The sequence below is a fragment of the Corvus moneduloides genome, chromosome 12, assembly GCF_009650955.1.
Source record: "Corvus moneduloides isolate bCorMon1 chromosome 12, bCorMon1.pri, whole genome shotgun sequence".
Taxonomy (NCBI): domain Eukaryota; kingdom Metazoa; phylum Chordata; class Aves; order Passeriformes; family Corvidae; genus Corvus; species Corvus moneduloides.
This window is the reverse complement of record NC_045487.1, coordinates 9,117,933-9,250,459: the sequence shown is the minus strand read 5'-3', so window position 1 is coordinate 9,250,459 and position 132,527 is coordinate 9,117,933. Positions and strand designations below refer to the sequence as shown.

Below are 132,527 nucleotides of genomic sequence, written 5' to 3'. Positions count from 1 at the left end.
AGCACACAGACACACACAGAGCTAGCACTGAGATGCTCCAGTCCCTTACACAGGACACAGTAGCTCCATCTCCCTCTTGCAGTGGCAGCCCAGAACAGGACACAGCACTCCAGGTGCTGCCCAGCAGCGCTGCCCAGAGGGGAAGGATCCCCGCCCTGGGCCTGCTGGCAACACTCCCAAGCAGCCCCGGGTGCCCTTAGCCCTCTTTGCCGCAAGGGCACATTCCCAGCTCATTGTCAACTCATTACCACTGTGCCAGCCAGCAGTATTCCCTGACCCTTTTTTGCCAATCTGCTTTCCGGCCAGTCAGCCCTCAGCACGGACTGGTGCCTTAGTCCATGTACAAATAATATGGAATAACCATCATAAGTGTTACTAAAACTACTGTTATCACTTTTACTCAGGTTTGACTTAAAACATGAAATATTTATTCCCAATCAGTTATTCTCAATTCATGTTAATTTGGCTATAATTAATGGAAGTTATGGGGAATATTATCTCCTTATAAGAGATGCAGCTAATGTGTAGTTTAAATATTAATGAGCTTATTCTTTATAAGGATAACTGCAATGCCTAATATAGATTAGTCAAGCAGACAGATGCTTTTCTTAAAATTGAGGTGCTTCAAATCAGTAGGGTTACAGGTTAACTATAAAACACTGTTTTCTGTACTTAGCCTTCCTCGCTCAACAGCATGAAATACATAAATTGTACACAGGATTGTATTTCCCTCTGACATACCTCTGTGCAATTTGGTTCTGAAAGTCTTTCAGAAACCAATACTATATGAAAAGCAATTGGCTTTTCTTGTCAATTTGCCCAGTCTAGAACTGACAAAAATACTGTAATGAATTAGAGCAGTGTATCATCAAAAATAGACATTTATGCAAAATACTAAGAAAACTGAATTATGACTGGAATTATACTTGGAAAGGTCTGTTTAGAGGTCCCATCTGTGAACACAGAAAATTGTAACAGACAAAATGTTGATGGTTGTATAATTTGTGAATACCAATAATGACATTAGCTGTTGCTGGACAGCTAAAACCACCAAGCCATATAACTCCTATACAGTTCTTTTATTAATTATTTCTCCTCAGATCCTAAGAATTGTAACATACAGATTTGTATTCATGAGATTTTATGCAGTGTATCCCTGCATGTCTCTGACTCCTGAGGTTTTCCCAATTCCCCTGGGAATCATCTCACTGTTATTCATACGTATGTACATACATACCCTACTTATTTTGTATTTAGGTCACATCAGCTGTGCACACACAGCAGCACCAAACAGGTCACCATATGTCCAAAAATTTCACATATATTTGTTATATATGTACATTCTGAAATGCATTTCGTTTACTACAGTGAGCAAATACATTTGTTCAGAAAAACAGTAACCACAATTAGAATTTTGGCAATGTATCAGCCACACAGCAAACTCAGTCTTTTGAAGAAACATCAGGGTTACTGCGTGAGTGCTCCATAGTGCACATACACATACAACTTCCTCACAAATCTCAGGCAAATATGACAGCCCTGTGTTTTCTGAAGAGTCTATCTTTTGGCAGACAGCCAGGCTGAAAAGATTCTGCTGGAGCCCTATAAGCCATATTTGGTAATAACTCACTTCCTAACAAGCATATATAAAACTACATGAGAGGAGAAACAAGGTTCTGATTCTCACCCATTTGACAAGAGCCCAGTGCAAAGAAAACCAACAGTGTTCTCTGCTAATGTGGCTTGCTGCAGAAAGTTGGAAACGGCTGTGACCATGACTCCTGCCCTTCAGGCCCTGGCCCATTTGCCCACAGCCTGGCTCATTTGCTCAGGACAGGCATTGAGCTAGAACTTGGAACAGAAACAAAGTGTGATCAGTGAAGTTGACTTTTTTTTTAACAAACGTTTGCTTTGAGCAAGTATAGCTAAAATAAATAGACCATAATAGGAAAAGAGTAATTTAGGCATATTTCAGTAGCCAACTTGACTCCCATAATACTTTGCTACAGACAATATTAAATACTTCACCTTCATTAATGATACTACAGTGTATCACAATATACTGTTTTCTAACCTGAACTGAACCAGAATGCACTGTGTGGCAGAAAGACAAATGAAAATTAAGTAAGAACAAATTACATACAGTGGTATAAAAAACAGCAGTACAATTCAAATTTGGGGAGCAATAGTCCAGCAAAAGTGGCATTCTTTTCATATTCCAAATATCAGGCAGTGAGATCAGTAAGCAAAACTGAAGCTTGTGAAAAACCTGTAACATTTCAAGACAAATCACCTATGCAATTGCAGCATTTTTTATGATGAACAATACAATCATACAAGGCTGAATGAACTCAAAGACAAACCAGTTGGAAAAAGTTCACTGCAAAATATGTCTACAGCTCATTTGTGAGCTACTTAGATGAGATTGCATCTTTTCTTCAGGGAAAGCCGGGGGAGAATCTCTGTCTGTGATCCAGGTCTTTTGGAAATCCAGACAGATTTTGCACACAGAATAAAATCAGCTTGCTTTCTTACAGGTGTCTTTTGTATGCAGCTCTTAATTTTCTTGATAGCTTTTGTGCTTTCATTGTATTTCCCTATACTTGGCATGGTGGGCAACACCACAACAAAAAGAAACATCTTTACATGTACCAAAATCTAGAGCTCCTGGTACACTTAATAGAACTTTTTGGACATTAATATGGAATACTTCCAGGCCATGGTCCCTTTACAGCTATTAGAGATGGGATTGAGACAGGAAATTACCTATTAACAACATTTTAATGTAGGCTGCCTTATGCAGCAAAGAAAATTTGGTCTGGGAAGAAACCTTTCCCCATCAGCTCTAAAAATTATTCAGGTAATATTCTGCCTGATCAAAAGACTGACCAATTTCCTGCTGACCACATCCTTCTCTGCTCTGACAGTGAATGCAATGAAATAAAAGACTGCAGGCACCTGCTGGAGTAAAAATATTTTTAGATTTTTAATCCCCTGGCTGGATACAGCCATATTAAATATAGATTACTTTTTATGACTAGAGATAAAATGGAATGAAAACAGGAAAATTGTCACTGAATAAAAAAGAAGTGTGGCAATGAAGGTATATCATGTACTGTAGATAATACAGTATAGAGAAAGCTAATGTATATGTTCATCATATGAATCAGAACAAGGAAGATCGTATTTCTGGTGTATATAATATAATATTAATAATTTATAAATATATTATTACTCTAATTCCATGACTGAACCATTCTTGAATTTACACAGTCTTGTTTGAAAATGTCCTTTATACAAAATGAGATTCAAGACCTGCAACCTCCATTTACATAGTCATATCTTGGGACATAGAGAAAATGTAACAATTTTCCATTTAAAAAAAATTTAAAACTCAGTGATACTTGTACTTAATACACAAAACTTCAGTTCTTTTGGCTAGCCTTGCAAAACAAAACAGTCCCATTGTGATGAAGGATTCCAAATACAACTTAGTATTATAAATAGTATGACAAGCTGATCTTTCAACTAGGTTTTCACTGTACTGGTACAGTCAATGAATTGGAATTTTCCTGTTATAAATATGTTTACTTTCCATTGAGGTTTCAGGATATCTCCTTTTGTTGTGGATAAAATTTATATTTTCTAGAAATAAGTCTAGCTTTAATACGGAAGTACCAATCAAGCAAACCAGTCAAAGCTCTTTGTGTAGTTGGCCAGTCAAATGCCAAGAGTTAAGTGGGATGAAACTGTTCAGCTGCGGTGAGCAGTGAAGAATTGACTGCTGGGAAGGACTACTGTGAAAATTGTTTGACTACACACTGAACAGTTTAGCAGTAAACAGAGAGAAAAAACATTAAATACTATGCTTTCAAATATTACCACAAATTTATCCAATTTATTGCACGATTCATATAGCCAATTTTCCTGTCTGAAGCAGAGTGCATATAGGATAGATTGGGGAAAATGAAGGTGTTCATGTTACCTTCAATGGAAGTAGCAATCCTTTCCTGTGAAAATGCTTCTTTGGCTATTCCAGAATCCAAATTTAGTGAGTTAATCTGAAAGCTTCCTTTCATTTATAAACTTAAATCCCTTTTTTGGTACATCTTAATGACATATATAAAAACCCAAGGGCAAAGAAAAAGGAAAAAAATCAGCTCCCTACTCTTTGTGCACATTTTTCTGTTCTGGTTACATAAATCAGTCATTTATAACAGGAAAAAAAGGAACTAACACCTTCACTTCCAACATAGGGGAATAACAAGGTGCCTAACTAGGCAGCCAGAGGGGTGGTAAAAACCCTGCATTTTTTTTTTAAACATTTTAAAACTTTTTTTAAAAAACATTCTTGGGGGGGGGGGTGTCAAAGTGGTATAATTTTGTGGGTGATTTGGTCTGGTCTGTTTTTAATTTTAGTTCGGGGTTTTTTTTTTTCAGAACTAGCTCTTTTCTGAAAATGGCATGGCAGACATCTGAAACACAGATCAACTGAGAGACTGGAAAAATTCTTAGTGGACACAGCTCTGGCCAGAGTTTTCACAGAATAAACACTACCACTTAGCAGTGACTGAATTTAAGGGCTCTGCTCCAAAAATAATGCAGAACTCCAGTTTTGCCTATTGCATAGAAGGAAAAACATTGGAGTTCAACATCTTTCTGCTGATGAAAAAGGGTTATTTGGGTTGAAACGCCGTATTAAAGTGTCTTGTTCATTTTTATAAAGTAAGAATCATTAAATAACACTGAAGCATCTATTACTGCACAGTGTTTAAAACATTTTGAACTCATAGTTCTATTTCTGGATACTTCTTTGTCCCTGTTTGAAATTTTGAAATTGTTCACAGCTCAAAGAGGAAACCGAAGGCAGCCTTTAAATAATTGTCTCTGCAGATGAAAGATAACTAAATTTTGAAGATCTAAGGAGTCAAGAAGAGCACAGTAAGCACACAAAGCCAGTTTGATTACAGAGGGTCAGACTAGCCTATGTTTCATCAAGTGTTATACATTCTATTTTAAAAAAATCTTTAAACTTGTGGAAACTTTCAATACATTACAGCATGTAGAATTGAGAGCATAATCCTTCACCTCTGATATTGAGCTGCCTTTGCTGAATTCCTCTCTCAAAATGTCTTCTATGAAGACTTCATATTAGCTAAAACAGCGCATTCATAGAATTCTCATCTTTTCATCACTCTTCCTAAGAAACAGGTGTCAGCAAGCAACAATTACTTCTGTTTCCAATGGTCCCTGACCAATTCTGAGCTCATGATCCATTTTCCAACTTCTGTTATTTTATTCCTTCTCCTATTGTAAAATCATCTTCTACCAATGGGTGTCTGAAGGGAGGGTCATTTGAAAACCTTACCAGTTATGAGAGACATAATTGTGTTCAGATTGGATGCTGATATAAACCAGCAGGAGTCAGTAGTCCGGCCGTGGCTCATTCCAGAGCTGAATTTGATACTTTGTGTTTATATTAATTGTTTCACTATTTGAAACAAATGTTTATTTAAAGATGATTGGGGTAAGAGCTGACACAGTGTGCCATTTATATCATCAGTGCCTTTGCCACTTCATCTCAGCAGGTTTTACTTTGAAGAAGCAAAAATAGCTTCATCAGACACTGAAAGAAAATCTTAACATTCTGGTTAATCAGCAGCAGTCTGTGAAGAAAACAGCAAAGTAATGAAATCTCCACTTCTGAATAATTGTACTTGGGAAGCAGTGAGATTCCAGCATAAATTAATTCTGAGCATCCAGCTCAGTTTTCAGCAGAATCAATCAGTCAAGCACAGAAACTAAATTCACAGCTCTCCACGGCATACTCTTTTTGGTATGATGCAGAAAGATTAAAAAATAAAATAATATTAAGGCACTAAATTATTTTTTTCCTACACAGGAGAACCATTATTTGTACAATAGAAATCAGTTACTGATGTGGGGAATTTTAATAACCTCATGTTCTCAATGTTTCAAATCCAAATAGTGGATGTATTGGGAGGCACATTGACGTATATGCCTCAGCATTCTAACTAAACATGATTTGCTACTGGAGAATTGTTAGCGAATCTATCATAACATCCTGCCCCCCAATCTTCTGTTGTTTTATGCCACGTGCAACCTTTGCACAAAGTTCGTAAAAAACTCAACTATAAATTTTGAAGAGGAGTCCACATTAACCATGCTTCTCAGACTGAATTTATTATTCCAACAACTTTATAAAAGTGTAATGAAAAGAAAGCAACTAAAGTTCTATTTAATATATACCATAAAACTTCGGGCCTTCAACACCTTGAGGTGACAGGGCAGGGAAAGAGGCAGGAAAAATGTTACCCACAATAGTATCTTGTACTGTCTCAAATACCCAGTCACAGAAAATGAGAATCAGGTAAATAGAATGTAAGTGGAAGATGTAAAAATGACATCTTAGGTTAGAACTGGGCTGTTACGAGTGAGCCAAATGTAGCTCTAAGATCATTCCACCTTAGCTAATCAGAATTTACAACTCGCTCCAATTCAGGTCTCTGAAGTGCCTGAAAACATCTTTTTGTAATTTTATTCCATTACTGCACACATCTGTCTCAAAGAAAAAGTGTCCTTAAATCCATGAATATAACATATGCTACTCATTCCATTCCTTTGAGTACTTGACCAGTCTTCCAGAGCCCAGTGAAATTTAAAAGCCATTAAAAAACCAGCAGAAATTCTAGACCAACTAGAGAGCTGATAAAGGACAAAATTTCTGTGGAAAAATATCCTTCTTGTGACTGGAATTAGCTAGAAAATGTCTCCATTACTCTGCTCTACTTCAGGGCAAATGCCTAAATCTTTAAAATCCCTTAAAAAGTTTGAGTAATTGAACACCTGTAATTCTGAGAAACTTTTCTGAGGACAAAGAAAAGTAATTCTTTTTTTAGTAAGAAACCCATCACCAATTTAAACTGTAACTTGTGTAATCCCTAGAACCTGCAGCATTTTTCAAAGTGGGATTTTTATCTGAAGAGAGACTCACTGTACTTTGTCTTCAGACGACAATTGAATGGTTTCTGCCGAGGGCCTCGTGACAGGGGAATTGATCGGTTTCTGTGGTAAAGAACAGTTCACCCTAGAGGTCAGTAATAATACCAAATAACTTCAATATATATGTAACACCAACCACTAAAAAAGCACTTTGACAAAGGAGCATAAGCTCATGAGGACCGTATTTTCATCTAGGTGGGAAAGGAATTGAAAGTAGAAAGGTTTAAATTTTCTGAAAATGTTGCCCTTAAAATTATCAGAATTAGAAAATGCATTCCTTAATATAGTCTGTAATTTTATATTAGAAAATCATATGATTTCAAATTCTGATCAATTTAAGGAACTTCTCACTGCGTAGTAATCTCTGCATCTCAAACAACTCATCTCCTCACCAATTACCAAATTACTGAACTAATCCTCATTTGCTTTACAACCGTAAAACAAAGACCTTTGTAAAACTGTGTGTGCAATGCTGTAGAATTGGCAACCTTTACTCCAGTCTCTTCTGTATCGAGTGAATTTTGTTAACTTGTGGTGGTAGGAAAATTATCTATATTTCTTCTATCCTTTACAGTAAGAAGAAAATATGCACAATCTTTTGCTCTCTGGTATTTTATTCAGTTAAAGATTGTTTGTGGTGATCTGTTTACCCACTGCTTTTCTGATCCCATACTGTTCCCCCCTGCTTTCGCCTACCCCTAGCCCCGGCCACTCCCTCGAGTTCTCCCTATTGGTTCCTGTACCCCAACTCTGCCCATGTACCGCCCCTGAGCCCCGGAGAAAAAGCCCCTGCGCCCAGATCACAAGGTCTCTCTGCCTCTGGGGGTCGCTGGGACAAGATGTAAGATTAAAGCTCCTCTGAAACCCTCGTGGAGGGACCCTTCTCACCTCCATCGCTGCCACTGTGTTGTAGAGCTGACAGGTGCCGGAGCAAAACTGCGGAGCCGTCCGAAAAGGACTACGGGAGGACAGAATGGCTGCCCTGCCCTAAGAAGCCCCGCTGAGCTCCCAGGGAAAGCTGCAGCTTGCTAAACCAAACCTAGCGTTACAACAACTGTTTAAATGCTAAAAGATATTTTAGAATCTATTTCAGCAAATTACTGAGCTAATGTTACAAGAATTCCTTCATTTGCTCATTTTCCTGTACCTGCACAAAGAACATGCCCTGCTGATGGCCAAGGTGTGCCATAGAGACAAGAAGAACCATAGGACACTTAACTGTGTATCATCCAGACAGAAACAAAACACTCAAATACCCACTACTAGATGAGATATATCCTTTACTGTAGGAAGAAGAAACTTCTAGGAGTGCTTCCTGAGCTTCCAGTTACTGACACAAACATGGACACTGACCACAGAAAATTAAAAGTGCCCTTCCACGGGATGTCAGGGTATCACACTCCATCCAAGCTCTCTGTAGTGCTTCTGGAAGACAGCTACAAAGCAGACATTTTGATGTTAAAAAAGTATACAAATAAATACTTAAGTAAATAAAGACTCGCCCACTTGGTTCTGCTAACACCACCTTCATTATCTTCTACAGATGCAACAGCCTCTGCAGGGGGACACTTGAGTTTTGATAACAGCTCTTCTGGTTATTACAAAGGCAAAGCACAGGACCTTAATCACAACACAACGGTGTCTTCACGTGACTTTCTAACACCTTCAACTAAAAGGGAAATAATTAATTAACCTGGAACCAAATCTGAAATTATCGAATCAAAGAAATAGATCTGAGATTCAACAGTATATTAAACAGTTGTGTTTCCTGAAAAAATAACTGGAATGACTATCAATAAATAAGCACCTTCTTGAGACTTCTGAGAAATAAACCAATTGGAATCTCACCAATAAATGAATACTGCTGGAAAGACAGAACACAGGCACATAAATCTAAGTATGATGGTTTTGCATCATTGAAACAAGAGTCATATATGTAACCTTGCCTCAATATTGAAAGTCCTGCTGTAACTGTTTCTAAACCACATAAACTTAAAAGTTGACTAAGTATCAACTGAAAGTTTGTAAAATGGAGTGTAGCTTCCTCATTTCTCATCGCTCTCTGAAGGATGAGGATTCTTCTTTCCTCTTGCTTCAGAAGCTGAAAGCTCACTGTTTATCTGTTTTGATTTCCCAGGAGATCAAGAGAGACAGAAATTACAGTCATGACCACAGCTCTCAGCATTTGCTCTCTCACTACAGCATCTCAGGTTTCGGTTTTGTTTTTAATGCTCGCAAGTGACCCACATCAATGCAGTTTGAAGACAACATTATCATATAAAAGTCACTACAGAGTCCAAATTAAAGATCTCATAATTGATCTGAATGATGGGTCTATCCATAGCAGAAGGCTTGAATTGCAAGGCTTGCTTCTCCTCGAACTAATGGTAGACTCCTCTGTGGTCTCAGTCTCACTCTTTATTGCTTAAATTAGAAGATCAAAAAACAGTAGTTAGCAAAGATGTTTTGGACCACATTAATCTCTGAAATTACTCCTTCAACTTGATAAAGTAAAAGTAAGCATTTTTGCTTTAAAAAAATCACAGTGAAACTAGTGTTTTACTATGAGAAGAGCTAATTATTATTATACAGACAGGCAGTAAATTTAGAAATAGGAAAATAAAGCTTAAGCAACAGCAAAAATTGAAAGATTTAAAACACTGTCTAGGTAGCTGATGGTTGCACAGATGCCACAAACGAAAAAACCAACTGGCTTAAACTAGTAGTTGTCCACTTTGTGGTCACTAGATTTTAATTTCCATGGTTTGGGAAAACTTTTAAACTTGTTTGTTTGTGACAAAACTCAACATAACTGCAAAGATGGTGAAAATTATCATGAGCACAGGAAAAGCAGGGCAGTGAAAGTACTTTTGCATACTGCAGTACAATTCTATAAAGTAATGTAGAAATGTCTTCCTCAGCAGTAGTCAACCATAGGTCAGTTTGTTTCCAGCCAGATTTTGGTGCCTTAGGTGCAACATGGCCATTGCAGTTGCTACCCAAACTCTATCCAGCATCATTGTAAAAGTGATTTTACAATCTGGAATTAATCAATGTCATAACCTAAGCAGAACTTTGGCCCTTGTACTTTAATCAATAATGGACCACGTAATACAAGAAGAAAGATCTTGGTGTATCACAGCTGCTATGAGAACAACTATCAAAATCCTGGGAATGAGCAAGTTTGGCAAACTGTAGCAGCCAGCCCTGTGATGCTGCCACAGCAGACAAGAACATAAACTTCTTGCTAAAATACTTGGCATTATCAAAAAATATTTAAAAAATCTATTCCACCTGAACAGACCAGTCAGCAAGGAAGTGTCCCCCTATCTACGTTATCCATGCCACTTGGTTGATTTCTGACATCCTCTAGGATTTAAAGAGTGTTGCATCTACATAAACCAATGCAGTATAATCCTAAAACATCTCATCTATCCTGGTTATTTCAGACTAGAGATGTTTTAGGGATTCTGAAGGAGAATGCCATGGTAATGCAGCTCAACAGCTGTCAGTATGCAGCCAGTCAAACACACCTAACACCAGGACCCAAGGAAAGCTGCCTCTTATGTCGAGTAGAGCTGAACACAAATGCATAATCCCTGAACTGACATGGAAATGCACTCTCAAAGTGAGTGCATTCCTGCTCTCTCACCTTTTTAAGGGATATTTATTTCAGCCCCTTTCCCTTCCACCAGCACAGACATGTACAGTCAACAAATCTGGGAGTGGAAAACTACATCTTCACTACATCTTGTAGTGGTTTAGTTTAGACATCACTAAAGACCGATTTTCTGAAAAGGAGAATCACAGTACCACATATGCACCAGTGTCAGACCAGCAGCAGGTTGCAAATTTCTGATCACAGATGGCTGGGCTTGGCTTTAGTCTCCTAGGAACTATAGCCTAAGTTCTTACTGGTTAGTGTATTTTATAGTCCACTTGTACGTCAGTAAAGCTAAAACCCATTTCTATGTAATGCTCTCCATCGTTTTAAAATGTATTAGCGAATTCCACAGATTCTCTGGTAGATCAGTGATCCTGCCAGAGGGGAAAAAAAAGAAATCTTTTAAAAGGTCACGTTTACTACATTTGAAAGGATATGTTACTGATTTGCTAAGTGGACAGATTAGGCAAAGTGCTACTATGAAACATAACTGAGCTTTCTTTGGCTACTGAATACTTAGGAACAGTCTACAAAAATCCTTTAACATTAACCTCAAGAAAATTGTTACTGCAGTTCATTCAATCAGAATTCTTGCTAGCACAGGCGCTCATCTACACATACTTGCAGGCCAAGGAATCACTTACTACTGAGTCATTACAAAACCTCTTCTGGAAATTACTCTCACAGACAAAAACAACAAAAGCCAAAACTCAATTCTGTATTGTTTAGTGTCCTCTCAAAAAGAGCCAGCACATAAAGATTAAAAAGTTTCATGTAAATGATGAAAGTAAGAATTTAATTTATGCCTTAATTTCAGCCTCTTATTAAACAAATCTTTCTTCTGTTTGTTCATCCTTAGGTCTGTTCTTTGCTATTACATTTAATCCTCATGTCAGCTACTATATGGAATACACATTTGTCTTCCACCTATAAATTAATCAAACTAAAAATCATGCAGAGAGTTGTGAGATCTAGTTGGTAAAACCGAAGAAATTAAAATATTCTAGTTATCTTCTGTGGTTTTTTCCTAATTTCCATAATATAATGGCAGAGATCAGAATTAGTCCAAGTGATGTAAAGAAAGTGATTTTAATCTCATCCAAACCCATTATGTCTAATATATTTGCTTACAGAATTCAGAACTGAAAAAAGAAATAGGATGATGCATAGTGACTTTCCACTGGACTTGTTCTCTTTCCTTATGTTATCTTGATCTATTCAGGGTGTCTGATGTTGTAGCAACTTTTATTTTACATTTTTTAATGCCTAAATACTGTTCAACTGATATTTTATACACAGAGGATTAAGTTATCTACTTGAGCAAAGACTTCAAAATTAGTGCTTTCTGATGATATTTTTACTCTACTGAGCAAGAAGCTAGAAAGACAAAAATTGTTATATTAGCTTGATTATGCCTATGATTAGCTCAATCTCATCTCCAGTGCTGGCCAATATCAGACACTGATTGCAAAAGCATAACAATTTTAAATCCACTTTGTAGGCAAACTAGGGAGTTATTTTGTTAGGCTTCAGGCTTGCTGTACAGATGAAAGTTGTCTAACAGTTCTTAAAACCCCACAACATTAATGCAGTAAAAAGCATACCAAAGTGTGCAAAAAGACAGAATTCCGTTCTGTAGTTAAATCCAGAAAAACTTAAAAAAATGCACTTCCAATGTCAGCTTAGAAGTGGCTCTCTTCCAGAGGGCTCTAAAGTCTATTCTTCAACTGTTTAGCAATTCTGCCTCTAGATACTGGAAGCAATATTCTACAGATCAGCAGATGGCCTGGGACCCTACTGGAGAGGAGGTAAAATGCCCTATTGTATTTGTGGTAGAAGAGAACTCTAAGGCAGACTTAACGAGCCCTGCAGAATCCAGTCTCAATGAACACAGAAAGGTCACAGGTGAAAAATACCCAAGGAAGGTTTCAGAGAAAAGTGTTCATAGGAATGTATTAGAAAAGGCAGTCCTTTCTAAACTGGAAAGTGAGGGTGTAAAACAAAGTCTGAGGTTCTGGGCATGATTTTGATTCTCCTTAGGCTATAACCATAGTGATACAACAGCACCCAGTTCTCAGATCCATTTTATGTGAAAGATATCTACATTATTGTCTTGAAGTCAACACTAAGAGCTTAAATAATGAACTTTTAAAAAAATTGCTCTAAGTGCTAATTTCTGTGAAGACCTTAGACCTCAGACCTCAGACCTCAGACCTCTTCTGTCATGATGCCTGTAGATTGTTCCCAGTTCCTGCATATGAATTACCCAAACCTGAGACCCTGTTTTAAGACACCAGAAAAACAAAATTTATTTCAGTTTTCTACTTTCAGTTATAGTAAGAGCTAGGCTAGATTTCACATTACATTGCAGAAACTATATTTGGATATATTTACCACGTTCTATAACTCAGTCTTTCAGCTTGATAAAACAGACAGGAGACCCCAGAATTGGAGAAATGTATTAGTTTGTTATACCAAGTGAATTCTGAGTGCATATGAGCAAAGGCAGGGTAAAGAAAAACATACTAAGGTGAACATCTTAATAATTTGTAAAAGTTGCTGGTTCTACAAATAATATAACCACTTATGTATTTGAAATTAGGTGTTTCTTGTGAATTCTTGTAGCAGCTGGTAAGATCCCTGCTGCAGGTCATGCATGACAGTACAAAAAGAGTAAACAAAACCAGCCATAGCTTGTCCCAGTGAAAGGAGATGGGAACATTTTGCACAGAGATTGCATTTTTATTTGATTAAAACTTCAGCAGTGCTCATGGCATTAAACCATTTAATTAATTTACTGGAAGATTAGTTTCAATGCTATGCCTTTTAATAGGAACTTAACCTGCAAGCCAGAATTTCTGAAGTGAGCAAGACAACTAGCATACTTCAAATACCAAAGTAACTCTATTTACAAAGCACGTACATAATTCTAAAACAATCCCATAAAGATCTATTGATGGCAGGAACACTCTGTATTAGTCAGTGTAAAAAGAGGAGTTACTGTCAAAAGCAAAGCTGGCAGAGTAGTGTTTTTCCTATTCATCAGAGTTCTGACATGAAAAACAAATCCATTGCAGATCACAATGAAATCAAGGCTTTACAGATGTTCATGGAAGAGGGGACTCTTTTCTCAGGTATTCACCATTAAATTCAGATCCAAATCCTTGGCTTAGTTATTTCAAACCTAGCTGCTAACATCCAAGCTAATGCCCATCCATCCAGACAGCAGGTTTGCTTCAGTACTTCCTTGTTGATGGCATTTCATACCTTAACAGATCAACGAAGAAACAAATACTAAGAGTTGCACCCTGAAAGCAAATCGTCTAGAGATCAGAGCTCAAATGCAAACCAGCAAGTTGAGGAAAGAGATTATATTTCTCAATATGCTGTTGACAATGGCTGTTATTAATTTTTGGCTCACAGGTAGTAATTTTCAAGAAATAATGAGAATATGCAAATACACCGTTGTCAAGATACACACAGTAAGAAGGAATGAGAAGATGGATATTTGGCAGAAAGTTTCTCTTGTTCACAGGATAATCTATGTGTCCCCTTAGTCTCTTTGTTAACAAACACAGATAAAAAGACTTGACAACTGTACAGGCTCCTTTCCATATGTGGAGAGCATATGAAAACACACATGATTTTAAAATTTTATGTCTGAAAAAATGTACAGAATACCAAGTCCTTGTGATTGCTAACTCATTCTTAAATATATTCCATACCCAGTTATTTTTAAATAGAGGGAAAGAAAAAAAGAAAACCACCACCAAACTTTAATGCTGTTCACCACCTGTGACTAAGAAGTGTCTCCAGAGGACTCCAAGTGTATTTCAACACTTTTTATTTTAGTCTCCTGACGGAAAATTTAATTTCTCTTGGTCCTGTGATATCAGTCTTAGCAGATGATGCCTAATTACAACATTCTGGTGTTAATAAAAACACAAAGAACAGCTATCTTATTTTATGAGATGATTGGTTCTGCACCTCTTCTATATTACAGTTAGATTAAATGGTAAGTAGGTATATTTCTGGGCAAGTTTTCATGTCAAGTGACACTGGATTGTGCATAAATAAATCCAACAAATGTTAACCAACTAAGCAAACAGTGTTCCAGTGCCACAGCATACAGCTGTTGGTAACGGTGATTATTATCATGAATGGTAAAAAATAATAAGAGAATCCATTTTACCAGATTCAGAAAATAGAGAAATGGTTAACATGTTATGTTCCGTGTCCCAGCTGACTTACAAGAACCACTGTCACTCTCTTGGATGGTACCTTAAATCAGAAGAGCACATCTCATATCAGAAGGAAGAGAGAATCAGGTACAAAGAAAATTTTTTTTTAGATGAGGAAATAAATATAGAAATGAGAGTTGATATTGTGTTAAGCTAGTTTAGATTTGAAATGAAAGTCAGATAATTCAAAGTTATGATTCACATAGTTAGAAATTGTATTTCCCCTTCTCTGCCGTGAGACTGCAAAGCACCTGCTCGCAGCAGCTTCACAGCAAACAGATGAAAATCTTTTGGTCCAAAACCCACCTGTGAACTCCTAAACCAGAAGATAATGTTATGTCTTTTATTTGCTGAACTTTGCTGGGATGCAGAGGAGACTGCGATGTACTGTTCCAGTAAGAGCTGATGTGACTTAATGCAGCTGGAGTATTTACCCCACTGTAACCTCTTGTTTAGATGAGCTCTTGAGGGCCCAGACTTCTCTTCCTGGGTGAGTACTGAGCATAAATGTGAAGTGATGGTCTAGAGCAAAGACTGTGGGTGTGTCTGGGGTTTGTAAAAAGGTCTGTTTGGAGAATGGAAAGGCTTCATGCTGCCTTTCTTTGCTCTGAACCTATGCTTTGTTCAGCCCTGAGAAAGTAACCTGGAAAAAATGAACTTGCAAGATGTGGGAAATAAAGTTTTAAAGATGCAAAGCACATAGAATTAACAAAAGCAGAACTTCCAGATGGTAAATAAGCTTAATGAAGAAATCATACATATCTTGACAAAAATCGTCTGATCACAACGTACAAAAATAAACAATGAAAATTCCAACAGTTGGTCCACCTCTTTTGTCTAATATTGAGCCTGCTCTCAGTAAGAAAGAGCTTTTAAAGTAAACTCTACACTGGAAGTTTTAAAGCTCTGTTCTATGAGCTAACGCTTTTTTCAGTTCTCTTTCCCTATCCTTTATATAAATCAGGAGAAATTATCTTCATACTTCATTCAACAAATATGCATAAGCATGATAAAAAGGGTATATTTTATTTATTTCTGCATAAGTTGCAGAATTCCCTTGCTTACTTGAGCACTCTAAGCATTTGGAAATGAAAGATATTTCACTCATCTGCCAAAACAGGTGACAGAACCTTTGACACCGATGATCTAGGGGGATGCACAACATAAATTAGGCAGGCCTGTTGCAATAAACTGACAAATTGCTTTTACAAAACTGCTCAGTCCCAAATGGTATATCATAATTAGCAGAAGAGGTTCTTAGCACCTCATCAACATGAGGAAATTCAACACTTTGGATGTCACTGCCCATGGCAGGGGGGTTGGACTAGATGACCTTTAAATGTCCCTTTCAACTCAAACTATTCTATGAGTCTATAAGTAAACACTTCTAAGACTGAAGCACTGTATAATAAAAATGTCTACATTTTAAACATACAACTTGACTATTGGAAAGGTTGCTTTTAGCAGGAAATATTCCAATTGCAATGGTAATTAAATAGCTTAGAATTTCTGGCACTTCTACCGTCACATCCCTTGAACTGCTAAATTGCTACTTTTTCAGAGCACATGTCTTTATGGAAGCTATTAGTGATGGATAGGGCAAAATTTTCCTTGGAGTAAATTGTGCCCTACTCCCCATTCTCCTCACCACCACCCCCCCCCCCCCCAGCCCCTCAATTCAATTCTTGATTCCAATTTCAGTGAAGATACAATTAAAAAAATTAGTCGAGAAGGAGAAATGAAGAGTTATTTAAATGGCTTTAAACAAAACCACATTTCTGTTCATTCTCAATTTCACATCTAAATGGCTTGTGGCAAATGCTCAGCATAGATAAAAGTTCATAATCCTTTTAATAACACTTTGCCTGCTGTTCAAATCCATTTTATTTTTTGGTTAACTGAAGATATTTTGGAAAGTATCATAAAATCATAAGAAACCAATTACATTGTTTTGTTGGCACAATCCATTTTTTTATGTCACAGGGTGTGAAACTGCTAAAAGGCTAAAACTGGAAATTCAAGGCCAAAGTCACATAGAAAAAAACCACTGAGAAATAAATTAGGGTGTTCAATGTCATCTTCATATCCTTTTAGGTAGCATTGGAGAAAGGAAGTATTTAGCACAGAAATCCAGTCTGAAGCAAGTGTTCAGCCTTCAGTTTGTATCCAACCTGAACAGTGTTCTGAAGCTGAGATGATCTTGCACCTATTGTACAGTTTGCGGTAGTTCTGCACTTAACCACAGTGAACACTTTAAAAAAATGCACTCAAGTGCCTGCAGGAGATAAAAGCAAGGAACTTGGCAGTCTGTCACTTGAAAAACAAATCTCTCTGATAGCAGAAACCAAAAATGTTTCACTGGAGGAGAATACTATATCATGTCAGAAAAAATATTAACCTCTCTCAAATTCTGAGTCAGCAATTCACTGAGATTTCTACCAAATCCATGTGTTCAGGTTCACTCTCCCTCCTGATTCACTTGTTGAACTGTCCTTAGAGGAATTAAGGATTTAAATAATCAGTAAGTTTTTAAAACCAACTACCTAGTGGGAATACCTTAAATCAAAAAACAGTAGAACATATAGCTTTAAATGCTAAAATCTTTCTTTCAAATCCAGAAAGAATCAGACAATAGAGCCAACTAGCAAGATCACCCCAAGTAGCCACAAATGTCTTCAAATGCTTGCTTGTGGATTTTTTTGGTTTGGTTTTTTGTTTGTTAGATTTTGTTTTCCACCAAGAAAGTTAGAAGGAAATAGAAAAGCTGCTCAATTCTAGACTTTGGTCTGATCTTCTGATTTGTTTTATCATACAATGTGTTAATTTTGTCTCATCTCTCTAATTTTTCTCAGTTTTCTGTTTTAGCAGACATTGAAGTCTGTTTCATAAATCTCATTAAACTTTTTCCTAACTTTTTATTACAGCAATATTTTCACCAGATAGGCAGTATATGCCTTCAGTATGGACTGATATTTAATGAACATTGTTTTAATCAGCTTAATTCTTTCCCTCCTCCCTGTACCACTTAATGATCTATATTCAGATCAAATCTTCTTGAAATAATCTGTTATTCAATGTTAATGTGAGAATCAAAGTCAATTTTTTTACTAGAACCTAGTAAGGCAAACTCTTTATGGCAATTATTCAATATTAAACTAATTAGAATTACAAAGCATTCTGATATTTTCCAACTTGGATGTCCAAATGTAGGCAGCTTGATCTATGGTTAGGAATCTAAATTAATGGTCTGGCTTTTCAAATACGTTAAGTAATTTTTTTTTTTTTTGGCCTAATAAGGCTTAACTAATTAAATCTTGCACAACCTTAGTATTTTTGAAGGATTATGAAAGGGGGAAATACTTGGTTTTCATTTCACAAATAGCTTGCAAAAAGAATAATGATATTTTAATGTTTTTATACTAAAAAGTAACATGATAAGTGCCTTTCTACTCCAACATAAATAAAACATTAAACAAAACAGTAAAACCATCCATAACATCTATGGAGTCATCTTCTAAAAACCAAAACATCCAATTCAAATGAATAATGAAAGGCTTCAGCACAGTTTTTACGCTTACAGTATTTACTTATAGATCATCTAATTTCCTCCTAAGGCTAATGTGGAAACTGGAAGCTGCTACCATACACAATCAATAATCCTGTTAGAAGCTTAGTGTGAGATACAGGAGACATTGCCAAAAGTAGTCGGCCAGAAATTAAATTCATTTGGGTTTTGTTGTTGTCACTGTTGTTGTAAGGAGAAAGCAACTCAAACATTTCCCAGCATCTCTCATTTAGCTCACTGACTTTTCCTTGCAAAGGATGATGTTCAAATCTTCTTAAGCTTTGTTTGACTGGCTGGACCTTATTAACACAATTGGAGAAAAAGCAACAAAACATTTTTTAGTTCATTATTTCTATGAAATATTGGTCACAACACAGACAGCAAATTCAGCTTGTCAGTTTTTACTGCTATTAAACATGCCTTGGGCCCTGAAGTAGGGCGAGTTACTTTGTGGGGGAAGAAATTATCTGGTTGTATTAGAAAGTGGAATTCCAATAAAAGAGCACATCTGCTGAAAGGCACACACATTCTTCCTAGGAACAGCAAGAGGCCAAACCAAGTAGACTCAAATATACAAGATATTGCACATTTTAACTAATGCTGTTCTCAGACAACATCAAATACCCCAATGCTCCCAATGCACCCCAAGTGTGGATCGGCCTCTTGCACATTGGGGAGCAGAACCCATTTCAAGCCAACTTGAAAAACACCCAAATATGTAGAGCAATTTAACTGAACCTCTGAAATATTAACTATTGAGTCCAGCAGTATTTTCCAGTTTTCTTTCCATTTTTCTTGAAATCAAGCCTAGAGAACTACTCTTCTAGAAGTGATCCAGCCTGACTCATTAAAATGATAACATTTTTAGAGAATGATCAAGAATGGTCCACCATTAAATAGCTGCATTGGGCACTTCCAAGGAATAAAGCATTTGAAAGCATTCAAAAGAATTACCCACTTCCTCTACAGTCACTTAAATTTCAAAGTTATTAAAATACACATCCTAAGTGTTGAGTGATAGATTTGTAGGCACATTTACGTTTCCCCACCACTGGGCTATCCAGAAAAATAAACATTAAGCATGATTTGGAGAGCTTTCAAGTCAAACATAAGAACAAATTCTGAGATTTGCTGACGAATTATTGCTTTAATGTTATTTTTCCAAGCTTTGAACAGAAGCTCTGCAAACCCCTTGTCTCCACCAGGGAAATTCCGGCACTGAAAAGTGAAGGGAAATAATTGATACAATGTGAATTGTAAGGAGAAGGTAGTCTATTATTTTGAAATGTCTATAATCCTCAAAATTTGGCAGTACTATGCAAGGGGAGAGAACTGCCAAAAATCAAGTTAGGAGATTGCACCTACTACCTGGTATTAATTTTAATTCTGATTAAACGGCAAGCCCAAAAATCAAGAAAGGACAAGCATTTCAAAAAAGTCAACATAAACTAGTAACCACTCATAGTACAAAGGCCTAATCAGAAAAATCCTTAAATTTAGTAACTGAGATGTAAAAGTATTTTGTGCATTGAGCATGTGCTGATTCTGGTTTGCTTTTGTTTTTTAAATCAAGGTCCCCATTTACTGGGGACCTTTATATGTTACATAAATCCTGCAATGAAGGAATGTGTCTGCATTCCCAAGGATGGACAGTGAACAAGAAGGAATACAGGTAAGTGTACAGCTCTGAACAGAAAGATCAAAAATTGGAGACATTTTTATTTGCCCAGAGAAACCAGGTTTGTAGCATCTATTACATGTCATTAAAACTGTTCACAGGACAAAAGCTTGAGATGCCCTGATGATTTTGGTTATTAGGACAAGACTAAAAGCAATCATCATCCTCTATTTCTCAATTGGAAGCTACAATTATCCTAGCCAGTAGGACTTGAAAAAGAACACCCATTCTCCCAGAAATCTGAAAAATAATCTACTAGTCTGGATAATTACACTGCTTAAATTGCAGATCCAACCATAATTATTCAATTTGCTGAGCAACAAAAAGATCTGAAGCTGGAAATAAACACTTGGCTCCCACTTTTCTGTCTTTTGTACATTCTACCTAGGAACATAAGAAGGGATTGTGTGCTTTCAACCTAAGCTTATGTGTTTTTCTGAGTGACTGTCTAATTTTAATTCTTCACTTTTACATTTTTTTCCACTAGGATCTTTCTAGATCTCAAGATATTTGTCAGATGGGCTTTAATATAATATTTCTTAGGTTTCTAATGAACAAATAAGAGAAATACAAGTCAAGAGTGAGAAAAAAAGAAAGATTTGTGGCTGCTTTCCATTCCTGATGACATAAAAACAACCTACCTACAAACTTCAGAATATCTTGTTCCCTAAAGGTATCCAGATACTGGATAAATCATCCACCCTCATTACCTTTTAAGAGGTAACAAAACCTCTTACGATTTTGAAGTGAATAAACTGTTTAGCAGTTTATTCATACCTGATGCTCGCTAACTAAGTTAAGTGTAACACTGCTGTCTTGAATTCAAACTCTGAGAGTTGAGAGAAATATTGTGATAAAAAGTATAAGAAAGTTGCTTTAATTATGCTATTTTTAACTCTCAACATTTTCTAAATGCAATCTGCTCTATGCAGTTGATTTTACTTCAATTTATATTAATGAAACATTTCAACAGCAGACTGCTTTGCAATGAAAAGCTTGTAGTTAAGAGCGCAACACCAATCAAAATGAAGTTTTTGGTGGTGGTCTGAAGAAAGCTTTGTTGGGTTGCATGCAGTAACTGAGAGGGGTTGTGGTACTTTTTTTTCCCCTACATGGAAATAGAAATAATCTGTCATGGTTAAAAATGATCTCAGATTAAGAGTATTGCATTTTTTTTCTCTGTTAGAGGAAGATAATTCTCACCCATACCCATAAAAAATTCCATCCATAAGTTATGGGCAGCTTCAAGCTAACTCATGTACCATAAATACCGAAAGAGAATACTCACTGTCAACTACCAGATGTCTTCATGTTTTAATCTATGGTAACTTGCCTTCTGGTTGTGGTCCAACAGGTGATTTCAAATCAATTTTGTAAGGCTGCAATAGTGGTTTTGTACAATGCAGGCCTTCAGCTCTTGATGGTAAGCTGAATTTAGAAGTAATTGCTACTCTCTTGTCAAGCAAATCCTAGTAATTTTGAAAGCCAGGGTTTATGGACATTATTTTGACTGTATGTAGGAAGATGAGCTAAATAATTTTATTTTTAAGGATTCACTGTTTAATTAGCACACACCTTTTACTAAACTCAGTTGTAGGGACATGCCATGTTTGCCTGCCTTTTAGAAACTGAGTCTTGAAATGCTACTCTGCTAAAGAAGTTAAACTAAAAGTGTAGCAGGAGATTAAGAAAACTTGCTTTTGGGGTACAGTACAATATTTTTCGTTTTCAATACAACACTATTAATGGAAAATGTACGTAATTTTAATCTCTGGATCAACTTTTACCTTCTACTACCTTCAGATATAGTTTAGTCATTATGAGACCCCTTATCATTCCTTGTTGACAGCAGGACAGTCAATATAATCCGTTCTCTTTTCTTTGCATGAAGCATGGCTGCCTTATGATGAACATGACATAGATTTTTTCCTCATAGAAAAAATATTCCTGCTTCAAGTTTTTTTCTCTTCCTGTAGGCTTCACAGTGAGGGTGTCAGAAGTCACAGCATAAAGTTAGACTGGAAAAATTAATTTCCCTCTGTGGATACTAACAAATGGAAGCATACAATTAAATCATATCATAATAAAAAATATCTCTTCATAGCAGTAACAGAACAATATTTGCTGACAACAATTCCAATACCTACCCCACTGCCTTACTGTTCACTATACCTTGCTTCCTCTTCTTTTTTCATTCTCTACTTTTATTCCTTTACCTGACTTGCTTCCCAACAATACAGCTCAATTAGAGGTACTGCAGTGTGCTCCATTTCATTTCTGCAAACGTGACAACTGCTGTCACCTTCTGTGAAGCCAGCTTGATCACCTTCTTGGATTCTCCAAATCTTGGAGAACTATGGCAAAGGATTGGACTGTCTAATTAATGTCTTTTAGCGTTATTGTCTGGCAGTTCCCTGTCATAATTCTGAAGTCTTGCACATTTACAACTATTTCACACTTTTTTTCTCCTGGTTTGTTAACTGATGCTCTAAAATCAACTGCTTTCTCAGCTCAGTCTATTCTGTCTGTGCATTTGACATCTACACTTAAGCAGTGATAAACAAACCATTACAACTCCATACATAGAAAACTGTGCCACGGTATCTGTTACTGATAAAACGTTGAGCCTCCAGTGGCAGAATCGTGAAAGACTTATGCAAGACACATCAAATCAGTTTGCAGTACTCTCTATGTGAACTAGGTGGTCTAAAAATAATTTCAAAGCCCTATTTAGATAGTGACTACATAAGGCCTGATCAAGGCTGTATCTATGAATTTTTTAAAACAGTTGTATTTTTGAGAAAATACCTTGAATTTCTTCTTTTACATATCCTTTCAATTTTATGAGACTCTAACTGTATATGGCTGTGCCATTAATTTTAGCTGTACCATTTGGCACAATCTTAGCTTTTCTATTCTGTTAACAACTTAAGAGAAATTATTCTTACTTTATTTTGTCAGTTTATTTCTTTGCAAGGCAAAGAAAATGTTGACCCTGTATGGTTATAATTCACTGAGGATGAGAAAATGGAGGTAGTGAGGGTGAATCATCACATCTGCAGTTCTTTCATTTAATAAGAACAAACCTTCGAAAGCATAATTGGGCAGTCCTTAGACAGAATGATCAGTGATCCTTCAGTATGTCTAATTAAATGTTTACTAAGCCCATCAATAAGAATCTGGATGTACAAAACCTGAAAAGAAGAAAGACATTGCGGTATCTGTTGAAAATAACAGTAATTTTTTCTTGCTTTCCTTCATAAGATAGATGACTTACTGAGATAAATGCAGGGATTTCATTGAAATTGGGAAGAAATTTAATCTTCTATCTGGGTTTCCCTGGATCTATTTCATGTGTGCAGGAAAATGGGAGTCACTGTCTCCAGGGTAAGCAGACTGGTTGCTGCTGACAACAGCACACTACAGCTGCTGTTAGCAGAAACCAGGATCCACGAATCCAGTGATTCAGCTGTACTTGAATGGCTGATGGTTCCTTTTGTAAGATCTCAAAGAACTTTTCATATTTGATTTGATAAAGATATTCCACTTTTACTTCTGTCTGGAGTCAAGCGTAACTCTAAAAAACTTAACCTAGCCAGACCTAATTCCAGATTCAAAGGTAGTTCTCAGGAACTTCCATGACAGCCTGGAAGCAAAGCAATGTTTGCTCTTCTCTCTTGGTGCCCAGGAAGTTATAGCACAGAACTGGGGGTATGAAACAGGAGAGTAGGAACGATGTGAGCTTTTGATTAACTAAGTTACCATGTATTAGAGCAACTTGCATGGAATTGTTTCAGTGACTAAGTCCTTTAATTAAAGATAATTTGAACTGTGCTACTGTTTGAATTAATATATTTAGATTATTCACAACTATTTTGAAAGCATTCTGAATGTGTCTATATTTATATTTCTCTTCTTTGCAAAGCAGAAAATGGTTAGTGGTTTAGCAGGACCCTTTCAGCTAACAAAAGAACAAACTTGGTTTCATTAAGATTGATGGGGTGGGGAAACAAAGAGCAATGAGCAGGGAGTAGTGGTGGCTGTCCTCCACATTAGCACTAAAAGGTTTGCTTACTTGTGGTCTTGTAACTTGGGAGTGCCCTATAGCTACTTACCCTCCTGAAAGTTTTCCTCAGGCCTTGTGTTTATCTAAGCCAGGCTCTTTGGCAGGGCATGTTCCCACTGCCTCAGACAGTCTCAGGCAGCCTTCTGGAGAGGGAGCCCCAACTGCACACTAAAGCCCCAGCCTTGAGGAAGTACATTCTATTGTTACTTGAATGTGAAGGAGATACCGAATGGAAGAAATTGTTTTCTGTAATTTGTTCTTTACTACATTTAACCCACGTTTTGAAAAATCTCAAGAGTCATTATTCAAAGTGAAGCATTTGCCATAATAGTTTCATAAATACTTTCCCCATCTACAGTGTGTTTCTGTCAAACAAAAGTTGTAATAAGGTAAATGCTGTTTTAAACTTATCTACTATACTTTGCTACAACCTTTTAATGCTGAAAAGTTCAGCAAGGTAGGGAACTGAGAATACGTAATTCTGATCTGAGTGAGTCTTGTGAAAACACTGGGGAAGGTACTTCAGGAAGCAATTTAGCAGTCAGCATGCAGCAAAGATGAGAATAATTATCAAACAGCTGTATATATTCCAAAGATTTATGCTGTGATCAGGTTAGCAGGCTGGTGGCACAGAATGTCATATCATATCAGGCATCCGTTACAACAAATCTGACAGTACATTAAATCCATGAACCACTATGCAAAATATAACATCATGTCAACTTCTCATCTTTTCAGAATGGCTGCAGAAGTGATCTTGCTCAGTAGGGTGTGAGTGTGTGATCCAGTTGCTGTCTGGGAAACCTATTACATTTAAGAACTATCCAAGAAAGCACCCAAAAGTGGGCAAGAAATCATTATAATATCTACCCATTGAATAAAAAGCAGTAAACCTAACTTCTGCATCTCTGATTTAGAATAAACCACATAGGGATGAAGACAGGGATGAAGACAACCCAAAGGGAGGCTTTGCTAGCACAGTGTAAATAAAACATACTGCTCAGTTTATTTGGCTGCCCCAGATTTCTGTCATATTGCTTGAAAGCTGGCAGTACCGTTGCTAAAAACCTTCTCCTAGATGAGGGAAATGCTTGGACAACAGGATTTCAAAGCATCAAAAGCAGGGACCTTCATGCAGTTCGAACATACTGGATCCTCCACACAAGCCTTCAGCATCTTTCAATGCCACATAATTCAACATGCGATGGAATAGGGCCCAAACTTCTAAATTTACTTGTTAACTATTTCTTTTTTTTTTAAATAACACTTGAAAGGTTCTTCTCTTGTAGACATTAGCAAAAGAGTAAATGGACTTCTAATTTAAAACTACACTAAATAATGACTTTTTCTTTTGATGAGCAAGTAAATAGAAAATGCCTGGAAATACTGTACCAGTTCATTTGTAAGTTAACTAATAACACACCCTGGTTCAGAAAATGCTGTGTAACTACATGGAAAGGCCCGTATAAACATAGGTATCAGAGATGCCTTTCTAAAAGCCATCTGCAACTGGATTACAGGCTTTTTTGGCTATATTTTCTGCAGTGTTTTGCTTTTGATGAGGCAGGCCTGACTCTATTTAGCTGCTCACATGTATCTTCTATCTTCTGAATCCTGGTGGGAGGAAGGGAGGCAGCACAGCTTTCAGGACTCTCTCAAAGACGTATATAAGAACTATACCATCACTGTTTTTTCTCCCCAAAAAAACCTAACAAAAAAGGGAAGTCAAACATTTTGGAAATGCTCCCCACATTAAACCAGAAAAAGAGCCAGAAACGCAATTGCTGGGAGCAGTAAGGCAAGTGTTTAAAATCAAGTTGATGTGATGTACATCAGTTCCCCTGTTCTTAGAGGCTCTCCAGTCTGAATAGAAATACAGTACTTCTTATATTCAGCGACTTGGCTTTTCTTCTTTACTTTTCTTTTTTTTAAACTAATGCTTAAGGTTCAGATATGCAATTCATTTTCAAGATAGCATACATTCAATTTGTCTTATATAGGCTGCAGAGTAGCAGATTTTGTGCTTTACTGTAATAAAAAGAAGTTTTTTCTCCCCCCACCAAAAAACCCCAAAAAGGACAGAATCAAACATTTTGGAAAGTCTCTACACCAAGCGCAGCGCCGCAGTGCCAACACCCCGGTGCGGGGCAGCCGCGGCCCCGCGGGACTCCGGGCGGGCGGAGCTCCCCGCTCGGGGGGCGGTGGTTCCATGCCCTCTCCCGGGGGGGCTCACGGCCGGGCAGCGGCGCTGCGGCTACCGCGATCAGCCCTCGCACGGCTCCCGGCACCGCCCAAGCGAGCCGGCGCTCTGCTCGCTCCACAAGCGCCGGGACTACACCTCCCGGCTGTCCCCGGAGCGAAGCCACCGCCTCTCCGCGGGGCGGCTGGGAAGTGCGGCCACTGCCGCCCGTTCCTCTCGGGCGCCGCCCGGGCCGGGACCCCGCGGAGCGCAGCGGGGCGGGGCGGGGCGGGGCGGCCGCAGCGCGGCGGGCGGCGGGCGGAGCGCGGCCCCCCCGCGCCCAGGGGCGGGAGCGCGGCGCCGGCCCCGCCCGTGGCGCTCCGTGGAGCTGTTCAGCGCCCAGGTGCTGAGTCTCCCCGCGGCTTACGGAGGCTCCGGCGGCGTTCTCTTCCCACCGCTCCCCGGCGCGGCCATGGCCCCGGCGCTCAGCCGCCTCGGTCAGGCGTTCTGAGCGCCCGCCCGCCCGCCGCGCCCCGGCGTGGATGCAGCAGCTCCAGGCGCCCCTGGCTCCGTGGGGGAAGGCGGCAGGTAAAGCCTTTCCCTTCCCGCCCATCCGCATTGCATCCTCGCCCGCCCTCCGCTCGCAGCCGCCGGCTCGAGGGGCTCTTGCCGAGCCGAGCCGGAGGCGCGAGTTGTGTGCAGGGAGCGAGCTCCGCGAGGCGGATCACGGGGAACAAAGCGGTGCGGTGCGGTCCAGATGCTTTTTGAGTAGTTTCGTTGTTTTAGCTTCCGGGGAGTGGGGAAGGGAAGAGCGGGATGGCTGGTTAACTGCAAATATCTGTGCTTACTTAGATGTAGGGGAAAAAAACCCCTACGTATATTAATTCGCTCATAGAATCACATTCCTATTCTCATGGTTCAGCAGGGGAAAAGATGTGTTTGCCGTACAGGTAAGATAGTACTATAGTCAAGACTGCAAAATGGTTTCCTTGAGTACCTTTCTTAACTGTAATGCTTGTATAGATTTTGCACTGCAATAATTTCTTACTTCTTTCTATGTGGATCACCAGCCCCACTGAAGAGCTAGGACAAGCAGCAGAAGGTCAGAGTAGCAGCTACAGTGTCTCTGTGACAAAGTGTCAGAAAAAGAGAGGAAAAAATTCCACTCTGTTTAAGGCCAAATGACAAGTTGCATCCTACATGAAGTCATTTACAGCCAAGCATTGTGCTGTTATGCCTGATGCTTCAGGCTTCCTCTTAGTGCTGGGTGATGAATAGGGAATTGAGCAAGCATATTAACCATGCATAATCAAGCAGCAAGTGTTCTTCACTGCTTGTGTGTGTAGTACCTTCTGTCACAGGATCAGCGAGTATTCCTGTGCTATCAAAAGACTGTTTCACCCTAAATTGAGTAGGATGCAGCTGTACCCTTTTTGTGTTGTTAGCAATACAGGTTAACTTACACTTCTCAGTGTGGCATGGGAAAGGGGAGCCTGGTAAAACAAAAACTCGGCACTTTTCTCAGATGTAGATGGTGAGAAAAGTTTAACCCAGGAGACTGCATGTGGTCAGACCAGGAACTTGTACAGTTTCTATGCTGATTTTCAAAAGAAACTGAAGAACCAAACTAAGATTAAAAAATTGCTTCCTTTAGAAAATCAAATGCTGTCTAATTAGCATACTCCTAGCGCTTTGCCTTAACTTACTTCTGCCCTGTATCTAGAATTTCTTTGTGTATTGAGCTTCTCCTGCTCCCCATGTTACTATATCATTAAATCAGAAGAAAAGAGCCAGAAAAACAATTGCAGGGAGCAGTAAGGTAAGTGTTTAAAGGCAAAATTATGGGACTCAAATAAATTCTCATAATATTAAAGGTTCTCCAGTCTGGACAGAAACATAGTATTTCTCATTTTCATTGACTTGGCTTTCTTTTTTTATCTTTTTGTACTAATGATCAGGGTTCAGGTATGTGATTCATTTCCAAGATAGCATGCATTCAGTTTTTCTTACAGAGGCTGCAGATTAACAGATTTTGTGCTTTACTGTAATAAAAAGAAGCTGAATATATTGAATACTGTCTGACAGTCATCTCACATCCAAAAGCTCTCCTTCCGATAGGCACCTTGGACATGCAGAGGCACAACATCTGGCTCTTAACAGTAGCCTTTTAGGGATCAATTGAGTTAATAATTACTATAGTGCTTTACTGTAAAATTAAAAATCAATTTGTGCTCATGACTGTGTGCAAGGCAAGCTTCCCCTCACACCAGCAGAATTAGATTTCCTGACACAGCTCCTCCCTACCTCTGCCTTTTAGTCTAAGCACCATCGAAGCCTCAGAGCACGTGATCAACTATGTGTGATTTAAGCGATGCTATTGAATTTTTTCCAAAGGGAACAATTACTACAGAGTGACAAGTCAACCATTTTGATCTTAACAGATCCAGCTCTGTTTAGTGATGGTAACCATAGCATACTCTGCCTAACCCAGTCTGAATATCTCACTGTAGCAGTTTGCTTCTAATTTAAAAGGACACTGTTAAACCTTAAAATAGGTTCTCATTTTTGGGTAGGAATAAGAGGCTTAATAACAGAAAGACATTGTAGACATTTCAGCTCTATATTTGCAGTTGCTGCTGCCTGCAACAGCCCTCAAGAAGCCACTAAAATGTGAGAAAAGCTAAGCAGCATGCTCTGACCACACCCCTACATTGCCATAATTCATAAACGGAGACTCTGTGCTTGCTGCCACATTCATATTTCTACCTGGTCAGTTAGGACAAAGACAAAGCTGCTTTGTCCTAATGAAGCCAGTGCAACATGCTTTAAATAGAGCCAACGATCTGGGCTTCCCAAAATATATTAAAAAGGACTCTTGTATTCCCCAACATTGTTTATGCTAAAGGCTATTGCAAATAGAATATTTATGCTAATTACTTGTATGTCAGCTTGGGCAATAAACAATCAATACTTTACTGATGTAGAATCCACTACAACTTTCTGTGTCCAGTTATCATGCATTCAGCACAGTAAATTAAATTTCAAGTTGCAATTTCTTTGTGGAAATGTTTATTTTAACTTCCACAGGAGACTGCTGAAGTCATGGAAATGTTTCCATTACACTTAAGTAAAAGTCTGTTTTTCAAAAAAGTTTGCACAAAAACCTGACCTGGATATATTTTTAATGTTAGAACTACTGTTATGATCACACCATACAGCAATACAGTAAGGGTAGGGGTTTTTTAAGGATTAAAAATATCCTTATAAGTGCAATCTGTACAAAAATGCTATAGTTAATAATCAACATGGACTAGAGAAAGGCAGAGACTTTTAAACTGCTATCTGTATGAGGGAGAATGACAGGACACGTACCTTTATGTGGCATGGAGAAGCAAAGTACTCTATTACCAAAACACCTTTTAATAGTGTTCCCTGGATTTTGGCTGAGATGGCTTATGTATTTTCTACAATTCTAAAAAGAGAAAAAATATTTTTATGTATCGTATAGTGCCAATTTTCTGCTTGAATTCTAGCAATTCTTGGCATTAAACATAACTAGATTTTACTTGTCCCCATAAATGCCTGTAAATTGTTACATGATGCTCCCAAGTCTACTCTTTAAAAAAGGCATTTAAATGCACACTGCAGTAAGCAATCACTGAACTTCTTCATTTTACAAGAAAGGGCCTGCTAACTAAAAAGGAGCAATCCCAGGGATTTGCTTCAAGTAGCAAGTAATATTTTCAGTAATTTTTGAAGGTATAGTTTCTAACTTACAAATATTTGACTGTAGTGCTTAAGCATTTGCTTTAAGTTCTCCACAACACTCCAAAACAGAAGAAAATTGTAGCTGCACTCCAGGCATTATTGCTATAATCATGTAATTTTATATCTCGTAGGTCAAAGTCACTCTAAAATCTGGGAAAATGTTATGCTGTGGTTGAATTGTGACATTGTTGTAAAAAGGGGCAATCATGATTTGAGCTGACAACATGATGCTGACAAGATTTGCAGAAATACTTCCATTTTATTTTGTCTTGAGCAAGTAGTTTCTGAGAAATGGGCAGCTTGGAGACAGTATTTATGTAGAATTGCAATGAATAGAAGCTTTTCCTGCTTGAGCAAGTTCTACTCAGCTTTGTTTCTAGTGCTTGGGATGGGGGCAAGAAGGGAAAATTATGGGACAGAAGGCAAGCCCTGCACATAGATTTGTACTTATCCACTGGAAAGTCACCAGATTTTGGGGATTCCTGACTTGATCATGCACATACTGCCCTTTGAGGGCTGTACTGTCAGAGCCAGTCAGCTTTTACTCTAAAAGGAGGCAGAAGGCTGTCATACCTTAAAGGAGTGACCAGCAAACATGCTCTTGAGTCAAAGCAGGAGCAAGCAATTTCATAATCATAGAAAATCTCAGTGAAGGTGAGGGAGACTGAGAAATCTCTCAGTCTTGAATCTTGTGCTACAAGTTTGAGGTTTAACAAGCATATTTAAAGAACAGAAAGCTCACTCTGTGTGAGCTGACCCCAGTCTCCTCAATGGGAATAAGTACCTGGGCAGCATGCCCGCTCCTCTGTCTGTGATGATTATTCTCTCTGGCCTAATACTTGCTAGTTTGCATCCTTCACTCACCTGCTGTTTTACAGAGCAGAGATGATGGACCTGGACTAGCACCTGTTTGCAAGAGCTGCATGAAACAATTTGTTCTGTTACTTTTCAGATTTCTTTTTTTGCTTTTTTTGAGATGTGTCTGAGGCTGCTATCAAAAAATTACACTTGCGGTTTCTTTAGATTTCTTGCTACTTGTCCTCAAAAAATGCAACTTGACAAAATTTGCAAATACAGACATCTGAGGTACTCCACATGAAACACACAGGACCAAATTATTGAAAATTTCTGAAACAAACAAAATTTCCATTAGTTTCCATTTAAAATAGTTATACAGTCTTCTTTAAATTTGGAACCAAGATATCTCAGAAATTATAAAAGAAGAGTCATCTATACACAACCAATATTCCACTCCCAAGAAGTTTATCCTCTGCCTGTCCATTTAGCTTTATGCCAGCATAAAAGGATTATTCTTGCTACATTTGCAGTAGAGAGTTGCTCTGGTGACATGGTTTGCTATCTTTGCTTTGGAATTGTATTAAAACTTCAGCATCACAAATAAAAAGCAGAAAAACATTAAACTGGCATCCTAAAAGTATGGGAAATGATTTTTAAAGATGCTCTTTGTTAACATTCGCACAGCATCTGTTGAAACTTGCACTTTGGAAAGTTGTGCGTGACCTAAGACACAGCTCAACTACAGAATAAGAGCACGATTTGACAATTCCGTTCAGTTTTGAGATAACTAAAAATGCATATTCTTCAGATAGTAAGAGGATGTTTACTCCAGAAATATGTTACCAGGGAACAGGTTACAATTAAACAACATAAGCTGAGAAATTCTGATTTAAATACAAATTACATCAATGCTTAGCCATATCAGTGTCTTATGGGAAAAAACCCACAAGAGGCACTATGAGTTCAGAGCAAACTGCAGAGAGCATATTCTGGGTTCTGTTCTGGGTAGCTGATTGCTGTCTCAAGGAATACAGTTAGAGAAAAAGTTTAACATGGTTTTACTGTACAATCACACCCCCACCCCCACTCCCTTGTCTTCTGAAAGGCATCAACTCGAAAAGCATTCTATTACTGTTACATAATTTCAAAGTTTAACCACATACAGCTGCTTAAATCTGAAAGCTGAGATAATAAAGGCAAGACAAGTATTTTCTCTGAGGTACTTAAGATTTCTGTTAACTACTGTTATTCAAGTACAATCTATTTCAGTATTAACAACAGTAAAAATACCCTTTAAAGTGACAAGCCATATCTGTCACTCAAAAGTACACAAGCTTTAATATATTTTAAAACTGACTCAAGTAAAATAGAGATAATAACTGGATTCCATCTGTCCCTCTTGACTATTTCTAGATGAGGTAACATTGATTACCAGTTTTGCTTCAACATAGGGTTTTGGTGATTTTTTAGCTCTTTCCCACCTATACTGTGCTTCAAGTACAGTAGAAGATTTTCACTTTTAAGCAGGATGTCTTGCTTCAATCTTTTCTCTGCTAAAACAAGAGTTAAGTGGTCACTTTATTCCCTCTACTTACTCCAAACTTTGGTACAGTCATGCTGGAAAAAAAGGGTAAAAATCCATAGATTTCTGTAGGGTAACTGCAAAGAGGCTAGCAGAAAAATTCATGATCAGGAAGCTGTGCAACTTTGTTTTCTTTCTTTACTGGGGAATTACTGGCTGGAGAAAAAGCAGAGTTTAATCCTTTCTGGGAAGAGATAATATTATCTAAGAAAAGTAAGCAGCTATCTGCTGAGGGGCTGTAGCTTTCTGTACAGGCTACTCCACCCTTCCCGTATTGCTAAGCATATCTGTCTGTCATTAAAAACAATGAGAATTTCTGTCTCGGTGAGAAATGACAAGTGAAAATACATCAGAATAATAAGTGTGCCCTGAAACAATTCAAATATCACAGACCAGAAGAAAAAACACTCAGTTCCTGACTCCTTCATCACAGTTACTTCTGTGAAATCAGTACTGCCATACAGATGAGAGATCAAAGATTTACAGCTTTTCCTCTAGGAGTCCTTCATTGAGCTCGAAGCTGAACTCCATTGATCACCCTACCAGCAGAAAGAAAAGGCAGGGAGAGTCTAGAAAATACAGCATGGGCAGGAATCTCTTATCCAAGCTAAGGAATTGGCAGGGAAAAATGAAGAAAGATAAGAATCTTGTAAAGTTTATTATTCCTTTGTGAACTGGTATATGTTAATAGATCTATTCAGAGGATAGAGAGCAGTCGGTATTCTCTTGTCCCATGAGTGAAAGGAAGGAAGGATAAAATCCCTCTTGGAATCCCTTAGTGCCTCTTTGAGAGAGAAAGGGAGGAAGAGACCCTGACAATCAGCACACATAATGAATTCCTGAGCAGGTGGATAGAGGCTTTGCTGGCACAGGCTGGAGATGGGGATCCTTGCTAGTCCCAGAGGATGCACATACCACTCTTTTTTCGTGATAGAGCTTTAAGCTGCTGTTACTCTGCAAACATGGCAAGACAGTGCAGGTAAAGATGACTCTATAGTCTAAAAACAGCCCTTCATAGATTCTAGTCCTGGGGGAACTTTTCTTACTCCCACAGCAAAGGTAGAAAAATTACTGAAAAAAGCTCATCCTGATAAGGTGCAATTATGTGAATTACTCTAGTTACTTCCAGGGTATCAGCTATGTGATAAACATTCCTTTGAAAGAACAATGTACAATGAAATGAAGCACAAGAAGCTGACTACCACAGCCTGGCAAACCTAATTCCAATGTTTTTTGCTGTAAACAGATGGGAATATATTCAATATAAAAGGATTTTTATTCCCTGTGAGAAGGCCTGAACTTGATATTTCACCTTTCTTGTTAAAGTATTAACTTTCAAATAACGTGAGTGACAGAGGTAAATATTTGCAACTTTTTAAAAATGAAGTTCCTGATAATTTCTCAGAACCTCAGCTTTAGCCCAGTATTCTCCTCTTTATGTCTTCAAAAGCAAAACATAATGTATCCAAGAGACATAAGGTGAAAAAGTACAGGCACAGCTAAATCTTTATTGAACATAGGCACATTTGCTGAAAGTTTCTCTGATGCACAGCACACAGGCTGCTGCTGCATATATCTAATTGCATTAGTCCAGCAATAAAAGGCTATGGAACACAGAAGAATCAATGTATAGGTGCAGAACCCTGCCTTACCAGATCACTAGGTCAGCACAGAATAATTGTCCTTTCTTAGGTTCACTCTTTGGACTTTACAAGACAGTCTTCACAAGTAACTTACAGCAAATATGTGTTGTTCATCTCTGCCAGCTGATACGATGCTTGCTTTCATTATTTCCCTATGGCAAGGTCCTTCAAGTCTAGCTTATACATTAACCTTGCAGATTTTACACACTAAACTTTACTCAGCTAAGCCCAGTACTAAAATAAATAAAGAAACAAAAAACTCCATGTTGGTTTCATTCAGGTCTCATTCTCCTCATGTCTTAATGCTTTTGACCCTTACTTCTCTCACTATTTTTTCCTGCACAAACAAGTTTCAAATGTCACACCAAAGAGGAGAAAAAGGATTTTAGTTTGTTTAGCTGTTGTCAATAAATACGTCCGTTATGCCCATTCACTCCTTCACCTGGTGGTCTGCCAGCAGCTACCTAAAGTTCTTCAAAAGGCTTCCATAACACAGCCACAAAGAAAGTTTTCCTCCCTTCAATCTCAGTTTCAAATGAATGTATTTCCTTCCCATAGGAGCTAGGAAAAATCCTGACAGATGGAAGAACCAGTAAACAGCTTCAGTCCTGGAATGGCTGCATATTAACTCTATGTCAGGCAGAGATTACAGCTTTAATTTCATAATCTGCCTCTGAAGAGCTACTTCTGACAACACTGCAAGGCCCAGCTTCAGATTTCTCCATTCAGAACTTACCTATACACAGTCTTTATATCTGTGCCACAACACAGCCATTTTTACAGAATATGAAAAGTCAGTTAATTTAGCTCCTTATTGAGCACATTATAGGTAAATGAAACAGCATGCCTTGTTTTAGAAAGTATGAGAAAGAATAGTAAACTCTGCACAGTGATGTTCCTATTAGTTTAGGATGTTGCAATGAGCATTTCTTGCCAACTGGAAGTGTGACTTGCTCACACAGTTTTGATAAAATGTAAATCTATTTAATTATAATACAGTGTAAAAACTATGATGAAACTAAAACCTCTGTATCTGCCAGGATAGAAAGATTTTATTAGCCTAATGTAAAAATTAATTTTTATTCAGTTCACACTTCCTTAACTATATTGGTGGAAATTCCAACTGATGTATTAGCAGGAATTCTCTTTGGTAACTGAGATTATTTAAAGCATAAAATCTTGGAATCTTGTGAGGCTTAACTTTCTTTTTCTTTTTCTTTTTCTTTTTCTTTTCTCTTTTTCTTTTTTTTTTTTTTTTTTTTTTTTTTTGGAGAGAATTAATTGAGATTCCTTTTAGTTAATAGCATCTAAGTAGTAGCTAGCCCCTTCTAGCCTAGCTAGAAGTAAGTAGTAAGTAATGTAAGTAGATTTTGTCTGCTCTTAAAATACCCTTCCAATCACATTCTGGTGAATAGTTTTATTCTTCTGAAGCCAGTTTACATATTATTTCAAGCAGAGTAAGTTAACATAGGCGGTGTGTTCACCTAACAATGACATTCCTTAATGTTCATGGGATAATGATTGGTTTGAACCCAGACTACAGAGTTTATCCTGGTAACAAGAAGGGAAGATAAGGTGTAGCTCACTGGTTTCCTCTGCAGCTTTCTTGGATTTCACTACTTGTTCTTCTTAGCAAAAGATATCTGTAGCTTCACTTAATGAGAGAAAAACTATATTAGTTACCAGTTCACTGCTGAAGATTTCTGGATTCTGGACAGTTTCAAATTTCTTTGCTTCTCCTGGTTGTATTTAATCATAAGGCTTGTCAAGATCACACCTGAGTACCTCACTTAATAAGGTTTTGGAGACAACCTCTGCTGCCTGAAAGACTAGCACTATGCCACCTTCGTACTGGAAATCACATTCTGGAGTTAGGGAGTTGATTTGCCTGAGACAAAGTCAGAAAAGGAATTAACTTACACTCTCACTCTCTTCTATGTTGCTGTCTTGTTTGACTGTTTTTACTTTCTGTGTACAATAAAAAAGGGCCTGAGCAATGCCAGAAAAACACTTTGTAATTTTTAGTAAAACTTTTCTGTACTGCTGAAATTATTTATTACGCTGTCATAAATTCTGTTACCAATATAGTAATACAGTTTTAACTTTCTAGCCCAGAAGGGATGAATGTTTTGTGAACACACTTCTACCAGCATAAGAGAAGACCTGTTTCAGAGGCAATGTTTAGTTTGGAAGCAAACCTTACCGACATGGACAGTCCCTCATGAGAGGCATTAAATGACAGGTCTAAATTTATCCTGTCATAAGTACAGTGGGGAAATAAAATCCATATTACTAATTATTAATTACTACTGTAAGCGTACTCACTTTTCTTTATCATTAAGAAACACTAAGTATGGAAGAAATCTAGAAGATTACAAGCAATGATATCTAACATACAAATCAGCTGGGAGTTTTAATCTTCTGGGGCTCCTTCATGAGGACAGCTGCCAGCTGCAGATGCGTGGCTGACTAATTGGCACTAGCAATAAACAATATTTGAGTTTGTCCAGGAAAGGAGCAGAAGGTCTGAGAAAGGATTATCAATATACATTAAAAAAAGAAAAGCTGGTATGTCTCTATTGAAACTATTATCTGTGTGATTAATTTCTACAACTGAAAATTGCACTAAAACCAAGTAGTTATTTATAAAGCTCTCAACACCATCTAACTGAATCTTAGATATTGGAAGATTATAAAGCAAGTATAGCATACAAAAATAAACCAAACTGCTACTATAATAAGGAATACTATACTCTCGGAGCTTCATAAGGCAATTTTGCATGCAGGCCTGACTGGCTTACAAGCAAATAGAACTTTTCATCAAAAAGATTGCTAGATTGTTTAGCAATATGCCAGCCCCTGAGCTACAAGACAATCTATCCTATCTGTAACACTGATACCACCACAAAGAAGTTATTATCTAACTTATTGACAAAAGGTAACAATCTTGCGCTTCTCAGGAGCTATTACCTGACTTGTGTAATATCTGAAAGTACTTAGATGCTTCTTGCAGTGATTGTAGAGTTACTGTGCCACAACAAACAGAACTGGATTAGGCCTTCCTTGAATTCAGACATGCACTCCCCAGATAGAATTCAGGGACAAGTTGTCAAATTGAAGAAAATTACTCTAAAACTTTCAGGAAAAGAAATGAAGTGATAGACAAACAACTTGCAAAGGAACCTGGTAAAAGGAGGATGCAGAAGAAAGCAACCATTAAGAGCCAAGGATGGGATAGAGAGGATTGAATTATAGGATATTCGTGTGCAGCAACAATTGTTTTAAAAGCTTCTGAATAAAAAATTAACAGCTGATGGCATACTCACTAGGACTTACACCTAGTCTGAGAAGGAGAGCTGTTAAGATAGTGAGAGAGCCAGCAAGACAGATGGCTGGTGAAGGAACTGACACTGCAAGAGCTGGAACATTCAGCAGAGAGGAAAAACAACAGCTATATCCATGAAGGAACTGCTGCCAAGCACGTAAGTGAAGTGAGCAGAATCACACCATTTCAACAGTTTCTATAAAAATGTGGATGATGTGCTGGACTGCAGGCGATGTATAGGGCCCCAAGCTGACAGTTCCACATCAGCACAGAAGCAAATAGACAAAGGAATAATTAAAAGGTCATTACCTGAAAAAGCAGCAGCAAATAGCTCAGAGATGTGAAACTATACAAGTGAGTAAAAAAGAGATTTTATAAGGAAATGCTCAATAGGCATAAGCACTGAAGAGACAAATATATCACCCAGAATTCATCTGCAAAACCTACCTCTTGTATTCAATATGAGAAACAGTGTCAGAAGCTGAGAATTATGACATCACCTCACCCCTCCTCCCCAATTAAAATCTGTCTACTAAGAATAAAATAGTTTCCACAAAGCTTGCACTTTCACAGCTACAGATTTACTATCAGTAAGATTCCAGACATTCATAGCAGTCAACTCCAACACCTGCATCTTGAAACCCACTAAATATTTGCAGTCAGGTTACCACATACTTTCAAATATTTTTAGTACAATCCACTGCTCTTTACATTGACAAAAAAAAAAAACCCCTGAAAAATCTGGCCATAACATATTCTTGAAAAAAGTGAATTAAATGCACAGGGTTTAGGGGTTGTAGGAAGAACAATTTTGAGAACTGAACAGTTTTGCAAGCACAAGGCGGTGTCACAAGGTCTCATGAAAACTGATCTCGAATTTTGATACCATCGTCAGGAGAAATAGTTCTGACAAAAAAGGAGGTTTAGAATAATAGCCCAAATGAGCACCTTAATAAGAAAAAACCCCCAGTTTCTACATTGTCTTTCAGTTAGCTAAGTTACTTTTTCGTATTACTTTTCCTTATTACTTTTCCAGCCAGTCATTGAGAACAAGAGGCAAACTGCATCCTTCTTTTGAGTTCTGTGATGATGTTCCTGTATTTAGAAAGCATTACCACACAGACATACACTGAAGTACACGTTGTTTTCATTAACTGTGCACTGTATAATAAGCATTTAAGCTGTACAGTTCAAGAAAAACAGCTCATTGTTGAAGACAGATCTCCAGAAATTCTTTAAGCACTGATGAGTCTATTACCACTACCACTGTAGAAAAATGGCTATGGCATGGAAAAGTAGAATATTAAAAATCACGTCAAATTTCCTACAGAATATGATTATCTTTCTGGTATTTGGGAAATTAGATTACTTTTCAAGATGCAGAAAGATTTTAATATAGAAGCCAGGCAAACTGATTAAAATAAACAATATGGGATGGCTCCAAAACATTATAGATCACACGTTAATGCAAAAAAGCCAACATAATTATGGAGAACTCAAGTCAGGCAGTTTGGCATCAATAAAGGTAGTAGGGCTTATTCATTATTATCGATTAAGGCACCTTTTCCCTGGTTTAAGAACTGTGTTGTTAAAAGTTTGTTGCATAGCATTAGAAAGATACAGGTAAGGCGAAGCGAGGCTATTCCTCAAGAGGGCACTGACACTTTATTCTGAGGCCAACATTAGATATCTCTGAACAAATATAACATTGAGGTGAATAACATACAGATTACACTTCATCTAGAGGAGAACACCGGCGGAGGTTTCACCCTTCACCAGAGCACCTGGCTGCCGGCTACAGGAGAATCTCTGACCACATCCCCTCAGCCACCGCCTCCTCAGCCCCCTGAGCGTCCCCACCCTCACACCGCACTACCGCCCTCACGGCGCGGCCCCGCGCGGCTCCGCCCCCGCCGCCGGACAGCCAATCAGAGCGCGCTGATCTCCGCCCCCGCCGCCGGACAGCCAATCAGAGTGCGCGCGGCGGGAAAGCGGGAGCAGCGCGTGCAGGCGGGCGGGTAGGCGAGGAGTCTCAGCGTCCAGGCTTGGCTGCCGTGACGCCCCGACTCTCGGGTTTGTCACGGTAGCCTTGCAAAAGGAGAGAGAAAGAGGGAAAAGAAGGGAGGAAAAAGCCTGGAGAAGCGCAGGAATAGCAGCAGCTGAGGGAGGCCGGTGAGCGGGAGGTGCGGCCGCCCTGTCCGGATGTCGTGGGTCAGCTCCTCGGAGAGGGACTTCTGCTTGTAAAGCTCTTGGTTCGCTTTCGTTGGAAATTAACAAAGAGGAGTTTCAATGGCAGTAATTTTATTAAGTAATTAAATGTTTTGTTAAATAATTTGTTATTAAATAAGCATTGTTTTAGTAGGTTATTTCTTTTTCTGTCGGGGTGCACATCCTTACCCAGACTGTAGTGAGATGAAATCAAAGCCTAGTTACAGTTTCTCTTGAAGGGAGATGCGAGGTGAGGCTCAGGGCAGATGTGCCCATTTTCAGGGCATCTCACGAGGGACCAGCCCAGCGCACAAAACGTGGAGTTAGGCAAAAGCAACAACAAATAATAAGTACGTCTTGCAGGGCAATGTCTTTCGTCTGAAATTACTGAGAAATGATGAAAGCACAGGAAGCACATAGTTCTGCCATCTTCCCCCTCTTAAGTGAGTGAATCTTTAAGCACTCTTAATCCTCGAGGGTAGCCTGGGGTGGCTCTTCTGTAAACCTCCATCAGATTTTATTGAAGATTTAGGATCTTGGGATCAAATTGATTGGCTATTCTGTGTCGTATTTGCTCAAGGGAGAGGAAGGAAACATTAAATTACACCCACTTGAGGTTACTTGCTAATGAATAATGTAATTATACACCAGGGTATTAGAAAGTTTTTACATTAAGTCCCTTATGTTTTTGTTTTCTCTTAAGAATCATCTATGTTTAGATAAGCTAGAATTAACATTGCCTCTTTGAAAAGTCGTATTTTTGACCACAGTAAAAATAGTTTTTCTTAGTAAAATAACATGTTTAAATTATCAGGGCAGGTGGCAGAAGTAAAAAGCCAAGCACTTCATGCATACATTTTAAAGACAAGAGTTCCTTAACAGATGCTTGAAGACTTCTCCTTGTAGCTGTGATCACAGCAGAAAAATGATGATTCTTTTTCTATGTGGCAGTTCAGGGAACTAGTGGAAAGTGACTTTCTAGTGTAATAACTGTATGAATTGGCCAAAACTGTCATTTCAGTTTTACATTTGAACGCAGAAGCTTAAACAACTACTATACCGCTAAATTCTAATATCCTCAAGCTCCAGTAACAGAACAACATTTATTCATGTCTTTGGGACAAAGCATTGTGCTGAAGGCAGAATTTTGGCCTTGGTATCTCATATTTTATAATTAAGTTCAAAGCTGTGAAAGCTTTAAAATATGTAATTAAATCTCATTTTGCACAACACTTTCTTTTAGGAAGTGAATTCTGGGGTGTGTGTTAAAGCTAAGTGATACCATTCTAGCCCACGTAAATAGCAAATGGTTATGTTCTCTTTCACAACTGAATAAATTTACAGTTGGATGAATATTCTGGTTTTGTCTTTTTTTTCCCATGGTGTGTAAACTGGGATAATTTACATATCTTGAACCTGATTTGGTTACAGGAAAAGTAAAGTGTGTGGGATTTTCTGTCTGGCCAGCTCATTGTTCTGGCCCTTATCTACTGTCTCTAGCAACACCTCAGGCTGATATCAGCGAGGAATTGGCAAAAGGAAGATGTACTCGGTTCTGGCTCAGAAAGACTAATATCTAAATAAAAAAGAGGCTAAACCCAAAACTGAATGGTGCCAGTAAATGTAGTAGTAAGCTTTGTGAGTTCAGACAGGTTTATTCAGTAGATTTACTCTGTCTGTTCTAGGTTGCCTCTTGCCTTGCTCCTCCCCTGGTAGAAAAACACTATCAAGAGTCCTTTGAGTGACTGCAGTGTTGGTTTTCAACATATGAAAATGGATTTTTAAGAGCTTGGAGCCAGGTTTTCAAGTACTTGGCATCTATGAGAGGGGCAGATTTTCAAAAGAGGTTAGCACTGACTGTTCTGAGCTCTTGTGAAGATTTGTCCATTTTGATTTTGTGCCTAACTGAACTGATTTGTCGGAAATCTGGTCTCGGTAGCTAAGCATGACATTCTTAGAATGCTGTGAGAGCAGTAATAACACTACCAAGAAAAAAAAAAAGCTGTACAGCACCCCCCACTCAGTTCAGTACCCCAAAACTGCCACCCAGAGCACAGAGTATGAGTAAGACAGGGTTGTATGTTGGTGTGTGCTGCCAAACAGTATTCTAGGATTTCACAGTGAAAACAAGTATTGTTTCACTACTTCTGTTCTGGATGTGTTTATTTAAAATAAAAGCTGTTGTGAAAGGAAATTATAAGTGCTAGTTACAAGAGTGCAAAAATGTCATAAGTGTTTGGGAAGCAACAAGAGGAAAATGCTTTAATTAAAATTTACTGTAGCTATTTTCAGTAATATTCTGAGTTCTGAGATACCACCACTGATTCTAGAGTTGTGCTGCCTTCTGACCTAGGGCCTGGGATAAACATTTTGGTTGTTTATCACTGTAATCAATGGTGTAATTCCTACTGAGTTTGATTTAGCAATCTTGAGTCCTATGTTAAAATAGTAGCTGAATGAACAAAATGAATGTTTTGTGTTGGGAAAAAACTTGTTTAAATCAGCCATCTTTTTCACTGGCAGAGCTCTTTACAGGGTGGTAATATTGATTTATGTGGTCTTTCTGGCTAGTTATGTCACTTACTATTGCAGATTACAGTAGAAGGTTTTTATTTCTTTTTTGAATAATTCCTTTTATTTGAAATTAATTTAGTGTCCATTTCTGTAATGTTTTGGCCTTGTCTTTGGTCTCTTAATCACTGTGTCTGAAGAATGAATTATTAGTTGTTGCAGCTGAAGAAATAAACTAATAATTTTCTGTGGACTTTTGAGGGGAAAGGACAAACCAAATCAAAACAGAGCTTTATTTTTGCACACACTCTTCTTCTTTTGTGCTGTGCTTGCACAGTTGAAATCAGGACTTTCAATAATCCAGATAAGCAAACAATAATATTGTACCTTTCATGTAGGAAGCGTGGGATACCTGTCTACATGCTAGTGTTGTATTTGTAGAATACCTGAGTGAACATCTGCTAAACAAATGGAAACAAACTGAAAATGGCTACATTTGAGTTGATAACTCTCAGAGCAGTACGATTCAGAGACTTTCACATAGACATGATAAGAGAAAAGAGATGAGTTGTTGTTGAGATACCTGCTCTACAGACCTTTCATAAAATTGAACTGGAGATTAAGACATCATGCTATTTCTAGCTTGCCAGTGCTAGCTGGAATGAATTCTAGGCTTAAAAAAACCTAATAAATTGGAATAAGATGGTCATTGTAGAAAAAATTGAATGAAGAGAACTGCTCATAAACATAGTCATTGCTCTCTGAGCTCCAGATACAGTCCTATTTTGTTTCCATTTTGTCTGGGTGGTTCAATGGGGATTGTATTTTACTTATTACTTAACTGTGATGATGTGACATTATTCTTCTTTGCTGGTGTCAATTGCAAGTAAATGTAATATAAAAGATTTTGACTGGGCTTTGAGAAGTGTTCTTGTGTTCCTTGTTAGCTGTGGGCACAAAGTTCTGGAGTTTGTTGTCCTTCTACTGTTGCATATGTACACACTAATAAACACATGTAATATGTATTTTGAAGTCAGTGTTCCACATAGATTCTATACTTACTGATATCAATTCTGTGTAGCAGTTGCTAATCTTTCATCTTGTGTTTTGGTTATTTTCAAATGTAGAACTTGTACACTGAAATGGCAAAGCAGAGCCTGTCCATACTCTAGTTCCCAAAGCTATTTTCCCAGGCACATGACTAGATCATTGTGCTTTCTCTCTGTCTTTTATGGCGTGTACATTGGGGTCACAGTGGTAAATACATGAGGTTGGGAAAGGGTATGTTTTAAAAAACTTTATTTTTTTACACGTGTTTTAGTATCTTCAGTCTTTCTGATGAAAGAATCTCAATGCTAAAGAAATCTCACAGCAGTCATAAGCCTCATTTTGGACAAAGAATGTTTGATGTGCTTATGATAAGACTGAGCATCCTTTTGTCACACTTTTGGAGTGGGGGGATAACTTAGCTCTGTTTTACATCTATATCCCTTGAATGTCCTTCTGCAAATGAAAATTTAATTTGGTGAGGTTAATATGCTGAATTTGATTCAGCTTGCACCTCACTGGCATTGTGAGCCCATTGTGGCATCATTACTCTTCAATTACAGGCATGAAGGTGAGCAGTGACCTAGTAATGAAGGATACACACCCAGAGCGGTGTAGCATGAATTTTACATGAGGCAAAAGGGAAAAAAAAAATCTACTACACTGATATCTGCCAAAAGGCTGTTTGTCATAAGTGACTACTTTGAAAGAGTCCCCAAGAAGGGCTTGTGCTGAACATTACTCTGCTATCGCTGGGATGTGTCTTGGGTGCAGATATCTACAATTTCTATAGTTCTCTGTACTGAATAGTACTTGTACAGAAACAAGGTCAAGCAGTTTGGTATCCTAATAATTATTTAACTTGGGAGAGTAATGTCGAAGCTACAGTTTAAAATAATCTAATATGGAACAAAATTTTCTGCTTTAGTGCTTAATGTTCCTTCGGTTTTGAAAAAAATATTTGGTGTCAAATGTACTCTAGAAAACACAGATATCTACTAGCATTGTTATTTAATCAATTTAATTGTATTCTGTGGTTTAAGATATTAAAAACTAACTTTGTGTGCCTTTTCAAAACGTCCTTTCTCTTGTGTGAGTGGAATTTTGTGAGAGTGAGAGTGACTGCTATGAGATCCTACAGGATACCTTTTTAGAGAAACTGCACCTGCTGTAGGATTACTTTACTGAGACTTCTGAATATGCTGCAGCGAACTGAAGGCTTGAGAGGAAGCAGCAGGATAATAAGTGTCAATAGGAGGCAGAGTCCATATAAGTTACATTGTATTCAACAGTTTAATACTGCTTCATATGGATGAGTATTTTCATTCTCAAGGAAGAACAGACCCACAGACGACTGGTGGCCAGAGAAAATGAAATAAACCTGAGCAGCAAGGAGACAACTTCTGGTACAGCAAAAAGTGAAATTAAGAAAACTGGTAGAAGCAGAGGCGAAAGCTGCATGTTCTTTTCAGAGGTATTTGAAAGTTGAGGTTCTTCTGAGAGAGGAAGGCATCCAGTTGAATATGAATAGTAAGGCTGTCAACTGGCAGAGTAGTAAGTAGTAGTGAGTTTCATTTAAGTTCTCTTTTTGTCCTTTTACCGATTTATCTACAAGTAGTCACATAAAGATTCCAAAGTAGTCAGCTGCAGTGTGATGTGTTGTGGTGCTATGCAGTACTTTGGGGATGCAGACCCATGCTCAGTTTCAAGATGATGAAAATCAGTGCTGCTACACAGTTTTTAGCTGCATCAATTCCTTGGTTTTGTTAACTGTGCAGGGCTGCTTGAGATGCCAGTGACAAGTGCAAAAGATACCATGAGAACACACATAGCAGGCAGGAAAAAGTGCAAACCAATCCTTTCTGGTACAGGTTCACAGTGGTCAAGTCAGAAGTTCTGTGAACAGATGAAAACTGGTTTTGCATATAGTTTATTTACTTCTTGCCATTTCGAATAGTTTATTAAATTATTAAATGCCATCTTGCATTTAATTTTGTCCAGCTCTCTGCTCTGGTTTGCTTTCTGGAAAAAATCACTGAAGTTTTCTAGGTGCTATGGAGACAGTGCTGATGTCAGAAATGTTTTCAGTGGGGGCCTGGAAAAGGGAACCAGATGGCTGCAGTTACTGGTGAGCATGGTTGGGTGTTGGTGCATAACCGAGCAGTGGAGTGCAGCACAGAATTGCTGAGTTGGCAGTGGAGTGGGGTGAGTCAGACTCTCAGCAAGGTGGAAGAGCCTGCAGAGAGGCAGAGGCTGTGAGCTTCCCCTGGTGCTGTGGTAACTTTGTGCCCTGTTTTTTCCCCACGAGTAGAGCCACACCACATGGCTGCACTGGCTTGAATTTGTGCCAGCTCAGGTGCCTCTCATTTGCAGATCCGGGCCAGATTACATTGCCCGTTTAACTCTGGCTTTTTTTCTGTCCCAGTACATTATGAAGTATCTTTCTGCTACTTATGTTGTCTTGACCTTTATAGACCTTGATTTTCTAGGTGGCTTCTCAACTCACGGGGCTTTTATAAGACCTGATGACCCAGGGGTGAAGACACAGTATAGGTGTAGCTAGAAGTGCCTCTGTTAATGAAATAAATGGGTTTTTTAAAGTACTGAACTCTTGGGTGATGTTAAATGCTGCTGCCTTTAAAAGCTTGACACAGTATCTTGCATTAAACTGGAGCAAAACCAGAAACAGTACCACCAAAAAAGCTTTTCAAATTCCAGACTTCTCCCACACTCTGAGAAGAACCTCCTCCTCTGTGAATCTTGAATCCAGTTTTGTGCAGCTGACATCAATGCAGAACTCTGCTGCTGAGGTCACTTGCCTGGCTCTTGAGTTAGCCATGCTGCATGTTTCTCCTACTTGCCTCTTAAGCACACTAGTGACAGGATCTTGCCAGCTGCTCTGCTCTGGCTTATCTATTGTGTCACTTGCTTTTAGTTTTTATTCTGAAGTACAGATGAACAAAGAGTCTTGGTGGTTTATTTATTGAGCTTTCTAACAAGCCTCTTTTGCTTTACCTTCCCTTGTGTTTAGAAGAAGCTGCCTCTAAATATTTCTTGAGGTCACCTTTCTTCCTTTCAATTCCATCCTTTTGAAACTCTGATTTCCTGTGATACCTGTAAAGACTTTAGAGTGATTGAACAGTGCTTATCATGATGTTCACTTGTATTTTCCAGTCACTGTGTTCAGTTGTCTAAAAAGAAAATGAAATATTCTGTAAGCTCTTTAGAACAGAGACTGGCTTTTTGTACAAGTGTTTAACACAGCAGGGCCCAGAAATCCAGGCAAGGGCCTATAGTCCCACCTCAAGAGAGAAGGAAAAAAAAAATATTTCCAAGTATGAATCATTTTTTCATAGGAAGGTAAGTGTGGGATGCCTTCAGAGATCGTTTCTTCATAATGAAATGTGCATTAATGCTAAGAATATGCAATGATTTTTAATCAGGCTGACATGTCTACAATGCAAAGATCATGATTTTTTCATCAATGGTATTTAGTGCACCAGTAGCATTTATGTGAGCTAGAGTGGTCTGTGTGACAAAATGATTCTGCTGGAAAGCTACAATTATTCTGTAAACTTCAAAATCCAGAATTCAAGATGAGAAGAGGCTGAGAATTTCTGCATTTGATTGGCTCAGGCTGAAAGCTGGAGAAAAAGCAGTTTGTCTTTTATGCATTCTGTCAGCTACAACAATGCTAACCAAAGAAAGTGTCATCTCCCCAGAGTCTCTTTTCAGACAAATGTGCTATAGGGCAATAATGAATCTTAAAAGAAATTCATGATTGGAAAAAGCAGTGTTTTGCATATAAATGTTTCTAATGGAGCTATGAGCATCAGTCTTGTGCTCTATTACTTTGAAAAATGCCATGCGAATCCTTGTAGCTTTTAGTAATTCGAGACATGAAAGATGTTATTTATTTTTATTTGTATTATGTTCCTCATAAAATATTAAATAACCCTTTGGCCAAAAGTACTATTAGCTCTTTGAGATTGTGCAGAAATATTCATAACTTGAAAAGCTTAAGTTGCTAATGGGTGACTTGGATAAACTCTGATCAGCAGAGAGCAATTCCTATTGATCTCCTAGACGGGAGTACCTACAGGTAGGTAGATTAAAATTTGTAAGGAAATATATACTTCTCCAGTATTGTTGACCTGATGAAATTTTTAAGAACAGAGTTATACTTCAAAGCCCCAAATAAGTGACTTAGATTTTAAAATTTTTTCTCTTAATTTTTCTCTTTGTATCATCTGTCATTTTCTTTAGGGCCTACACAGCACAGATTTCCAGCTCAACTCTTTAGCCATGGGGAGTAAAGTTCCTGACTGATTATATTTTATTTTAAGAGAATTAAGATCCCTGTAATTTGCTGGAACCTTAGAAGAAAAAACTCCCAACTCCAACTATGTTAGGAGTTATTAATCTAAAGTCTATTAGATCAGAATTAAATTAAAAATACCTTTTTTTCTGTATTGCATGGGAAATTGATGACTGTTTTAATTGTCCATCTTCATGCCACAGCCATACCCAAACTCTGCCCACAGACTGTCATCAGGAAAATGAAACTGTGCTGAGATTCCACTGCCACATGTGATTGAAACAAATTTTGACATTTCTTGGAAATTTCAGAAGCACATATACAAGCTGAATTCTGTGCATAGATTTTTTTGGACCAAGAAAATGTTTTACTGTTTGTACAAGCTTTTCCAAATTTGGCTGTTGCAAAATGCTACTCTTAATATTTCCTTTTAGTAAAGCAGGAATAAATGGTGACCTGCACGTGGCTGTTTTTGTTTGTTTGTTGTTCCTCCTTGCAGAGCACATCTCCGGGGAATGACTGTTTCAGGATGATCTGACTGTGGAAGCGTCTGTGTTCCATTAAGATTTTGGTAGAAGAAGCAATCCAGCCTATTTAGCAAATGGAGGCTTTTTCCAATTGTCTTGTCATTGTGTTGCAGTGGTGTTGCCTGAATAAGTTATGATAAAATAAAGTGGGTTTGGATCCTAATAAGTGCAGGTAACATCAATAGGTTGTTTTCTGTGGTTCTGGAAAATATTTACAACAAGTAGTTTCATTTCTTCTTGGGTGTAAGTGTAACCTGGCTGTGTTGAGCATAATAGATATTTTGCCCAGTTACAGTTTTTCACTGGAAATAAACTTCTAAAATTTAAGTCAATCAGGAGTCCCTGGCACTTCTTGTGACAGGGAGGGGATGAGAAACTCAAATGAAAAGCCCTAATTGCTTTCTGTGTTATGTTTTTCTTTGCTATTAGGAAGTACTGTAGCAATGGCTGCGTGTTTCTAAGGCTTGTATGCAGTGATTCTCTTTTCCTGACATAGCTGGACTCCAGTGGGGACTGCAAATATTTTTGCCTGAAGACAGAGCAGATTATGATGTGGCTTATGCTGGTCAGTGCTTATTTTGCTAGTGTTTGGCAGCAAACAGTATCTGGATACTAGCTACAAAAATAGTGTAGAACCCTTTGGGATGATAGTACTGATTCAGAAGTAAGAAGACTCGGATTTCGAGGTTTAATGCAAGTTTGAAACAGGAGCAAGTGCATCTGATGGACAAGATGAGCAGCTGGTTCTGAGTTGCTTACGTGTGCAGGCATTATTTGCTTTGCTTTGCCATATGCAAATTGTTTATCACAGATCTGGGTTCCAAAATAGAGTTTCTTTTGACTTCTTCTTTCCTCCCCTGGACTATTGTGATGATATTTTTATATGAAGTTTTAAATAAAGGAAATAATAAATTAATATCTGACCTAAATCTGCCTTTTGCTTTTGAAGTCAGATAGTCAGCCAATAAAAACCTGCAAAAAAGCTGGTGGTGCACTCCAACTTTCATAACCAGAGGAATTTTCAAAAGGTTAAAGGTTGTAAATACTTGTAAAAGTGTTTGTTACTAGACTATATTTGTGGACTCTTAAGATTATGGTGTTATTTGAAATGTCTGTGGAACTACTCTTTTTGTGACAAATCTTTCATGTTCTTCTCAGAAACATGAGAGAATAGCAAACACTCTAGAGAGGGGGAGCAGAATACATGGGGAAAGAAGACATGTTCAGTTTGTAGTAAAGATTTTTTTTTTGTTCCTGAGTATTAGAAATTCACTTATAACTGTATCAAAATTTACCAATATTTCACATTCCTGAATTTTTGCCTATTAGCAATCACCAATGTATTCTTCATTCTTTACAGCTTGTCACTGAAAATTAAAAAATATAGACAACATTACAATGTTCCTTACAATGGTCCTTATTGATTCTAATCTCTTCAGTGTATTGTTTTAGAATCAGAAATGCAAGGGTTTTCATGTGACACATGACCAGATGAATACTTTTCCTTAATATGGTATACCTTTTCTCACTTTAATAGTGACATCTCATATAACTGGCAGATTTATAGTTACTGTTCAATCGTAGAAATTACATGAGTTTCCTATTTCTAATCCCTATTTGAGATAACATTCTGTGTAGCATGCTTTCCTTTCCGTAGTAAATCCTATTTCAAAGATTTGGCTGGTTTCAGAAATTAGTTCTGCTCCATTGTTAACTTCACAATTCTTTGATTTCCTTTGCTGTAAATCTGACTTCTGAAAAAATCTGTTGTTTTTCAGACAAAGGCAAAATAATATCTTTTTTTTTTACCTTTTGCGCATGGAACTTCATTCATACTCTTGCTCCTCTTTGTAAAACATGGTGAAATTTGATAATAATTAAGTTTTGGGGGAGTGAAATTTACTTAATTTAGACTGCCTTTATGCTAAGCTGTGGTTCCTCAAAAATGCTGAAGAGACTTAATGTACTGATTGTAAGATTTAGGGACTGGGAGATCTGGATTCTTTCCCTGATGTTACTTCATGTTTTCTCTATGTGTCATGTTGAAATCTTGTTTCCTTCTGCCTTTGGAAATGCTTACAAATTATCCCTGGAAAATGTGCTGATTTATAGATGATAGACAGTGCACACAATGTTTAGCTTTGAGTTTAGGTGTTTGAGTTGTGCGAGGCCTTGTGCTGTCCCCCTATAGGAAAACTGTTGTCTTTGAATATTTTTAACTGCCAGTACTTTCTGAAAATATAAAGACATTCCTTAGATATACAGGTGTTTTTCTGTTCATGATTGTGTTTTTATACAGTTTAATTAGAGCTGAATTTTCAAACTGGCATGGGTTTATCAGAACAAGTGACCTTTTCTGCTGGTGTCTTCAAGACAACAAGGACAAAGAAACAGGTGTTCTGGCAGAAAGTTCAAAATGGAATAATTCAAAGTAGTTTCAAAGGCCGAGGGAAACATACCGGTTACATTTCTGTGAGTAGTTGTCAGCTTGTGTAGCTTTGTGCAACTACAGCATAAAACTGTTGTGTGCACAGCATCTGAGTTAATCCTCTGCACTTTTTCTTTTTTTTTCCCATTTCAGTGGAAAGACGTGAGTGCTTCTGTGAGAACTGTATTTCAGCTTTGTAAGTCTGAGTAAAAATAGTTGCTTTACAGAGGTCAGAGCAGTCTGCCCTGTTATGCCCAGAACACTTCTTGGATATATTTGAAGGCAAAGAAGAGCACAACACATTTGGCTGTGTCTTTAATCACTTCAGATGATGCTTAAACTGAGTACGCTCAAACGTAGAACAGTTTTGTTCGGAATAGGTTTTGTCCACACATAATTGCTTGTAAGAGATGCAGTTGCTAATGTACAGCACAGCTGAATGACTGCCAGCTCCTCACAGGGACTTGTGGCACCAGAAAGACGTGCTTAATTTATCACACGCGCTTTATATTACTTTCATTAGAAAGGTGGAGCAGTTGGCCAATGACTGTCTACATTTACTCCTTGATGTCAGGTGGATATTGATGTGTTGTTAACTGCTGCTTGTGCTGAAGGCAACAAATAATCAGAGCTGAAAGAAAATAGGAAGAAACAAGGTATCTAGGGAAAGGGAGCATTATAGTATTATTTAGAAACTAAAGCAGACATCAGATACAAATAAAAGTTGCAGTTTACAAAAGGTTACTTTTGTCTTCTGCCTTGTTTGCTCAGGTGAACTGTGAGAGGAAGTGTAAAATATTATGGAAATCAGTGTTTTTTCAATCCTTAAAGACCATTAGAATTATGAATACCAAGCTTTTGTGGAATGATGATAAGAAATAATTAGTTTTCCATTCTTGTGTCCTGCTTATAAGTCTGCGGTAAAAGTCTCCCTGTGTATTTCTTTAGCCTTAATCCAAGAAAAGGTAAACCAACTTCATATATAACAGATTTTGGATAAGTACTGAAAATGTTACTTAGAAATTCCAATACTTAAAAAAAAATTAACTAATATTAGTGTTGCCCTATAACAGAGGAGGCACTGAAGGGTAAGTGGAACTCAACATTTCACGTTAGATAGGATGAAGGGAAAATATACTATAAAGGGTATACATGTATAATCTAGACATAGACTGGCAAAGCAGCACCATTCCATTGATACCACTATGATGTTGATTGTGATTGTTTTGATGCAAAGTTGGGGATTTCCCACTGTATACCTTCCTTTTTATAAGAATCAACAAGTAATATGGTATGATTTTGCAATTTGTTTTCTTTTTTCAGAGTTGTGGGAGACTTGCACATTCTGTTTTAGTAGGGTGTATGAGAGACTGACATGCATACTTATATGGATTGGGCATATGCAATTAAATACATAACATTGGTTAAATTTTAGAATTGTTTTGGTTTTTTGGGGGGGGGGTTATTTTAATTTTTTGTTTTAATCAAAAAAACAGTTGTAAGTAGCTCTTGTCAATAGGTAAATGTATCTTCCAGATGTGTTGGTAGACTGTGGCTAGCCTGTACAACAAAACATAAAAAGTCCACATTAGAAATTTGTATTTTAACACCACCTGAAGATAGGTGCCAATTTTTTTTTCTGCAGGCCTGCAGTTGAAATAAGCTGCATTGATAAATCTTCAGAGAAGTTAAGAAGTGTAGTAATTTCTGTCATTACTGCATTACAAAGCAAGTACTGTCATATCAACTGCAACGAAGTAGTACCTCTCCAGTACTTTTTGTTTAAATCTGCTCGGTGTTTATGCCCATGCCACATGCTACTGTTCCTGGGTATAATGAATTTTGCCCTTAACACTGCAAGGAAGGCACATTTCAGAAGATAGTTAAAGTTCTTTGTATATATGCAGAATTATTCTACTAGGTATGACTAAGCCTATTATAAGTGTCAGGTATTTCTGTATATGATATGGCTCAGAAGCTGCTTCAGTGTAGGTCAAAAACAAACAAGAATGTGTAGTCTAGCTACACTTGTGCTTTCGTATTCCAAATGATGACTCAGTGATATTATGGTGTACTGTGGAAATGTGCTCTGACACGTGGTCATCCATCACTGTGAGCCTGTGATCCCATAATAAGAAGTACAGAGATGAATGTTTTATTACAGCAGGGTAGCTTCTACGATTATATATGTAATGAGAGAGGGAGCAAGGGGATTGCAAAGTCTCCATCTTTCTAGAATTAATATGGAACTCAAATGACCTAAAAATGAAGAACATTATGATCCTGGAAAAATTAGCTGGCTTAAGTTTCATTCTTCCCCCCATCATGGCTTGTTAATGAGGAAAATCCTTTCCATTGCTATTTTGAGCAAAATGATATTCAGCAAGAACAGAGAGTGCTCATATCTCCTAGATGACACTGAACCCTCCCAACAGCCATACAGAATAATTTTATCTCTGCAATGAAATGTCTGTAGTTCACACTATGGTTGTTTCACTATGGTTTGTAGTAGTGAGGTAGCTCCTTTCAGTAGTTGGTTCTTTGTGTTCTTCACCTTAGAAATTACCTATAAGACAGGAAGAACAGCATGTCTATGTCTGCTTGATTCCGCTTTCTGTCCTGCTCTTGTGCTTCCCGAAATTCACAAGCATGGTCTGGTATAGAAGGTGATTACTCCATAAGTCAATACTGTTTTTCTTAGTAATTTACAGTTATGAATGGTGGGAAAGTTTTCATTGTTATCTGTTCATTCTCTCAAATTGACTAATGCTGACCAGTAAAACCAGGTTTGACCTGAGTATCGGGGAAGAGTAAGGTTAGGAAAGCTACCCACAGTGACCAGAGTAATTCTATTTTGTTGTTTGCTTCTAATTCAACACCAGTTCTGGATATGGTAAACAGAGCCACTGATTCAACTGTGTAGCCTTTAAAATCTGGTAATGGTCACTGACCATACAAGGTGGGAATTATATACCTGATTATGCTTGATTTAGTCAGTAACAGAATCATTAATTTCTTAAGGTGCAACAAGACAACTAACAGCCTGCTACAGGTTCTACAGCTGTCTCCTGAAATGTTAAGAGTTCAAAAGGCCTGTAAGGTCAGGGAGTAGGGCAGTTTAAAAAAAACAGACAAATACAGGAACAACTCATATTGAAGAAGGGTCATGGAAAGGAAGGAGGAGATGATTATCTACCCAGCATCACAGTTTATCAGGGACACAACACTAATGCAGCTAATCTGTATAAACCTATTACAGATAGCAGCTAAAAATGGGGGAAAGGCATGCTCCTGAAACCTGGGAGCAAGGAGAAATCCACCTAGTTGTTGAGTTGCTACGGATGGTACTTGCCAATGTGAGCACGTCGCAGTCAGTGGATAACTCAGCAGATACCTTGCTGATTTTATAGCTGACATTTGGGAGGGGGCAAAGTGGCAGTAATGCTCCTCATGTCTGTTGTGTGTCATTGTATTGTCACTGTGCAGTGTAATAGGAATATGATTTAGGGAACAGCCCTAAATTCATTGAAATTCATTGAAATTCATTGAAATTCATTGAAATTCATTGAAATTGATAGGTATTTTGTTTATCTGCAACTGTGCACTCAGGTTAGGTCCTTTAGTGTCCCCTTTTGTAAAGCAATTAAACATTCTTGAGCTGTCTTTAAGCTTGTTGCTTTCCCCCACTGAACTGTTGTCAGGAGAAAATCAAACATAGCATCTGTTTCTCATTGACAGAATTAATAAAATAGAATGCAAACAGGATACAGAGCAAGTGTAATTTCAGCACTGCTGTTATACATCATTCTTGCCCAGCAATGGAAGAGGCAAGTCAACTAGATATCCTGCAACAGCCCTCAAGATGAATTCCTTTAAGTAAAGCTGTCAATTTTGTCATTGCATCTCAAGTTTCTATCAGAAGTTCTAATGGAAATATATGTAGCTTCTGTTGTCTGTTCTCTCACTTTAAGGAGAAGGACAGAAAAAAGGGTCTGATGCCAGGGTTGCTAGATTGATGTCAGAATTACGTGTTCCACTTCAGGGACTTGCATACTTGGTTGCCTGCCTGCTGTTAAACTTAACTGGGAACTTTAAAGGGCTGTTAAATTTTGTGGAGGTGCTTGCAGGGTTATATCATCATTTTTCTTCTGCTCACTGCTTTGCTCTGTGATGATTGCTAAAACATTTAAGACCCTAGTTTGAGCCATCTGGTAGATAGACTTAATATTAAATTGTGGAACTGACTGGGTGCTCAAATCAGCAGATAATATTTTGAATGGACATACCAGTAAGTTCAGACCAAGAAGGAAGGAGTACAGTATAGAGTTAGAGGCTTTTGAGAGCCTGTCTTTTAATTAAAACCCCTCCTCCCAAAAACCATAATATGCAGAGTTGAAATTTAATCAGCTCATGTTAGTGCCTTATCACTGAATCAGTTTTTTTGGCAACAGAACCAAACACTGTGGGAGATGGATATGAAGGAATTTCCACTTAGAAAGTAGAGCATTTGAGATAAGTATTACAAAATTACTGTGGATCTTTAGGGGAATAAGTCCATAAAAACTTTGGATTTACTGCTTTTTTTTATTAATAAAATGTAATCACTGTCTTGCTATAATAAAATATATTAAAATGCTGCTTAAAGTATATCTTGTTAACCTCTCAGCAATCCTAGACATTTTAGCAGTGAAATTAACATTTGTTTAGAGCAAATAAAATTTTCAAGTTAGAAAGAGCTTATAGAGAGCTACAAGCTATGCAGGATCGTTTTTCATCCATTTTTCTTTTTTACCAGAGTAATTAGGCAAGTTGCCGGGCAGCACAATGGAAAAGACATTTTCTTTAATAGAATGTGTTTTTACAGGCACTGCTGGACACATACAGACATCTCCTGTATTTTTCTTTCTTGTGATGCTCTCTCCATGCTTGTATTTTCAATGGGAAAGACTTTAGGTCATTAATTAATTTTTTTCTAAGTTATCTACAGGCTATTTGGGGTTTGAGCCGTGTCAGTTAGTAAGACAATTGCTCACATTGGCCACAGTGTTTCTGGGGTCTTTTTGGCTTCGAGGTACCATGAGGATACTTGATATGGAGCAATGTTAACTAGGATGCAAAGAACATTCTGGAAGTAACACATGCAAGTAACTGTCCTGCATGTTTTATAGCAATGTAGGCATTTGCAGGACTGTAAGAGTGCTTCTGCAGCTCAGGTACTCACCTCTGTAGCTCCCTCTGATCTCCAGCATGAGTCTATGTGAAGAAAAAGTACTTTACTGCAGTAGTCCTTAACTCTTTGTTTTATGTTGATTTTCTATCATTTTAGGACTGGCTGTGTTTTCAAGAATATTTTCTTTGGCTGAAATGGTGAGCGCTTTTTGCAGACAGCCAAGCTGCAGAGAAGGTTTTTTGTGTTCTCTCTGGTTTAAAAGGCTGTGACACCATTTAACTCCTGCTACTGACCCATGGTACGTGAGATTTCTAGAACCTTCAGTGTGATTTTATGGTATTTCTGATTTTATTGAAATCTAGTCTACATGTTGTGTGGATTTGGTAGCATCTGTTTTTCATTCTGCTACTGTAGCTCAACTGATAGAATATGAATTATCAAATCTGGAGTTGATTTTAAAAAGATCAGACTCTCAGCATTAGCAATTCACTTAGTAGTTGGAGGTACATTTAATTTCCTTTAAATATTTTTAAAGCCTAAGTGTAAGCTTTCAGATATAAAATTTGAGTTGTTTGGAATTAAATTGGTAGGAAACTGATAATTTGAGTTTAACCAGATTGCTTTTCATGGGTTTGAAATGCATGACCTTGAAAAGATTTTGTACTGTAGGCTTTCATCAGCACTAGTAAGCTGTTTAGCAGAAAGCAACTTCTTCTCTTCCAAAGTCTGTTTTGAAGTCAAAAGTCCTCCTTCCAGGGGCGTAAATATTTTTTTTTACTCTAGTTCAGTGAGTTACTTAGCAAAAATTACACCTCTCCTATTCTAGAGGCAGCTGTCTTTTAATGTTTATTGTGCCTTTTAATTTAGACTCTAGTCCCAGTTTGTGTTAATGTAGCCGTTTCAGGAGGGTAAAATACAGAATACAAAAACGTATGTTAGGTTTAAAAACTTTAAAGGCTTTTCTTGGGTTGAGAAAATTTTGTGTTAGGTTTTAGGACTTTACAAACTTGTTTTGGATGGAGCAAATTCTGCAACTAATTGCATCCGAAGAATCTGTGAGACTACTGGTTATTGAGAGAGCTCCTTTTTTACTTTCCATTTCTATAAGTGAAATACAAACATTTTGCATGATTGCTGCCATCTTCCAGAAAATCTGTGCTTCTTTTTGTTTGTGGGATGAGTTGAGTGGTTTTGACCATTTTACATAAGCTCTACAGCACTTGAAATCTTTTAGTCACAGCATGGTAATAAGTGGCTGTGGTAGGTTTGATTTCTGTACAGTCTCTGAATAACTGCAGTCTGAACAATGTATGTGGTGTGTACATATGATTTGATGTACTAATACAAGTAGTAATAATAATAATAATATACAAGCTGGTGCATAACTTGTTCCTGCTGAACTAAAGGGAATTAACTTGAGGTTATAGAGGAACCATTTTCCTGTGACTCTTAATTGCAGATTCAGTTGATACTTTGGCTAATACACTTCCACTGCTTGGCTGTGGGAGGGGCATGACCTCATAAAAGATCCTCAAAATTACAGTAACACAATGGAACCTTAGGGACAGGAATGCCTCCTTTACAGAGGTTGTGCTTCTTCTGCCCTGTGCTTGCAACCTCAACCCTTCTGTGAGCTGCATCAGAAAATGCTGCTGGGAGAGGATGGGATCTGTAGTTCCAGACTGTTTTCACTCTTCATTTCTAGTTATAGGCCAATTTCACCTGATACATTTAGACCTGGGAGAGTGCAGTTAAATAAAGGTTTTGCTCAAAATTATTTCAGAATTTGCATTCTAGACATGTTTTGTTTTGATTTTTTTTAAATAATATTTTATATAGATTAGAATTCAAAGAGATTTAGTGGGGAATTGAGGATGTTTTTATATGCTAAAGAAAGTCATTTTATTATTAATGTTTCTAAGAGTAGGAAAAAAGATCTACAGTTAAAAATGAATTGCATATAGAAAACTATGTTTGAAGTTGCAAGTAAATAAGATATTTAAGGTTTTGTTCATGGAAAATACAGCACATCTTCCACTACTTAGCTTCATGTGTATAATATACTGTCTTTCTTGAAGATCTCTGTTGGGGTGGAACAATTTCTCCTAGAGTATACAAACCTTAATATTATTGTTTGGCACACAGCCTGGTGAAGGACCTGGCAAGTGTCAGAAGTTTGGTTACTCAGGCTGAAATTTTTTCAATTTCTTGCTTAATTTGTATTAGTGATCATATAGCACATGCTATACAGGCACGTCTGTGTGTGCTATATACCTGCTGACATAATTTTTTATTGCAGAGTGTCTCTACCTTCTTGATATAAAGTGATCTTATTGACCTCAGAAAAGTAAATTAAAAAATAGTTGTGAGTCATGTTACTGTATTGAAAGAAAATCCTTATGTGCTATTTTGCAATCTAATCACAAAGGCTTCTCTTTACAAAAAATAGGACTAATACTTGAATATTTGTTCCATCTTCATTCCTCCCTACCATTTTCCCATGTTTACAAATGTGTTACAGACCAAGTGTTGATTTTTTAAATCAACTTTTGTGATCCTTTCATGGGCGATATTCTGTTCACATAGATTGCAGCTGGCAAATGAGGAAAATGGGTCACAGCCAGGGAAAACTGTTCATAGGCCCCAAATATCTAACTTGTATTTGTCTGGTTGGTAATTGGTCAGAAGAACCACTTCAGTGATTCCTTCTAAGGAGCAATCTGAGAACTGAGATACAACAGCAGCAGCAGCAGCTGTTCTTGTGGCCCTCAATACTGATGGAAGTTGTTCACTGTTCCCTTCAATCTGAAAAAGATCAACCAATACATTCTGGCAACTTTTCAGCTTGTAGTGACACCATGTGTGTAGATATTTCATCCAAAAATTAATCTGAAATTGAAGTTCAAGAGAGTGCTCAGTCCCTGTTAGACAGCTGATGTCTAAATCTTTGCTGTTTCTTTCCTCTTCTGCCTCTGGCTTTAAAATGCTGCTGGGAAGGCTCAGAAGCTTGGTAGTTTTCCAGCCAGTAGGATGAAGTGGTAGCTGCACTGGAGCAGTTCCTTAGCTGTAGTTTCTGAGCCCAAGGTTACTCTATTCTTGTATTTTACTGTATTAGGTGGAAGTTTTGTTCAGACTTAATACAAACAGGAAGGACCTTCCCTATATAGAGAAGCTGTTTCATTAAGTAACTTATTTTATATCTCTCTTCTATCTATGTGAAATGTAATAATTTCTCAAAATTGGCAGTCACCTTAAAAATTATATACAAAGGCATTTTGTTATTTTAACTATGAAATATACAATTGGATTATTTCAGACACCTATGAACCAATTTAAAATAGAAAACTAATAAGCACTTTTCATTAAATCTATTGGTATTTATTGACTGATAGCTATGTGTGAATACTTACATTTTTAAGGAGAAAAAATTCTTTCATGCTTTCATTTATTAAAAAAATAGTTTAATAATCTTCATTTGTTTGACTCAGAGGTGGCTCTTTTTATTAGAGATTTGCTGTCTCATTTTTGAAAAGCCCATTGTTTGCTTCTGAAAGGTTCTTAATAGAGCTTTAAGAGGAGACTAAATTTGAACAGCCAGAAATATTTGAATAAAAAGTTTGCTCATTCTCACTCTGGGTTGTTTAAATTTTAATCTTTAGAACTGCACCAAGATACATGAAGATGTCTCCACTCTGCCTCTGCTGCAACTTTAGCCTTTGGATTTATTCTCTACAGCAAAATCTTGTCTGTGCTACTGATTCTCTATCAACATAATTATTATTTGTGTGTTATACACATCAGAATTCTACTTCTGAAATGAGATATTAGGAAATCTAATTTCTTTTGACTTTTAGGGAGGAAAAAGTTATATACTTAGGTATTTTACATACAGACTATTCTAAAAATGTTTGAAATACTGTATTGTTGTGATTCTTGTATTAACTTCTATTTGATCAAATTGATGTTGAGTTATTCCTCAGTAACTTTGAGTTATAAAAATCTAATTTCTGGTTAAGAAACAATAGTCTTACTTATGCAGAAACAAGAGAGGACTGAAAGAAAGCATGAAACATTAAGCACCAATCTTACATCCTGTTTAGGCAAGGGTTTTTTCACTCCTTTTCAAGGTCTTGGTAACAGTGCATGAAGAACCAGGCTGAGTTAACTGGGTATTTTTTCCTGAGGAAGCTGCACTTTTGTTTTATTCATAAATGTGAAAAAAATTGATTAGCACTTTGGCCCTAGCTAATAGTTAAAGGAAGGGTTGCAAACACCCGAGTTCTATCTATGTTTCCTAGTTGGGGACCAGAAATTTGTCATTGCTTAGTAAATTTGATGTGCAGGGAACTCATATGCAGTAAAACAAACTGTATGATTATATTTGTAACAATGTCACTAATTCCATGTAGTATGAAAATGGAATTGTATGCCTGATTGCACATGGGAAGTATAAATTAAAACTAAGTCTACTGGTCCAAATGTTTGACTGTTCACCAGCTGATGATGAGCAGGTGCTTTATAGCTGTGTCTTCCCAGCCTCTGCACAGCTGAGAAAAACAGCAGTTACCATTTCCCATCTAAACCCAGTTCCTATTGAAGAATATTGTAGACAAAGGAAATAGACCTTCTTGATGATTTTTACTTCCATGGGTTATGTAGAAAATATGGATCAACAGAAAGCAAAATAATTAGCTGAATAGGGTTTTTTTCTGTATATCTCCCACCTTAAGAAAAAACAATTTTGAACCAAAATTAATGAAAAATTATACTTTTGTGTTTTCAAAATTAAATATTTAGGGATTTCATTAAAAATTCTTTTTTTCAGTTATTTTCTGAAGAAAACTTCTAAAATCAAAACACAATTATTTAAAATTACTGACTTTGAAATTAAATTATGATACAAGGGGCAGAGAGTTGAAAATTTTTTACTTTTGAGGAAATATTTCAGTATTTTAGACCTTTTGCTGACCTGTGAAAATAATTCCATACAGAGATTTTCACAGGAGTTCACAGAAAAGAATCTTGCATATTTTAGACTTATTTTAAAGCCCAGACCCAAATATATTTTCAGATGGCTGTGTAGCCATGACAAAAGTGAGATCAGTGCTTGCTGCAATAGTGAACCATGTCTAAATTTTGATTGTGGACAATTTATTAGTAGTTTGGTCTTATGGAAACTAGTAATTTTGGCCAGAGTTGTACAAAACAGTAAGAGGCAGTGATGGCTCCATAAAGGTTTGTCTTGTCCATTTTAGGTTGGCAAGAACATTCAGCAAGGCAGGGAGATGGTGAGGAGAAGAGTGAGCTCTGGAAATCTGAGAGGGCTGTGAGCAAGAGCCACAGACAGAACTTGAATCTAAACATTGGTGTGAGGGTGGAAGTGAGCAGCTCTGTCTGAGTAATGGCAAGGCTTGAAGTGGGGAGGGGGGAACAGATCTGCTCTTTCCTGCAGGCTTCACAGGGCATGTTTTAGCTCTCCTGTCACTTAAGGGCAGAATTCTCTCATCTTTCTTGAATCACTTTCTTGGTGCTTTTTTCAGTGCACACTGTCATTTGAAATTTACAGTGGGGTGGGGTTTTTTTGGGGGCAAGGATATGTGTGTTTGCTTTCTTTGGGAAATGCTGTCTTTTTACAAATTTTTAATTACTTTTTTGCATTTAGTTTCTCCTACAGCTTGCTTCATTCTATATTGGGTACTGGTTTCCTATTTTGTCCTATTTTGGCTTAATTTATTTTCTTCCTGTTCGTTTTGCTCATAATTTTGCAGTTGAAGTTTTCCAAAGACCTTTACAATAGGCTCACAATTTTAAAGTATTTTTTGTGTTTGGAAACCATAATGTTTGTGTATAGGGGGGTCTCTTCATCTCTCAAAAGTTCACAGACATTGTAGGCTTGAGTTATCAATAATCAGCTCAGCCATACTCACAGTCAAATGTTAAAATTGTATTTGCAGGTGTTGCTTGCATAAAGCCAAATGTAATCACTAGAGAGGTCAGAGGAAATGGGATTCACTTGTATGTGTACCGGGTTCACAACTCACTGCAGTGATGAGCAGCAGGACTCTTGTATGTCCAACTGCTCCCCTGCAGAAAGTCTTAGAATGGTTCTCAAACCTGTCGTCAAAAGTTTGTCCTGTTATTGCAAAGGGTGAACTTGTCCCGTGTAGAAGAGTACTTAAATCACAGTTGGTAGTCCCAAGCTTCCTATTTTCTTTAAAGTCAGATTTGACCAAAATATTAGCAACCAGCATGGCTTTTTCCTTTGCTTAACCACAGGGTACAAATCTCAGGTTTTTAACTGCTGCTAATCTGTTGCTGAATCCCACTGAGGAGAAAAGGTTGCTGCATAATGATTTCCAAATAGGTCTTTAAAATTAGAAAGCAATATGTTTATTGGGAAATTACACAAAGTTCTTCTTGTCTAGTATTAAATTTGAAAGCTTTGCATTAGAAATACCTTGTGGAGCATTAGTTTGTCCATGCTGCAGTACTCTTCAGACAGAAGTTATTTTCAGGGACCGATAGCATATTCATGATTTTGTGAGGAAACGCTAAACTGCTGGGGTGGGGAAAGTAACTTAGTTTTGTTTTATTTTACAAATCTTCTCAAGAATTTGGTAATGGAATATGTTCTGGAATGTTTACACCAAGTAGCTGTGTAATCTTGATAAAAGTAGGCTGCAGGGAGGACATTTTTTCTTTTCAAGAAAGCTGTTTATAGCTCTCGAGTCTAGAAAGATTGGTGCATGAAAATTGACTTGCAGAAGCAGAGATGAGTACTTATAAGATAAAAATCTGTGTTAGTAGCATTGCAGAAACCTTTTCTTCCTTAAAGTCTTCTATGAATAGTCACGTTACTATTAAATGTTCATAATCATTTATATATAATCTTTCTTCCTTTAACAGCTGAGTATAGAACCGTTCTTACCTTTGGTATGCTGGTATTGCTAAAATCAGAAGTGTATGTGCTAGGACCTGGTGTGAATATTCACCTGTGTGATTCCTGTTGATGTTAATAGAAAAACAGAGCAAACTTTTTTAGGAGCCGCATCTTCAACCCAGCAAAGTCAAGAATACATGTTCCTGATAGACAGGTGTTGGAAGGTGCTGTCTTCCGCTGTGGCCAGCCTTCAGGGAATTCCATGGGCTCTCTCTATGAGTACAGCAGGACGTGGCTGCAGTCAGGATCTCTCTGCAAAACTGCACTAATTATCTCCAGTATCAGTAAGCTGAGGGGATGTGCTGAAGTCTGCTGCTGAGAGAGGAAGGTGCTGAAATATCCATAGTTGTCTGCTGAATATGGCAAAGAGACATGGATGTTTTGGTTTTTTGAAAAAAAAAGAGTCCTGAAACTTCTGATGTGTTGGTGAATATTAAACATTGTTTAGGAATATAGATATTGAATAAGCTTTGTTTATTTGTGAGGTATAAATATTGTAAAAAATGAACATTTTAAGTCTTTGGGAAGTCAGTGTGTTCAGGTACCTGTGGATATAGGACACATCTGCACAGTTAACATTTTTCTGCATTATACAAAATGTTGAATCAATCAGTACCTCTGAAAACTGATATGGAGAATATGTCTTTCTGTCTGGCTGATTCAGAACAGAGTAGTTCAAAGCACAATGAAAAGCAGTCATTGTTTTGTCTTATCACTTTTGTGCCATATGTTCATTTACTCGACTGAAATGGTGACTTTATAAGACTATCCAGTCTTCTCTACAGGATTGTCTGGAACTGTGTAAAGGCTTTCTGACAGGTGTTTGTAGAAACTGTTGAACTTAAAACTCAGTTGTACATTTCATTTTACTTTTGACACTTTTTTTGCAAGAAGTTTCTAAAGGGATTAGAGCATATTTTGCTTCAGAAATATTAATTGTAAAGCCCTGATTATTGCAGACAATGCATGAGATACTCAGTAATTCCAAACAGAATTTGTGGAACCTGATGGTAGAACAAAACTATACAGCTAGATGTCAAGGATGAGGCATTAATACAAAGTAAAATCTTTCATTACCTGATTGCCAAAACCAGCTTTAATGACCATGCTTTGGCACGTAAATTTCTCATGCTTTGCTCAGTAATAGGTAAATATTTACAACTCTGAAAATGCCATTGTTTGTTGCACAGTTCTTTTTCAGCAGAAATCTGCTGTATTTCCCTGGAAGTTTCTTCTTCAACAGGCATTGATGAAATTTATGAGTGAATAGTAAACACGTCTCATGTGAATGATAGCAAGGCAAGCATATTGGTGGTAAAAATGTATTTTTTGGTTGAAGTTTTTTTATTATTGTTATTTTGTGGGCTTGTTTTAAGTATATTGTAACTGGAAAATGCTGAAGTGTGGAACATCTCAGTTGTGGCAGAAATTAATGGCAGGGCTGAGTGATGCAGTTGGAAATACAAAACAAATGTAATGCAATTTATTTGGCTTTGGTGACTTGCAGTCATCAGGAAAATCTGAGGTGTCTATTATGGATGACAAATGTGCTGGTGAATCCAGGATTGGAAAAATAACTTTTGATTACTACAGGCAATACTATACTTGATTTGTTAGGCAAGATTTGCAAGAACATAATGAGAATTGCTTTGTCATTTAATAGATGCTTAAAAGATGCAGTGAGGTTGGATGAAATGTGAGGGATGTCTGTTAAGGAAGTGGTTACTGTAAGCCCCAGTGATGCTAGACTGCTAATACCATCTGCCCCTTTATCTTCTGATTGTCTTATTTGCAAGATTTCTGATTGCATCGTTTTAGAAGCCGCAGTGCTTGAATGTGCAGGATCTTGTAGCTATAATAATTTTTTATAGTATGGGTGGGAAAATTATTCATGGGCCACCTGACTGTAAAGCATCATAAAAAGTGATTATTACTTTTTTTAGTGCAGATAGTGTAGAACTGTCTTGTGGAATATTTGATATGTATTTACCAACTGGTATGCCTAAATCAATGACAACATTTTCTGTTTCTGTGCATCCCTTCTGACAGTTGTACAATTACAAGGCATATGATGTTTGACCAACTGGTGAGACTGGTTAACTTTTGTATGGAAAATTCTGAGGCTTGGTACTAGAATTTTTTTCAAACATTGTTGCTTATTCTTTTTTACAGCACTCTGTATAGTGTGTATGGCAGTTACCTGTGTTTTTTCAACTAGCATCTGATACACTGTCATGAAGATACTGCTGCTCAGGAGCACAAATCTTAACAGCAGTCCCTAAAGGGTCACCTCTTATTCTTTACCTAAACCTATGTAATTTTTGTTGGTTTGCTAGAAGGAAATTCTCTCATTGCAATTTCAAAATACAGTAAGATTTAGATACTGGTTTCAGTTTAAAAGGGAAGAGCAATATTAGAAGGGAGGAGGGCATTTTTGAAGTCTAAGTAACTGTCTGTAAAAAGACTGTCAAATTTCCAAAAGAATGGCATGCAGAGAGGTCAAAAATAATAATTAACAGACTTAATAAAAGACATAATTAGCAAGATTAAAGGAATAAAATATCTAATGCAAAGGACGGGGGATTTCTTTTAGTCATGTTGGCAGTAATAACAAATTTCTCATGGGAAGTCTCAGTCAATTTTAGACACTGACAGATAGTGCTGTTCTTTAAGTAGAATTTGCTGGGTACAGAGAACAAATTAGATTATTTCTGTAAGCCTAGAGGTTTACTAATATGTAAATCACTGTACGTATTCTGAGTGATTTCACATCTGTGATCCTGCGAAGTGTTAGAATTCTCCAGTGTGAAGAATGAACAAATAAAGTCAGCATTTGTTCATGAGTGAAAATCACTCTCTCTGTTCTCCAAGTAGCTGATGGGCTGATTAAACTCGTATGGCCTGTTGACTTTCACAACAAATATTCTTCTTTGGAGCTGAAAGGGGAAGACACCAGGTGCAGGGGAAAATAGGGCTTCTCTTCCTGCTCTGACTGTTGAGTAATGAATGATGACAGACATAGAAACTCGGATACAAAACTGCCAGTACACCTGTTGCTCTCCTGCTGTGGTATTTCGATGGTAGAAACACCTTCTAACAGTGTTTGAGAATAATTTTGGGACCATGTGTTTACCGTGCTAGCTCAGTATCCCACTCTATTTACTGTGGCACTTTGTTGTCCACTTATGAGGATGGACTTCCTGGGAATGCTGTTTGAGCCAGTGAAGTAAATTTTGGAAAACAGCAGTCCTTTCCAGCATCTTGCACCTGACCTTTCAGAAGCTGAAATTCCAATTTCCTGATCCAGATGGTTGAGGAAATAGAATAAGTCTCTACAGAATCTTTACAGATGCAAACAGTTCATTAATAATTCAAATTGCCTGAATTAAGAGAGTCATTCCATTCTTTATTCAGTGTCTGAATTAGTGTAATCTTATTTCCTTTATTTCCTGTACTGCCTTTACCAAATCTTATTTTGATATAGCATATGATTAGGCCATGCTATGAAATAGCATGTTGCAAAGGGTTCTATTGAATGACTTTGGTAATAATTTAGACAGTGATGACTAGCACGTATTTGAAAAGAAATCTTTACATATAACACCCAGAACAAATAGCTCATAGTATTATATAATTATGTCCAGTCATTTGCAGTTACATCTCAGGGTGACAAACAATCTGGTCTAACAGTAATTTGGATAAGAACTTCCAGACATAACTAGGTCTTCTATTCAGTATATTCTGTATATCTAGTTTTATGTAATTTTGGTGCTGTTCAAATATTAGCTGTTTTAGCATTCAGTTTTAAAATTGTTCATGGCTGTTTTGTCTTAAAAATGAGTTGAAGTTCTTGTTATTATTGCAAATGGGCAGCTCTTTCACTATTAGGTGTTTTGAAATTAGTCTTGCACTTCCATTTTGGGCACTCTCTCTCTTGCACAAAGGGGTGTGAGAGTCATTAAAAATGTTAAATTACAAAAAAAGGTAGGTGATCTTATAAATTTAATAAAATAAAATTAATTAAAATAAAATTTAAAGGTGTTTCTGGCCAATGGGAACAATATGGAATTGAGTGGTAACACTTAAACCTTATGGAAAAAAAATTATATATATTTTTAAATTCTAATGTTTTTTAACTCTCACTGCCCATATAAGAAATGTTATGTTTAGATGGCAAGTTCACTCCAGAACTGCTGTACAGCTACTGCACAGAACTCTGTGTCAGTCAGCCAGAAACACTGGTTAACCCATACTGCCAGGCCTGGATTCTCACACTACAAGCAGAGCCCTGCAGACTGAGGCTCATGAAGGTGAACTGAGCTCAACTGGAGATGAAGTGCCCTATTGTTCAATCAAGAAGAAAAGCTCTTAAATACTTATTTGAGTTCCTGATTGTTTTTTGGCCATACTTGCTTAATCAGTATGCTGCCAATAACCTCTACTAGCGAGAACTGGGCTCTCCAGAAAAGTAGGGATTGTAGGTATTAATCAGAGCAGGTTTGCATTTTTCTTTTCTGATAGTAAAAGTGTAAATGCACCATGCTGCTTCAGTTGTTCATCTCGTAAACATTTATTTGAAACATAGGTAATTCCCCTCTCTTCTGTTTTTAATAAAGGGATTTTCTTTGAGAGGGAAGGAATAGCCTGATTTAAAGTATTTATATTTCTAATAGGCTCTGTAATGCTCTGCTGTAGAATTGACTTGCAATTGGTTGCACTTTGAGTTCTACAAAATTGAATGGTAAAGTAACAGCATAACATGAAAGGCCCAGATCACCCCCTCTCACACCTGCAGTCGTTGTAAATGCCATTTCTGCAAACATCAGGCACACAACACTGAGGCTGACACAGCTTTCTGGCTTCTCTTTGTCAGGTAGCAATTGTTAGGTTATGTGAACATGAATACAAAAGAATTTCCACATCCACTTGTCCCACTGATGTTGGCCAAAGCATTTTGAATGCTTTTGTGAAAGGTCAGCTTTGTTGATGGGAAGCAAGAAAGGGCAGTGGTTTTAGAGATCTAATGTTAGGTGAGGTGAAGTGGAAGAACTGAGACATGGGAGGGATATTACAAGCAGCCAAGACACTTCTGTTAATTATATTGCTTTTAAATTTTTTTTTCTAAAAGCTCTAAGGAACTGGAAAAGAACGAACTTGAGATTTGATTAATGGTTGCCTAGACTGCAGTTTGAAAGAAATGGATAGTGTGCTTTTGAAAGAGATTTGACTTTTAAAAAAGAAAGATAATCTGTTATTGCTCTATTTCTTACATCATTGTCTGGCAAATGAGATACACTTTGTAAGAACAAAACATAGCTGAGATACCAGTGTGACAGCCCACCTAATTCACAATCATAGAAACTTCTAGAAAGCATCAGAACCATGTTCTCTGTTTCTGCAAGAAGAGTTAGCACTACTCCTACATGGTGGTGCAGAGAGGCATCACATACTATAGGTGCCTGTAATGCCTGGAGTGTTTTGTTCAAAAATAAACATTTCCTAACTACTGAGTAAACTCATGCATGTATAAAAAAGAAAGTTACATAAACCTTTAGACTGACAAGACTACTTCATTCACTCAGTATTTGCCATGGGATATATTAGAGCCCCCTGGGCATCTCCATAACATGTCCACTACAAGCATTGTTTAATGAATTCATAAGTTATTTGTTATGTACCACGTGCCTTTGAGTGAATTATGTCAGCGTATCTTGTGCTAAGGGAAAGTAGAAAAGGCTACACTAATAGGAAATGGCTCACTTGGTCACTGAGGCAGTCCTGGAGACACTTACAGATAAGGTTAAGCACTATGCATCGTGATTTCGACTTTTTTTTTCTGATGGTCTTCTAATATCTAGTGTTTTGTTAGCCTGCAGTTATTATTCTGTGATAAAAATAATGGAAGTATGAGGCACTCTTTTCTTTGTTTTAAAATTTAAGTTGCCATTTTTTCTGTACATAAGATTGGATCTACTAAGATGATGACTGTTAAGGTAACTTGTTTAAAGACTTTTTCCAATTTTGAGCGTTCTGCTTTTCTACTGAAATTGATAATGAAGATATCAGAGTGAAAATGAAATTTCGTCCATTCTGTCCTTAACATGACTCTAGACAGACTGACAAAGCTGTTGATGTATATTTTTTTCTTGACACTGTTTTGAGGAGTATAGACATGTATAACTTTTCCTTATGAATTTTTTGTTGTTGTTGTTTTGTTTTGTTTTAATCTAAGTTGTGCTTCTGCTCTTTCCTCATGCAGGATTGGTTGTATTTGCAGACAAACCCCCTCTTCTTTATTTCCCCAAATAAGCAGTGCTATCAGTCTAAATTTACCTGGTCTTGAAGCTAACAAAAAACTCATATGACTGCTAATAGAAAAAAAAAGAAAGACGTAGAGCCTGCAGTTACCATGCCAACACTGTTCCCTGGGGTGTAGCAACACAGAGATGGATGCTGTGAAATTAAGATCTGTGTGATAGGTAGGAGGTACCTTTGCATGTGACTGTGCACTACTTGGAGCTTTCATGTGCATTATAATTTGCCATTTGTATTTTTAATGTTATGCACTAATCTGGTCTTTGTTGTTCCCTTCACTCTGTGTGCACGTGACAGTTTCCTATTTTCATGGAATGAGAGAATTTGGTGTTTCAAAACATACAGTGTATGTAGAAAGTTCCCTGAAAAATTAATAATAAAATGGATAAGATTCAATGAAGAAAGAATGGTTTCTGGCTTGAATTCTATCTATTTAATTGTCTCTGTAAAGCTGTTGGAGTAGTATTCTACTCTCACATATGTCCACAGCCTATTTATAGGGGCAATATGGGGATAAACAAAATATTTCACAGGAGGACCACTAACAAAACTCACGCATGGGACTGGTGTAAGACAAAATTAATTTTGTGTTTCTCTCCTTAAATGTGATTTTTCTATGCTTACGGTTGATCTTTAGATATTTGTTAATTATCAAAGACAAATCTCCTTTTTCTTAATGTACTTGATGTGTTTACTTAATGCTGCATCATTCTATGAAGTTACAGCTTGTTCCTCACTACATTAGTACTCTTTCCTTAGATTCAAGAAAAGGGCCCTGTTCCATATTCTCTCTCCCACTCTGTGCTTTCTGGGTTGAGGGGGTGACAGGAGATTAGGGAGTATAATTCTCAGTCAATATTTAAGATGGTCATAAATCAATAAGACCTTGATTAGAATTATATGTTACAATTCCACAATATTGTCCCATTTGAATGTTTTGATTTAGTGACTGCTTTGAAAAGCATTTTATTAATACCTTCACACACTTACTTCTTGAAGCAAAACCTTTCCGATTTAAACATCTCAATTTATTTTCTTTTTTTCCTGTTGCTTTATTTGTTTCTCCATCCTCCAGTCACAAATACATGCAAAGCAGAGGCAGAGCTGTTTATAACATGGTGAGCTTGCCAGGTTGGTTTACTTAAACTTTTTTTGAAGACTGTGGATTGGTTATGTAAGTAGAAATTCTATGGGATATTTTACTGACACTTTTTCAAGTCTCTGAGAGGTTACTTTGTGCACTAGAAATGCCAGTCTCGAAGACTGAGACTGAAAGCAGCAGAAAGTTAATCAGTTCCTAAATTTAAAGTCTGTTTAGATTTTTTTTGGTGGGTTATATTAAAGATAACTGTCTTTAACTCAATAGCAGCTAATTAAAAATATTTAAATTGCAGTGTTTTTGCATGCGGATTTTTGCTGAGGTCATAAAGCAACAAAGTGATATTCATGGTAACTACACTTATATAATATCCCAAAGAGGTTTCCTTCCTTCCAGGCCACAGCAACACTAAGAAATGTTCAGCACAGCTGCAAGTGCACTTTGTCAGTGTTAATAATTAACATTCAAAAAGCAGCTAAAACAAGAAATCAGCCAGAAAAGTAACTAAATCTATTACTGTTAGTTATGTGGAAGTATAAAAAGGATTAATATATGTTGCAATGACATTTAGAAAGCTGGTCTGCTACTGCACAGAAACTTACCAAACCAAAGTATGTGGCTTGAGGTTTAGATCTACTGGGTACAGCTGTGTAAGCTGGGGACCTAGAAATTAAAATTTAAATGTAACTAAGATACTAATGCATCTGAGTCCTGTCAACCACTGGTTCTTTCTGGGAGTGTTTTTTTGAGGTGGCAGCTAAAGCTTCACATATTTAAGCCTTTGTAGTGAATCAGGCTCAGTGTAGCTGTTCTTGACATCTGCAAGCATTGTGTTAATGAGGCTAAAGTATAGAAAGGTGGATGAGAGCAGAAAATCTAATTAGGAGCTGCTGCATAACAGCTGTTACATCAAAACATAGCGCAGCTACAGGAGCAATACGCAGATGAGGGACACTAATTTTGTATGATAAATGTATATTTTGTGTGTGATGTACATGATTGCCTGTCTTGGATGTATGTCTGCTATAGTCTGTCTTGGAATGCCTCATTTGCATAGTAAACTACTTCCCTGTGACTCCATATGAAGAAGGAATTCCTTGAGCAATTGAGGCTGGCTCCTTATTTATCTACAAAATTTGACTGTGAAAGTCATGGGAGTTGTAATTCTGACTTAACAAAGATTTTCATAGCCTCAATCCTTTCCTGTAAGACCTTATGAAATAATTAAGCTGAGGGAAAGGATCTGGAGCTATAGGTTACTGAAACTTATGCTTTCCATATTTTTAAAGAATTCCTTGAACTGATTATATTTTTCAGGTTGTAGCCTGGTGGGGTTGTGTATTGATCAACGTGTAAATGTAATGAACTTTTCCCTTGAAAATATCCATAATCATGTATCAACTTCGCAGAATTTTTCTTGTAAGAAAAGAGGCCTTTACCTTACACCCTCACTTTTGGATTTCTGTTGGTCTTTTAGCAACTAAATTGCATAATGCCAAATTCTGCAGCTGGAACTAGAATGAAACTTCTCTTGCCACACAAAATGACCACTTGACATTATTCTTGAATGCCTGCTGATACCATATTAAAAAGAACTCTGCTATTATGCTTGTGACCCAGCTTGGAGCAAAACTGTTTTTCAAAAAAATTCATTTACTTATATTAGCTAATGAACTAAGCAGGCCTCAAATGTAATATGCTTGTAAAACAATATGTATAAATTTACTCTCTCTAGAGAGTAATGCGACTTTTCCAGCTATGTTAATGGGTGGGAAGAGCCAGGAAACAGTGGGACATGGCAGCTAGATGAGTCTTGTGTACCTGAAATAAAACCGAAATTTTAGCCCTAACAAGTGGTTAAAGCAAAGCTTTTTGATTGTGAATCACAGGAAATCAGCTCACAGAGGATACTTTAATCGTGCATTGTCAGGGAGAGCACCTGGAAACATGATTTAAGTGGTAACTCTATGTATGGCATCTACCTACCTTGCACTGCACAAGAAATGAGCTTAGTATGCTGATGCATAAGTGAGGACATGCCTCTGAATTAAACCCATCAGATTGTCTGAATGCAGAAATTAACCACCTGATTGAAAGTGTGCCTCATAAATATTAACTCTAACTGCATTGGGAAAATAGAAAGCAGATTACAACATCTAGTTAATAAACAGATGCCTTCTCTTTAGCATGTGTTACCCCTTATCCACTCCCGTTTTCTTCAGGAATGTTTTCAGGAGATTGGCACTTGACTTTTCCTGTATTGGATTAGTTTGTCTAACAAAGACCAGAAGCTTCGGGTTTGCAGCTCGATCATAGCATGTGATCGTGAGCTAATCTTCATATGCTGAGCAGATTCCAGCTTCAGTCCTGAAAGATGTGCTTAAAATGGAGATTGTACATTCCCAAATAAGCCTTGATTTGCAGAGTGAAAGGGAAAATCACAGGCAAAGAGTGGGCTAAAATGTAAACCGGAGCTGGGCACAGTTGATTATAATCCAGGGCTGGCAGGAGGGATTATAGTAAAAATATTACCAGCCATGTAACACTGGCAATGGGGGTCTCTCATAGGAATCTCTTTGAATATTTAAAGTCAGTGCAGCAGAGCTGTGTGATTAGGACTTCCCAAGATGGTAGTGAAGTCTGTTGAGTATCCCCATGCAATTCTAAAATCTAAGAATAAAATAGAGCTTGCTTAATTACTGCCCAAGCAAAAAAGCTAGAGTTGAACTGTATGTCTGAGAAAAAAAAATATTAATTAAGACCTCTATAATATGCTTATAATTCTGCTATCAGGGGAAAGTGATCCTGAGTTTTGCTATGAGGCTGCCTGACAGGGCTCAGTGCTGCTCGTTTCCTTGCTTTTGCTGTTAGGAAAGCTGATTGAGTCAGCCCTCCTAGCAGATCTTGACAAAAATGAAAAATCCCTAAACTGAATATCATATATTAATGATTGTGCTGGTAAGGAGATAGCTGTACTTTATGAAGCTCTGAATTCTTCAAATTATTATGTTTATTTTTGAGAAGCGTTGTTTTAATGCCAGTGCTTAAAATTTCATTTTGGTAATGTTGGTTGTCACAGTATTTGGAAATTTTGTACAATTGTCACTCTTTAATGCTATTGGACATGTTTAGCTGTGAAGAGTGTACTGACTTTATTATAAAATTAAAATAATGGTAATACAGCTCATCCTGAAAAAATCAATATACAACAGTCTCAACATAATCCATTGACACCTGGGTAGGTTTGGTCCTAACATATAAGTATTTCAGTGTGTTTGATATTGATAGAATTGTTTATAACATAAATTTATTAACCTGGAGATTCATATAGCAACCTATCAAAATATACATCAATAGCTAAATTAAATATGAATTATTGTAGTGGAGATAGAAGAAAATAAGTAATGAAAAAATGGTGGCAGTGAAAGCAATAGTAAATTTGGATGGGAGAACTGATGAGTTAAAAGAATGCAGACCACAAGGTGATCAAGGTAAGGAGATGAGCAGTTCAAGTGCAATCACATACAGTGTCTTTTCCACAAAAAGAATAACCAATACATAAGAGATGTTATTAGACATTCTCTGCTTTGTTTAGGGATTTTCTAAAACACCTCATCATGAATGCACAGAAAGTGGAAGTCTATGCTGGTGACCTTCGCAAAAAAAAAAAAAAAAAAGAGAAACATTTGATCTGAAAGATCTTCTCAGAAGGTTTTGTTTCACTATCTGTTATGGTGTGAGCTATCAAGGATGGCCTCTGCTGTGGGGTTTTTCTCCTTTATGTTACAGTTTTTTTCTTATACTCTTGTAGTTTTATTTTCCTTGAAGCTTAATGCTGTGCAAGTGTTTGCAGGCACAGATGGACATCCAGGCATGCAGGGTTCAGTAATAACAATAATAGCATTTTACCTCTTCTGTCTGTACTGTGATGGCAACATGTGTTCCATTAGCGCTCTGATTGCAGTGCTCTTGTCAAGATTCCTAGTTTTTGCTGCTGGATTCCAAAAGCACTTGATCAATTGATCTTGGAAAGTGCTGAGCTTTTTCCCAAAACTCATACTTTGCTATCAGCAGGTGAAATTTTTAGCAGTTTGATTCTATCTGTAAGTAGAGGTGGATGAATCAATAAATGTTTAATGATTTTTATTGAACTAGGGAATATATATGTAAAATAAATTTCCTCTTTCTGCAGTATTTGTTTGTAAAATTAGATGAATAATACAAGGATCTCAATAGGACACTGGGTGCTTTCCTTGCAGTCAGTAACTAAAAGTATATTTTTTTACTTTCTGGAAAACTTGCTGTACTGTATGCTCTGCACTTACTCAATTTTTAAACTTGTGTATGGATAGGTGGCTTGTACTACGTGAATCACAGGTTGTTTATTTCTTTGTATTTTAACAGTGTATTTTAAATATGTTTGTAATAGCACTTTTTTTTCATATATAACCACGTGCCTGATTCTACCTATAGCATCACCCTAATATAAGATACAGAAAAGGAGAACAAATACGATAGAAAAAGCCAGTGAATTTTTGAAGTTTCCAAAATGTGAGAGGCTATTAGTAAATGGTGTGAGACCCTGGTTCACATCTAGAGTTGCAATGTGACAGTTCCAAACTTCACAGCTGGTGCTTATCTGTATTTCTGACAGAGCAAAGCCTGGACTTCAGAAACACATACTGCAATAATTCAAGTGTTATTTAGTTTATATATGCATTAATGAAGACCCTTTGCAGTTGGAGTCATTGCTTTGCAATCCTTTTAAGGAGAACTGTGAGCTTGCTGGTTCTCTGATCTTTATCCTATCCCAGCCGATTAGAGTAAGTGTGGTTGGGTAAATGATAGCAAAAGCCTGCCAGCAGCCTTAAATAAGAATTGCCCCAATTATAAACAGAGAAGAGTTGTGACAAGGGTGTATTTGGGAGAACTCTGTTGTTACACCTTTGTCTGGGGATAGGAAGTAGGGACCTCCCATCTCTGTGTTTAGGTGCTGCTGCTTTAGTAAACTCTTTCCTCTGTCCAAAATAGGGGATTTTGCTTCCTCCTTGCCTATTTCTCTGAGTGATTTTACTGTCTTCTGCTGCATTTTGGAACTGTTTAGATTAATATTTTATCGGCAGTGTTGTTTTCTGGAGAGGTTTAGGTTAAAATTTCCTTGATCCTGTAAAGGACAAAAAGCTAGCTGACCATGTTGATAGATCAGTGGGGGAAGTAGGGAAAGCAAACTAATCATTAGATAAATGACCGTTGTGGGCTGATACAAGAGTATTTAAATAAGAGATGCTTAGAGGAGATTGTTTGAAAAGATAATGATGGAAGCTCTGTGAACCCTGCAAAGCAAAGACAGAGTCTTATTTAAGTTACTGACTTCTAAGGAGATCAGAAAATCCCACCTTCAATGCTTTGTGTGGGTGAAATTCTTAATTACAAGAAGCTTGTTGCTCTTTCTGTAGAGGAGAAACAAAGGACTGACTTGTAGTATTGGAAAAGTCAGAGCTGTAACACTAACTCACTTTCCTGGTGGCTTTCTATTAAAGACATTTTTAAAGGCATTTGAGCACCAAACTGTTCATTTGCCTTTGTAAAATCCCTCATGTGAAAGCAAGGGTGATTTAGAAAGGCTTATCATTTGGAAGACCTTTGATAACACTTCATACTGGTTCCACAGTTCCAGGACAAACAATCTTAATTAACTCTTAATAGCAACCTGCTTACAAACCCACCTCGTGCTTTCTCAAATGCACTCTTAATAGTAATGCCATAGTGAATGTTTGGATACCTGATGTGGATCCCAGAAAAGGATGAGATGTAGCAGTGTACCCTGAAAGAGGTGCCTTGCAAAGAGCAGTGCTTCAGATCCTTTTTAATTGTTACACGAATGTGTATTAACTTTTCCAGAATGCATCTCCATATTTATTGCAAACTGGATTTGGTGCTGGTGCTTTCCTTCATGTTTCCTTGCTAGCTTATTCCTAGCTTCTAAACCATGTTGCCTCGGATCCCTGCTGGAGTTATTTGTTTTCTTGGCATCACAACTTAGTGGTGGTTTTGTGTAGTCAGGGTTGTCTATCAGGTTGAATGTTTTTCCCAGTCTTGAGCTGCCTATTACCACTTAACTTCCATGAAGGTTATTCACCAGAATATGCACAGGAACAAATGCTACTCCTGGGGGTACAAACAAATGCTACTCCTGGGGTACAAACTCAGTCTCCTAGTACAAAATCTAGCATTGTTCCCTTATACTGGATACCATGTGAGGGGTCCCTGTGAGGCCAGTCCCTAGCTGCCATCCTGGTGGGGCAGTGAAACACAGTTGTTGCTGCAAAAAGATGTAAAACCTTTGAGGACAAGATGTAGATCATAACAATAGTGATGGAGAGTGCTCTTCAGGTACTTATCAAATACCCATCTCCACACAAAAACACATCTTGGTGACTGTTTTTAGGATCATCACATCCAGTGAAATATCAGGGTTTTCTGTGTTTTCTGGATTTCATTTATTTTCAATAATCATACTTATGCTGCTGCAGATCTTGGGGAGAGATGCTGTGTTTATGCCTTTGTTTAATGGTAAAACTAGCTTAATATGCTGATTTCAGTGCTTGTTAACATAAACTGCATTTGAAAATGGTAATTTTCCTTTAATGAATCTACGTTAATGGGGCTAAAACTTGCTTGGTAGCTGCATGACATTTTAAAGAATTTTGTGATTTTTGTATGCCATGTGGCATCAGTTTACAGTACTCGGTGTCCTTTTTAAGGCATGCAAGACTAGAAGGGACCATCTGGGTTATCAAATACAAAGCCTCACAATTTCAGGCAAACAGAGAGAAACAGACCTGATGCAGAAAGACCTACAGAGTATTTTCTTTCAAGTATCCTCCCTTGCCAAATACAGTAAAGTCATTCCCAAAACCTTACAACAAAGTAAAAAATATTTTTAATTAAGAAGAAAGAAAACTACTGTGTCAGGTTTTATCAAGGCCAAGAAGAAAAGCTGAAGTGTAATGAATTGCAAGCAAGTTGGGAGAAAAGAGAGAGCACTTACAATTAACTGAGAACAAGATTCAGAAAACTTGCAAATTTTTCCAGTTTACTTATTGCCAACTGCATTTCTAAAAGCAAAAATGAGCACTACTTGGCACACAGGTTGTGTATAAACCTCTTACCAATTTGGAAGGGATACCAAAGCTATTGAAGAATGTCTGTCCAAAGCACAACTAACTGTGATTCAGAGATACAAGGAACATTTCATTTTATAGTATAAATTATCTTTATGTTCGAGAGGAATATAAACTAACAATTATGAATAGATAGTCCAGTAATGCAGCTATTCATTGTAAGCAACTTTTAGTGGGTTGATTTCAAGTTAATTTTGAAAAAACAACATCTTTTGTTCAGAGAAAGGAACTGCATGTGTTACCATAACATTATGCAGATCAGCTCCCATTACAGTAGCATTTATTTTAATAGGAGGAAGTTTTCCTGCTGTGAGGGGGACAGGCAGTTGTTTAGTTCCTTCATGAGTGCAATTCTTGTTTCTGTCTTAGTGTCTCTTGAAAGACATATCCTTTTTTTCTGTATCTGTGAGACAATGAACAGGTGTATGTATACTTAATGTATCTGGAGTTTCTTAATCCACAGGGGCATGTACTATATTGAATTAATCTCCAGAAGAGATTTACACAAGGGAAATTCCTTCTCTCTTGCCCTTTCTCCTTCTCTGCACACAGAAGAGAGAGATATTAAGTATTTTTTATTCTTTGCATATTATCAGTGATTACTTTAAATTCTTTTTTGTTGCCTTTAGGAAGGTTTTGTATAATAAAAATAATGTAATACTATGAAGAAGAGTGAACTGGCAGTGTTAAACATACACCCTAGTGAATCCACCAGTTCTTTCCTACAGCCTTTACATGTGTGATGATAAAATAGCTTAACAGTTCTGCTGATCAATATTAATATATGCAAATACATCCAGGAATGTTGATGCACACCTACATGCTCATCAGTTCATATAGAAGACATCTTTGGTGAGTAAAGTCAGGAGCGTGGTTAGCGTGGTACAAAGTTAAGCTCTCTCTTGAGGACAAATTTTGTGGTGCTCCTGATTGTTTTTTGACAGGTGTCCCAGCTCCTGCCTGTGACCAACCCCTCTAGCTCTTATTTAGATATAGTTTAGGAAGAACTTTCTTAATTTGATTAGAAATTTTGCCTGACAGAGATTGAAAGGTATATTTCCATGTGTCATGTTTAATTTATATAGTACCCATACTTATTTAACTTGCAATAGTAACAAATTATCTAAAGACTTTTAAAGGGCCTTTTTAAATATACTAATATAAAGTTAGAACAGTAGGAAGGAAAGTTATTAAATAACATTGTAGATGGAGACAAATTTTAATTAGAATAATTTAGGTTATCTCATGCTTCCCTAAAGTCAGTGACAGAACACACATTCCAGAATGTTAAAAGAGGTAGCAATTAAAAAATAAAGCAGAATAAATAACAAAAATGCAAAAAAATTTTAAAAAATCCCTGTGTATTTCTCCAGTGTTTGTGGAGCTCTGATTTTTCCTTCTTGATGCAGAACATTTCTGTCAAGATAGGTTCTTTCCTAAGCCTTGCAAAGAAATAGATTCAGATCTATTTCATCTCTCATGCACTGTAACCTCTGTACTGGTAGGGGTTTTTGCCTACATCTACATCTGGTTTAAAAACTGTCCTGTTGGAGAAAAATTCTGGTTGGCATTTCCAGTGCAAGCACTTAAAACAACGAATCTGATAAACAATGCACACTGCTGAACATAAAAAAAATGCTGAAGAGCATTTAACACTGAATTTCTGAGTGATATTGTCTTTCCTGTGAAAGCAGCAATATCCTGCTGGTTAAATACGGAGCATTACTGCTTTGTTGGGAGCTTCTTGCATTATTTTTATGAATATAATATTGCTTGCTTCTTTTTTGTTGTTTCACATTGTTTCACGTTGCTTTGCTATTTGCATGCAAAGGGTTACCTCTTGCTAAGTTCCCCTCTTCTGTCTACAGGAGATGAGGAGTAGCTTTCAAGAATCCCTTTGACATCATTTAGTAGATTGTACTGAGTGCTAATGGTGCTTTAAATTTTATCTTCATTATCTCAGAGTGTGATACTAAATATGAGCTGAGGAATTTCAGCACACTCAGGCTGAACAAACCTTCTCTGGTTAAAAATCCCAGAAATGACTGAGAAGCACCTTTGGGTGGTTAGAGCCCTCTCCCTAGGAGATAATGAGGCTGGGATAAGTTGACTCTAAAATTTATGTTTTCCCTCAGTAGGATAGAGAAAGAATTTGGAAGAATTAATTTATTTTAATTCCTTCTTCTATTTACTATATTCCCACGTGCAATTAGATAGAATTAATTTTGGAAGAGTCATTCTGGATCTCTGCATTTGCACAATGGTCTCCACTCTTTTGGTAGCTGCGCTGCCAGCTGGTTGCCTTTGCTGAGAAACTGGTGAATGGGGCTCAGTTACCAGGGGCATTATGAATCAAGGGATGATGCAATTCTGCCTCAAGGGTGTGATCTTTCTGGGAATGCATTTCTAAGAAGACCTCAAAGATTTCAGGCTGAAAGGTGAAGATTGCCCTACAAGAGACAAAGCCTAGCTGAAGGAATATGAGAAATAATTGTAGCTCTTATTTAGCAGCAGGTAGCTGCCTGCATGAATCTGATCTTTCCCTCAGTCCTTAGGTCACTGGAAGTGATGCTCTTTCATCTGTTTCTAATGACAATTCGCTGGAGGATGCATTGTGGGTCTTTACAGTGAATAATATATGAATATGCCAAATGCTTCCAAGTGGTTCTTTGGGGTATGTGTATTTATTTGTTTTGTCAGAACTTGTTTTGGAGGGTGGGTGGGAGAAGGAAATTAATGCACAATGAAGTAGGTAACTGTGTATGTCTTTAATGGGAAATAGTTATGCCTGCTATGAGCTGCTGCTCTCGGTATGAGCCTTCTCTATGATCCAAGCATAGCATCTGTCTTCCCTGTATTCTGCATTTGCACTGACATAATGATTCTGAACTTAGGATCAATAAGATGAGAGAATTAGTCATTATATATGAGTATTGTGTTCTTTCCCAGGGAATTTAATCAGTAACACCATACACAATTAGTTTGAGCAAATCTAAGCAGGGTACAGTGGGATCAGGAGCAAGAATATATTCTTAACAGTCAGGCAAGATCTATATTAACTATTCAGATTAAAATTAGAATTTGAATTAAAATTCAAGTGATACCCATTTGCCTTTAATGAATTTCTTGGAAATAATCACCACTGAAGTACATATTTAGCCCTTTCATTAGCCTCTAAAAGAATGCCTCTAAGTGTTGCTCCTTGGCTGAGATGTTAATATGCTAGTCATGCTGATGACCTGTTCACAAAAGCTGAATTACCAGCTGCACTTGCATTGATCTACAGATGAAGAGTGCTATTTCAGAGCTGTGGTGCTCCCCAGCCACAACTGTATGCAGTTATTTGAGTGATAATACAACAAACATTAATTACGTTGATGAAAATTCCTCCATTTTTAATATGATGAGTATAAAATATATGATTTTTTATATATGATGGGAAATCTTATACAATGAATAATAATTTTTCCATCAAAGGCACCAAAATAGAAAGTTACTGCACTCATAAAAGGTTATAGTGTGAAGGGGTGAGACACAGGGCAAGAAATTGAGTGATCTCAGTGGGGAGAGCTGCATGAATAGCATTGCACAGCTGATTGTTGCCTCAGAAAATAAAATTGCCTATTTTCAGAGGACAGCATCTCTTCTGATATGCTGACTAGCTGAGGTTCACAGCTCATGGGGCCATGGTCAGGGAAGCGTCTCCCTAACAAAATATGCCTAAATCCAAGGTCTTTCACAGCACAGAGCTCAAGCAGGTAGGGCAGCTTGGACTGGGAAATGGGGCAGTGAATCAGGAAGAGCATGCCAAAGTTCAAAACCTCCTGTCGGGGCAGGTGACAGATGCAGGAGCAGTAATGCACTTTGCTTTGTGTCTTTGCCCCAGCTCCTGCTGCTGGGAAGTTTCTGGATCACTGTGTGTGCTTGTGCTGTGCAGTGGGCAAGGAGGCAAAGGCAGGGTGGGGTCTGAACTGGGACCATGGATGACCCAGATGTCAGAAATGGTGAAGCATACCTCAAGGTTTGTGAATCAGTGCTTTGCCCTGTATTAGCTGCCATAACGTGGTCATTACTCTGGTCATGAAGTTTATCCTCCATACAATAGAAGAAGATAATGCAAGTCATGTACATTTACAGTGTTGGGTTACTGTGGAGAGGTCACCCTTTGTTCTGGCCTGACAGTCCAGTTAATAGCAATGATGAAATTAACTGTCTCTTCGAGATGAAAGCTAGTGACAAGACACATCTCTGGTTCCTTCCTGTAACATTTTTCTGCAATTTAGCATGTCTTGAAGGTAGGGTTTTAAGCCTAAAAGCAGGTAGAAGTGCTATGTTGAAAGCAGACATATGCTGTGTAAAGACAAATAAGCAGAAACAAGGTGCATTAGCCATACTCACATGTTTGTGAGCGTTAAAAGAAAACTGTGAAACAGAAAATGTTAGGCAGAGTTAAAAAGAAAGGCACGTTGCAAGATTTGGGCTTCCTTCTGTGTGAAGTATTTTGTTGGTGATTAGTTTTTTCTTGTATAGTTATACCTAACCTGTTCCTGTTGGGGGAATTTCCATAAAGTAGTAGTAGTAATAATAATAATAATAATAATAATAATAATTCAGTTATACTCCCCAAATATAAAGAAATATATATAATTCAAAGGATTTTTTTAAAGAAAAAAGGATGTGGTCACAGCTCACGGGGAAATAGAAATGAGGACAAATATGTCCAATACCTAGTAAATCACTAAAAACTAGGGCAAATAGCTTTATATCATAAAGCAAAACAGTTGAGTCACACATCCTGTGTCATGATTACTTTTAGTACTTGATGGGAAAGTTTCCTAGATTATCCATTAATAAATAAGGTTTATTTTCATTGAATTACAGTGTAAAGTCTGTCCTAGCCTTACCATATGAAACTGAAATTGCAGTAGTTAAACCTCATCAGCTTCCAGCCTCCGTGTATGAGGCACAGTATCAAATAATCCTCAACTGTTCCTCATACAGTATTACTCAAGTCCTTTACTCTGAGATTTATCTTAAAATATATTACTGGTACTGATGAGTATTTATCTGCTTTTTCAAACATACTGTTACAAAACATATCCCAAGATTACAAAAGAAGGTAATCTCCTGAGCCCCAGTGGGAAGGTTGCTTAGAAGGTCCGTGAATGGGTAGAAAAAAAGAAAAAAAGTTTAAAAAAAATTAAATTATTTTCAGAAACTTTCCTTCAGAAAGCCAATAAACCTTTGAGTCATTTAAACTTTTCAAATATTATACTAAGCACACCACAGTAAAGAAATGGTTTTGGTTGATCTCTGTCCTATAAAATAATCAGCATCTGTGCTTCTTGGAGTATTTCAGAGTTTGAAGTTCCTGATCTTTTTTCCTCTACCAAGTCAAGTTTTCCTTTGAAGTACTTTTTCCACATGGCTATTGCCACAAATAGATAATGTGAGTTTCTTTAGAGACTGACACTGATTGTAGCTGATTTTGGCATTCTTGAGAAGCCACAGCTACAATCTGAGAAAGGGTTAGACCTGGCTGAATTGCTTGTTGCAAATCTGTTGTGTGGATTTGTGGGTTGAGCCATTGTAGGTGGACTTGGTGAAGGACTTTAAAAATAGGCTCCTAACTTAACATACACTGGGAACTGTGAAGTATTTTACATAAAAATGTCATGTATAAATATGTGTTACATAACTCCAGCAAGCAGCTGTAATGTAGCTGGGGGAATGCAAAGAGATTCTGAGGGGCCTAGGACAGGGAGCAGCCCACAGCTTGCCTGGAGAGATCAATGTTAATTACAAAAGCAGTTGTTTCCTCAAAACTTGTTTGTCTGAGTTCTTGCAATTGAAAAGAGAGATGAATGTGATAAAACAAAGCAGCTATTTGGTTTCCAAGAAATATTCACAAACATAGAATTAGTGCTTTCATTTGTTGTTGTTCTGCTTTGTTTGTTTTCAGATAATGCTGCAGCATAGAAAATACTGGGTTGTAGAAAATGGAAAATCAGTAAACCTGCATTTAAGTTACAGTTGACTTCAAAGAACATCTTTGATTCTGTAGGAGTGGGTTTGGAACTGAAGTGAATTTGCTTTGAATTTACTTAGCTTCTATTCATGCCTTCCTTTCTTCTGTTAGTTGCTTATAATGTCATTTATGCATGTACAATACAGCAGTGTATATAAAAACATGGTATAACAGTGACATAATTAATATGCCAAGCAGCACATGAAAGCACCTTGACAGGTTTATGGTTTACCAACACTGGTTTTACAACATTAGGCTGGAGCTCTCCAGCTGCCTTACGTGAGTTGTTTACTCAGTCTCTCATAATGCTGAAAATCAAGTTGTTATCAGCTGAGTGAGCAGCAAAGTGTTACCACTTTCAATGCTTACCAGTTGGGCATCTTTGCCTTAGTGAGCCAGTTATAATTTTCAATTAGTTTAAGGATAATAAATTCAGAGAGCAGTTTTGATCTCAGCTACAAAATTACTTGTTTAAATGCATAAAACAGTTTGAGATACAAAGGAAAAATTATTCATACATAGGAAAAAAAAAACACAGAACACAAACTTTTTAAAATTCAGTAGAAGAGTTTTTTGTCTTTGGAAAGTTGAAATGACTGGATCTTGCATGTAATGGCCTTACAGCTTTTGGCCAGTAGTATTGTCCATCAAGACAGATCAAGAACCCTTTTAAGCAGGATGAACAGTGTAATCAGCTGGTAGTACCTGTGCTCAGTGTTCTGGGCCAGTTCAGTGATCTCAGCCCAGGCCCTGACCAGCCTGATAACACTTACTACAAAATGCAGCAGCAGTATTTAGGGGCTTGGTGGTTGTTTTGGCTGTCGGGCTTCAGGGTGAATGAATGTGGCTTGTAAATTAAAGCCTTCTGTTCCCTAGGAGAAGGTGATTGATTTTAGAGTAACTGTAGAATGTGGATGGTGCTGTTCCCCAGGTATCTCTGTGATAGCACTCTGCTGCTCATAGCTAAGGCAGTTATGTCTCCTGATCATATTGCAAGTTGTTGTTCTTTTGGTGTGAAAGGTTTGCTGTTTAATTCTGTAGACATAAGTAATTTCTTGTCACCTGTAGCCAAGGCACAGTGGAATTAGAAGTTCTGCTGTGTTTGCTGTACAATATAGTTTTATGTCACTTACATGAGGCCTCAGGTCTCTTGATTTAGCAGCTTAACACCTGTCAGATTCATATAACAAAATCAGAATACAAATTAATGTTCTCTTTTGTGAATTCCCTTCACTAGAGGTAATTCAAAAGCTTTATGTCTTCAGTTTTGCTGGTGCATTTACTGCACGTAACAATAATTATATGAGATAAAAATCTACTGTACTTTGACTCCTGTTGATAGTGAAGCTCATTACACCCCCATTATAATTATTACCCTCTTTATGTATACCTCGTTAAACACTTCAAAAGCTGGCATCCAGGGGATGCTGTTTTAAGAAACTATTTAAGTGATTGGGCTGATTTATGTAAGATACTAACAGTATGTTCCTTCTACATCAAATCTTACAAAATTTGGGGTGCATAATAATCAGAATTATACAAATAATGTTATTCTGTCTAACAGTTCTCTGACACTTTCCCAGTATGCATTTGCTTCACTAATGCAAATTTGTCTCGGGGAGCAGTCCTACTAAAGGCAATGTAGGAGTAAAAGCCATGGCCAACAAAGGGTATCTCTACCTGCAATACTCAAGTAAATGTATGTCCTGAAAAGTGTAGCACAGACTAGGGGCATCCAGCAGAAGCAGAAATGCAACTAATAGCTAATAAGGATAATTAAAAAAAGAAACCCAAACATTTGTGTTTTATCAGTGGAGCTGTACCATTCAAGACATGGACTCTTGGCTCTTGGTATGTGACAATTTCAGCTGTGTAGTGGGGATCAGATAACCCAAAGCCACAGAGATTACCAGTATCAGAAATATTTCTTTTCACAATTTACACCTTTTTCCTTGGCATTTCTTTGCTACATGCAGGATATAATGCAAACTTAGTCTGAAATATGATTTTCATTTCAGTGCTGAAGAGCTTCACTTCCAAGAACACAGCATTCAATATATGAAAGCCTGCTTTTCTATTAAAGACAATTGAATTTTTAGAAATGTATTTCTGCTCTGCAAAATGACTCTTAAAAATTGAATTCTGAAGTGAATCATAGGGCAAAATGAGTTTATTTAATAGCAGGACAAGACTATGCTGCTTTGGAAAATGTAGTGAAAGTCTCTACAGTTTAGGCATTGCTATTGACAATTCTTCTGTGTGGATGCTGTACTGTTTAGCAGTTGCATAAACCTAATAATTTACACAGATATTTTACATGTCTCTTTGAAAATAATGGACTGCACAGTTAGTCCAAAGAATGAAACAAACTTGACAAATACGTCTATGCAGGTCTTGTGAAACCAAACCCTTATTTTACTTGCTGTGGTAGAATTGGTTGTGCAGCATTTACTAAAACCACCCTTTTTAAAATAAGTTTGTTTCTTGCACTGTGAATATGCACCAGAGATATGGTAAAAAAAAAAAAAAAGGGTTTTCTGACCATATTTGGACCAAATTTTAATGCACTCCCATTTTTTACCCCCCTGAAACAGCAGTATATATCAGTGGTATCTTCTTGCTGAACCATTCTAACAGTAAAGCTTACCTGAGTGGGTAAAAGCAGCAATAAGATCTAGAATGTTTGCTTTGCATCCTGAAACTAATACTGATATCAATTTGTTTATACTGGAGATGGGTCCAGGCCTATTTTGGAGTCATCGCTTCTGATTCTCTACAGTTTTATTTGGACTGAGATCTGATTTAACTTGTTTTATATTCTAGTATATGAAAATAGTATGTAGGGAAAGCCATGCATGAAAATCTAATCTGGAAATACCACGCGTTCGTGCGCACAGCTTCTGGTTATTTATTAAGGAGCAGCTGTCTCAATTAAAGATTTTATTTTTGGTCGCAATAAAAAACTTGTAACAGTTTGACTCAGTAGACATTTTTAAAAGCATATTAAATATTTAAACAAATTTTGTTCTGCTGATGGCTAAGAGAAGCATCTGGTGTACCTCATTTGTTGGTGATCACATAAGAGCACTGAAGAGGGTCTTTTTAGATGTAAACACTCTGTCCCTCTTGCTCCTTCTGGATATAGCAAACTTACTGATTTCATTCTAGCTCCAAGAGTGAAAGAAAATGGGGTGTAAAATGAACTATCTGTAGATAGCCCTGATCTTTACAAATACATTTAATAACAGAAAAAAACACATACATTTACTGTATTTTTAAGGAAAATAAAAGCCCACAGAATAGTGAGGTGAACTTTGTATCCATATATGCATACCCCACTAAAGTAGCTGCTCATTTTCACTCATTCCTGGCTTTTATCCTTTTAGATTTTTGTCAGATTCTATTACTAGATTATGCTGCTCACTTGATTTGGAAGTGGTAGAATGCTGGGTATTCAGCATAGCTTCTCTTGTTTCTTTTCTAAACATGGACTACTTTGATTAACAACAACACAGTTTGATATTTCAGGTGTGTTATGGATTAAGTATGTATTTTGTCTACTACAAAAAATGAGATTACCTTTTAGTCTTGTTTTTCCACAGAGCTACAAAAACTTCTGGCTCAGAAATAAGATTCCCCTCTCCTTATTCCACGTCAAATTTTGTGTTCACTTTTTCCTACCAAGTTCTTTCCCAACTGATGCACAAAAGCAGTGATGTCTGAAAGAGTAGAAATCTCTGATATCTGGAACCTGAAATGTTGAAAGTGTCCAGGCATAAGCCAGGATCTGTTCTGCCAGCAGAAAATATGGGAGACTCTTGGGCAATTTAGTGTAGAATGCCAGAAACCTGGTTCTTATCAGGCAATGTCAGCAGACTTCAAAGGATGCTTTGTGACTGAACATTGCTTCCTGTGCTCTAACAGTGAGGCATCCAGAACAGACTGAGCATATTCCCAGTTTGTTAGGACATCTTGGAAGGCAAAGAGGAAGGATCAGCATTTTCTGTGTAATGCAATGGTTAATAAAAAGTGAAGGACGATTTAGGATGAGTGAGAAACATATTGCAATCCTTCTGTTTTGCATTCTTGTGAGAGTTAAAAAGATTTTTTTTAAGAATGCCATTTTGGTGGCAAACACGTTTCAAAAAAACGGTGCAGGGTTGTGGTGTTCCACCCTGAAGGGAAGGGAAGCCCCCAAGATTTGTAGATGTCCGTGGTTGAAAAGGAACTGCAAATGTCAGAGGCTTTTAAAAGAACAGTTTTATTGGCAAATTATACACTTGGCATGGAAATTGGTATTTTAGTCCCTTATCTTCTCATGTAAACATAGTGGTGGATTTTGAGTAAAGGGTAAGGTGAAAGAGAGAGGGAGAGAAAGAAAGATCACCAGTGCTGCCTCCAGCATTGATCCAGGATGTGCACACCTGGGCTTTGTGGAGGTATGTTTTTATAGGTAAGTTTTCCCCACCCTGGAGGCAGCTTTCTCACTTTCTGTGCAGGCGGTTACAATGTGCAGTTCATTCTTCTTGGCCTATCTGGAAATGGGTCAGAGCCCCTTGGGGGTCAGGGGTGGTCTTGTTTTCCTCCTACTGACCCGGCCTTTGGTCCATGTCTGCTTCTTGACCTCAATCCTGTGGCTGTGCTATGTTGTGCTTATTCCCAGGACCCAGAACAAGGATATTTGTCCCAGAAAAGTTCTGCCCTACCTCCCTTGTGGCCCCTTCTCCAGCCCCATCCCATTGTTTCTCACAGCATGTCCTTGCCAGCACTCCCTGTTGGCTCTTTGGCTCTCTGGCCATCAGTGGTTGAGATGTGCAATCAGCCCCTTGTCCCAGGTCTTCTGCAAGGGTGTCTCTACAAACGTGCAGCAGCAGTGTGTGCAGTGAGTAAGCAGATTCTTGGCATGGGTCTTATTAGGGATCCCTGTTCTCCCAGAGCTGCCCAGCCTAACAAAGAGTAGCGTGTTACTCCGGAGTAGCCAGTGGAATTGTCATAGTTAGAACAAGTCATGAGGCTTCTGAGAATAAACCTGCCCAACATCTTCTCTCTGCTTTCTTAGGGGTTGTTTTAAGACAAGTCACCACACAGATTATGTGGTTTTAAATAATTTATTCTTGAGTATTTGACAGATTAGTAGCTTTGTAATATCTGAGCTAAATTTAGCTATGCTTTATGTAAAGATGGCAACAAGTATTCTTTTAGAGTGCTAAGTGATTGGATGGGATAATTAAAAAATCACATATTACTTTCTGCCTTCTTCTATGTCTCACTCTGTAAGAAGAAAATATGAGAGGATTGGCATGCTTTAGTCTACCAGTGTATTACAATGAAACAAATTTACAAATAAGTAAACATAATATTTTTCCTTGAATTTGCTATCACATTTGAAAAGCTGCAGGTGTAGAGTCCTCAGGGTTGTTTTTTTTTGTTGGTATATTTTTTCATTTTGGAAAGAGAATTTTAATAGACGTATGTTTGGCTGTTTGAAAATATGCAACAAAAATACTCAGCCAATCTCGGAGCAATGTGACTGTAAAAAGCTTGAGTGTGAGTTCTTCCATTTTTGTCCAAGTGTCTTGACACAGTAGCAAGTTTTGGGGGAAAGACTCAGTATTTATGTGTGGAGTTTTGAGTAGTGCTGATGTTTTTATGATTACCACCATACAGTTAGGTCTCTGGGTCCTGGGGAAATATGCCTTTGTCAGTAGAGTTGGAAACACTTAAGGGGTCTAGTCTTGGGGTTTCCATGAAGACTTATCCAAGTTACAAATGCTCTGCTTTTCCAATTTTCCTTAAGTAGAACAGGAATAAACATACTTTAATTTTCTTTATAAGGGTACCTGTGTTTTAATTCAGTCACATTGTATTTTAATTTCCTTTATAAAGTATTTTGAGAATTGTAGGTAAGCATTTTTTGTAGAGGAACAGGTATTTATTGGCAGGAATTTGTCTTGGATTTGCTATAGGTTAAGGTAACTTTTCTTTGGCACCTTTAAGAACAATTTCAACAGTATAAAAATATCCACTCTGGGGAAAAATGATTACTTTATACTTCTATTGAGCTGTCTTGGACTAACCAGAAGCCTGGAGGCTCAAAGTGCTGCTTGAAAAAGTACAGCTTTTCCTTTTACAGGGAGTCTGTGCCCCCTGACAATTTATGGGCAAGGCATGGCTGCAGTCAGGCCTCTGTAGGATTTAGATGGTGAAAGATGAGTAGGAAAAATTTTATCTCCACTTCCGTCCTGTGCACCTAAAGCCAGTATTGTTCCATCTCACTGAGTTTTGTTAAACAAACCATCTACAAAGATCAGATTTATTTAGCCATTATTGAGTTACTCCAGCTCCTGTAAAATACAAGGCTAAAGCACACTAAAAGGTGATTTTGTAAATAGAGCCATTCTGTTTCTGTTGTATAAACAGAGCTTAGTGTCACAGATTCATACTTTTGTAGGCTACAGTTGTCTCACTACTGAAGTTCACCAAATAAGGTCTCAAAATAGAGAATGTTTAGCTTTCCAGGTACTGAGTGAGATCACCAAGTGGTCAGATGAACTTTTTTTTTTGTCTAAATCTTGCCTGATAGCAAAGCTTTTCTGAAAACCTAGAGCTCTCTGTATTTGCTGTTATTTTCAGCCATCAATATGCTATTGATTCTACTTCTTACCAGTTCCCAAGGCCATAAATAGGAATAGATAATTTGGAAATATGTGATTGTCTCCTGTAGAAGAAGAGGCAGTTCTGCTGCTTAGGATTTTTTTGTATGAATTCTGAAGTAGTTACTCAAACAATGCACTCAAATTTACGTCTTAAAGTAATGTCCTTGGAGATCAGAACTGACATTGGTTGTTGTTACTTAGTTTGCATAACCACGATATTTTTAGAGGCATTTGTGGCATTGGCCCTTCTAAAATACAACAGAAACTGTCAGTCTGCTTCTATTTCCACTGAAATAAAAATAATTGAAGAAAGTTTATGGAGTCCAGATTTTTAGACGTGTCTTCATGCCCTCCTGTGAAGTAGAACTAAATGCCCTTGTAAAAAGTTCCCACATGGCTCATATTTGATTAGTTAGCTGATGTTCACAGGCTGGCAATGGTGCACTCACAGACAGCAACAGAATGCACAAAGCTTTGGAGGTATATTTTAGAATTTGGAGTTGGATTGGTGAAGTTTTCTGGGCTTGGGATAGGCCTCCAGGCAGCAATTAGTACAGCTGGTGTGTAAACATAGCATTCACTGCTGGGAGTGCCATTTGTATGTGCAAAGTAAAGAATAAACCTCTCTCCTAGGCTTGAGAGATGTGATGTGTCCCTTCTGTGTTAATGGCTCTGGATGTAAGTTTTAAGCAAGTGTAATCTGTTGTGTCAGGGTGGACTCAGTGTTGCTTGCAGGAATATGAAAGCTGGCTTATTTCTACAATAATAGCATTCAGCTTCAATTTTTCATCCATTTTGAAAGAAAGAATGGACAAAACTGTCATGTTTTTAATGCTTTTCAATGGATTGTAATTGTTTAGACTTTTTTTTAACCTGTGTTTCCACACATTAACATAATTGAATTTATATTTTTTATTAAGTTTAAAACATAGCCCAATTTATTTAGGTAGCAGAAGGTGTGTGGGTATGGTTTTTGGCCTAGGAATATGATCTGGGACTACCAAATTCAGATGACTTGCTTTTGGCCCACATAACTGTAAAGCTCAGAGCAAGTTTTATGGTGTGATCATAAACAAATTTTCAGCACTTTGAGAGAAAAGCTCCCATTTGTGGTGAGGTGGTACATAGGGCACCAGACCAGCCCAGTTTCTCTGCAGCTGCAGCCAATCTTTTCTCATATGAAGGGGATGACTCCCACTCACACTGTCCTTTTGGTGACCAGAGGTACCGTGGTCACTATTGATCCAGCTCCACCAGGCTGGGCTCCAGCACTGAGTGACCAATGGACTCCTAGCCCTGGTTCAGGTCCCTTAAACTGCCCAGGCTGTGGTTACTAGCAGCACCATATCTCCTTCAATGTATAGCTTTTAGAGAAATTCAGAGAGAGGCATCACTGAGATTCCAAGGACTCCTTTCGAAAATTTAGCCCAAGTACTTGATACCTCCTTGTTTTGAACAGAGATTGCATCATCACAAGTCTACTCCCTAAATATGCCAGCGGCTTGAGCAGCTCCCTGAACTTGTTGGGGTGCTTGGGGTTTTTTTTCTGCACACATGTACTTAACTGCTGACATCACTGGTATTCAGTGAGACTTGTAACTTCACACTTCTTAATATTTTATTTTTTACAGGTTAGTTCAATTAAGTTGGACATCTTGTTTATACTGGCTTCTTGCCTGATGGCAGCCTATGGACAGAAGAGACAAGCTGCAGAGCAGCATGGCAGAATTTGATTACCTTCTCTAGAAAGAAGGGAGAGAGCTTAGGCAGAAACTGGTAAATGAACATTGCAATGGCAAGTCTGCAAAAACATTTTCCTCCTTCCCTTCTCATCCTGCCAAATCCTTAGTTTGAATGGTTCTGCTTTATTCATCAGTATGAGTGATTCACCAAATTCAGCTCCTCATACCAAAGAGGATCCATGTTTTTACTGGTTTTGCTAAGATTTTCCTAAGCTGTAAATTGTTATTGATTTAAGTGGAAGTTAAGGTGAGCCAATAAGTTCTACTTAAATTCCTTTAGCCTGCATTGTGAATTCCTTCATGGAATGAGTCCCGCCAGGATGACAGGATTTCAGTTAAAACAGGCTGTGAAGTGATCACAAGGGAACAAGAGAAGATCTTCATTAGAGCCACTGACCCCTTGAGATAGCTGCATCTCTGTAATTACAGTCAGGTAATCAAGCATGGAAAGCAGTTCATGTGGTTTTGGCCTTTTGGAGTAGGTTTTTTTTTCCAGAAGGTTAGTTAGCTGTTGAACTAGACTCTAATTAAAAGCATGCATAAGAATAATCAGGGGAAAAACACTGAATAAAGGAAGGAAGATTTTATGAAGTGTGTCTGGGAGGAAAACCAGATGAGAACAACGAGGAAAGCAAAAATTAAGTTGTGGTTTGTCTTATAAGCCTGCATGATGTGAGAGCCTGAGTGAGAATTCCCTCAGTTATCTCAGATCTTCATTTCACCTGTGCTCAGTTACAAACTCTAATTTTTGCTGTTTCACATGGTGTAGTGGGACCATTTTTGTAAGATTTTTTTTTTCTCTGATTCAAACGATAATGGCAATAAGGAAATCCAGAAACAAAAAACCAGCCTAAATGATCTGCTTTCCTAGAATTCATTTTTAGATAAATATTGCTATAGCTTTCAATGGAGACCAACTGTCAGGATTCAAGAGAAACTAGTTTTAATGAATATATGTAAATTATTATGTGAAGTTCCCCATAGGGTAACTTTCCAAATCAGTTAGTCACTTCAGCAGTTTTATTCTATTTTAAAAGAAATAACTGTTCTGCCAGTGATTTACTTATAGTTTTAAAAAGACAGTTGATATTACTATCACCTTTGAAGAAATTGTAGTTGTCTGAATTTGAAAGTGTATTTTAGTTTCTAAGCAAAAGGAAGTTAAAACTTTTCTGACCGTTTCTAGACTGTTCTCATAACCTTATTATTGCAAGATTTGTTGTTGTCCTTCTGTTTCTCTTATCACTTGTTGACTTGTATTGTCCTTTATTTAGTTTGCAAGCGATGCTGGAGCTAGAAGCATCTCTTTTGATCTATGATGTCTCTAGCATACCTCTGGGCATAATTATAATCATAAAAATCTTTGAAACCTTTCTGCCTGATGTCTTGTTATCACTAAAGTTGAGATGTTCTATACTGCCACTATAAAAAAAAAATTAAATAAAGTCTATTTTTAGCCTTCAAACACTCACAAAGTAATAAAAACAATGAAACAAGACTGCAGTTTACGTCTTTGTAGCATACAAAAATATCTGTTTCATTGCAATATCTTAAATTCTCCCTTAATCTCTCAAACCCCTATGAATAAAGCATTGGATTACCAAGTAATACCCTTCATCACAAGGAATTAGGCACTTTAGCTTTAGGCTCCATCTAAACCGTTGCATTAGGAGAGATGTTACTGACGTCATGTTTCCAAGTTCCTGTTGACTCACATGGTGCCTTCCCTCACCCTTTAAGATTTTGTTGAGATAAAATCTGTCTCTCATGACACTCTTAATTTTCTTTTTTTGGATGTCTTTGAGGCACTGGCATGCACAGGATTTTCTAGCAAGGAGTAGGAAACTTAGTTCCTGTTTGTGCAAGTGCCAGTGAGTCTGCAACAGAGCTTTGACAAGTTTGTGATTGCCTTCATCTGTAAGTTTAATGAGTCAGAATAATAATTTTCTTGCAAGAAGAGGGTGTTTAATTAAGACCTTGATGTGTCTATGTCTTCTCTCTGCAATATGCAATAATTTAAAGGACATCCAGCTAATGATTCCCTCTTCCCTTTTGTCCAGCTATTATATTTTAAAACTTGCTGTGGTATCAGAGTTTTTGTACTTCTGTGTCATGAGTTGTGGGAATTCTATTAGAATTTATGGAACAAAATGCATGGAATACAAGTGTGTACTCAAATCATTATTGCCTCCTCACTTCAGCAGGCTGGCACTGAGGAATGCTGCTGGCACCTGGTCAAAAACTCTCCTGATTTTGAAAGATACTCTCCCTTTTTAAGGCAGAGGAAATGTAGGAGTCTCCAATGTGGTCTTGAACCGTAATTCAGCCTTTAGTGTTTACAAAGAATCACATTAGTGCTAAAAGTTGTTAAAACAAATCTCAGTCCGAACCAATTTGCTTCATGACATGGGCTGTGCAATCTTATCCCATGAAAAGAATTGTGATTGCATTAATTTTTCTTTCATTTTTACAAATACACACGATAGTATGTTGGATCTACAGTAAGCATGAATTCCTTTTATGTAGTATGTCCCCATAATCTGGATAATTGCTTTTGTGAAGCTGTTTTAGTTGGGTATTTCATGGCTTGCTGGACAGCTTTATCTTGTAGATTTATCTTGTAGATTTTTGATACTGCAGTCCATAACAGAACTGGCAAGAGTTGTGTTGAATTGACTTTTTTAAATTTTTTTTTTTTACTTCAGCACATCACCAAGCAGGCATTGACTGCTCTATCTACAAAACTGTCACTTGATGTCATGTTCCCCAGGGAGTTGTAATATCCTGTCACCATATACTCAAGAAAACACCTATAGGAGACCTAACTAGGCAATTTTTTTATGGATCCATTGTGCTTCTGCATTTTTTCTGGTGTGTTATTTTAAAATAGTAAAAGTCAAATTAACCTTATATTCTGCAACACTACTACACCTTTCACTAGGAAGGTAGTTAGCCTGAAAGTTGAAATACAAGGTTTGCAGTCTGTCCTCACTTCACAGATCCCAAACACAATGTTCTGTTTACCCTTGGCACTGCTGTAAACAAGAATCTTTCTGGTCTGCTGAGTGATTATGTAAATAGGGCTTTTATAAAGCATTTTAAGCACCCAGTAGAACAGAGTAACTTCTTTAGATTTTTTCTTTTCTAATGGTAATTACATAATTGGAGAGGTTTTGGGTTATTTTTTTCTATCTGATATGTAGATGCCAGAGTCTCCTATGAGCATTTTAACTGAAGAATCCTAAAAATCATTCAGGAAAACAAATCTCCCAGTCTCCCCGCTATTATCAGCATCCCAAAATGCCTTTGGCAATGAGTAAATGCCGAACATTTGTTATTTGGCACTTGACTTGTCCCTTATTTCTTTGAACTCAAACATGTTGCATAAGATTGGTAAAATTATGCTAAGCTAATAATTGAAACAAACCGAAAAACCCCCAAATCCTCCCTTGATCCAATCTTTCCAATTTCCATCTAAATACACTATATATATATACATTATCTATATAATATACATAATGTATTATATAATACATTATATAATAGGCCTTTAATTGTTGTGAGAAAAACACAATCTGCTTTAAACTTCCAGTAAGTGTTACTTAAACTTCCAATATGTTTTGTCTTTTGTTTCTACAGATTTCTGTTTTGCCTCTGGAGAGTTTCATTATGGCAGCCCCCAGTGAACAATGACATCCTTTGACAAATACAGATGCCAAAAAGCCAGACGAAAACAGTGGCCTTGTTTCATTTTTACTCCAACACAGTGAAATGGTGCTCTTAAAATTTTGTTATTGACTCTCACTGGAAAAAAAACAAACTCCTGACTGGACCTTTCTTCCCTGACCCCTCTCCCAGTGTTCTTATGGATGCTTGACAGAGTGACATCATGTAGTAGGCCCTGAAGTGTTGTCATAACTGAGTTGCAATGGTTTTATACACTTCTCCATTTCCCAACAGCTTTCTGTCAGTTCTGCATTCTTTTTCTTGGGGCCTGATTTTCCCATGTTACTGGCTAGCAGACAGGCTCGTGGGCTCTTTTGTTCCAACCACCTATGAAAAACGTCAAAGAGCAGATGACCCATGCTATTTTCATGCACTCTGCATCATTATTACCACTCCCATCTACTTGGCACTCTTGGTAGCCTCTCTTCCTTTTGCTCTGATTGGCTTCTTGCTCTGGTTCCCGCTCCAGTCAGCCAGAAGGCCCTATATCTACTCCAGACTGAAAGACAAGAACCATGCCAATGGAGCCACACTGCTCACTGAATGGAAGGCTGCAGGGAGTGGGAAAAGCTTCTGCTTTGGCAGTGCCAATGTTTGTCTGCTGCCCGATTCTCTGGCAAGATTTAATAACATTTTCAACACACAGGCCAGGGCTAAAGAGATTGGCCGGAGGATCCGGAATGGGGCGAGCAGGCCACAGATTAAAATATACATAGATTCTCCTACCAACACCTCCATCAGTGCAGCGAGTTTCAGCAGCCTGGTCTCCCCCCAGGCTGGAGATAACCGTACTGTTAATGCTGGCATCAAAAGGACAACATCAATGGAGTATAAAGGAGACAATTGTGGCTCAAACAACGGCGAGGAGAGCAGAGAAGATAAAGGCGGAAGTGGAGAGCCACATGAGGGAGAAGAAAACACTTGCATTGTCCGTATCAATGGAGAGGAGAATGGCCACATGTCAGACACGGAAACAGACACCATCAATGGCCAGGCTCGTGCCAGCGGCCCAGCAGAGCCCTCACTGGAAGGTGATGCAGAGATCTCGAAAACACCAAACCACAAACAGAAGGAAGGAGATTCTGGGAGTTTAGATAGCTGCTCTGCCTCACGAGAGTCCCTAGTCAAAGTGCGTGTTGGAGATGGTACAGTGGACCAGAGCACTGTCAACAACAAGCTCCTCTACAAAGCTTCAATCATGAAGAAGACTTCAGTGCGGAAAAAGAAACACACAGATGAGACCTTTGATCATGAGATCTCTGCTTTCTTCCCTGCCAACCTGGACTTTCTGTGCTTGCAGGAAGTGTTTGACAAAAGAGCTGCAGAGAAATTGAAAGAGCAGCTCCATCACTATTTTGAATACATTGTCTATGATGTTGGGGTCTACAGCTGCCATGGCTGCTGTAGCTTTAAGTTTGTGAACAGTGGTCTACTTTTTGCCAGCCGCTATCCTGTTATGGATGCTGCCTATCACTGTTACCCCAATGGAAGAGGAATGGACTCCTTGGCTTCCAAGGGAGCCTTGTTTCTCAAGGTAAGAGGCTTTTTGAAGCTGTAAATATTGACTGTACATGTGACAAGTTATAAAGTTACATTGTTTTCTCATTTCTTTAGACCTCAAAGAGGCAATATTCAGATTGAGATTTCCTGGTATAACCTAATGGGTTATTGATATAACCATATATGGATTTGTGGCCTGTGTTAAAATGATGGATGTGTGTGAAATAATGATGGACTTTTGGAGGCAGAACTCAAGTATAATTTCAAGACTCAAAATTTGAAGTGGTTTTCATGAATTTCTTTACAGAAATCTTTGTAATAAAATGCGTAGATTCTAAGCTTCATAACGTGAGTACAGTACAATGGGCATTACTGTTGGAAACCAGCTTGTGCTCGTTGTGTGTTTGTCTGGCAATCAAAAGACAATCAAAAGTCTAAATGTCAGTATAATAAAACTGAAAGAATTGCAGTGACATGTATGGCTACGCTGCTCTTTTGCTTGCAAAAGAATTAGTAAGGAGAGATATGAAGAAGAGTAAACAAGACAAACGTGCCTGGGACACTGGGGAGTGCAGAGCTTTTTTGCTTCATTAACACAATTTACTTAAATTAACTAATGGTAGAGAGAACAGGAAGCCTGAGGTTATATGTCTGTAAATCATGAAAAGCAGAAATGAAAGTCTGCATGCAATGATTTGCTTTTCCAAGACTAGTAGCTGTTTATGCTTGATTCTTGGGAGAATCTGGCTGTGCTTTTTCTGAACTGGAACATGGGCTCTTCTAATTTAATCAAGAATCAAAACATTTTGCCAGAGATCCAAGTCTGTAGGCCCAAACCTAGAAAGATCTGAAAATCTCCAGAATACTGAATTTCAGATTTTGTGATTTTGTCACTGTTTGGAATGGGTTTGACTAACTAATACCTGAACATCTTTTCTAATATTGGCAAAGTACATCAGATGCTCAAATTATATGTTCTTTCTAGTCACAAGTCTTCAACAAAAGGCATTAAGAGCCGTTAAGGATATGGATTGTGAATAAGGATCAGTGGGAGGCTTTGTACCCCATCTGTAGTTTTTAAACAAAGCAAAAACTTTTGGTACTGTGGCTTGTGTAAAAAAAACCCCACCCAAATATTAGATTTTTAGGTCTGATAATAGTTCAGTATTTCATATACGTTTGACATAGAGAAAAGCCAATCCCTATCTGAATACAGGTTTCCAAAAACTGGGTCTAAGCTCTCTATGTTGCACTCTTATGTGTTTCTAATCAGCAACAATTTATTTTTTCATCATAAATTGCTGCAAGCAGAAAATGAACATAGATGTTGTGCAGTATAAATATTTCTGGGGTCACAAAGACTACCCTTGAACATATGCATATATGGGGGATTAAGAGATTAAAACCAATCTGTTTTTAACTGCCCATTGCTGTGTCATTGATTTGCCACCCTGCTAGGCAGGCTGCAATGTCTCCATTTCTCTTGCAGAAAATTAAACCTCTTTTCAAGATTCCACTGGGATGATGAACTTAATTATGGATCCAAGTTGTTAAATAATGTTACAGTTGAGCAGAGAATAGAGGCCAATTATTATGAAGTTCCAAAGATGACTCCATTCTTTTAAATATAACAGAATTCTGCCCAGCCATAAGAATATTTTTCCTCCTGTCTGTGTCATTCTGATGTAGGTTCTTCATACCTAAAATATTTTTCATTCTGAGTTAAGTCTATCTTGACATGAATTTACTTTCTATCCTAATTGTACATTAAATGACCAGTTGTACATAGGTCATTTCTTTGATGACAGCAACAACATAAAGTAGGAATAATTATTTAATTTTGTCTTTGAAATAAGGTAGGTTTAGAGGTTGTTTTTCTTGATGTGGTGCTTAATCAGCAGCTCAGTGGGTGTGGACTCCGGAGACAAAAACTACATACAATAAATAAAAGCCTGGTTTATTTTTGAAGTCAGGGAGAATCAATGCACTAACCTTCAGAAGCCTTGAGCTCTTCCACTGGGGTAGCAGGAAGCTGGCAGAGGGGATCAGAGCTCTGGTTGGCAGGTGTTGTTCTGGCCAGTACTCTGCCATTCCCAATGGACAGCCCATCTCCCTGCTTCCAGGTGGGACTTTTACTGGCTCTTACAGAATTTTGAATGTGTGTAATTCCAGCCAGACCTACATTAGAGTTTCTCTGGTTTTGAAGAAAGCAAGAGAGCCTTGCAGAACAAGAGTGTCCTAATTGCTTCCCACTCCATAGTGGCATGGAGCTGAGTCTCTGTCCGATGCAAACCCTGGGTTTTTAAGTTCCTGATTCCTGTGGAATGCAGCGTTCCCATTTCTGAAGTAGAAAAGGCATCAATTGAGTTTTGTTTTGGAAGGATTCTTATGAGGACTGTTCCCCTTACACAGCTTCCATATCTGAGTAAAGGAGCAGTTGTTCTCTGTGCTGATTAAAAGCCAAAAGTTGTGGAAAGCAGTTGAGGGGAGAAGACTCACATGTTTTGAAGATATGGATAAAGCCAGTTAGTGTTTCCACTCACGGGAAGGATGAATCCTTTATTCCAATTATTCTGAACCTTAAGAAAGACCCAGCTCTAAATTCAGAAGAACATTCAGAGAAAGAATCTGATTAATGTTTAATAAGTATGATTGTCTCCTTGCTACAAATATAACTGTTAAGGAGATAAATTAAAGGTCTCAGAACTAAATATTTGAAGAAAGTTGAAATAATTTGAAAATGACAAAACTGCTTAGGGGGACTCTGTCACAAAACAGATCCCTACTGCCCTGGTTCAAGTGTTTTGCACGTTTTTTTGCTTTTGAATGGGTCCTGTTTCCAGTGAATAAGAAATGATTTTCCACTGCCCTCATCTTCCCTGCCCTGTCTTCACTATCTATATTGTAAAGTTCAGGTAGAGATTTGGAGGGATTTGAGAGATTTGCTTAGTCATACAAAATTATTTTACCTGAGAGACTTACAGAGCTCAAGGATTATTATTATTAGTAGCTGTAATAACAATCAGCTCTTACCTACAGCTTTTCATTCCTACATCTCAGAGTGCATGATGAAGAAAGGTCAATATCTGCTTAATAGAAGGGGAAACTAAAGTACAGGAAGGTAAAGTGATTTGATTGTGGCTTAACACCTAGGGTGTCACAACCAAGGAGCCAAGCTGGAAGTTACAGAGGCTTTTAATGCTGTTTCATGCTGCATAACAGCTATATGGAGACCTCTGCCTCTGTTCTCCTCCTAAGGTTGTCTCCCACAAAAGGTGCTACTGCTGGCATTTTCCTGACAGAGGTCAGACTGGTTTTTCCATCTGTTTATGCTGATGCTTTCCAGGTCAGGATAAAGACATGAGAATGACGTAGTTGTGAGGAGCTATTGTGTGAAGTCCATTTTCTGCAAGGCTGGAGGATTAATTTGCATTTAGCACTTGGAACTCCTCAAACTCTACTAGTGTTTCTAACTCCAATCTGAGGGTCTCATTGGCATATAAGAGAAACACAGTCACAGAAAAAAGCAGCATATATGAAGGGGGAAAATGTCACATCCAAGTTACAGTTTCATGTCTGAAGTGTTAAACCATTGTTCCTAGTTGCCATTAAAGACTCGGAGGAGAAGTTAGCAAATACAGAAATCATCCAATCCATTTTCATACTTTGACAGTCTGGGCCCTTGGGAGACTCTGCCGTGACTCTCTGTTCTAGCGTAGCATTTCACATTAATTTAAAACGCCAAAGAGAAGAGCCCTTGAGTCTCTTTGTAGGTTTTATAACTCCCATTGTCTCTGCTGCTGCTCTGCTGCAGATAGAGGTGGGAAGTGGGACTGGTGCAGATGCTGTGCTGGTGACTGGCTCTGAAGAGCTGGCTTGGACAGGTCTGTCTGTAACGTGGGGCAGATTGCAGTGGCCTCAGCTCCTCTGCAGCTGCTGGTTTGACACACACATAATCTTAATGCACCGTGGGTTTGATGGATTTAAAGGGAGTTATAAAATACGCATCCTTTTCAGAAACTGGATGTTGATTTTACAAATCAACATTGTCAAATCAAGTTTAAAAGGTGTCAATGAGTGCTGAGCAGAAATTGTGTAATGCATCACCTGTCTGTAATTTACTAGAAGGTGTCAAAATGTCAACATCCTTCTTTAGACAGAGGATTTAGTGTGGAGCCTTAGCTATGCTCTACCATGGATGCTGTGTAAGTTTTGGACAGTAATGCAACAAAACTGGAAAGCATCATTAACTTGACCTGGTGAGTTTGTCCATGTTTTCCCAGGTGTAGCCATCTAATAAAAACTCACTTCTGCTGACAAAATTTGCCTCTCTTATCCTTAAATTGTAATAGTTGTAACTGTAATGTAAATCTGAGATATCCAAGAGATGTAGATGCACAGAGTAGGGAGGTGAGTGAAAGAGGCATCCTTCTCAAAATGGCTGTTAACTGAGAGAGAGGTTTTGAAGGCTTCTTCCTCCCAATGGGACTGGGAGATACAAAAGTATGTTGTGTAGAAGGCTGTTCTTCCTACTGTTCCTAGTAGGAAGCTATTCTGGGTTTTGGCATCTGCCAAGAGAGTCAGTTTTAGCAAAAATAAGAATTCTTAGTTAAAACACAGTATGCAAACATAATGCAAAACTACAGTCTGATGTGGGAAGTTTCAACAGTTAATAGTGTTCCTCAAAACCAAAAGGAAAAAGAATTTCTTGTGGATTTTGCTAAATTTCTGGAAGAACTTGTGTTTAATTAATATTAATTCCTAAGGTTATTAACAGATTTACTTTTCAAATTCTCTGAGAATGAAGGCTGTTCTCAGGGAGCACAGTAATTGTGCAGAGAACGTGTTATTATTCATTGCTTAAAGGAAACCTAGCAACCTTTGCTTTGTGTGCAAAGCTCAACTTGTTTTCCAAAGAGCTGATATGGTAGTAACAGATGGTAGAAGGAGCAGCGTCTCTGATTGTGAAACTGCTTAGAAGCACAATTTTTACTGTTCTCTCCTCTTGAGGAGCCTGCTTTGTGTGAGAAAATGAGGGTTCCCTGAATTAACCTCTGTGATTCTCCATTTTGATATTTCTGATGCCGGTGCATTTCGCTTGGGTAATGAAAGCTGCCTTTGCTGTCCCAAGCCAGCCCATGTGTGCTGCAGCTGGGACTGAAGGGGCAGCTGCTGAAGTTCCACGCTGTGTTGAGGGGAACCTTTTGGACCTCAGGAGTGCACAGGAAAGGGGAATGGCTGCTTTCTGACCCCAGTAAAAGAACACCTAGAGTTTTCAGTGGTTAGATTTCCTCATCCTTGATCAGTTGTCCAGTATCTACAGCTATCCCAAGATGTATAAAAGAAATGTCTAGTGCTGCTCATGCATTTATTTAGATTACTCTAAAGCTGTGACATTTAAGGCAGGAGGGTAACCTAAACATTTTCCATGTGCTGAGTTTCTGCTGTAAAATGTTAATGTAGGAATTGGATGGATTCCAATAAACTGACTGCCAATTTTTTAAAAAAAGAACAAAAAGACCCTACCATGGCACTGTACCATGTTCCTTCACTTTGATATAATTAATGTTATTAATCACAGTCCTTTCCCCCTTCATTAATGGGAACAAATAAAAACTGTTGTGCAGAATGAAATACAGATTTGAGAAAATGTGAGTTGTGGGCTTTATCCTCTTTAGAAAAGAAAGAGCCCTCCATTCGTGGCACCAGTTTATAGCCACTTTCCCTCACATATAAGCTGAATGAAGCCTTGCCAGATAACACATTCTGAGGTCATGGAACAGTAATTGTTGTCATGTGGCAGGTGGGAAAAATGGGATTCTGAAATAATCAAGTGCAAATGTAGCTAGAAAGAATTGCAGAGCACCAGACAATTTTGAGCTGACTTCTATAAAATTTTTAACTTCTTTAATATACTTAAATAACATGTTTATAATAATAAATTAGGGATTTAACTAATGTGTCTTCTTTAGGAGCTGCTACATATTTCTGAAGGCAAAAGGCAGAGCTGTTAAAGGACTGAAAATAAGATAGATCTTTTTGTACCATGTCTAAGCTAACCAAAAATACATCCTTCTTGGGAGCTATGACTAATCTAAGTCATCTCTGTGGGACAGGAATGTTTGAAGTGGGAATGGGAGCAGCTGCAAGTTCTCCTTGGCATCTTCTCTTAACAGTAACAGGAATGAAGACTTGGGCACAGAGTTTGACTGTTCCAGTCAGTTTCTTGATGCTGATTCTCCTGCTTGTATTGGAAATTTGCTGAAATTGGAAAAAAGTCCAGGAGCGGTAGATACAATTTGGAAGATTGCACAAATGTTGTACTGGAAAGAAAACAAACTGTATTTTCCATTTCTTTCTCTTCTCTTCCTCACTGTTTGCTCATTATAATTACATTGGATTACATAATGGCATCCCCAGTGCAGTGGAAACAGGGAGGACAAAGCCTGTTACCAGCACATCTCAGAGCACCCACCCCAGAGGCCTGAACCCGGAGTGTGTGTGGAAATACCACTCCTTGCACATGTGCAGTTGCTTTATCCACGGTAATTCAGTTGAATCTCAGGCTCTTTTTAAGGCAGCTTCCCCTGAACTTAAAGAATATTGGCTACATATGGTAAGATGAATATTTCTGTGGGAGTAAGTCACTGTCACATCGACTGTAAATTCTGTTTCTGTGCCCTGCACTTACTCTCTGTCTGGGGTGTTCTACTTCCAACACAAAGAGTTACTCAAGGCCCCTGTGCAGATGATGTTCTTTACAAATGCAATGTTCATGGTTTTGTTTTTAGGGAGAGAGGGTTTTTTTCCCTCAGATCATGCAGGGGTGCTTTCAGCCTGGTTAGTTTTTCTTCATAATATGACCATCTTTAGTGTGGTTCCTGTCATGACTGTGAATTAATTTCCTGTAGAGCTCTGTACTTTGGTGACTTACCCTCTTCAGAAGAGCAATGCAGGGAGCAGTACTATGGTTCATGTTTATTTCAGTGGTGAAATTGACACCTTCATGGTCATCTGAGCAGATGAAACGGATGGTTTTGCTCATTTACAGCCCAAGATGTGATTAAACTATACTGGCTGAAGCTAGGCCGTAGAGATCCCATCTGCCTGAAGGAGTCTCAGTGTTACAGGCAGGTTATTTACCTTTCCCAGATCTGTCTTTATTGGCCACACAGAGATTCTGGGGTGACAGACTTTGTGAGGAACTTCTTCCAGGAGTATGCCAAAATTTTAGCTCTCATACCAGGATTTGCTTCCCCTGCAGAGAGGGGCAGTGGTATATGCTTGGACTTTTATGTGAATAACTCCTTTGTTTTGGAGGGTACGCACTTAAGAAACTATCTACTTTATTTTGGATTTTTTTGAATGGCTCCCTCCTGGCAATATGAAGCCTCTAGAAAATGTCACTAAAGATTAAGTTCTACTGATAACAAATATTTTGGCTTTGTGTACATATTATTGGTCAGTATTTGAGACTCTAGACTGGTTCTTTAATCAAGTGAGATTTCTCATGCACAACTCAAATTTTTAACCATTAAAAGCATTTCCTTCCCAGCACTGGATGATTTACTAACACAGCAATGACCTGTTTGAAGCTGTTTTTCAAGGTGGTAAAGAAATGCCCCAGTCTCAAGGTAGCATTCCCATGGGTTTTGTTTAAGTATTCGTTGATGCTTTTCTTGACATCCAGATGTGATAAAATTGTTTTGCACTGCTGGAACAGATGTGTGTAAATATAAACTCTTAAGAGACAAGGTATTTGTCAAGCTTGCAGCTTTGTATACTTACTATGCTACCATATGGGAAACATGAGATGTGCAAGATTTCCAGTTAGCTCAGGAAATTCCCATGATAGCAAGCAGTGTGATTGAATTTAAAGTTATTTTCCCTTGCTGTAGCTCTAAAATTTCAGCTCTTGCTACCCATCAGTTTTCTTTTCCCTGTCAACAAGATTCTTTCTGCCATAACCTTGTTGGCTTGATTTCTTTCATGAGCAGTTTATTACCTGATCGCAGTCTCAGTGGAGGACAGACCACTCCTCAGTCATACAGGACAAGCTTTTGCAAAACAATTCTAGGAATATACCCATTGTTGCATAGCACAGCACAGTCCCAGTGTGGTCTCTCCAACAGATTGCACTAATGTGCCACGGCATTTAGATGAAATCTTTTAATAAAAAGTACTTGATGTCAAGTACTTTTGTGTGCTTGACACAGCCAGTACTTGGAAAACAAAAATTCAGAGTGATCAGTTTTGCACTTACTTATTTAATTTACAGATAGGGGACAAATATAAATATGTAGCAGCAGAAACTGGCATTTTGGATTCCAAACATACCCTTAGTAGGATTTCCCCCTTAAGGAAAAAAGTCTCTTTCCCATCTGTAATGAGCTTTTCATGCCCCCCTCCCAAGAGCAAACAAAATGTAGCGGTCAGTGGTGTAATAGGGATCTGAATCCACTCTTAGCTTCTCAATGTTTGACTAATTTGATTATTACAAACGTAGTGAGAAATGGAATTTATCTTGCATATTTCAGCATAATTTTGAAAAATGCTAATTTTTTATGTGAAAATTGTATAACTGGGACACCTTATTAAACCACAAATAGGTTCTCTCAGTTTTAATTTTCCTCTAGGTAACACTAGAGTTTAACAGGTTATCACATACCTTGTTCCTCCTGTAACAATTACCCAGTTTTAAAACATTGGGACCTTATATTTAGATATTATCTTCCTGTACATTTCCATACACACAGAAAAGCAGCTCGTGGCACAACTGAGACTGGCTGATGATTTTTAGAAAGCGGTATCTGAAGTAGGTCCCTGCAGAAGGATGATTCTATAAATGTGTTATTGACACACAGCTACCAATGTAGAGCAGCTGAGGTGAACTCAAGTCAGGCTTATGGTGACAGAGCCACTTTGGCTTATTTGTTTACATATACTTTCTTTGTATATGTGACTGTAGAAGTTTCTTCTGTGTTAAGCAGCTAAAATTATATTTGTGAAGTGCTGACTTGGTTTGGTGGAAGTAGAGCCTTCCTGCCAAGATCCACGTTGGAGGCTGAGCTGAAGGCTCAGTGTTGTCTTCCTGTGACGCTGCCACGTCGCTGCCCCGGCCGAGACACCACCATCTAATGTACCCTGGAAAATGCAACAGTCTGAAATAGCTACAGTACTTGGCCACACAAAAGAATGTTTTTATGCAGAATTATAGGGCTTGGAATATTTCAGAGGTCAAGTAGGTTTCCTGTCTGCACAACCCACAGTCCTTGTCCATCTGAGAAATACCAAATTAGACTGAATAAAGAGATTTTTCTTACAATTTTACTTCAGATCATATTTAATACAGTAGTGCCTCTATTGTAGCTGGGGAACTGACTAGGAGGCTGCAAAGGTATTTGTTTACTCTCCTAGGAGTTGTCACAAATATTTGCCTCCATTATGATTATACACCAAATATATTCTGTTTAGTGGTTTCCATCAGTACTGCCACTCAAAAGAAACTGCAAACCCCTAGAAGTTAAAAAAGCTGGAGGAAATGTGAAATCTGGGAGACGAGCTGCTTTGGATGCACTTCCATACTGGCACTTTCCAAGGAAATTCTAATTATGTTAAGGTCTTCAGCTCTTGCTTTTGAGCTTTATTTTTTTAATTAGCAGGGTGTTTATGAAAGCCCCTCTCCTTTCCCCATGGGACTGTGTGTTCCAGCAGAGCCCTGGGGCACCATCCCTGTGGGCATTTGTGGCGCTTAGCCCCCTCCATACAGCACAGCCAGGCTTTATCCTGGGCCATTTCTTGCCATTCTTTGAGAGCAAAAAATCCCAAGTCCATTTCAGCACAGATCTGTGCACACAGGCACACTGAACAATACATATTTATTTATGATTAATGGAAATTAGTGTGATCCTATACACAAGTTGGTTGAGGAGTACAAGGCCTTGTCAGGCACTCTATTAAGGCTGCACAGGAAATTCTAAAGCCAGTTTGAGTTGACTTCTTTTTCTCAATTGGGCTATAATTTATGTTTGGATGTTCAGCTTTTAGACTTAAATCTTTTATGCTTTTTGAATAGAAACACTGAAATGATTCCATCTACTTTAGTCAATGAGGGGATTATAAGGAGCACATTCCTGCTAAAAGGCAGAACACTTTATGTGCAGTATTTTCCTTCCAGGGTTATGGAGGATGACGTTGAGAGGCGTGTGACATCCACACTTGTCCTCTGCTGCAGGAGACACTGCACATTTGCAAACAAGTGGAGACTTTTTATAGTTTAGGATTTTTTTTGATTGTGTTGAAGAGAAGCCCTGGTTTTGAATTCCTAAGTTTGGAAAATACAGTTCATACACCTGCCTGTCCTAGACAGTAAAGGAAATAAACTGGTTTCCACTTTTCTACTGGAATGGCATATGTTGCATAAAAGAGTTGGAGAGAAAGCTGCTTATGATTCAGCAGTGACAATGAGATGTTCAGGCAGCCTGAGGGAGGAGGGAGAGGTCTGTGCAGTGCAGCTCCTGCAGCAGTCCCTGACAGCCATCCAGCAGAGCTGCCCATCCTCTGAGACTGCTGCAATCTTGTGAGTTCAGGAGAATCTCCTCCTGTGGGGGTGGATGCACCAGTGATTGCCTGCATTTTCCTTATCTCCCTCTGGCTCCCTGAAGCAGGTTAGCTGTATGAGAACAGCAATAAGAACACCATCAATAACTATTTGTAAAACTGTCTAAAAAAGGACTGAACAGACTGAGGACAGAATAATGCCAGTTGTTCATTACCTACTCCCCTGGCTGGCACAAACCCTCAAAGTTAACAAGGCATTGTTAAGTACAAATGACTTCTAAATTCACTTACTGCAAAGCCACCTTTTCAGTTATAAAATGAATCAGATGGTCCTTGAATACCTGAAAAACAAGAAAACCAACCAAGCTGACAAAATTGTGTCCATATGAAATGGAGCTCTGCTTGTTATTTAGAGGTGTCAGATAAAATTTGAGCCTAGCCTTGTGAAGCAGAGTCATCTGTGGCGGTGTTTTCTGAGCCCTGGGTACAACTTTCCTCTGCGGGCATTTTCTTTAATGCATGCAGTGTTGCCACATAAACTGTCAACAGGAAAACCATACAGTCAAACTAGTTTCTTGCCACAATCCAAAACTTGATCCCCTTATCACTGGGAATTTTGATTTGCAGCTAAGTCCTGAACTAAGCCAAAATCCTCAATAGAGTTGGAAACCTAAACCAGAACTTGATTCTAATTTGCCTGTGTGTCTACTCGCAAGTACATTTTTAAAAGATTGTAGCTTATGATATAGATGAGGAATTATGCTACATTCCAGCTTCCCTGGAAGCCCTTCCTTTCTGTGTGTAAGAACAGGACCTCACATATTGTTTTGTCTGCTTGACAGGCATGGGGGCTGGTGCTGTTAGCTGAAGGAAGCAAACACTGCTGAGGCACCGCAAGGCCCCCAACACCTTTGTAGGAGAATGTAAAAAATCCATCAAAATCCAACACTTGCTGTGGAATGGAGAAAACATGATCAAAATCAATATTTATTTCATGTTTCATCCTTTTCCCTAGATGCCTGTGGCATTTTTTCCTTTTACATTCTAGTCATACACAGGTACCAAGAATCAGGCTGCTGGTGATATTAGTTTTATAAGGCACTTGAGTGGTGGGCCTGAATCTTACACAGGAACGAGAGCTGGGACAGGGAACGAGGGGCACTGCAAAGAACAGGAGAAAGTAAGGGTTTTGTATGTGTTGCAGATCAAAATCAAAACATTGAACATGGTAATGTGCAAAGGGGTTGGCCACAAGCCCCAGTAAGGCCAGTAAGCCCCAATAAGACCAGTAAGCCCCAGTGTGTGTCTCTGGTGGTTTTGTATTTATGTCTGTTTTCAAAAGGGAGTTGGAAAGAGTGGTGAAAAAGGCTACACAGATGGGCTTGGAAGTAGAGTTGTATGAGCTCTTCCATTAATCACCTTTTTTATTTCCTCCCTTCCAGGTGCAAGTGGGAAGTACACCTCAGGACCAAAGAATTGTGGGATACATTTCCTGCACTCACTTGCAAGCTATTGCAGGTACTGTCCTAAGATTCATATCTAAGTTTGTCACTATTTCCAGGCCTGTGGTGGAATTACTGTGCACAAGGAGCCAGCGTGTTGCCCCTCCTGTGTTTCTGAGTGCAGCATGTGTTGCAAAGCAGGGTAGACAAGTATACCCAACCCTTCACATCTTCAGTCCCAGAATAATTATCATAAGGCACAAACAAAAAATGTCCCTTGGGAACTTTGCTCCCTCTTAACCAAATACTGGTATTTTAGAAATACATTACTATCATTGTTACTCAACAACATTTAATAACCCGTACTGTGAGTATCAGCATATAAACAAAAATTTCTTTGTACATAACTGGGGGATAATCAGAAGAAACATATTGGGACACTAATTCTAGCTGCTGATTTCTGGTGGAAAAAGCCAAAATTCTCTGGCTTTTGACCTGCAAATTTCATCCATAAATGATTAGCAAGTTAATATACTCACTGGAAAATTCTCTTGGTCATATGTTTAAAAGCAGTTCTGTAGTTAGAGTAGGTGTAGTAATAGAAGCCAAATATACAGACCTTTACTTTGAGTATGATCAGCATTTTATTTAGCCAGAGGGTTGGATACCCTTCATTTATTTAACATGACTGTGATTCTTGTAATCCTGGCTGCTGGAAGAAGGACAGCCCTGTCGGACTGGCTGCTGACAGCCCATGTGCTGGGACCAAGGCAAGGCAGGGCTGCACGTGGATGGTGGAGCTTTGCACCCGTGTGCTGAGCGTGTGGCAGCGTTCTGCTGCTCCATCCCTGCCTCAGTGACACTGGGACTTGGGAACAAAACTGCCACTCCCTCAAGTCCATTAGAGAGACTGGATGGTTCTAAAAAAGATTAATGAATTTTTCAGCTACTTTTTAACAATGCAACATCCTTCTCTGCTTTTCTATTTTTAACTTACGGTAATGTACTGTGAGATTGCTCTTGTGGAGCTGAGATTTATTGCTGTTCCAGTTTAGTTTAGTTTTTTGGGTTTTGTTTCTAGTTTTCAGTCCTGTTCCTTTTTACTACCTAGTCATGTATTCTCGGTTAGTCCTTGATAACCACATTGTGAAATCCCTAAAATACTAAAGAGGAAGAGGGGGGAGGGAAGAAGAAAGGGGAAGTAATGTTCTATTTTCACAGTCAACCCAAAGTTTGTTCACAGGTAAAACACAACCTTTTCTTTTCCTGCTTCATAGTTTTAGGTTTATCTGGTTCAAACTACATTCAAATAGAGCAGACAATGCTTTAAGAGTCTGTCCCTAGATATATCATATTTGTTTATGTAATGAAATGGAAAACTAAAGTTCGTAAGTTTGGCAGAGCTGTGCTTTCTGATTGGCATCATTTGATTGGTAACATTCACACATTAAACAAATTATCCAAAAGACCAGTTTAACGATGTAAAGATGTGTATCTATAAAACCAAGCAGTGTTTAAAAGGTCAGCCATTTAAATCATCTTGTCATACATAGCTGAGTACAACCTGGTTTCCCTTCTAGGATACATAAACTTACACTTGACAGTTCCAATACTTACATAAGTATAAAGTGAAATGATCCAACTGCTTGTGATCAGGGACCAGCTACTAATGCTTTTCTCAAGGGATGTGCTGGCTCAACTCTCTTCAGAGCAACTACCATTTGTTCAGACCTGACCCTCAACTTTTTCAAGAAACTTTAGAATTAGATGTAGCTTTTCTTCTCAGGTCTCTGCCTGATACTGGTTGCTGCTATGCAACTATTTCCACTGTGGAAATAGTTGCATTTCAGTGACAAATGAAGGGATCCTTTAATGAGATTTGATGTAGTTATTTTCCATGGGGCTGTTAATTTTACATGGTTCTTTTATGCCTTTTGATTAGTCAGTGATTAATGTTCTGGACAGGTTTTGCTGCCTTGAATCCACCCACATCCCGAATCCTGTTGAGTCACGGCTCTCAGACACCCCACCAAGCCATCAATGCAGAGTAAGCCTCAAGCTACTCCAGCCCCAGCCCAAATGATGTAGCCTGCTGGATGCTATCTCATAACCTGTTCACATCCCTGCTCTGCATTTAGTGTGAATGTAGCCACTGGCAGTCCAGCTGCTGGGAACCCACACTTCTCTAGCCCCAGTTTCAGGTACCCAAGCCAACACAGAGCTGAAGCAGAACTCAGCACTGAGAAAGCTCTCTCAGTGTTTCAAATTGTGCAATCAGGAGTAACTCCTGTGCTGAGCATCCCTAGGCAGTGATTCCACAGATGTTTCTGAGGTAGCAAAGCCTGCATATCCACACCAGGGCAGGCTGTCCTTCCCTCTCCTCTCAGCTGTGCTACCCCAGCTGTCGAAGGCTGCACTATACCTGACTGGGGACCTGACCTAGCTGAAAAGTAACCCGGCAGAATAAAAGGGGGCTTTGTTCCTTTGGGTTTTTAGGTGGTTTGTTCTTACTTTGGTTTATTTTATTTCCTCAGTCTACCCTGGATTAAGTGTTCCAAGTGCAGGGGTCTGCACATAGTCAGGTGTGACACAGCTTGTCTCAGAGCTGAACTGAAGCCTTTGGTTTGTGACATGGAAACAGTTTTTCTTTGTGACTAGCCTTTACATCCTACACTTTGCAAGTCTTTTTGCTCTTCTTCCCCAGGTTCCCTGACAGTACATGCCATACTGCAGCACCTCCACTAGATCTTTTAATTTCCTGCGACTAGGCCTGTATTTGCTTTGTCCTACAACCATAGTGCTCCTTCCAATGTCTTTCAGAGTAGGACAGAACAGTCAGTGTATAGTACTTGCCTGAGTTCTAACTGAAGCCAGGGTTTCACTCAAGTGTTTTCAAAGTGAATGGAAAGGGCAAGTATGATTATTCTACGATGAACAAAGGTGAAGTATTTATTTATGCTGGCTGAAGTTCCCCGTATTACCCTTTCATCCTTCCACAAAACTTGAAGCTGAAAGGAGCTTTCAGAGAATTTGGAGATGATGACTGCAGGAACCAGTCACAACACAATTATGTGCATTTTTCCAGGCCAGTTCCTGAAGAAAAGAGTGCAGAGGAATTAGCACAAATCTGTATTCTCTGGCTAATCCCTGGAGGCAGTCAGATCACTGATTCTATCTGAACATTTAAGAAGTTGAACCTTTGTTGGGAGATACTACCTAGTTCTCTTCTGTTAATATTTACTGATGCTATTTCACTTCAGGAGCAGTTCCTGAAATGTCTGTTCCCCTGAGTGTTCTGGATGCAGCTTTGGCTTCTCTTCTACTTAGGTGTCTGATGAGTTCACTTATCTTCATCTCCAAAGCTACTGATCATTGGGAGATGCTGAGACTCGGGTCTGAGTAGTAACTTTTGCACGTGGATACATGCAGTACCCGCTGAGAGCTGCAGTGAGCTGGATAATACTAATCTCAGAAAACAGTTACATTCAAGTTATTCATTAGAGGGATTCATTAGAGGGATTCCATCTTGTGTCCTGGAAATGTAGCTGACTTCATGCCCCGGCTCCCAGTAGTGCTCTGAAGAGCAATTACTTCTGTGACCTCTAGTGGGGATAGTCAGGGCTGCCGGGCTGTCACAAGTCCTACACTTTGCTAAAGACAGATGAAAGTCATGTTCCCAGAGCTCCAAGGCTACTGCTTACCTGTCGAGCCCTGAGGTTAAAAGCTGTACAGGGCTGTTAAAAAGGCTCAGCATCCTCAGAGAGAGATGTATGTCACTGTGCAGTTAATGCTTTTCTAGTAACAGCAGTGCATCTTATCAGACACAACATCATTTTGCCTGCATGTCTCTTGTTTTTCTCAAGATTTTTCTGTTTTGGAGAATGTTACTTTTGTGTGTTTCAGTCAAGCGGTTTGCTATATTTTTCACGCTGATCTAAGACAGGTTGCTGCCTGAGTTTGATGCCCATGTGGTAATGGTCCTGTTATTTTATTTCTCATTTGGTGAAGCCATGCCAGATGGATAATTCACAGAAAATGAGTAAAAAACCCTTCACCATTAAGGAATGTAAAAGCCCATCTTAGAAAATGAAGCAATTTATGTAATTGGGACTTTGTGGGGAACGGGATTTTACTGCATTCTTGTCAACAAGCACAATGCTTAAAAGTTATGTTATGAGGAAACAATGGCATGTCAGAAGAAAGTACAGCCTAAGGAGAGGAGACAGGAGAGGAAGATTCAGATGCTGCAAAAGGACAGTCCATGAATTTGGATAAGCTTCACCAGGAATGAGAAACCTGGGACATCTTCACAAGGAGAAAGCTCTTGTCAAAGTGTAAATACCTGATGGGAGGGTGCAAGGAACATGGAGGCAGCCTGTCCTCAGTGGGGTCCAGTAAAGGGACAAGAGGCAGTTGGCACAAACTGAAATGCCATTTAAACAGAGGAAAATGGTTTTCATTGCATGGATGACGAAGCACCAGGACAGGCTACCCAGAGGTTATGGAGTCTCCCACCACAGAGATTTTCAAAACCTAACTGAACAACCTGCTGTAGGTGACCCTTGCTTGGGCAGAAGGGTTGGACTGGATGATCTCCAGAGGTCCCTTTCACAAGCTGATACATTCCATGAATCTGTAATTTTGCCCCTATCTTGATCTAAGCAGAATGGATCTGTTAGTCACGCACACCTTTTGTAGTGAGTGTCACCTGCTCCAGGCTCTATTTATTCCATGTGACCTATTTGCTGTGCTTTTGTTTAGCTCCATCTTCACTGTAGGGCTTTCTTGTGCTGTCATAGCAAGGGGCTTTCCCAAGAGTAAGTTGGTCTGGATTTGTGTCAAGCTGTGTGAGTAGGGTACAATGTAAACCTGAGGTACAAGTAACTAGAAACTGTAGGTTAGGGAATAGATCTGGGAAATGCTTGCATCTGCTTTTATATTACAGCCCAGCTGGTAAAGGTTTATTAGGAGTAACACAAGCAGAAGAAAAAGATCAGATTTTTTGCTGTTGGAATTACCAGCCTGAAGAGATGAGTCAGTGTCAGAACCTACTTAGAACCCTCCTTCCCTACTCATGGTCTTTTCAATATTTCTTTTAATTATTTAGTATTGTGTCAAATAATCTTTGGTTGAACATTTCTGATTCTGTTTGCTTTTAACTGTTGCTTTAACACCTTCCTGCTCACCCCTGCCCTGAGATGTTGTTGAAATTCCAACCCTTCACAGGGTAATAGTGGTTGGAAGGTGAAGTCCTAATGGAACTCCAGGACTCTGGAGTCTGTGTGTACTAATGCAGTAACAGTGCTAAGGCTGCAGAGCTCATTTTTTAAGAGTCCCTAAAGAGTCCTGGTGACAGCTGCAGTTGAGATGAGTGATTAATAAACTGTGAGGGTGTAGACTTAAATATTCACCATCTCCACAGTGGCCTCTAAAAGCAGCTCTGGACATACATGTTTTAAATAGGTTTTACAAAGTAGTAAATTATGTGAAAGTAAAATTCTACTCAGACTAAGTAATTTTGGGTTTACTGATTTTCCTTCTGATTCTGGCATTTGAAGACAAATCTTTTACTTTGAAGAAAAGTAATGTTCTGACTTGATATATCTTTGAAAATCTGGAACAAGCAAAATTATAGCTGTTAACTGTAGGGACAGTGAAAATGAAAAGGGAAGACAATATGGTAAAGAATTGTTTCTAGAATGTATCTATCTGCTCCTTTGCCCACATCAAAATGATTTGCTGTAATCATTGTAAGAGAGAGACAGGAATCATTTTTTATTAGACTTCATGTCACCTAATGTGCTTGAAGTTAAGGGTGGTTAGTTGCTGTAATTAAAGAGCTATTTTGTGTGTCAGATGGTTCCATTTGGCAACCAATCAATCTCAGCCCTTTCATGTAAAACATCCTGGTGTAACTCCCCAGAACTGGTGAAAAGAATCTAGTTCTTTATTTCTGAATTCCTGCCTACCTAAACCTGCTTCTAACACGTGCCTTTAGAAATATGAAAAAATACTTTCAGTTTAGGCATTCTTACGTGAACATAAATAGAACTCATCCTCAGATGGACTACTACAGTATAAGTAAGATGAATTTAACACTGATGTATATTTACTATTTACACTTGAAAGTTAAACTTTTCATTTTTAAAAATTAGAAAGCAAAGCAAGATCAAGTGATTTACCCCAGAACATACTGTGTAGTTCTGCCTGAAGTAGGATTTTAACTCTGAATTTCTGGTTATAAATGTAGTGCATCAGATTCTCCTACAGCAAGAGACATCATTTTGGCTGGTTTTCTGCAGCACAGGGCACTTCTCATTTCTTCAGCTGTGACTGGTTCCAGAAGGAGATACTTAAAACCATCGAAAAGTGTTGTTCCTACTGGACTTCCTAACAGGCTAAACACTATGAGTGCACTTCTGGCCACATAATTTCTTGTCTTGCAGCCTTTTTCTCAGGAAACTGGATGTCTGCCAATAGCTCAGCAACTGATACGTGGCTGAGTAACATTCTAGAAGGAGGTCTCACTCCTTGTTTTGGTTGTTTGTCTGTTTGCTGCAGGAGACACTACTGTTCGATGTGAGCAACTGGATATGCTTCAAGATTGGCTGTCTGAATTCAGAAAATCTACCTCCTCCTCCAGTACAGCCAATCCAGAGGAGCTGGTGGCTTTTGATGTACTCTGTGGAGATCTCAACTTCGATAACTGCTCCTCTGGTAAGACAAGGTTTGCCTTTTCCTGGTGTCTACCAGTCCTGAAAAGGAATAGGAATGTTCTTGATCCCTGTGGGTTATAGCAGTATATGACTATATACTAAATTATGACTGGCTTTTGCTAGGAAAAACTTAATTGCTACAGACACTTCTAAAATAGGTATGAGCTTTAAGTGTCAGCTACTCCCCTTGGCTCATCCCATGAGCTTTGTGGAATAATTAAGCATGATGGGTTTTAAGGCACAAAGAGCAATAATTTGTGACTTGTGATAGCAATAATGAGGACAGATACAGTGGTTTAGCTTCACTTGAATTAGGTAGACACTTACTGTCCTACAGTTTTAATTACTGATGAGAGACATGTATGCTATGGGATTTTTGTGGAGAAAAAGTAGTAAATTCATGCAGTTAAAAATAATTTAGTAGTACATATATGCATAGGAGACTAATGCTGCAGAGAGAATTCAACATTGCTGAATCAATCTTGGAAAAAAATTAACTCATGCTATGTACTTTTGGGTTTTTTTAAAGAAATTTGTTTTTTCTTTTAATTGAATGCTGAGGGTACTAGAAAAAGAACTCCACAAAACCATAATTAATTGGTGGTGAGTTCACAGAGATGGAAGCTTTTTCCAAACATGAATATTATGCTGTGTTAACAGTTAAATTGCCAACATGGAGTGCAGAGCGTTGTGTCCGTGTATCCTCTGTGCCTCCCTGCTCTGTCCAGCTCAGGCATCCAGCAGAGCTCCCTGCTGGTGTGGAGCTGGCACATGGACCAGTGGCTGGGGCCGAGGGGCCACAGCTGAAATGCTGCCACAAAGAGCACAGGGCAGGTCCAGGGAGGGGGGACACAGGGACAGTGCCCAGGGGAGCTCAGGCTGCAGCATCCAAAGTGAGATTCAGCAATTCAGATCAGGGTTTGTGGATGAACAGGTGAATTTGGGAACAGCAGCCAGTGGATTCTGTAGTCTTTATAAGAAGTCTCAGGTAACTGAGGTAGAGAGCAACCAGAAGAAATTGTAACAAAAAGCATTGTCTGATCTAAAACCCCCAAACTATTATCTCTAATCTCACTACTTGTATCAGACACTTGAAATGGAGGATTTTAGGAAAGTTGGAGAAATGTTTACTTGGGTAGAAAAGACCACCAACCCAAACCCCAGCCGTTGTCTCACTCGTTTCTAGCTCATAGGTACAAACAGTAAATCCATCACAACTTGGGATCCAAAGGAAACTTGGAATGGTTAGAGAGGTGCTGGCCAGTGCTCTGAATGGTGGAGGTGAGCAGTAAGTGGCAGTGGCTACAGAGTGCTGTAGTCAGACAAACACATCTTAGGGTGAAGTATAATGCAGCAGTGGTGGTGAGTTTTTGAGGGAGTACACGAAGGAAGTGGTCAATAACAGCTCTTCAGCTGCCCAAGCTGCCACATAAGCCCAGGGGGCTGCAGCAGTGCTGGGCAAGAGAGGCAGAAGCTGGGGACACAAATAGACACATCTGCTGTGATTTGACCATTTCACTTGCAACGTTGTTGGCTGGATGGAGTGGCCTGGAGGCAAAGGTGTCCATCAAGGAAATAAACAAGCTGCTGCAAACTAAATGGGAGACTGCCCAGTCAGATCACAAATCGAGAGTGAATGGGCTCTGCAGCATGAGGAGAGAGATGGGAGTGAAGCTGTGAGGCAGAACATATGGTCAGGACTCTCCACCTGAGAAGTGTTGGCACTCTACCCAAGATCTTGCACAAGAAGTACAGAGCATAATTAATGCAATTCTGAGCTGTCTTTTTAATGAAAAAGTAAAAATAACAATTTCCTTTTGCAAATAATAGTTGTAAACGTTGCAACTGCTGCTAAAGTGGATTGAAAACGGGTTATAAAAATTAATTTTATCTTTGCTATCTCTGACGCTTGTTTACCCTCCCCTTTAAAATGCACCCAGCCTGGAAACTGGAATTAAGCTGGCTATTTAATTTTTTTATTTTCAGATTACTTTCTTTCCATATGTACTAAGCAAGATTAATGCAATGTTTTAAAGTTCTCTCCTCCATTCTTACATTACTCATTGTTTTAGGGACATTTGTTAGCATTATAGGTTAATTGAGTATCTTAAGGTTTTTTTAAGCAATAATCAGCTTCCTGTAATTCTCTTTATGATTTTCTGTATCCTTTCCCACTCCACAGACTGATTCAACAGCTAATTAATGTTTTAGTGAATACCAAGCTTCTATTCTTAGTTATATTGACAGTACAGTTTTCAAAGATCTTTAGATCCATGAGTGACCTTACGTTTATGACAAATTTTCTGCAACTCAGTTTTCCCCTCCAGATTTACAGAACATTATGGCAACATTATACAGGGAATTCACACTTAGTGGGAATGTTATTAGAAAGTTACCTACTGTCATGTTGCTTTGGACTGACTTATGTAAAAGTCCATTATGTTTTTAAAGCTTTTAGCATAAAAAAAAGCCTTCCAAACAGATGGGTAAAGTTTTGTGTCATCAGCTATGACTTGTCATGGTCAGTGCCACAGTTGTAAATGAATAATTTTTAATCTATCTTGGCTTTGAGGGAGATTCTGTAGACAAATGATACAACAAGGGAAAACTCAGAGATATGAAAAATGGCAAAGATTTCAACTTCTACTTTTCCATAAATATTAAACAAACCCATTGGCTGCTCAGACAGAAAGAGAATTCTCTGCATTGCCCACCTGGCAGAACTTAGAGAGGGTCAGTCCTTCAATCATGTGCCACAACCCCAGGATTCCCAGAAAAATTAGTTTTTCAATCTCCTTGCAGTTTTGAGGATGTTCTCAAGACTGAGAGCTTTACAAGAGCCAGCTGGAAAGACGTAATGAGATGGATGAACTGTCAGTCAGCTGTACTAAAGACTGTGAATAACAAAACGGCGAACTAGCCAACAGCTGCAAGCACAGCACTGCTTCACTCCACCTTTTTGTTCAGCAGAGAGATCAGCAGCTTCTTCACTTGGCAAGACCAGCGTTTTACACAAGGAGATTTGATGTGATCCTTGGTGTGTGAACTGGGCTCTGTCTAAGAGACACAGCTCACAGTTCAGAGTTTTGTTTCAGATTTTATTTCCCATTTCGCACATTCTCTTGGCACACAGACAGGGACAAATACATGACAGCAGCAGCAGCTCCAAACTCAGGTGAATATTCTGACGATCCCAAGAGAGAGCCTTCAAGTGTTGCTAAGATGTTCTAACCTTGTAAAAGGTGTTAAGTGCTGTAAGGAAGTTTTCAGGAGCTGTTTGCAGTTCCTTTGCCATTTAACAGTGGAATTGTAGCCACTGGCATTTTCACGTTCCAGTTTGTTTCCTGGCTATGGCGACTGCATTGATAAGCAGCACACACAGAACTGGAACTTGCTGGTTTGCTCAGGCTCTGAAATGCTGGTGTGCTCATTTTTGTGGGATATCTTACCAAGTGATCCTAGGAGCTTGATGTGCTGTATGCCTTCAATGCAAGGAGCACAGTAGCAACTAGGAAGAATTTAATTTAAGGTTGATAGGTCATGCTGATTATGTTTAGAATGGCTTTAATGCTGTAGATAACATCCCAAGCAAATTATCAATTGCCTGTCCTTTCCCTTATCTGTTATAGCTTGGAAAACATTCAGTCAGGGAATTCTTCTGAAGCAAAGAAAGCATAAGGTTTTATCTTCAAACTTACTGAGATGTGTAAATATGCCCACAAACAGCCATTCCTTTTGCCACTGGGAAGCCAGCCCAGCTCTCCTCTGGGTGTTCTATCTCAACAAGAGTTTTGTACTGTGTAAGCAAAGCAATGGCAGAGGGAGGAGATACACTGGAAAATTTTCACTTCAGCTTAGAGCTAAAACTACCAAGAATATCTTTCACAGAAAAGACTTTGCAAGAAAGCATAGGAAAGCACTTTTATTAGCAAACATTTGCTGGAATTTCTGACTGAGGCAAGATCCTGCTGTGCAGTAAAGCTACGGCTGAAGTGATTCAAATCAAACCTAGGTATTTATACTGAGGAGAAACGAGGGCTTGGTGTTCCTCTTGTGGCAGAACACACAATTGTGCAGAGGTTCACAACCAGGAGCTGATGTGCCTTCTCTTGGGGTTGTTCTTTCCCTGCAGAGGACAAGCTGGAGCAACAGCATTCTCTGTTTACACACTACAAAGACCCATGTCGAGTTGGTCCTGGGGAGGATAAACCTTGGGCGATCGGTAAGTCCTTCTCTAGCTCTCAGTGTGGGAACACCTCCCTGTCTGTCACCCACAGCCAGCTCTAAGCAGCAGCTGCTTCAGCTGACCAGCAGAAAGAATTTGGTGGAGGACAAATATTTATAAGGGGTATTTTTATAACATAAATTTTATAGACCTTAACAATATCTTGTGGAATGATAATTAAGACCCAAACAGAGATCTTGAACTTCAGTCCACTTTCCAGAACTCATGCATCAAGCTACCTGAATGCCTTCCCCACATATTGTACTTTTAAAATAATCTCTAGATTACTTGGAGGGGAAGGAAGCCAAATTATTGTTTCTGTGCTTTGTGCATGCAGTGAAAGCCTGCAGCTTCTGATCAGAGTGTTCCATTTGGTGCTCAATAAATACTGTCAGTGAGGATGTAACAAAGCAAATCAACTCTACGAACTTGTAAGGTTTGTATTGTAAAAGATTTCCTGGAACTCTGAGATATTAATACCAGGTGAGACTCAGTTGAACTTGCTGAAGTTTTAGAACAGGAATTAATACTTTCTCCAGAGGAGCTTTTGTAACTGAAGATAATAAAGATAAGTAGAACTTTTTAATAATGAGGCTTTATTCTGTGGTAGGAGAAAAAAAATCAGAGACATGTGGGCTGAGGAAGTGGAAGTGTGAAGACATTTGCAAGGTGGCAGGCAGTAGGGAGGTCTGGAGAGAGGAGAAGTGAACACAGTGTGCTCTCAGCCAGAGCAGTCCCCACTCTCCCACACACCTGTGCCTCTGGGAACTTCCCAGGAGGCACATCCCAGGAGCTGTGCTGGGACACTCACATCTCCCTTTCTGTTCACAGGTACCCTGTTGGATCCTGAAGGGTTATATGATGAAGAAGTGTGCACCCCAGATAACCTACAGAAGTATGCAATTCCTAACCTTTTCACATGTTTTAGACAGTTGTGTAGAAAGCATGTTGATTGCTTGCTGTTTAACATTTCATAAGTTCAGAGTGAGAGGTATTTTATGGACTGAAAACAAAACAAATAACCAAATTTTTACCCAGGGTAGTCTGGGGAAGAGTATAAAAGGGGAAGGAAAAGAGGCTGGTTCTCTAAGTCAAATAAGGTTGGCTTCAGTGGGTGATGACAGCAGCTGCAGGCAGTGTCTGTTTGTCTCCAGAGCTTCCTACTTGGGCAGGCCCATAGCACAAGAAACTCCAAGCACTCCCAAAAAGGGTACATGGACAGCTTTTCTGAAAATCTCTGCAGGCAGCCAGTTCTGTGGTCACAGCACTGTAAAGGGCAGCAACAAAAGGAAATGTAGTTTTCCTCAAAAAGCCCATAAAGTTTAAAATACCACCCCCAGCCCAACAGCTGCTGAGTTACCCATTCATCACAGAGTTCAATACACCTAAAAGCACCAGCTCACAAATACAGAGAGGAATTAAATAGCACATCAGACAGAACTAGGAATACGGCTTAGGATCTTCCAGTGATACTAGTGCAGCATCACTTCTAAAGAGTGTTTGATATTGAGAAACAAGTGTCCTTGGTTTGAGCTAGTGGGGTTATGAGAAATACAAAAAAATCTTAATTAGCAGTAGTCTTAAGATATATTTCTTGAATACCTATTTGTTAAACAATATGCCAGTGGAGAGAAATTGATAAGCTTTGTACATTTTAGAGCAGCACTTAATGAATGTGGCAATCCTTTTGTCACCTTCTCCACCATGAAGGCAAGTTTACTGTGCTAAATAAATACCTTATCATCATGACTACCCATAGAAGATGTTCTAACTACTCATTACCAAAATATACTACAGAGGTAAAATTATTTAAATTAAGAAGTCAGTCCAGATGTTTCTGTTGACTCGCATAATGGAAATGGTACATTATAGGCAGTAGATATTGTCATTACTCAACATAACTTTAATATATGTGAAAGGGACTTCTGGAAAACAAAAATAAAGAAATTTGGCCCTAGAATCAAGTTTGTAAATGCAAATCTCTCTGGGGGTGCAACATTGTATTTTATGCCTCCAAAAGCAGGCTTGGAGCATTTTAAAAAAACCAAAACACCAAAACAAAACCTAACCCCTTTCATCCCCCAAGAAAAGCAAAACAAAGCAAAAACAAACAAACAAACAAAAGAAACAAAACCCAAACAAGTCCTGTGTTTTAAAGTGGCCTTTTCAGACAGCGTGTCATTAAATTCCTTTTGGGGTATTATGTTTTATTCCCTAAAGAGTTACTTGTATTCAGCAATTACGTTCCACTGACAAATACATGACTGATTAAATAGGGAGCAAGCAAATGATCAATAAAGAATTCAGAATACTACTTGTGCTACCTCTGAGTATGCACAGCACCTCAGGATGTGATAACTGGAAAACAGCCTTGAGTGCTGGGAACAGAACACGTATAAGACTTCTTGCCTGCTAAGTGTGGCTTTCAATTTTCTGCAATGTGCTATAATTCTATTGCACTGATGAAAAACCCCTCAATGAGACTGTAATTTCCCCTGGCTCTTTCTGCAGGGAAACAGGGCTCTGCATGTGTGCATTATGTGGAGGTGCTCATGTATTGGAGAAGCCATGGTTTCCATGAGAGGCCAAGGGAACCTGTCCTGCTGTCTCTGCAAGGGACTGGCAAACAGGGAATTTGCAAAGAAATTCAGGGAAATTTAAAGCAATTAATGGGGTCTGGACTTTAAAGACATTTAAATATTAAATAGCACAGTAGCTGTGGGGCACTAGGTAGCTAACAAATACTCTTCATATACACAGCAAACCAGGGTACCACCTAGAATTGATCCATTCTCAAATTTTTCTATAATAAACCTTGATGAATCTTTACAGATATTTAAATTGTCAATGTCAGCTATCCAGAGAATTATTTCTTCATCAGCACTCTTCTCTGGTTTATAAATAAAATTAAGTATTTCACATTACTAAAATAAATAGGCCATAAAAGCAGCAGAACAACTCGTTCTTAACGATCTCTTCTGCGTTAAGCACAGCATACGCAAAACATCAGACTTGGTAGAAATAATGAGCAGGTCATTTACAATTATCAAACAATTAATTAGCTAGATGTAACAACCTGGGCCCTGCCGCAGTCCTGGAAGCCACACAAGCTTCTGCTCAGAAAGGCTTCAAGAAATGCATGCAAATAATCCCATCTCACAGAGATGGTTGTCATCTTCAAGTTAAGCACTGGAATAAGCCCATTTTTATCTCTGAACCCTGACCAGAGGCAGGTCTAGGAGACCACACTCCAGCACAGTTATGAAAAAATTTAAATGCAATTTTTTCCAGTCTCCACTGCTGGACAGGGGCTCACAGTTGAGCTAAAGGCTGCAACACCAGTGAGAAAAGTCTTCCTTAGCTCAGGTGCTTCTGGCTGGAATGAGAGGTGGTCCTTCGAGGTTTGGGATGAGGGAGTTTTGCTTTATGGCTCCCTTGCAATCACTGCTCTTGATGCTCCTTCACTCACTGCAGCTGGGTCAGCACTACACAACCAACCAACCGAGGGATGGGGCTTTCACACTCCAGCTCTGGGGTTTTTGGGACTGAAAACCCATCAGGGAAAAACAAAGTTCCAATTATTTTATTCTCCCTTTCTTTGTATCCTATGAATCAAGACAATTATTCTGATAAAAATCAGGTTTAGTTGTGCAACTCAGTCACAATTAGAAATGTTCCCTCAAATTGTCAGTGTTTAACTGCCAGCACGGCAGAGCCAGCTGTCCTTTACTTGTGTCGACTTCCTGGAGAGTCAAACAGCAAACACAGCACAGAGAGGTGCAAGTTCTCAGCAGCAGCACATGCACACACATTTACAATTTGCTTCGCTCATATATTTGAAATTAATGTTTCCCTTCCATGAGCACTTATGCAGGTTAAATGAATATGCAGCACTCACATACTTTTTAAAAGACATAACTGAAGCTGAAACAAATTTATCTTTTAAATTAATGCAAATAATATTTTTTGCAGTAGTGCTGCAGAGCTAATCAGCAGTTTCTTCTACTTTGTTACTTAATTAGCTTTGCCAAATATAAATATAATTTTTGAAAGAGGTTAGTACCATCAAAGAACTTGCTTCCTTTCCAACCTAGAAAAACAATCTAAGGAAGTGAATCATTTGCAAGAGCTCTTTGGAGAATCAAAATGGGGTGCAGACAATAAGCTAATGTGACTTATTAAAACAAAGCAACAGATAAAAGAAAGTTTACTTTTATAAACTGATTATAATAAGACCTAAGAACCTTCAATACCTCCCTAAGTCTGAAGGGGGGTTTAAGAAAAGTTCTGATCAAATGACTACATGATCAGAGTTCTGTCACTGTTACCTGCTGAAGCACATAAAGTGCTTCTCGAATCTATCAGTTGACCCAAACTTAGAGATTATAACATTACTGAGACCTAATCAACTGTAGCCACTGCTGGGTCCCCTCTGCCACCATTCAGGTCCTTCCAAAACCCCAAAATTTGACAAACAACCATCTGAATCTCACACATTAAAACATATCACATGTGTTTATCCCTTGTTTTTCCTCCATTCTGTAATCTCACATGCATGCATTAAAAAAATTCCTGAACCTAACCCCATAAAACCCATCCAAGTCAAGTCTTAAAAAACCAGGTGACCAAAAGTACCTTATTTTTCCCCAAGGTGAAATTAAAGGCTTTGTGCCTGCTAGGACCCAAGTTCATGGCTCAGTGTTTCTCTTGAGACAGTTGATGATGCAGCTTAATGGTGTAATCAACTCTTACAAGAGAAACCACAGAACCTTGAGCTCAGGTTTTGGCAGGTAAGTAAAGGAAGGAGATTTTTGAGGAAGTGGTTTTGAAAGTTTGTGTTTTAAGGCAGATACAGCAAAACCACAGCCTGAGCAGCCCCCTCTGCGTGCACAGCTGTGCCACTCACCTGTGCTGGACTTGATGTCACCCGTGAGCACAAACCCCGGCACGGGCAGGTCCCAGTCCGGCTTTCACTCACACAGTTGGGTCTGTTCTCCTCGGTGCTCCTTCGGCAGAGCTTTTAAATAGAACACTGGAAGGTAAAACAAGTTTCCTTCAAAATCCAACACAACAGCAAAACAACACAGAACAGCACAGGATTACTGTAAAAACAGAGTGACAGGGACCCGTGTGGGTTACCTGGTCCAAAGTCACATTCGAAGCTGGGCTAAGTTCAAAGTTAGATCAAGTTGCTCAGGGCCTTAACAGTCTTCTGTTTAAAACCTACAGTGAAGGTTTAAGCACCCAAAAATAAGTATTTTAATGGGGGAGCAGCATCTTATTTCCTTGAACACAAGATTGGTACCTAGAAAACCAATTCTCAGTTTTGAGTGCTTCTGTATGTGGCCTTGGGCCAGGTAATGCCTTGCAAGGTGGGGGTGGTGCTAACACACCTGCTGAGTACATCCATGTGGAGGAGTTTGCAGTGTCACATACTGGAATCAAGTAAATTAGGCTGTCATTTCTAGTGAAGTAAGACCTTGGGGTCCAAGACACAGTAATCTGACGCTGAAACTTGCTCAAAACCAACCACCATGTGCCCAGATGTGTGTTCCTGCAAACCAGTCCTCGTCCACACGCTGTCTGTAGAGCTGGATGTTGTAATTTCAGGAATTGCTCTGATCAGAATGGAGAGGTTTGTATCAAAGTGCTCAGGTTTGTCGTAAAGCAATCCAGGAAACAACTTCCTCCTCTGCCAGTTTCAGCAACACTGGAAATCAACAGAGGGGCTCTGAGCTGCCTTATAGTACCAATAGCAGGTTCCCCTCTCAGTGTTTGTTCTGCTGGCTACAAGGAAGTTCTAAGACAGCACCAGTGATGCCAAGGCTGCCATGGGGTTTTAAGAGCACTGTCAGCAGTTAGTGCAGTCTCATACTGGAAAACACATTTGGAAGAAGATGTGCTTTACAGGTTTAACAGTCCTTTGGGACTGGGATTACCTTTACCAGGGATTTGGACAGAACTTGGGTAACACGTAACTGGAAAGGATAAGCAAACATAGAAACATTAAAACTTGTTTTGTTTGTTTTTTTAATGAAATAGGGTGCTGGAAAGTGAAGAAGGAAGGAAAGGATACTTAGTCTATCCCACCAGCAAGAACCACAGTTCCAGTCAGAAGGGGAGGAAGGCATCACTGAAGGGAAATGGGAGGAGGATTGACTATATGCTCTATACAGAAGAAGGTGTCTACTTGGAATGGAAAGTGGTAAGTTTCAGAGTTGCCAAAAAGGCTGTAACTTGCACAACAAACTTGTCTGAATGGCACTGCAGCCTGTTCTGTTGGATTAAACCCATACTCCTAGGAGGACCTGCTGCTTTGCTATTTTCCACTTCTGCATGCAGGTACCATGTTTGTAAAGCTGTAACAAAGTTAGGGTGAGTTTGAGGATTCCCACAGCAGCACTGGTAGCTGTACGCTCTTCAAAAACAACCAACGAACCTCATTTTCTCTCTCCTTTTAAGCTTTTGCCTAACTGTTTTGCTTGATGCTTCTCCTATGCCTGCAGTCTGAATATTTTTTAATCTTTTCAAATGTCTGGATGTTTTTTATGCCTATGAAAATCCACCTAAGTTACAACTCTGCAATATGTAGGCAGAAGCTGACATGAGCTACCCAGAGGGAGAACTTGTAGGGTGCAGTCTGCTTCCTAGTGTAGGACTTTGCCTTGTACAGCATTCCAGGGTGAAAATGAGGAGCTCATTCACATGTGTTTACCATACTCTGCACATGGATCACCTACTGCAGCACTGCAGATGAGTCTGTCTGGAGCAACACAGATGTTACTGCAAATAGAAAGAAAAAGTAGAATAGATTCCATGCAGACCAGCTCAGCTGGGTGCTACCAGTGCCTCACCTCATCCCCTGCAGCCCACTGACATGCCCTGAGTGGCAGTTCCGTGTTAGCCCAGCCAAGCCTGGCTGTAATACACTCTGTAATACACTAGGGAGCCCTCCAAGAGGCTGAGTTTTGATGTGTGGAATGACAAACCGATTTTTCAGCTCCTTTTCTTACTGTTGTTTTCCTTCTGCAGGAAGTGGAAGAGTTCAGCTTTATTACCCAGTTAGCAGGCCTGACAGACCACCTACCAGTAGCAATGCGTCTCATGGTGTCTACAGGAGAGGATGATCCTTAAAACTGACCAGCTCTGAGAGATTAGAAGAGGGAGCCATGAATGATATTTCAAAAATATCAGAGGATAAGAATGAACTATTCTGGTGCCACGTTAGGAAAGATGACCAGACCTGACCTGGGCTACTCCCAGAAAGTACCAACAATGTGGATCTAAAAAGGGAAGAAATGGAAGGGGCTGTGGCCTAAAGCCACTGTCACAAGTGGCTCAGGCAACAGGGCAGGCCTGTACTACAATGCTTTCACTGTGGACCGAACGGAACCAAGATGGAAGTCCTAATTCCTTCTGAACCAGTGCCATTCTTACTAAAACATGTTTTTATACTAATATATAGCACAATTTAGTTTGTACTTAGTCTGTGAGTTAGTGCTGCTCAATGGTTTTTTGCATCATTTCTTTGTCTAATTACGAAGCTGCAGCTTTTCTCTTTCTTTAGCCTGTGACAGTTGTAGTTCGTGCTTGCAGCAGCCGCATGCGCCCGCACTGCATGCACCGGAGAGGAACCGGGCACAGCATCCCTGGCAACGGCAGCAGGGAAGGGAGGGCACAAACCAGACCCAGCCAAAGCGTCCTGGGACTGGCAAACCCTTCTGTCAGGACAGGTAGATCTTAAACCAAACAACAACTCTCTTCAATTTGCAGACCAGTATCTTCCTGTCTGATTTAAGGATAATTAAAAGATTTGGAATCAAGACTTTAAGAACACAGTTCCACCCTTATTCCAGCTGTGTTCCCACTGGAATTATGAACTGTTTTGTCTGAATGATGACTCCAGAATCAGGCCTTCAGCTTTCTAAATGCAACTTATTCCCTTAAGAAGAAACAGTTTCCCTGTAATGTCTTTTCTTTCCCATGCGTGGGACAGTTCTGAATTATGGTATGGGATATGTATGTTACAGTAGAGTGAATAGATTCCTGTAGTACCATTGGTAACACCAGAGCCAACATTCTGCCTTAGCTAGAAAGGGTAAGTGGGAAATGAATTGTAAAATGCATGCTAGATATAGAGTAAAAAATAAACATAAGTGACATTTGGGGGGAAAAAGGTGTAGAACAGTGTATGACTGATAAGGCAGAATAACCTGACAATTTTTTAAAGGAATCAGTACACTTAAAGGGGAAGTGGAATGTGGCCAGCTGGAGAGTAGAGAATAGAACTGTGACTCTTGGCCTTAGGTAACTGCTTCCCAGGAAGAGAGGCTGTTTTGATGTCTGTGAGACATGATTCTCCATTTGTTTTGCACTCACAGACTGAATGGGGGTCTTACCATCTGATTCATAGGTTCTTTCCAATAAAGCTCTTCAAATGTGGGGCTCCCCTCTGCCATCTTGTCCCCATGACCTGACCTACCCAGCCTCTGTAACCTTAACAAAAATAATGAAAAACTAAGAATCAGGTCCATAACGAGACTTGGGATTTTCTTAGGGATTTAGTTTCAGAGGGTTTGTGTTGTTGGGAGAACAATGAGAGTCCTTCTGTTTTACCCATTACTTAGTTTCTTCTGCCTATCTCCTTAGTGTTATTTCCTCTTGCATTACAAATTCCCTGTGTTAAGAAGAGTTAACCCAATATTAGATGTACTCCATTAAGTAACCTGTTTTAGTTACACTGCCCACAAACTCCTGAGGATGCTCTTGTTTTGGTTTAGTTTACACCTGCTGTGAATTAGCTTGAGCTAAATCAGAATAGATCTAAATTAGAAATCTCAATCTGCACAGCCTCTGGTACTTGCTTAGTTAGCTACAGTAAACAACAGAACTTGTACTTAGATCAGCCTGATTTTGCAAATAGTGAAACTCTTAATAGTCATGAGAGTACAGGACTAACAGTATTGGCTAATTCCAAGGAGGTAGCAAGGCCACCGCTCACACTCTCCCTCTGCACCTGGTCTTGAAACATTTTATGCCTCGTTTTCCAGTCCTGGGGTCCCTTCAGCAGAGACTGCCTCTTAAAAGTGTACTGTGCCAAACCATGGGGTAGTCTGAAGTGTAACCCATGGGGACTCAAAAATGGAACCATACTCAGTTCCCCTTTTTATAAAATTAGGAATTCAAGTTTACAGAATCAGAGACTTTAGTGTACTACCCCAGTGCACCACCAGTTTCCCACTTTGTATGTCTGTCTTTATACAGAGGGTGCACATATGTGCAATGTGTTTTTCGGGTTTTTATTGCTCCACCCAATTCAGAAAAACTTGTACCCAAACCAATGCTTTTTAATCCTGTTTTCTACCTTGCTTGTATTTTATTAACCTTTTTTAAAAAACCCAAACAGTACCAGTAGCAATTTGTGCGCTGCCCAGCAGCTATTTCTCAGTAGTAAGACTAACTACAAGGTACGGTATTTTTAATAGTTTTCCTAACAATGTAAATTACAATTTGATATCAATTTCACCAAGTATCAGTTACAGGAGCTGAATTTGACACTGTGTGGGACATAGAACTACTGCCAAACAATGTTACATTACTTACAGTAAAACTAACATGATCTAAATTACTTTAAAATTTGTTCTGTGGTTTTGTGCTGACTAAAAATTCAGCCACTTTCGTCAACTTTTTGAGATATGTTGAGAAATGTTTTTTCAAATTTGAAGTAAACTGTTTTAGATTTTGTTGTTCCTAGTTCCTCAGTGCTCAAGAACTGGCTAGCTGTAAAATGTTCTCTTACACAATACACATACATTTAACCAGTGTAAGTAGTTCTTTATAATTTACTGTCTTAGGGATGTGACTTTGCAAGAGTGATGCTGGGAGGTTCAGCATTGTGGCATCACTGTATAGATGCTCCTTGGTTTTTTGCATTGATCCTGTGCCTTCTGATGCCTCGGCAATGCTTGCAGGGGTCAGAGAGTGTCTGTAGCAGTGAGCTGGAATGATCAGGCTTCCCCTTCCAGGACAGTGACCTCCAGGAGAAAAACGAGTTTTGCCTATACCACTCCAACCACCACAGTTCCATCCAATATCCCACAGAGAATCCACTCAGACAATGCCTGTACTGGCATGATATCAATCATCACAGGCCTTAGGCAGACACTATAGGATAGAATATTTGCATTAATAATAATAATAATTTAAAAAAAAAAAAAAAAGGGGCGGGGCTGAAGAGACCAAGCCCAGGAGATCAAACCCTGGAAGGCTTTTTTAGATGTCAATCCTTCTTTGCTTATGGATAGCATGACCCAATTTATAAGTAGAATGTTATTTATAAGAAATCAAGCTTACTCTACTATGCTTATCCCACTTTGTACTGGGATTTCAGGCATCTTCAAGAAGTGAGTGATAAGACTATGCTTGGTTTATTACCTGCCCCTTACCAGGGATACTGCAGTTGAAGTATCACCTTTTTATAAAAGCTTGATAACATCTTGTTTCTCCTGTTCAGTTTGCATTTTACAACAGCACTTCTAGAACAAGTGAACAAAAGACCCAAAGAGGACCATTGAAAACCAAGCATTTCCAGAAGTTTTGAAGGTGTCAGGTCCTGACAAAATTATTAACTTTAGGTCACTTCAAAAACACACCCCAGAGACGGAGCCGCTGAGCACCAGCGAGGTAACACCCAGCCTCATGCTGGGGGAAAAGGCATTTTACTCATTCCAGTGGCGCCCAGTTTTGTCCATCCCAGCCTGGACACTTGGTAGAATCTGCCTAAAGCACCCAAACAGAAACTCCCAGAGCCTGGCTCCAGGAGAAGCCTGCAGCCTGAGGATGTGTGTCCTGCTGGCTGCAGGAGGAGTTTACCTGCCTTGTGCCAGTATCATGACAAAGTTTTATCCCGGAAACACTCTCAGTTAGTCTGGCCAGACCCTCAGACCTACTTGTTGGGTAAGACAGTAAGATTTAAGGAACACACAATTCCAATAAGGAGGTTTTTTTCTAATGGCCTTTGTTTGGTGGTCCAGACGAAGCCGATCCAACTGCCCCCAGTTTGGTGTCTGAGCTACCCTGGATCACGCAGCAGCACAGCAGTGTCAGCACATATCATCAGCTCACAAATGAAGCAGTTTTGCCTCCTCCTGGCACTACAGGATGAGGACAGAAATACAATTCAAGCACTTTGAAAACCTCCCAATTTTATCCATTATGAGGGTCAAATTGTTACTGAAGGTCTCACTTTTCCATACCATCTTGTTTTAAATATAATCTTGATGCTTTTAAAGACTCGTATTATTGCTGAGGTTTAGAAGTCCTATAATAAGAATAACCTTTTTTTATTTCAATGATTTTTCAGTATTGTATCCTTCTGGAACCTAATGTTTTTATATGGTAAGCACACACCTTCTGACATTTTGTTATAAATGTATTTAAAAAAAAATTTAAATATTTTCATTGGTTTCTTTACCTGCAAGAAAACCACAATCACAGACCTGATAAAAACAAGGTATTTTAAACAATATGGAGGGGTTTTTGTCTTTTATTGGTGCTGAAAGGAATAACTGGTTGATGCAATCAAGATAATAAAATTTTAAGGCTCAAATGATTCTGTGCAGTCACTTTCTCTGGTTTTGTGATGTGGAGACTGATGTCACCAACAGAGATCTGACTCCAAATCACAGTCTGGTGGGTGGGTCAAGTACATCTCATTGTGCTACATCTGTTCAAGTGAACCTGCAGAAAATACAAGGTGAAGAAATGAGTCCTTTGAACTCCCCCTGCACTGCCCAAACATCCCCTGTACAGATACCCTGAGCAGTTTTCCAGATGTGCAGCCTTCCTGCAGAACATTCACGCCAAGTCCCTGCTTTAAGGACAAGGATCTGCACTGGAGCCTGCCAGTGCCTGGCCCCAGACTGCAGGAACAAGGGAGGATGCAGGTGCACAGCTGGGCACCACAACAGTGATCTGGCCCCTGAGCTCAGGCAGAGCAGGTTTTTATCTCTGTGCTGTCCAGTCAAAAATAAAAAACACACATCACACCTCCTGTACAATTGTTGGTTTAACAAAACAATGTAAAGAATCCATTTTACTGGTTTAGTCTATCTGAACAGTCCTGCAAAAGCCAGTAGGGAACCCTTCCTTGAAGGATTTATTTTTTCCACAAGCAGAAAGGATGGTATCAGTGGAATGCAAATGAGTAAGAAAGAGCCCAACGCACATTCTTGTCATTTCCTCAGGAAGGAACCACCCCATCCTGTGGGACAGGACATTAGAGACGGATTTCTGCAGCTTTCTCCATTGCTGCACAGGTGATTTTTGTCTGCATTCTGATGCTACCATAGCATTATACTTTGACAGACTTGATTTTCCAGTGGTAGATTCTCAGATTGCCTCTCTTGCAATACCTGACCTATTTTCCCACTGCTACAGTTTGTTATTATGTGAGCAGCTCATGAGTGGGCTCCCTTCTATAAAGCGCTAAGGAACTACAAGTTAAAAACACAGTAATTTCTTGGATATTTGCATATTGCAGACAGTTATAGGAACAAGTACAGAAAACTGCAGCTCCTTCCTGTTCCCTGTGCACAGGAGTTGCAGTGTAGTTCATGATGAACTCGTGCCCACAGCTGCCTGTGGGTCAGCAC

General features: G+C 38.5%; 1 protein-coding gene across 2 annotated transcripts; it reads left to right on the top strand.

Moving 5' to 3' along the window:
* Positions 1-26,769: 26,769 nt before the first annotated feature.
* On the top strand, positions 26,770-131,485 carry SMPD3 (sphingomyelin phosphodiesterase 3). 2 transcript variants are annotated; one of them, XM_032121714.1, is made up of 9 exons: positions 26,770-27,004; positions 55,898-56,039; positions 95,345-96,965; positions 108,934-109,009; positions 115,495-115,650; positions 119,782-119,871; positions 120,706-120,769; positions 125,917-126,079; positions 126,907-131,485. In XM_032121714.1, exons 3-9 carry the CDS (start codon positions 95,634-95,636, stop codon positions 127,006-127,008), a joined length of 1,983 nt encoding a protein of 660 aa, XP_031977605.1. In that variant the 5' UTR covers positions 26,770-27,004; positions 55,898-56,039; positions 95,345-95,633; the 3' UTR covers positions 127,009-131,485. The 2 variants fall into 2 exon arrangements, with proteins under 2 accessions (XP_031977605.1, XP_031977604.1); XM_032121713.1 differs by lacking the exon at positions 55,898-56,039.
* Positions 131,486-132,527: the final 1,042 nt, after the last annotated feature.

What these genes read in the sequence shown, in the direction of transcription:
- SMPD3 (XM_032121713.1), top strand. Translation starts at nt 95,634, where the DNA reads ATGGTTTTATACACTTCTCCATTTCCCAACAGCTTTCTGTCAGTTCTG. An exon ending in AGGGAGCCTTGTTTCTCAAG is followed by an intron (nt 96,966 to 108,933) that starts GTAAGAGGCTTT and finishes CCTCCCTTCCAG; the next exon opens with GTGCAAGTGGGAAGTACACC. An exon ending in GGATAAACCTTGGGCGATCG is followed by an intron (nt 119,872 to 120,705) that starts GTAAGTCCTTCT and finishes TTCTGTTCACAG; the next exon opens with GTACCCTGTTGGATCCTGAA.